General features: G+C 47.8%; 3 protein-coding genes across 8 annotated transcripts in view; 1 reads left to right on the top strand and 2 right to left on the bottom strand.

Annotated features, from left to right (window-relative positions):
• The window catches only part of EIF2S1 (eukaryotic translation initiation factor 2 subunit alpha), a 25,754-nt gene extending 23,894 nt beyond the window's left edge, over nt 1-1,860 (top strand). For both annotated transcript variants that reach the window (XM_032180491.2, XM_058429589.1), the window contains exon 8: nt 633-1,860. In XM_032180491.2, coding sequence (XP_032036382.1) covers nt 633-758 — 126 coding nt within the window. In that variant the 3' untranslated portion in view covers nt 759-1,860. The remainder of the gene's footprint in view (nt 1-632) is intronic.
• Nucleotides 1,861-4,295: 2,435 nt separating this feature from the next.
• On the bottom strand, nt 4,296-32,494 carry PLEK2 (pleckstrin 2). Its single transcript, XM_032180490.2, has 9 exons — nt 32,347-32,494; nt 18,254-18,418; nt 12,724-12,905; nt 10,461-10,552; nt 9,974-10,161; nt 9,638-9,739; nt 7,987-8,070; nt 5,538-5,616; nt 4,296-4,770 (listed from the first exon to the last, which is right to left on the bottom strand). The coding sequence occupies exons 1-9, from the start codon at nt 32,386-32,388 to the stop codon at nt 4,643-4,645; spliced, it is 1,062 nt and encodes a 353-aa protein (XP_032036381.1). The 5' UTR covers nt 32,389-32,494; the 3' UTR covers nt 4,296-4,642.
• Nucleotides 32,495-75,916: 43,422 nt separating this feature from the next.
• Nucleotides 75,917-137,845, bottom strand: TMEM229B (transmembrane protein 229B). 5 transcript variants are annotated; one of them, XM_058429350.1, is made up of 5 exons: nt 137,421-137,773; nt 108,820-108,992; nt 90,250-95,734; nt 88,904-89,040; nt 75,917-75,954 (listed from the first exon to the last, which is right to left on the bottom strand). In XM_058429350.1, exon 3 carries the CDS (start codon nt 95,714-95,716, stop codon nt 95,213-95,215), a length of 504 nt encoding a protein of 167 aa, XP_058285333.1. In that variant the 5' UTR covers nt 95,717-95,734; nt 108,820-108,992; nt 137,421-137,773; the 3' UTR covers nt 75,917-75,954; nt 88,904-89,040; nt 90,250-95,212. The 5 variants fall into 5 exon arrangements, with proteins under 5 accessions (XP_058285333.1, XP_031990943.1, XP_058285332.1 ...); XM_032135052.2 differs by lacking the exons at nt 75,917-75,954; nt 137,421-137,773 and adding an exon at nt 137,780-137,845 and having other exon boundaries at nt 85,891-89,040; XM_058429349.1 differs by lacking the exon at nt 75,917-75,954 and having other exon boundaries at nt 85,891-89,040.
• Nucleotides 137,846-142,844: the final 4,999 nt, after the last annotated feature.

Here is a 142,844-nt window from a genome sequence, read left to right as displayed (position 1 = left end):
TTGGAATGTCATATCGTAGGATGGTCTTTCAGGCCTTTGATCACTAATGGTGTTAGGGGTCACCCCCTGCCCCCAGCCAGGGGCAAGAGAATAAACAATATAAATGAGAAGTTTTTTTATGGTTTGAATTTGGATGTGGCGTGTCTAAAATTTGATCTCAGAATTGGAAAAAAAAAAAAAAAAAACAGTTGTCTCCTGTCTTTTCCTTGTCCAAGAAGAAAGAAACGTGTGTGTGTATGTGTGTGTTATGGTTCCTTCTATGGAAAGGATTAGTAAGCTAGTAAGTAGTAGTTTGAGCCTGGAAGACGGGTTTTTTTAACAGGACATCTATTTGTGATCTTGAAAGATACAGCCACTGGGGTTATTTCATGTTTTCAGTTTTAGCTTATAAAAATGACAGAAAATAATTTTCCATTTTAATACATAAATCCTTTTTCTATACTATGCTCATAAGTTTCACCTATTATTTATGTAATGGAATTTATTAGTGATAAGTCACTCAAAAGTGAACAGATATGACAGAGTTGTTAGAAAAGTGTTAAAGAGAGAAAACATTAGGCAGTAATAGTATTGAAATTAAATTTGTATAGTATTTACTACTTCAGTTTGAAATTATACCTCTGCTTCCACAGCCCAAAGTGGTCACAGATACAGATGAGACTGAACTTGCGAGGCAGATGGAGAGGCTTGAAAGAGAAAATGCCGAAGTGGATGGAGATGATGATGCAGAAGAAATGGAAGCCAAAGCTGAAGATTAACTTTGTGGGAAACAGAGTCCAATTTAAGGAACACAGAGCAGCCCTTCCTGGCTGTAAATCCTAGACTTGAAAGTTTTCCAGTATTGAAAACTTCAAAGCTGAATATTTTTTATTTCTAAGTATTTAAATGTTCTAACAGATCAGAACATGAAATGCCCTCCTAAATATCAGCTGTTGTCACACAGTAGCTCCAATACTTTGAGCATTTTTAAGGGAGTGGCCTCATTTCACTAGAGACAAATCTTTAAGAATAGTCCTAAAATTGGGCTTGTAATTTCCATTTCTGATGTCTCCAGATTGGCACCCCTTTCTAGTTCAATGCCTCACGAGATTTACCAGGGGCATCCAAGGCAAACAATCCCAATCTTTCTATATAAAATGTATTCAAGCAAACATCAAATAAATTTCTGGGATATTTAACTATAGGCTTCTTCCTTCTTGTCATCAGTTAAAAGCATTTTGAATACTAAGACCCTCATTCTTTTATCTTTATTTTAGTCTTGATGTGGAACTGTAGGAGCAGGTGAATAAAGGATCTCTATAACAGATCCTTTCAAAAGAAGAGTTTAGAGAAAATAAATTTAACTTTAACCACAGTGAAAGTTGACCCTTAGCGGGACAAAGCCTTAAAATGCAATGAAAGAATTAGATTGGTTCTGTGCCTTTTATCTATTTGAGATTGATGACAACTTGTGTGAGAGAATTTATCACACCACGTCCTTATTGGTATAGTAAGCTACTTGCCTTGAGTTTATAATTCAGGGTGGTAAAGTATGTTTTTAAAATTTAAGAAGCAGCTGCATTTTTTATTTAGTTGGAGTATCACCCAATTTTTGATTTTTATTCCTATTAAAATATCCACTAGGTGCCACCTAGAGCTCCAGTTCTTTATAACAAAACAGGGATCTGTTTGAACACTTACTGTTGTTGTTGTGTTTTTTTTTTTTAACATGTTTCCATCATTTCTGTCTTAAGAACTAATTTGTACATAATAAGTTTCATAGGTAACATATTATCTGAAGTTACAGCTACAGTAGTCAGGTGTAGAAAATCTTGAGTTGCTTTGGTCTGCTTGTCTTCATAAATTTATTCTCTTACAATACTTGAGGTACCAGTTGTATTTAATTTTATTCATTATCCCTAGATAGCTATTAAGATACTTAGATTAGACCTAACCCACTATAGTCAATCCAAGACTAGACTACTCAATATTAAAGGGTCTGGAAAATAGAAGAGTGTGTTGGGCAGATAGTTTGTACCATTTATGAAGGTTTGTTCCTTTGTTAAATTTAGCAGCCTGTACTAGCTTTTGAAATCCAGAAGTTTTAACTTCCACTGGCTGGTTTCTGAGAGAGTGCCATGATTGCTAGCCAGCATTCCACATTGGGAATATGTAGAGGAGAACCTGGATGTACTTAAGAGTGGCACATAATTTTCACTTCTGTCTGTTGAGGCATCAAAAAAACCAGTTTAGAAAGCTAGCAACATGAAGAATGCATTCAAAATATAACAGGTGCTCCTTTATTGTACACAGAGGAATTTTTTCTTTTGATTTTGTTTACTGAAATTTGTTATACTTCAAAAGCCATAACTTGAAAAACACTGGTGGCATCGATGGTGAGTGATTTTTATCCCATGTGGGCCTTTTGCTCAGTTTCATGGCAATTTTGTAAATTGTCCCTAGCCAGAAAATAGATCAGTATTTCACTGATACCATGAGGAAAAGAACAAACAAAAAAAGTACTCATACACCTTGCTAAGCTAAAAGACAGCAGGGACAAGATACACCCAACATTGGGTGTATGAGGACAAGTTATACACCCAGTTCTGAATAACTTGAAGAACAGGCTTGGCAAAGAAGTGAGTTTATCCAAATCTTGAATTTCTGCCAGGCATGTTAGCTCATGCCTTTGTAACCCTGGCACTTAAGGGGCCAAAGCAGGAGGATCACTTGAGGCCAGTGAGCTGTGATCACTCCAGTGCGCTCCAGCCTGGGTGACAGGGCAAGACCCTGTCTCAAAAAAAAAAAACCAAAAATCTTGGATCTCCCATCAAAGCCTTTTCATTAAATATACAATTTCATCTACTCCCTACTGTACCTTTCATTGATGTCAAGTGGCTATCAGTTCATATAGCTGAAAATTAGTGATAGTTTGGGTCTCATTTATGCATAAATAATAATTGAAAATCAGTAATGGCCAGGAAGAAATATGAATATTCAAACCACTTTTTTTCTTTTTCTTTTTTTTGGCAATTGGTGTTATATTGCTCGGGCAGGTCTCGAAATCCTGGGCTCAAGCTATCCTTCTGCCTCTGTAAGAATGTGAGCCACCATGCCCCACCCAAACCATTTTTCATATCAGTTATAGCAAAACAAGACAAACTAGTTCTTAATAATGTTCAAAGATGGACCCATAGAGACATGCTAAGCACTACATCATGCTAAGCAGAACAGTTATTAATCAGCTGCCGTACTCCAGCCATTCTACTTTTACACCAAGAACAAAATGGCTAGAGATTTTTTTAAAAATACAAATACCAGTACCTTGCTGAGACTTGTTCACTGATTTGCCCCAACCCCAAGGTAATGGTCATCTACTTTGCAACCTATGGAGATCCTGATAGCTCCCATACAAAGTGAGGCACACTTGCCAATTTGGAGGCAGGAAGCCATCAAACTAAAAGTAGTTTAATTCAGATAAACACCTATTGAGATTCAAAAGGCAAAACAAAAAAACTAATTCCAGGGACATTAGACCTTGGTGAAATGCCAAATGGAAAATGGTGCTTTAAAAGGTAGTCTCTTACCGTATAAGGAATAAGTAAAACATTAGCTTGTGATTTCTCATTATTCAGGTCAATGTTTTAGACGTGACTAACAAGGGACAGTTCAAACTATTTAAGAGAACAAGTTTTTACTTAAGCACTTTGAATATCCACTCCCCTTAAATGTAAGTTATGTATTTTATCTGTTGATTAAGGGGAGGTCCAAGCATTTGTACTTGGCAAGAATGCTGGCAATAGCTTGTGCCAGATTACTGTATAAACTTGAAAGTAATAAAAATGTTCTTTAAAAGTATTGTATGATACAGACTTTTCACTACAGATTAACCTCCCAGCTGGTGAAGTTTCTTGGTACCTATTTGTCTCAGCTTATGTTCATTTTAAAACCAAAATTTAATGCCTTGATATAAATCTTCCCCATTTACATCTTTTTCTGTCCTTTAGAGCGCTCTTACTCTGCATTGCTAAATGCCCATTTTTCATAGAAAAGCTATGTATGTATTTTTCGTATATGTGATTAAGTTCTCCGACAGAGTCCATGACTTCTGTAATGTATAATATTTATGCAGGCTTGTTTTCTAAAGCAAAACAATATTCTCTGAATGTACAAAGTTTGGCCACCATCCCCACTTTAAGATGAAGTATGTCTTAATGACAGAGATACTTGAAATGTTGCTCGAAAACTATAAAACTTTGTATGGGATTCTAATAGCCAGAAACAAATGTCAGCTTTTACTAATTCCAAAGAAGAGAGAACCGCATAAGAGAGTTTTATTCAACATTATGGCATGGCCAGTGTAATTGTTCCAACAAAGGGAACCTACTTTGGTGCCCAAGGAAATGGCTGTTTGTGATGCTGGGGAAAAGTGAAGATGCTGACACCTGATGGCTGTTCTAGCCTTTCCAGGTTTGTAACATGAAGATGGGGAAGGAAATGGCACCACTGCTGTTTGTAATCTGAGGAACTCTTCAGCATTCACTCTCCAAAGCAGTACAAAACTTACAAAGAAGTGAAAAGTCTTAACATACTCCCATTCTCCAGGAACTCCTGTCTGTGTCATCTGGTAGGAGGGAGGAATCCTGATTCCCTCAGGTCCTTGTCATGTTAGCTTTTTGATAGCTTCAATCCACTCAGCTCGCTCAGCCTTGCTGCTGGCCTGAATGTAATAGTGTGTGTCATCCTTAGTAATCACTTTGAAGAGGTTTCCCTGGACATTCCCTTTAACCCCTAGGCAGAAAAAAGGGGGGAAAAAATCAGTGATTGAATAGCCATGTGTACTTTCACCTTGAACCAGCAGAAAGTCAACTGAGACATGGACAAAAACATACAACGACATATTTATTAAATAAATGGTATACAGTTAGAGAATCCTATCAGATGAGGTCCCCTTTTCCTCCCATTCCCTGTCCCTCACCAGTGCCCTAAAGCCTGCCAATGGTTATGTCTGGATATTCCTAGAAGCCCTCTTGCCTGCTCCCTATGCTCAAGATGGTAGCATGCCATAGATCTACCATTTCATTCACATCAAAGAATCCAGTATGTTTATGTTAAAAGCAAGCACAGAATTTGGAGTTTGATCTCAAATTGTTTAACTTATTGGAACCCCAGTTTCCACAGCCATAAGATGGAAATAATATCTTCTTACCATGGCTGGCTATTGTGAAATTAGTATTATGATACATATTAAGGTATGTTGTTAACCCTAAAGCATTGTGTAAGCCTCAGCTATTATTTTTAGGTGGAAGCTTACAGGCCATCAGCACAGAAACTGAGGGGAAAGATTATTAACATAAGGATTACTTAGTTATATTCTTAAAATGCCAAGAACATACCCTTTGTTCAATTCTGAAATTCGCTTCAAAACTCACACCACTCTGTCTCATGGAGAAAGCCCTGCTCAGCTCCCAAAGCTGTCGTTTCATTAGTGGGACATTACTGAGGTGCAGGAGGGAGGCCCCTGAGATCTTCAGGCCAGGGCTGAAGTTGCACCTTACCAGTGGGAACGCCATTATCCTCCAGAGCAGACACGAGTGAACCACGAAGAGAAAACCCACCTACTGGCCTGTTCTCGTCCTGCAGAGGAAAAGAGACCCAATTAGGGATTTGTGAATGCACAAAAGGGAAGAGTTGCACTCCCCTTACAACTCAGGCCAGCTAAAGAAGTCAATGCAAATCATTTGTAATAGAAGATGAAGCTGAACTTGGACATCACATGGCCAAAGCTGCATGCATCAGTAAGGAAGCTTGGGCCTCTTCGTTTCACAGTCAGCAGCAGTAGTGCCCGTCAATGTTGGCAGCAGTAGTGCCCGTCAATGTTGCAGTTACCAAGCCTGGCAGACTTGCAAATCTGCTTTTCATTCCTGGAGATGTCTCAGACAGAGCCTCTGATCCAATATGCTACCCGGAAAAACATTCACTGGCTTCCTTAACCCTTGTGTGCATCTTACAAAGCAATCAGAAATATATATTTATAGTAATCATTTCTTTTTTTTTTTTTTTTTTGAGGCGGAGTCTCACTCTGTCTTCCAGGCTGGAGTGCAGTGGCACGATCTCAGCTCACTGCAACCTCTGCCTCCCAGGTTCAAGCGATTCTCCTGCCTCAGCCTCCCGAGGAACTGGGATTACAAGCACACGCCACCACACCTGGCTAATTTTGTATTTTTAGTAGAGGCGGGGGTTCATCACATTGGCCAGGCTGGTCTCAAACTCCTGACCTCAAGTGATCTGCCCTCTTCAGCCTCCCAAAGTGCTGGGATTACAGACATAAGCCACCGCACCCAGCTATAGTAATTAGTTCTGCAAAGTTGATAGATTCCTGCACACAGGACATTGTTACACAGTCTGGCATGTGCCTAGCATGAAACTTCGTGTGATACAAAACTGCGATTGGTGGTATCCCTGGACGATTCAGGGCAATTTTACACACCACGTGCCTCAGGCCCTAGAAGCCCTTCAATTAATCAATAATCAACTTCATACTGTATGTTGGGCCCAGCAAGAGGCAGGGCAAAAAATAAAATGGTTGAATAAAATACTGGAAATATTTGTACTACTAAATGCCTACGGGAGGAAAGTTCAGAGAAGGAAGGGATCTGCCCCAGCCTGGAGGGTTCAAGGGCAGTCTCAGGGAGGACAGGAGACTTGAATTGGGCCTGGATAGGAGAGTAGGTCCCCAGGACAGGAGAGGGGCATTCAGCCTAAACAGGAGGAGTAGGAGTAAAGTGCGGAACAAATTAATTACAGAATGCCTTTGAGATGGTTCCTTATCTTGTACTTACAGCCCAGAAATTTGGCAATTCTTTTATTTCCTTTGCACACTTGCTTTGAGTAATCTCTTCTGCACTGTTTCCATCTACGTACGTATGTGAGCATTTGTGCATGTGTACATATATATGTATGCATATTTACATGTATATGTATTTATAGATAGGTGTGTATAGGCACATATGTGTGTATATATATTTTCTCAGTTTCCTATTTTAAAAGCCGAGACAGCAGACTCATCAGGGGCACAAAGAAAGTAGGTTAGGCTAGACCACGGTGAGAGTTAAATACAAAACTAAAGTGTTTTTTCATTTGTTTATTTTTTCCTTGCTTCAAACAGGATTTGAGGTAGCCAGGAAGGAAGGAGTTTGAACTCCATCCTGTAGCCAGGCCACCATGACCCACAGAGAGGTCAACTGGAGCTTTTTGGAGGCTCCTCCTGCCACATCCCTCCCTGGCCCTGGGCCCTCCTGTGGCCTAGCTGGGTCCAGGCGGTTCCTGATTGAAGCTCAGTGAGGAAGGAACTGCCCACTCTTCACTGTTTCAACAAAAACTAATGAAAGTCATACATCGCCCAAGACAAGGCTGAACAGCTAACTAAAGGGCCCTTTTTCTTTGCTTTTGACTGGAATTAGATCCACTCAGCATGTGGTAATACCTAGTATCAGAAACAGAAAAATGATTTTTTTTAATTTGCCATCAAAGTTTTTTAAAAAGCAAATTAGTAAATTATGGCTTAAATATTATATGGTAACAGAAACTTTTCAAAACATAGGTGGGGAAAAGTGGAGGGAGGCAGAATTAATGGGATCTTTGAATGGAAAGTGTGGAGAGGCTGGGAAGTGCCAGGAGGAGTCTCTGTCAGCCTACCTCATCCTCCCTATTCACAAAGCAGGCTTTGGGGAAGACCAAAAGATGCTTTTCCTCTGAAAATGATAAAGATGCCCTCCCATGGGAAAGTGGGGGGTTAGGCATAGAAGAAACTGCTCCAGAAGCAGGCACCTATGTGATGACAGGGCAGAGCAGCTTGGACTGTGGAGGGAAAGGCATGGTGCAGCAGACCTTACGGCGGGTGCCAAGGGAAGGCAGGATGTCCAGCCAGCTGCCCGCTGTGCCAGGAGAGGAGTGTCTGGGGGCATCACAACATGGGACCAGCACGGAGCCAGCATGCGCACTCACTTTGGAAGGGTCGTAGTAATGCAGGAAAGCTGGATCCTTCCTTAGGACAAAGCGACGCACCTTCCAGTTTTTCCTCTTGTGCCCCTGAGGCAAAGAAATGGTTCAAAGCTCATTGGTGACAGCTGCATGTCCCTCTCTCCTGCATCTATGCATGTAATGCCAAACCCCCAACAAGCCAGCCCGCTCCAATGGGACTACATTCTAAAACCAATCCGCAGGAAACCTGAGGATAGCAATGACATGTCACAGACCTCCCTGCCCGCACCCCCACTCAATGACACTGTAGCAAAAACGCCATCACCTTAAGTCAAGTCTGCAGAGCCAAAGAGAGTCCATGCAGAAGGAAAGGGGACACACAATACTCAGGGCATAAAGGAGGACAGGGAGGCAGCAGGTGTCAGCTGGGCTGGGAGCACACAGGCAAACTTGAACCCAAGGGCACCAGCTAAGGGCCATGTCAGTCCAAAAACAAACCTTCAGCTACATGTATATTTGTCAGTCTACACGTGTGCCCACATGTGCAGTAAAACCACTTTCACATTGTGCATTAGGAAAAAAGCAAGAAACGATCAATTATATGATAAAATCTAAATGTGTAAGAAGCTGATGTGTGTGTGTGTGTATGTGTGTGAGACTTTCTTTGGCCTCACTGACCAGGAGGGCTAAAGTTAGATCACAAACCTTAGCCCTCCTACTCAGGAACACCCTCAGAGTCCCTCCCACACCCTTCTCAAGCTCCCCTAGGGGCCTCTCTTCCTCCCCTCGGGAAGGACTCCTATCAGGCCCAGCAGAAGCAGGGCCTTGGTGTAGACAGGCAGCAGTGGGGATGATAAGAATCTAAGAGCAGATGAGGATCCTGACATGCAGGAAGCAGGTGACAGCAACAGCACATGCTCTGAATAATGATGGGAGTGGTGCCGAGCCGTGTACGTGCCCTCTGTGCAGACACACACATTCACATGGTATACAATATGTGCACAAACACGAAGGCTGTGCAAAATGTCTGCTACACTTCCTGTGCCAAGGAAAGGTGATTTTGTTCACAGAATACCCTTTTTGTTAGGCACAGGTAGGAATGCTGCAGGACACGGCTTGCCTCTGGTTCAACACAGCTGCTCTCCCAAACACGGTTTAGGAGTAGTGGCCGTGGCCAGGCTTTGAACACTGAGCCTTACAGTGGAGAATCTGATCTTCAACCTACCAACATGGTGGAGAAAATTGTTTTTAGCTCAGAAAGTGTATCAAGGGGGTGTACAGAATCTCACAAGGGAAGGCAGAGACCCCAGGACACCCCAAGGAACAGAAGGCCAGCAAATGCAAAACCTCAAGCCAGTCAGCAAAAGCCTCCAAGACAAATACATGAAGCTGGGCGACTCTGTAGAAGTTGTTTTTTGATGTTGTGATAATTGTGTGTGTATAGTACATTTTTCCTGAACAGCCCTTGTGTCTGGTACACATGTGTGTGTGAGTGTGGGCATATGCCTGTTCTTTGACTTGCTCCTGGTGGCTGGCGCTGGGCTCTTGCTTTCGTAGATTTTGCTGTAATTGGTGCCCTCCAGCAGCCTCAGCCTTTCCCTTCTTCTGGGCTCACTGCTCCCTCCCCTAAGCTTGAGAACTGTCCATCTCTCTTCCCTGCTCATAGCAGCCATACCTGCTTGGCCAGGTAGCCTTGTTTCACCACCGTGCCACTTAACTCCACAGTGCTCAGGCTAATTTCTTCCTTGGGGCTTATCTTCTTTTTGTAGCTCTCAGCCTAGGGGGAAGGAGGGAGCAAGGACTCTGCTATAGAAAAGACCCAGGCCCAGGCTATGGCAGCTGTCAGAGGGGAAAGGAAATTCCTCAGGACAGGAACCTCATTCTGCATCAGGATGAAGGCGTCCCCGAAGCCCAAGGTCTCCTCCCATGACTGTGGCCCCCAGGCCCCCACTCTGTTGTGTGTTCCTTAACTTTTGCCCTGGTGGCAAGAAGAACCCACTCTCCAACTTACAAAAGTATACAGGGCTGTAGAGTCATCCAGGAACTGCTCGGCCAGATCTCCAGAGCGAATGGCTCCCATGCTTCGGACACCCACGGGCCTGAGGAAGTTCTCCTCCATGAGCATGGAGGCCAGGGTCACCGCCTCCAGACGGTTGGCCGTGAAGCTGTTGGAGATGAGCCAGTCCACCAGGGAGGAGCCTGGCCAAGGGTGCACCAGTCAGGTGATGGGTGATGGACCAGCGTCCTTGGGGTGTGTGGCCAATGACCTCACTGACTTTGGCCCTCTGGGCAGCCTCCGGGCTCTACCCAAGAACAGCCTGAAGGCCACACCTGCTGCATAGAGCCGTGGCTGCACACCCACACATGGCCATCTCAGGCCAGCTTGTTGCCCATCAGGCAGCTCTGACCTCAATACAGGGTGGTCAAGCACACAGCTGAGCCCTGCATCACCATGTCCCAGGTTGACTGCCCAACATGGCCCTGGGGGACAGGCTCACCGAGGAAGGTCTTTTTATAGGTGCTTCCCTGCTCCATGTTGGGGCTCGAACGGATTCCGGTGCTGCTATCGTGCATCTTGTCCACGATGCGACTACATGGAAGGGAAGGCAAAGGAGAGGGAACCCTCGTCACGCTGGCAGGTATAAGGGAGGGTACTGAATCACTGCTAAAGGTATAAAGCAAGTGGCAAATGGTGTGACACACATCACAAAGCAAGGGGGTGTAGGAAAGCAGCCTTTTGCATGGCAAGAGCGATGCCATCTTGAAGTGAAGCGCCATGATGATTGATTTTTTTGTTGTTGTTTTTTGTTTGTTTGGTTTTTGAGACAGAGTCTCGCTCTGTCACTCAGGCTGGAGTGCGGTAGCGCGATCTCGGCTCACTGTGACCTCCACCTCCCAGGTTCAAGTGTCTCCTGCCTCAACCTCCAGAGCAGCTGGGATTACAGGTGTGTGCCACCACACCCAGCTAATTTTTGTAGTTTTAGTAGAGACGGGGTTTCACCATGTTGACCAGCCTGGTCTTGAACTCCTGACCTCAAGTGATCCGCCTGCCTCGGCCTCCCAAAGTACTAGGATTACAGGTGTGAGCCACCGTGCCTGGCCTGATGATGGATGTTTGACTCCTGCATACCACGGTGTTCCCATAGCACAGCTCACCCCTCATAAAGATGTTTATCTAACCTCCCCAGCAGTCACAGGTTTCACAAGAAAGTCTGAGGCATGACTAGCTGCACATTTTCCCAAAAAAGCTTGCTATATAAAGGATATTTTCTGGAGGACAAGTGTGGTGATTCACTGTCTCTAGGCCAGCAGGGACATCACTTCTGTTTGTAAGTCCCTATTAAATGCCTCTTTGTGAGAAACTGGATTTGTCAGCCTCTTTCTCCTGCCTCTCAGCTCCCCTTGTAGGTAGGTTTGTTTATACCTCCTCACCACAGAACAGGGTGTTCAGTTATGCATCAAAATTTGAGAGGCAGGATTTTCAGACATTTCTTTTCTTCTTCTTGCTTATCTAAATGCTCTTATATTTCTATGCCAGACACACACTGCTTTTGTAGTAAAACCAAAGAGGTGTGACTTTTAACTTACAAACAAGAGTGTATGCTGGGCACAGTGGCTCACACCTGTCATCCCAGTGCTTTGGGATACTGACGGGGGAGGATCACGAGCCCAGGAGGTCAAGGCTGCAGTGAGCTATGATCGAGCCACTGCACTCCAGCCTGGGCAACTGAGTGAGACCCTGTCCCCAAAAAAGAAAAACAAGCCCCAAGAGTGCACAGTAGTCCACATGATTCTCTGTGATCCCCTGCATTAAGTCCAAACCCCCTCAGCTACTTTTTGAACTATCTTTAAACCCAGCTGCCTACCCACCCTTATCTGCAGCTGATCCTCCCTGCACCCACCAGTGTTCAGCAGCTCCCTAGACCCATAGGAGGTATACAGTCAAGATTTCAGTGCCTGGTGGGGAGTTTTTGTGAGCCCAGGAATGGATTCATACATCTTTGATGGGTGTTAACAGTTCTGTTGCCTGGGAGGTTGGTGGAGATTTACTGTGGTTTGAATGTTTATCCCAAAACTCATGTTGAAAATCCCCAATGTTGCAATATTGAGAGGTGATGCCTTTAAGAGGTGATTGGGTCATGGGGGCTCTGCCCTTGTGAATGGATTAATGGGTTAAATGAGTTAATGAATTATCATGGGAATGGGACTGGTGGCTTTATAAGAGGAAGAGAGATCGGAGCAAGCAGGTTAGCATGCTCAGCCCCCTCACTGTGTGATGCCCTGCACTGCCTCAGGACTCTGCAGAGAGCTCCCACCAGCAAGAAGGCCCTCACCAGATGCAGCCCCTCAACCTTGGACTTCCCAGCCTCTATAATGATAAGAAATCCCTCCTTATGAGTTACCCAATTTCAGGTATTCTGTTATAAGTAACAGAAAACAGACTAAGACGAGATTTGAGGGGAGCTGTGACACAGCCCTGAGCACCCTGGCTGAAATGGAATGGGGGTCTTGTGTCATGGAGGTGTGCAGAGGTGGCAAGAGCCACAAGAGATCCCATAGGAATGGGGCAGGTAGGTAGGGCCACTCCCAAGCAGAGAAAATAATATACACAGGACAGGAACAGCTGAAGGCCCTGAAGCACTGTGGTGGCACCAGCCAGGCTGTGCAGCAAGCACAGAGCCCCCACAAGGGGCAGGGTCCCCTGCCCACCAAACACAGGCAGGAGAGGCTGCCACAGAGCCCGGCAAGCGGGGCACTCACTGCAGGCTGATGTGCGGGGGCAGCTTGAAGGAGTTTCTCAGGCTGTGCAGCTGCTGGACCTTCCCTGGCTGCCCTGCATGAATAGCCCCGGTTATCTCAAAGGCCCAGGCATCCCGCTCCTCTCGAGAACAGGCCTCCAGGAAGTACTCTGTCGATGTTTGAGTCTTCAGCTTAATGAGGAGCTGTGGGAAGAAAGAGCCAGTCAGGCCAGCACTCAGGCACAGCAAGAGGACTCCGGGCAGCAAAAATGAGGGGGCCCCGGGAGAATCTAGGTGACAGTGACTGCCAAATGCCCAGAGCCCTCGGCCACACAGCAGGTGGTCTTTAAAGATTCACTTGGACACCTCCAGTGACAGGAAGCTGGTGGCCTCACACTGCAGCCTTTCCCTTGTGGACAAAGTAGTTACTGTAGGGCCTGCTTCCTGGACACACTAGTTCTGTTCTCTCTTCTAGAACCACACAGATGAAGACTCACCTCCTATGACAGCCCCTACACTGAAGAGGGAAATGCCCAGGCTTTAAAGTCAGACCCATCTGAACACAAACCCCAGCTCTGCCACTTGGCTGTGGACTCCCGGGCTCATTAGGAAATGACAGGATATTAATGCCTACCTCAAATGGACGGTTAGTCATGCTCCCTTCCGTCCTCTTTCCTGTGTCTAAGCATCACGTCTTTCACACATTTCTCATAGGATATAGTTTCAGCTCCTTCCCATCCAGGTCGCTTTGTTTTGTTTTTTTGTTTTTTGTTCTTTGTTTTTCTCTTGAGACGGAGTCTTGCTCTGTCGCCCAGGCTGGAGTGCAATGGCGCGATCTCAGCTCACTGCAACCTCCGGCTCCCGGGTTCAAGTGATTCTCCCACCTCAGCCTCCGGAGCAGCTGGGATTACAGGCGCCCACCACCACACCTGGCTAATTGTTGTATTTTTAGTAGAGACGAGGTTTCACCATGTTGGCCAGGCTGGTCTCGAACTACTGATCTCAGGTGATCAGCCTGCCTTAGCCTCCCAAAGTGCTGGGATTACAGGCGTGAGCCACCGTGCCCGACCCCATCCAGGTCACTTTGTGCTAAGTGTCCTACACTTGGTCAACATTCTCATAAATACGGTGCATGGAATGGAACACGCAGCTCCAGGAGAAGCCTGAGCCCACTGGCTGTGGGCAGCTGCAGGGCACTGTAGACTCACTCAGTGCTGTCAGAAGAGAATCTTTTTCATGTAGGCCACTTCTCTATCTTTTAAGTGCACATTTATGGTTTTTTTTTTTTTTTTATCAATTGTGGGATTGATAGGAGACTATCAATCGGGTGGTAGGCTGGATCCATCACTTCCGCTGGAAAACAAGCATTTTATTTCATTCTGAATCTATTTTCCAAAGGATTCTCTTGGCTTATTATTTTGCTTACAAACTTAGTCAATGTCCCTCATCTAAACTAAATGGTGAATAAGACATGGCTGGGCCGGGTGCAGTGGCTCACGCCTGTAATCCCAACACTTTGGGAGGCCGAGGTGGGCGGATCACGAGGTCAGGAGTTCAAGACCAGCCTGGTCAATATGGTGAAACCCCGCCTCTACTAAAAATACAAAAATTAGCCGGGCGTGATGGTGGGCACCTGTAGTCCCAGCTGCTCAGGAGGCTGAGGCAGAAGAATCGCTTGAACCCGGGAGGCAGAGTTTGCAGTGAGCCGAGATCGCGCCACTGCACTCTAACCTGGGTGACAGAGAGAGACTCTGTTTCAAAAAAAAAAAAGACATGACTGACTCATGGTCCTAAAGAACACCACAGGCCAGGCTCAGTGGCTCACGCCTATAATCCCAACACTTCGGGAGGCAGAAGCCACACCCACCTCTCTCCATGTATACTCTTCTTACTTTCACTCAAGACATTCTACCTGTCCAGAATGACTGCCTCTCTCCTTGTTCCATCTTTGCCCACATCTCTATTCCTGAAGTGTTGCCTGACCCAGCCTGAAATATCTTTTTCCTCTTCAGGGATAAAGGGTTTTCTGCAGCTCTTGATAGCTATGGCATCATTGGAATGCCAAATGTTTTTCAATTAACCACTCGCTTTCCCAATAAAATGAGCAACTCTATGAAGAAACAATCTTACCATTTTCTTCCTTGATTCCTCCATGCCTTGCAAATGTCTTGGCACATAATGGGCCCTTGATAAATAATTTATTGGGAGATTTTTTTTTTTTTTTTTCAGGAGTCTCATTCTGTCGCCCAGGCTGAAGTGCAGTGGCATGATTTCAGCTCACTGCAAACTCCGCCTCCCAGGATCAAGATCACTTGACGTCAGGAGTTCAAGACCAGCCTGGCCAACATGGTGAAACCCCATCTCTACTAAAAATACAACAATTAGCTGGGCATGGTGCAAAATTGTGCCACTGAACTCCAGCCTGGGTGACAGAGTGAGACTCTATCTAAATTAAAAAACACACACACACCACAGAGCTGCTCCTCCAGTAGTAGTAGCTTGGCAGTGATCTCATCACCACTGTGGAAGAACAGAGTTCAGCCAGCTTCCTGAACCCATGCTGTCAGCCTGTAGTTAACCATTTCAATGAACAGAATTTTAGGACACGCTATAAAATTCCACACAAAATTCTGGCACTCTTTTTACACGTTCTCTAATTTTAAAAAGTATGCGTGTATATATTTCATGATTTGTTCTTAGGGAATCTATTGGCTCCTCTTGATCTAGCCCAAGTACACATGAACCAGGCAGGTGACAATTTGAGAATTTTATGTAGTTTTTTTTTTTTTTTTTTTGAGTTAGGGTCTTGCTCTGTCTCCCAGGCTAGAGTGAAGTGGCATGGTCATAGCTCACTGCAGCCTTGAGCTCCTGGGCTCAAGCAATCCACTTGCCTCAGGCTCCCAAAGTGTTGAGATAACAGGCGTGAGCCACTGCACCTGGCCGTGTCTGGTCTTAAGACGCTAAAAGGAAGAGGATGCAGAGCCCATCTTTTCCCAGGCTCAGCATCCTCTAGTGGTCCTACAGCTACCCCAGCAGAAAGCTACCCCTGCCTGACTTCTCACTTTTAATCAGTGACACCTCCAAGCTTGCAGTGGAAATAATGGAATGACATTTCATTTGTGCAGCCTCCTGGCTGGAATGATACTCAATGCCTCCTTTTCCCTTGCCCTCAACAGCCAGTCAGCCACCAAGTCCTGTTGACATTTCTTTCATAATGCTTTCTCCTGTTCATCCCTTCTTCTTGCCTTATTTCATGGCTAGATTATTTTAATAGCTCCTTTTGTTTTTTATTTGAGAAAAATTTGAAATTACAGAAGAATACAGAGGTAAACATAACAAATGCCAGTAAACCCACCACCCAGAATGAACCATCATTAATATTTTCTTATACTTAGAAGATTCCTTAACTGACCTCATTTGTCTTCAGTCTTTTCCTCTCCTGAACACGGCAAGCATAGGAGAGTCAAAGAAGAAAAACATGATAAGAAAGAAAATGGTGAGATTCCTTTTTATGGACCTAGAAATCTTATTAGTAACTGAACTAAAACTAGTTCTTCCTTTTATTCTTTCTACACTTTTTTTTTTTTTTTTTTTCAGAGACAGAGTCTCACTCTGTCACCCAGGCTACAGTGCAATGGCATAATCATAGCTCACTGTAGTCTTGGACTCCTGGGTTCAAGTGATCCTCCTGCCTCAGCCTCCAAAGTTGCTGGGACTACCAACACCTGCCAACACGCCCATCCAATTTTTTTTTTTTTAGAGATGGGGTCTCACTATGTTGCCCAGGCAGGTCTTGAACTCCTGGGCTCAAGCTATCTTTCCATCTTGGCCTTCTGAAATGCTGCCATTACAGGCGTGAGCCACTGTGCCAGGCCTACATTTTTGTTTTTCTGAGATGTAGTCTTGCTATGTTGCCCAGGCTAGTCTCAAACTCCTGGGCTTGAGTGATCCTCCCACCTCAGCCTCCTGAGCAGCTAGAATCACAGGTGTGTACCACCACACCCAGCCTTCATTTTGGTCTTTCTAAGAGAGTTTTCTTTTCTTTTTTTTGTTTTTTTTGAGACAGGGTCTCGCTCTGTCACTCAGGCTGGAGTGTAATGGCATGATCTCGGCTCACTGCGACCTCCACCTCCTGGGTTTCGAGCAATTCTCCTGCCTCAGCCTCTTGAGTAGCTGGGACTACAGATGCCCGCCACCCCGCCTGGCTAATTTTTGTATTTTTAGTAGAGACGGGGTTTCACCATGTTGGCCAGGCTGGTCTTGAACTCCTGACCTCAGGTGATCCGCCAGCCTTGGCCTCCCAAAGTGCTGAGATTACAGGTGTGAGCCAATGCGCCTGGCCTCTAAGAGAATTCTCATCAGACCATGCTGTCACTCAAAATCTTCAATGGCTCTCCATTACCTCCATCTGGCCCAAACCAAACTCCTATCACTGATTTGGTGAACATTCCCCTTTGACCACACTGGAGGCCCTACTCCCCAGAAGCCACACCCACCTCTCTGCATGCATTCTCTTCTTACTTTTACTCAAGACATTCTACCTGTCCAGAATGACTGCCTCTCTCCTTGTTCCATCTTTGCCCACATCTCTATTCCTGAAGCGTTGCCTGACCCAGCCTGAAATATCTTTTTCCTCTTCAGGGATAAAGGGTTTTCTGCAGCTCCTGATAGCTGTGGCATTGGAACGCCAAATGTTTTTCAATTAACCACTTGCTTTCCCAATAAAATGAGCAACTCTATGAAGAAACAATCTTACCATTTTCTTCCTTGATTCCTCCATGCCTTGCAAATTTCTTGGCACATGATGGGCCCTTGATAAATAATTTATTAGGAGAAACTTTTTTTTTTTTTTTTGAGGAGTCTCATTCTGTCGCCCAGGCTGGAGTGCAGTGGTGTGATCTCGGCTCACTGCAAACTCTGCCTCCCAGGGTCAAGCGATTCTCCTGCCTCAGCCTCCCAAGTAGCTGGGATTACAGGCCGCTGCGACCACACTCAGCTAATTTTTGTATTTTTAGTACAAATACTAAAAATATTGGCCAGGCTGGTCTCAAACTCCTCACCTCAAGCAATCTGCCCATCTCGGCCTCCCAAAGTGTTGGGATTACAGGCGTGAGCCACCACGCCCAGCCTAGACTTTTTTAATGGTAGGGTTGAAGCCACCCCTTACTTCTGGAACACAGACCCCTCAGGGGATGAAAGCCATCATAGTGAACCCCAAGATAGCAGTAATTACTCACATTTGTGTGGTGCCTGCCTCCCAGCCCATACAGTACTCTAATACACTGTGACCTTCATGGTCCTCACCACAACCATGTGAGACACTCAGGGGTAATTATTTCATCCCATTTTACAGATGAGGAACGAAGGCTCAGAGAGGTTTAGCTACTTGTCCAAGCTCACATACCTGGTACGTGGCGGAGCCAGGATTTGAATCCAAGTTCTTCAATTCTAACTCTGAGCTCTTCCTCCTACCCACACCACTTTCCCAAAGAGGCCAGAGGTGGGAAGACTGTGGAACAGAGAGGAGCTGGACAGCAGGGGCCGTCACTTACCGGTCGGTTTTCATACTCCAGGCAGGGGCAGGTGATGGTGCAGCCATCGAGGAGGATCCGGCCCTTGGGAGGGGTCACTCTCCGACCCCCCTCAAGCTTGTAGTACACCAGCGTGTTCTGCCGAAGGATGAACCATCGCGCCTTCCAGTTGTGGACAATGTGGCCCTATGGACAGACAAGAAAGCCCTGAGGTGAGGTGGTCAAGGGGAGGGTGTGGTGTTCAGGGAGGGGTGTCCGGTGGCACAGGTAACCAGACTGTGCTGTGGAAATCACTCTCCAAGGAAGACAGCAGGATTTGTGTCTGGATCTCTTTTGAGTACGTAGCAAAGACCTTTGGCACTGACCTTCTAGTTCCTATTTGGCCATTTCTCAGGTTATAAACCTTGAAAGAAACTACAAAGTAAAAAGAAGAGAAAAATCACTCGCCTGTAATCCTACTGCTAGGAGACAGCCATTGCTAACATATTGTATTTCCTTCCAGTCTTTTTTCCTTTCAGTTTTTGCCTTCTGGTTTTTTTTAAAAATTAAGATTATTTTACATATAGTTTTATTTTCTAGTTTTTTTGTTTTTGTTCTTGTTTTATAGACAAGGTCTCAAAAGAGACAGGCTGGAGTACAGTGGCATGGCCTCAGCTCACTGCAGCCTCCCTTTCCTGGACTCAAGTGATCCTCCCACCTCAGCTTCCTGAGTGGCTGGGACTACAAGCCTGTGCCACCACACCTGGCTAATTTGTAAATTTTTTTTGTAAAGACGAGGTCGCACTGTACTCCCTAGGCTGGTCTTGAAGAACTCCTGGGCTTCTGTGATCCTCTCACCTTGGCCTTCCAGAATGCTAGGATTACATGCATGAGCCACCATGCCCGGTCCCTGTTTTGTTTGGCCTTGCTGAGCATCTTCTCACACCATTAAATTTCTGTAAAACATATTTTTAATGACAATTATGTGGATACATAGTTTACTTGCCAACTTCTATTGTTTGCAACTGAGGTTGTTCCATTTTTTCCACTGTTCTGTAATGAATATCCTTACATGTAAATTTTGACCTGCATCTATTTTTTTTCCTTTGGATATATTCCTAGAAAGAATATTACTAGTCAAAGGATGTGTGCAATATGAGGCCACTTACAGTCTCCCAGAGCTAAGGACTCTGACAGTCTTACCTAGCCAGGTGTGGCAGGCTTAAAAAGAAGGGTAGTTTAGGTGGCTGTCAGGTGGCAGGAATAAAGAGAAGGGTAGTTTAGGTGGTTCTCAGGTGGCAGGAAGAAAGAGAAGGGTAGTTTAGGTGGTTCTCAGGTGGCAGGAATAAAGAGAAGGGTAGTTTAGGTGGTTCTCAGGTGGCAGGAATAAAGAGAAGGGTGGTTTAGGTGGTTCTCAGGTGGCAGGAATAAAGAGAAGGGTGGTTTAGGTGGTTCTCAGGTGGCAGGAATAAAGAGAAGGGTGGTTTAGGTGGTTCTCAGGTGGCAAGAATAAAGAGAAGTTAGTTTAGGTGGTTCTCAGGTGGCAGGAATAAAGAGAAGGGTAGTTTAGGTGGCTCTCAGGTGTGTGGTAGAGCCAATGGGCAGAATAGTCAGGTGAACATGGAAAGCCTGTTTCTAGAAAGATCAGTGGATGGGGAAATGTCTGCTGAGGGATCAGAAAGGAATGAGTTTAGTACACAGTCACAAAAGCACCTTCCTGGGATATTTCCAAAGCCCAGCTTAGGGCTAGGTTCTAACCGACAGAGGTGCTTTACCTGAATCAAAGTCCGTTGCTCCAACTCACTCATTTCCTTGCCTACCACGGATTCATATCAAAGACCCTTTTAGTTCTCAATCTCTGGTGCTATGATTCTATTCCACACTCAGCATGTACTAAGAGCTGTTAGAGAGCCAAAAGTTGAAGGAATCGTCTGCACCAAAGTTATTTGTGCATATAACTGAGCTTTGTGAGCACTGACTTGAGCCCAAACAGAATTTACTGTGACAACTAAATAAGACTTACAACACAGCTAATCTGACAAGAGTTTATTAACATGTCCCAGTGTTATTATGCTACGTGATGATCACTCTGTTTCCATGAGAGGGTTCGTGCAGTCCAGCAGAATTGCACATTTTTGCTCTCTTTGTTCCTTACTTACATCCACACGTAGTATGGGCATTGACAGTTTTACCTGACACAAGCAGACATGTTTAAAGAAATAAAAAGATTTGTCTTTGACTTCGCAGCTATTGGGGTTCTCTACTGCTCTGCACATAGCCCAGCCTCAGGTCCCCATTTCCTATGACCACCCCCCGCCCCAACTGCAGGGGTCCTGGGGCAGCACTAGCAGGACTGGTCTGGGACATCTGGGTGCTTCCGAATCCAAGGCAGTAAACTGCTGGCACCCAAGGCTGTAGCTGGAAGGGAGTGGAGAAGGCAATTAAGTTAATGGTATGTGGACTGGTGGGAGGTGGAGTAGAGGAGAGGGCAAAAGAATCTTAGGGCTGAGCTCGGTGGTTCACGCCTGTAATCCCGGCACTTCGGGAGGGCAAGGTAGGAGGATCACTTGAGACCAGGAGTTTGAGACTAGCCTGGGCAACATAGTGAAATGCCATCTCTACAAGTAAAAATTAAAAATTAGCCAGGCATGGTGGCACACACCTGCAGCCCCAGCTACTTGGGAGGCTGAGGAGGGACAATCATTTAAACCCAGGAGTTTGAGGCTACAGTGAGCTATGATCACACCACAGCACTCCAACCTGGGTGACAGAGCAAGACTCTGCCTCTTAAAAAAAAAAATAATAGTATGGGATGAACCGTGTGACTGTGTGCCTCCAAAATTCGTATGTTGAATGCCTAGCCCCAGTGCCTGAGACTGGGAATGTATTTGGAGATACATCCCCTTTAAAGAGGGAATTAAATTAAAATGGGGTCATTAGGATGGGCCTTAATCCAATCTGACTAGAGTCTTTATAAGAAAAGGAGATTTAGGTTGGCTGCGGTGGCTCAGGCCTGTAATCCCAGGAATTTGGGAGGCTGAGGCAGAAGGATTGCTTGAGCCCAGGAGTTTGAGGCCAGCCTCAGCAACATAGGGAGACCCCATCTCGATCAATAAAAATAAATAAATAAACAAACAAATAAATAAAAATTAGACAGGCGCAGTGGCACGTGCCTGTAGTCCAAGCTACTTGGGAGACTGAGGTGGGAGGATTGCTGGGGCCCAGGAGGTTAATGCTACAGTGAACCAAGATCATGCCACTACACTGCAGCCTGGGCAACAGAGTGAGTCCCTGTCTCTAAAACAACAATAATAATTTTAAAAAGAAGAGGAGATTTGGACACACAGAGAGCTCACAGAGAGGAAAGACCACTGAGGACACAGTGAGGAGGTGCCATCTGCAAGCCAAGGAGAGAGAGGCCTTAGAAGAAACCAAACTGCTGGTACCTTGATATTGGACTTCTAACATACAGAACCATGAGAAATAAATCTCAGTTGTTTCAACCACCTATTCTGCGATATTTAGTTATAGCAGCCCTCATAAACTAATATGATAGGGAAAGGAAGGAGACTAGTGATATAAAAGGAGAAAAATGCAACCAACAGATATTGGGCAGAAAATACAAATACAGGCCGGCGCGGTGGCTCACGCTTGTAATCCCAACATTTTGGGAGGCCGAGGTGGGCGGATCACCCAACTCCTGAGGTCAGGAGTTCGAGAGCAGTCTGGCCAACATGGTGAGACCCTGTCTCTGCTAAAAATACAAAAATTAGCTGGGCATGGTGGCACATGCCTGTAATCCCAGCTACTCAGCAGGCTGAGGCAGAAGAATCACTTGAACTCAGGAGGTGGAGTTTGCAGTGAGCCAAGATGACGGTGCCACTGCGCTCCAGCCTGGGTGACAGAGGAAGAGTCCATCTCGAACAACAACAACAACAAAAATACAGAGATGTTATACTTTCCTGGACGAAATGTTACATTTCCCAGAGTACCTTCCACTTAAGGAAGTTTCTGTCAATTCCATGCATGGGGCATTGATGTATTTTTTTACTTTAAATTTTTTTATTTTTAATTTTTGTGGGTACATAGTAAGTATATATACATGGGATACATGAGATGTTTTGATACAGGCATACATTGCATAATAATCACATTATGGAGAATGGGGTATCCATCCCCTCAAGCATTTATCCTTTGTGTTACAAACTATCCGATTATACTCTTTTAGTTATTTTAAAATGTACAATTAAGTTGTTATTGACTATAGTCACCCTGTGGTGCTATTAAATAGTAGGTCTTTCTCATTCTTTCTAATTATTTTTTTTGTACCCATTAACCATTCCCACCTCCCCTGCAGCCCCTCACCCACCCTTCCCAGCCTCTGGTAACAACCATCCTTCTACTCTCTAAGTCCATGAGTTCAATTGTTTTGATTTTTAGAGCCGGCAAATAAGTGAGAACATGTGATATTTGTCTTTCTGTGCCTGGCTTATTTCATTTAACATAATGACCTCCAGTTCCATCCACATTGTTGCAAATGACAGGATCTCATTCTTTTTTATGGCTGAATAGTATTCCATTGTACATATGTACCACATTTTCTTTATTCATTCATGTGTTGGAGGACACAGGTTGCTTCCAATCTTGGCTATTGTAAACAGTGCTGCAACAAACATGGGTGTGCAGATATCCCTTCAATATACTGATTTCCTTTGTTTTGGGTATATACCCAGCAGTGGAATTGCTGGATCACATGGTAGCTCTGTTTATGTTTTGAGGAACCTCTAAATTGTTCTGCATAGTGGTTGTACTGATTTACATACTCACCAACAGTGTATAAGGGTTCCCTTTTCTCCATATCCTCACCAGCATTTGTGTTTGCCTGTCTTTTGGATAAAAGCTATTTTAACTGGGGTGAGATGATATCCCATTGTAGTTTTGATTTGCATTTCCCTGATAATCAATGGTGTTGAGCACTTTTTCACAGACCTTTTTGCCATTTGTATGTCTTCTTTCGAGAAATGTCTATTCAAATTTTTTGTCCATTTTGCATTGATGCATGTTTGATGGTAGTCCAACGTGGGAAAACAAGAAATTTTGGCAAGGACAGTAGCAAAAGAGCATATCGTTCTGATACCCAGACTCAGAGTTATCAGGGACAGGTGGCAGTGTCAGCAGTGATGCTTCCAATAGAAACATCTTCCAACAGAAATTACACCAACCTAGTACTGTGGGGGTTTTTGTCTGACTGTATGGTCCCTGGCTTTATGGCATCCCAGCCAAATATTCTCTGGCCTGTCAAATATTCCCGAGTTTGTATATGTCCTCCAAGAAATCCCTTCTGTTCAAAGTCACTAGAGTGGAATGTGTTACAAGCAACTGAGAATCCTAACTGATAGCAAAGGAGAGAAGTCTGAGGAGAAAAACTGATGACAAAAGATGTACTATGTAGGCAAGAAATTCAAAGAAGCTGGTGGCCCTCATGAAAATGTTCAAATCCTTTGACCCAATAATACCACTTTAGGGATCTCTGTTAAGTAAATAATTTAGAATATGAGGCTGGGTGCAGTGGCTCACGCCTATAATCTCAGCACTTTCGGAGGCCAAGGAGAGAGAATCACCTGAGCTCAGGAGTTCAAGACCAGTCTGGGCGCTATAGTGAGAAGTCATCTCTACAAAAAAATTAAAAATTAGCTGGACGTGGTGGCACACTCCTGTAGTCTCAGCTAACTCAAGAGGCTGAGGTGGGAGGATCACTTTAGCCTGGGAAGTCAAGGCTGCAACAAGCTGTGATTGTGCTACCACACTCTAGCCTGGGCAACACAGTGAGACTGCCAAAAAGATTTTTGAAAGAAAATAATATAGATTATAGAAAAGGTTTTACGTATTGACACTTATAGGAACACCGCTTATAATAATGAAAAAATGAAAAATAATCTAAATGTATATGGTAACAACGTAGTGCCTGGTGTAGCTGCAGTGCAAGAATTCCAATCCTAAGAGATGGTAGGCCACTGGCACAGCCTTCAAGGTCAGACTCAGCAGTCTAAAGCACCAAGAATAGGTGGCAATGTCTTTGACATGAACAAAGCACTTTTACTCATATTACTTCGTATGATACCTAAAAAAATCTGGTAGCCACATGCAGCTGTAGTCTCAGCTACTCAGGAGGCTGAGGCAGGAGGATTGCCCAAGCCTTAAAGTCCAAGTCTAGCCTGGGCAACATAGTGAGACCCTGTCTCAAAAACAAAACTAAACAACAAACCTCTAGTAGTAGTATTTTAGAAAATACTTCTAAATATTTAAAATTTCGAGTTGGGTGTGGTGATTCACACCTGTAATCCCAGCACTTTGGAATGCTAAGATGGGAGGATCACTTGAGCCTAGGACTTCAAGACCAGCTTGGACAACATAGCAAGACCTAGTCTCTACAAATAATAAAAAAAATTAGTCAGGTGTGGTGACATGCACCTGTGGTCCCAGCCACTCAGGAGGCTGAGGTGGGAGGGTCATTTGAGCCTGGGAGGTCGAGGCTGCAGTAAGCTATGATCACACCAATGAACTCCATCCTGGGCAACAGAGTGAGACCTCATCTCAGAAAAAATATATATAGTACATAAGTATTTCTAATACTTATTTCTTGTAGTTTAGAAAATTTCTGGAGGGATACCCCAGAAATGTAAACAATGGTCACTCCTAAGGAGTAAGAGTGGATACAGAGTAATAAGAATGGTGGCCAGGTGCGGTGGCTCACACCTGTAATCCCAGAACTTTGGGAGACCAAAGTAGGCCGGTCACCTGGGGTCAGAAGTTCAAGACCACCGTGGCCAACATGGCAAAACCCCGTCTCTACTAAAAATATAAAACTAGCCAGGTGTGGTGGCAGGCGCCTGTAATCCCAACTACTCAGGAGGCTGAGGCAGGAGAATTGCTTGAATCCTGAAAGTGGAGGTTGCAGTGAGCCAAGATTGAGCTCCAGCCTGGGCGACAGAGCAAGAGGCCATCTCAAAAAAAAAAGAAAAAAAAGAATAGAAACTTATTTTCATTTTCATTTCCTTGAGTACTGTTTGAGTTTGTTTACTAATACAAATGTATTATTTTTACCATGAAAAAATGCATTTAAATTTAAATACACAAAAATCCTGATGAGATGATTAGGGAAATCATTCATTCATTTAATAATCAATGATTAATAATATGGCACCAAGGCAAAGATGAACAAGACTCTGTCCTAATCCAGTGGGGAAGACAGACACCTACCCCACCCAGTATGAAAAGTTCCAGGACAGATGACTGGCATGGCCTCAGTGATCCCCTCCTTCTAGTGTTCACACTCTTGCATAGTCTCTTTCCACATTTTACTAGGGTTGGTCTGTATGGCAATATGGCAGAGTGATGGTATCCCAATTCTGACATTAGGTTATAAAGGTCTTCTGAGGCTTCTTATTGGCATTCTCTCTCTTTCTCCCTCTGCCTCTCTCTCTCCCTCTCTCTGATTATTTGCTGTGAGAAAAGCTAGCTGCCATATCCTAAGCAGCCCGATTGAGAGGTGAGGAGCCAAGGCCTCCAGCCAACAGCCATGTAGGTGAGCTCAGAATTGGACCCTACAGCCAGTCAAGCCTTCAGGTGACTGTCACTCTTGGCTGCAGCCTCAAGAGAGACCCTGAGCCAGTCTTGCAGCTACACTGTTACTGGATATCTGACCCTCAGAAACAGTGAGATGACAAATCTTGTTGTTTTAAGATGCTTGGCCAGCCGGGCGCGGTGGCTCACGCTTGTACGAGGCGGGCGGATCACGAGGTCAGGAGATCGAGACCACGGTGAACGGTGAAACCCCGTCTCTACTAAAAATACAAAAAAAAATTAGCCGGGCGTGGTGGCGGGCGCCTGTAGTCCCAGCTACTCGGAGAGGCTGAGGCAGGAGAATGGCGTGAACCCGGGAGGCGGAGCTTGCAGTGAGCCGAGATTGCGCCACTGCACTCCAGCCTGGGCGACAGAGCGAGACTCTGTCTCAAAGATGCTTGGCCAGGCGCGGTGGCTCACATCTGTAACCCCAGCACTTTGGTAGGCTGAGGGCGGGTAGATCACTTAAAGTCAGGAGTTTGAGACCAACCTGGCCAACATGGTGAAACACCGTCTCTACTAAAAATTCAAAACTTAGCTGGGGGTGGTGGTGGGTGCCTGTAGTCCCAGCTACTCAGGAGGCTGAGGCACAAGAATCACTTGAACCCAGGAGGAGGGGGTTGCATTGAGCCAAGATGGCGCCACTGCACTTCAGCCTTGGTGAAAGAGCAAGATTCCATCTCAAAAAAAAAAAAAAAAAAAGATGCTAACTTTTGGGATAATTTGTTATACAGCAATCAATAATTAACATAGGGCATGATACAAACCCCAAGGAGGAGCTCAGGAGAGGCTGAGGTGGGAGTAGGTACATTCCCAGGAGTGATACTGGGGCTCAGTCTTTCTGGTTGTGTGGAGTTAGGCAGGTCAGGAAGTCAAGAAGGGGTGAGCATAGGACTCCTGCCACTTTGGGGAAACTCCCCATGGTTCTATATGGCTTGGGCTCCATAGGGGAGGTGATGGGGACCAAGTTAGCAAGGGCTTCAGGTTCTCTGCCACAAAGTTTGATCTTCAAGGGGAGTCTTTGAAGGATTTTAAGCAGAAAGACAGCAAGCTTACGTTTTCATGTTAAACCTATCACTCCGAACACAGGAATAGCCAAAGGAAGCAGGTGAGACTGGAGTGAGGAGCTCAGCTAGAGGCTGCTGGAATACTCACGAACCTGGCAGGAAAGCACCACCGGTTCTGCTCTACAGATAAACCACACCACGCACAGAGGGCATAGTGACTGGTCTAAAACCACCAGGCAAAGTGAGTCACAGGCCGATAACACAATGGTATGCTAAGAAGAACCCAGGCCTCCCTCCACCTGGACACTTGTCCCTGGGCACAGAGTAGCCTCTCTCTTAGGTTTCTTGTTTGTAATCAGCTAGCTAGAGCCAGAGGCCAGCTGAAGCAGGGGGTGCTTGGAGTTCCCTGGATCCCTTTTGGAGGGAAGGATGAGGGGCCCATAAGCTGGAATGGCACCTCAGGGATGGGCTTACGAGACACAGAATGTCACAGCTGGAGAGACACTAGGAAAAAGCCTCCTCTATTCCTTAACCTTATTACTATTACTTTTTTTTGAGATGGAGTCTTGCACTGTCGCCCGGGCTGGAGTGCAGTGGCACAATCTCAGCTCACTGCAACCTCTGCCTCCTGGATTCAAGCAATTCTCCTGCCTCAGCCTCCTGACTAGCTGGGATTAGAGGCACCCGCCACCACACCTGGCTAATTTTTTGTATTTTTAGTAGAGATGGGGTTTCACTATGTCGGCTAGGCTGGTCTCGAACTCCTGACCTTGTGATCTGCCAGCCTCGGCCTCCTAAAATGCTGGGATTACAGGCATGAGCCACCACACCTGGCCCCTAACCTTATTTTTTTTAATTAAAAAAAAAATGTTTTGAGGCAGGGTCTCATTTGGTTGCCAAGGCTGGAGTGCAGTGGCATGATCATAGCTCACTGCAGCCTCAAACCCCTGGGCTCAAGCGATTCTCCCACCTCAGCCTCCCAAGCAGCTGGGACTACAAGTGAGTACCACCATGACTGGCTAATTATTTTATTTTTTGTAGAGATGAGTTCTCATTTTGTTGCCTAGGCTGCTCTCGAACTCCTGGCCTCAAGCAATCCTCCCACTTTTGCCTCCCACATTGTTGGGATTACAGGTGTGAGCCACCACACCCGGCAGACCCCTAACTTTAAAGATAAGGAAACAGAGGCACAGAAAGGTCTTGCCCATAACGCTGAGAAAAGCAGAGATGCCAGCTGGGCCCAGTGGTGTGGACTTGTAGTCCCAGCTACTTGGAGGCTGAGCCAGGAAGTTCGCTTGAGCACAAGAGCTCAACATTGCAATGCACTATGATCATGCCTGTGAATAGTCCCTGTGCTCCAGCCTGGGTAAATTGGTGAGACACTGTCTCTTGAAAATAAAATAAAATAGAGGGCCGGGCATGGTGGCTCATGCCTGTAATCCCAGTACTTTGGAAGGCCAGGTGGGTGGATCACCTGAGGTCAGGAGTTCAAGATCAGCCTGACCAACACGGAAAACCCCGTCTCTACTAAAAATACAAAATTAGCCAGGCGTGGTGGCACATGCTTGTAATCCCAGCTACTCAAGAGGCTGAGGCATGAGAATCACTTGAACCTGGGAGGCAGAGGTTGCAGTCAGCCGAGATTGCACCATTGCACTGCAGCCTGGGCAACAAGAGCAAAACTCGGTCTCAAAATAAATAAATAAAATAAAACACGAAAAACAAAGATGGGATGGTACTTGCTATGGGTTGAATTGTATTTCCCCAAAAAAGATATGTTGAAGTCCTAACCTCTGGACCTGTAAGTGTGATGTTATTTGGAAATAGGGTCTTTGCAGATGTAATCAAGTTAAAATGAAGTCACCCTAGACTAGAATGGGCACTAATCCAATATGACTGGTGTCCTTATAGGAAGAGGAAAATTTGGACACTAAGAGACACATAGGGAGAGGATGGTCACGTGACAACAGAGACAGTGGTTGCAGTGAAGTATTTAGAAGCCAGGGAATGCCAAGGGTTGCCTGCAAACACCAGAAGCTAGGACGGATCCTCCTCCACAAGTTTCAGAGGCAGCACGGCCCTGGCAACACCTTAATTTTGCACCTCTAGTCTCCAGAACTCCTTCTGGTCTTTTTCTTCTACGCATATTTTTTCTTTACTCATACATTTTACCACTTTACTCTTCGGATTTTAATACTATAAACATTTTCAACATCTGCGTAACCATAATTTAATTAGTAATTTGGTGGGGACAGACAGGTAGTTTTCAGTTTTTTCACCACATAAATGATTCTTTATTGGCGCCTATAATCCCAGCACTTAGAGAGGCCAAGGTGGGAGGATTGCTTGAGCCCAGGAGTTCAAAACCAGCCTGGGCAACATGGTGAGACCCTGTTGCTATAAAAAAAAAAAAAAAGAAATTAAAAAAAAGAAAGCAAAAAACAAAACATTAGCTGGGTGTGGTAACATGTACCTGTAGTCCCAGCTACTAGGGAGGCTGAGGTAGGAGGATTGTTTGAGCCTGGGAGGTTGAGGCTGCAGTGAGCCTTGCTGATGCCACTGTATTCCAGCCTGGGCAACAGAGTGAGACCCTCTCTAAACAAAATAAATAAATAACAGGGGGGTGTGATGACTCACACCTCTAATCTCAGCACTCTGGGAGGCGGAGGCCAGAGGATCACTTGAGCCAGGAGTTTGAGACCAGCCTGGGCAACAGAGTGAGACCTCATCTCTACAAAAATACAAAATAAAATAAAAATAACTCTTTGTTATAAAGCTTTTACAGAGCTTTACAACAAAGGATAGAGCCCTACACATAAAATTTCTAGGCCAGAGCATGTTCTCATTGCAATGTTATTCACAATATGAGCCAGGCAGGAACGCCTAGCAGTGCTGCTGCCTCTTCTCCCAGGAAAAGCACTCCTGCTCCCGGCTCATCCCCCACTTTCCTCCCCCCACTCCCCTGAGAGCCAGGCCCAATGAGCTCCCTGCATTTTGCCTGGAACTCTGCTTCTTTCTCATCTGGGCGGGATTAAGAGCCAACTCTGTCATGTCCCTGCCTGTCTCTGGCTTCGCCTTCACCGGTGATGACTGCTCTGCACTCTGGCTTCCAGCTCACGGCCTGCCCCACCTCTGAGCTCTTAACTCTCCTAAGACTACGGAATCCCCCTGCCACAGCCTGCAACTTCTCCAGTGGACATAGGGACTGCTATTGCCATCTAAGAGGAAAGGGGATATGGAGGGTTGAAAAAGTTGGGATTACTCAGCAGGCTGGGACCACGACAGGGGTTCTGGGGCTCTATCCTTCACCCTGCAGGGAGGGGTGTGACTTCCGCTTGCCTCAGGGTCAGGCTCCATCCCAGTCTTTGGGTTTGGCTGGAATGAGCTCTAGGTATTTCAGCCAAGCCCCGTCTTTTCCAAGGGCTTATGGGCACCAGATCTGTTGACTCTCCTCATTTTCTGCACCCTGGATTCCCTAATCAGGCCACCCAGAAGAGAAGTCCCATCCTTCTCCTGGCGATATCCTGGGGGCTCTGTGGCTCTGCCCTTAGCCCTCCTCTGACTCTTGAGGTGGTGGGGGTGACAGGGAATGATGGAAGGTAACCCCCAGGAACAGGAGGAGGCCCCCAAAACTCCCAAAGTTCTATCAGAAGGATCTGTCTCCATGTTAACTCCATCCTTCCACAGGCCCTACCAGGGCCCAGCTATCAACGGTGCCAAGCAAAAGCCCCGTGCCCAGCTCTCACTCTCCCTCCCACCTCCCAAGCTGCAGTTAAATGTGAGATTAGGACGACGGAAGCTCCCCATGTGTAGCCTCTCTGAGGTGCAGCCACCTCCACATGCTGCGAGAAACCGGCCTATCAGTTCAGCCACAGTGGCAAGTGGGCGTGGCGCTTCGTACTGCTCTATCCAGTCTGACCCTTGATCTGGCATCAGCTTCTACCCTCCTTGCTTACTGTTTACAGCAAACAGCCACCGCTCTCCCGTACAAATAACGTGCAACATCATGTGGACACATTTTGTGGGGAAAATGAAAGTGATCTGAGACTTTAGGGCTGATCCAGCCACCCTAGGAGGCAATGAAAGGAAGGGCCCCTCATCCCTCTTCATTCCCCTCTCAAAGCTGAAAACTCAGTAGAAGAACCAGAAAGCTCAGCCCTGGATTTATATGTCTCTTTGCTATGCCATCATGGCAGTATAAATGGTTAGTGTTAATGTCATTGTTCAAATTATGCTCTGTGTGGTGGCTCACGCCTGTTATCCCAGCACTTTGGGAGGCTAAGGTGGGTAGATCACTTAAACCCGGGAGTTCGAGACCTGCCTGGGACACATGGCGAAACCCTGTCTCCACAAAAAAATACAAAAATTAGCTGGGCATAGTAGTGGACACCTGTAGTCCCAGCTACTCGGGAAGCTGAGGTGAGAGGATCACCTGAGTCTGGGAAGTCGAGGCTGTGGTGAGCCAGGATTGTGTCACTGCACTCCAGCCTGGGTGACCCCGTCTCAAAAAAAAAAAAAAAAGGTCAAATCAGGAAAAAATTTTGAAATAACAAACTTCCTTTTGCAGCTGCTCTTTTGTTCATCTTCTACCATAATCCCAGGCACCGAGTTTTTGTTTGCACTCTTGTTTGCCCTGGGCCAGCTGGGGTGGTGGGGAAGGGCTGAGGAGGGAAGGTCAGAACATGCAGTTCCTGTCCCAGCTATTACTGGCTCTGGAGCTCTGGGCAAGCCACTTCATCTTTCTGGTCCTCAGTTTCCCCATCTGTAATAGAGTGATGTCAATACCCACCGTGTATGGCACTCGGGAGGCAGGAAAAGGTTTGGGTCAACCTGAGTGGGTCTGATCCCGATCCTGGCTCCACCACCCACTGCCTTCACCACCCCGAGCAAGTTCCCTAACTCCTCTGGGCTTCGTTTTCCCCCCTTGATGAAAGGGGGGCAATTAGGTACCACTGACCCGCAGGGCTGCAGGGAGGATGACATGAGACAATATCCAGGGCTGGCCAACAATAAGTGCTTAAGACACATAGTAGCATTCCTCCTTCTTCACAGGTTGTAAATTACAGAGCACGCCTATATTATCTTAGTAAATTTTATTTAAATATCATACCATTCACAATATTTTAACAAGTTTTAATTAAGACACAGGCTTCGCTTGCAGTGAGCCGAGATTGCGCCACTGCACTCCAGCCTGGGCGACAGAGTGAGACTCCGTCTCAAAAAAAAAAAAAGGCACAGGCTTCAGTACCCCTGCCCCGACTCCATACTGCGCTAACCAAGTGGGATTCTCCTCCTTGCCTGTGCGCAGAGCCACCGCTCACCCCGCGTCCCCTCGGACATGCAGCTCTGCCCATTAGGGCCACAGGCAGCCCGGTCCCACCATGGGGGTTGGGGATGGGGACCAGACGCACGCCCGTTCCGGGGCGCGCGTCTGGCCCCGCTCTGAGGAGCCGCGTCGGCGGGGCCCCACCCGGGCACTGTCCCGAGGCTCGGACGCGCACTCACCCTCTTGACCAGGAAGCCCTCCTTGAGCACGCCGTCCTCCATGTTGCCGCCCGCACGCCAGGGCCACCCCAGGTGCGCCGTCCCCGCGCCTCGCGCTCCTCCGCACCCGCGTAGCCCGCGCAGTCCGCGCCCACGGCGCCCAGGAAGCAGCTCCGACGCGGCAGGGCGACGCCTCCCTGGCGCGTGTCCAGAGCCTGAGGCCCCGGGGCAGGAAGTCAGACCAGGTCGGGATTTCTGACGTGACGTTTCCACCAAAAGGTGCTCCAGGGTCGGTAGTTGGTCCTCCAGGTACAGAGCGGCCAGCCCCGCCCCATCCAGGTGCGCCCCGCCCCTTACTGTTCCAATCTGCTCAGCGTCCTTCGCCAGGTGCTTCCCGGGCACTTAGCGCATTGCCCTCGAGGAACGCTTATCGAATTGAACATAACCGACAGGACTCCAGGATTTGGAGCCATTCCTGAGCTCATTGGAAGTAGGAGATGGGACAGTGGGTGAGCCGAAACTGGTTTGGGAATTTTATCCTGGCCTCTGATGGGGGCAGAGAAGACCTCTCAGTAACAGGAAGGTCACAGTTTTAAGGCGGCAGGCACATTTGCAGGGCCCCCTGTCCCCAAGATATACCCCGCTCCCTCAAAAAAGATGAAGCCAAAAATGCCATCATTAAGGACAAATTTTAACGCGGCACCAAGGAGTCCAGTAATCTAGATAAATTATATATAGAGAGAGATGATAGGTTTTTTGTTTTTTTGTTTGTTTTTTGAGACAGGGTCTTTCTCTGTCACCCAGGCTGGAGTGCAGTGGTGTGATCATAGCTCACTGCAGCCTTAAACTCTTGGCTTAAGATCCTCCTGCCTCAGCTCCCCAAGTAGCTAGGACTACAGGAGTGCACCACCAGGACTGGCTGGTTTATTTTTATTTTTTGTAGAGATAGGGTGTTGCTGTGTTGCCCAGGCTGGTCTTCACTCCTGGCCTCAAGCAATCCTCTGGCCTGGGCTTCCCAAAGTGCTGGGATTACAGGCAAGAGCCACCATGTAAGACCTAGAAAAATAATATTTTAGTGCATTTTTTAAATCAAAATTAATGTCAAAAAATCCAGGATGAACAAAATGCTAACATTTTAAATAGATAGGATCAACAACAATGTTCTATCAGGCCATACTGGAGCCTGGAACAGAAGGAAACTCAGTACAATAGTACTGATTCTGTCTAGCAATCCTTAGAACACAGTCACACATTTTTTAAAATTTATTTTTATTTATAGAGACAGGGTCTCACTATATTGTCCAGGCTGGTCTCGAACTCCTGGGCTCAAGCAGTCCTCCTGCCTCAGCCTCCCAAAGTGCTGGGATTGTGGGCGTGAGTCATAGGGCAGGCCCATATTATTTGTGCTCCAGTTTGAAGGGCCTGTCAGGACTCTTCACCAGGCATGGGAAAGGCCCTCAGATGCCTGTAAGAGAAGAGAAGTTTCTAGAGAGGAAGAAGGTGAACCAGCTTGTGGAAGGCAGGGGGTGTCTTTCAGAACCAGACCGAAGCCAGCTCCCAGGCCAGTCCCTGCCCTGGAGCTCTGGACACAGTGCTGCTTCTACATGTCTGTAGTAGACATGTTACTTCCCCCCAACCCCCCTCCCACCTGCCAGCCCCAAGGAAAACTTGCAGGGTCTGGGTCACTGCGTGCCAGCCCAATGGGCCACTCTAGCCTTCTGCACTAACTGGCCTTCAGACTTCCCAGGAAGCCCCAAAGCAGCGGGGCTTCCATTCTGATTCAGAATGAACATCGGCTGGTCACCTTCTGAAGCCAGGCCTATAGTAGTAGGTGCTAGGTTTTATCTAATGCACAGCAACCCCATGAGGTGTTTATTATGTCATTTTCCAGTCAAGGAAACTGAAGCTCCAAGCAGTTAAATAACTTGCCCAAGGTTACGCAGCTCCAGGGCATTGCAAATACTCTTGCCTCCTAAGGAATTGTCCCAGCTCTGAAACCTAGCTGGGCTGAAAGCCAGGACTTGAGAGGTTGAGCTGGGAAGTTCTCATCCTCTTCGGCTCTAACAGTGGTCTATCCATCTCCTTCCTCAAAGAGGCTGTCTCGGCCCCACCCAGACACAATCTTCTGAGGCTTAGAAGAGGTGGCATTTTCTTTGGCAGGAGAGGTTCTTGAATGAATTCACAGAAATGGGAATGGGAGAAAGATGGATACCCTCTCCTGGCAGGGCCCCTGCCAGGAAGAAGTTAAGGCACACCTAGAACCTGCTTCCTGTCCTAGGAAACCCCTGGTCCAGCCCACCCTGCCTGACTCACTGGATCTGGGGCATGAGTCATACTCCTTCCTTCCCCAGGCTGTGGTGGCTGAGCCACCAGCCCACCAGGGAACCATGATGACATAAGCCCAACTCACCCATAGGGAAGAGGATGGAGACAGAAGGAAGCAGACAGTAGTAAACAGCTGGGGGAGGGGGCAGGGACGAGAAAGAAGCTTTCAGAGAGACACCCCTCCTCTCCCTCTCAGGCCTGGAGGCTGATGTGGAAAGGTCCCTGGCCCTCTCAGCTCCTCCTCTTTTTGTCCTGAAGGGGCAGGGACAGATAATGCCTAGGATGCTGAGTTGCAGAAAACTATTAGGTCTGTGTTTATTTAAGTATAGGTGACTCACAGCCTGATATGAGAATCTATCATTAGAGATTCATTCTTTTACCTTCAGATAAGAATCCCCTGTTTAAGATACATGGAGTGGAAAAGGATAAATCATGGAAACTTATTCACAAAAAATGCCTGGACTTCTTGAGTTTATCGGAATCACAGAATCAGAATCTAACCCCTGAAGATCATCAAATCCAGATGCTTTGTTTTATAAATGAGGACCCTCAAAGCCCAGGGAAATAAAATGACTTGTCCAAGGTCTTGCAGCCAGTTAGTGGTAAAACCAGGGCCAGAATACAGGCTAACAGAGCTCAAGGCTGGCTCCTGGCAAATACAGGGCAATGCCCCCAGCAGCAACCTGCATCAGAGCATCCTGCAGTGAGAGGGGGGCTGCAGGCCTGGAAGGGCTCTGTCTGCAGAACTGGAAAAGACTTCAAAAAATCCTTCTACATTTTTTTCTGAACATAAAAATACATTTGTGCATGTTATAGAATATTTAGAAAATACCAAAAGGGATAAAACCACCCCGAATCTATCTCTCAGACAGATGATCAGTATGTTTATGTGCACATACTTTTTAATTAAATTTTATTTAAAATTTTTGAACCCTGCCTTTTTTTTAAACTTATAATAGCTAATAAGCATCTTACCAGGTCATTAAAAGTAATTTAAAAACATAATTTAAATAACTGCATAAAATTTCATGGTGACTGAATTTAATCATACCCATGTAGGTTGAATTTCCTTTTTCACTGTGTAAATAATGTTATGATAAATATCTCTGTACATACACATTTTGCCAGATCTCTGATTATTTCAGATAAACATCTAAGGTATAATTTTAGGTTAAATGGTGTAAATTTTTAAAATTCTTGAAGCATATCACAAAACTGCTTTCTAGAAATGTATCACATGCTATCCTCACCAGCAGCGTATGACAATGCCAGTCTCACTGCGTCTATGCCAGCATTCAGTATAGTATTTTAAGGAATATAAATCATTCTATTATAAAGATACATGCATGTGTATGTCCATCACGGCACCATTCACAATAGCAAAGACATGGAATCAACCCAAATGCCCATCAATGTTAGACTGGATAAAGAAAATGTGGTACATATACACCATGGAATACTATGCAGCCAAAAACAGGAATGAGATCATGTCCTTTGCAGAGACTTGGATGAAGTTGGAAGCCATTATCCTCAGCAAACTAACACAGGAACAGAAAACCAAACAGCGCATGGTCTCACTTGTACGTAGGAGCTGAACATTGAGATCACATGGACTCAGGGAGGGGAACAACACACACTGGGGCCTGTCAGGGGATGTGGCCGGAGGGAGAGCATCAGGAAAAATAGCTAGTGCATGCTGGGCTTAATACCTAGGTGATAGATAGGCCGGGCGCGGTGGCTCACGCTTGTAATCCCAGCACTTTGGGAGGCCGAGGCGGGAGGATCACGATGTCAGGAGATCGAGACCACGGTGAAACCCCGTCTGTACTAAAAAATACAAAAAATTAGCCGGGCATGGTGGCGGGAGCCTGTAGTCCCAGCTACTCGGAGAGGCTGAGGCAGGAGAATGGCGTGAACCCGGGAGGCGGAGCTTGCAGTGAGCCGAGATTGCGCCACTGCACTCCAGCCTGGGCCACAGAGCGAGACTCCATCTCAAAAAAAAAAAAAAAAAAAAATACCTAGGTGATAGGTTGATAGGTGCAGCAAACCACCATGGCACACATTTAGCTATGTAACAAACGTGCACATCCCGCACATGTACCCTGAAACTTAAAATAACTAAACAAGAAGCTTAGCTGGTTTTTAAAATGTATTTGCTTATTTATTTTTTATCAGCCCACATCATGCTTTGAGTAGAAAGCTTTGCTGGTTTCCTCAGAACCAGCAGGGACAACCCCCACTTGCGTTAAGTTGTGTGTTATCTCAGTCAAGGCTGAGCCCTGCTACCTGCGGGACAGCCAGCTAGAGGGACGTCCCCTGGAAGAGACTCAGAACTGAGAAGTTGCTGGAAAACTGCTAGAGAACTGGGCAGTGAAGTCCCAGAGTAGGGCATCACTTGTAGGAAAAGGAGGGCGTGTGGGGTCCCTGGCAGCCAGGAGAGCACCCTGAAGGCACTGAAAAGCTTGGGCAGAGGCAAAAAGCCAGAGGAGAAAGGAGCTAGAAGTACAGGCAGGAAAAGACTAAAGAGAAATTTTGCCTAATTCATGGCTATGCCCAAGGCCATCCAGCTAGGTGCTCTGCTACAGCAGAAATGTATATTCATTCATCTGTCAATTCATTCATTCATTCACTGAAGCAGGGAGACGGATACTGAGTATGTCCTGTGTACAAAACATAGACAGTGCCATGGGCGACACACAGACCTGTCCTGGGGCCTCATATGTCAGTGTAAACAAGGTATCTTTTCCATTAACAGCAGCATTGTTGATTAACGGCATCTTTTGTACTAATTCCGGGGACACTACAGTTCACAGGGCAGATGCTCCACCGTAAAGGTGAGGCTTCTCACACTATCTGTGGTGAAGACTGGACTTCTGAGCTGTGACCATTGAGTGGTCCTACTGTGCATGACCAGAAAACAGCCTCTGCCACAAGTGATTTACTGGAGACTTCTACGTCACCCAAACTGGTCTATATTCTGTTCAGTGAATCAAGGACACGAACTGTGTGCTTGAATGTTGTGGTAATGCCCAGCTGCTATAAAAGTTTCCAAGCATTTACTCTCAGTTCCTGTTCTTTCATCATAGAGCAGTACCAGATCACTCTTGAACAGCACTGCTCTTGAGCATGGGTTCTGGAATCTAGAGCATGGGTTCAAACCCTTCCTATGCCACCCATGTTACTGATGGCAAGTTACTTATCCTCTCTGATCCTCAAGTTCCTCATCTCTAATATGGGCTAATAGCATACAAGGAGTTGTTTGGGGAAAATAAATGAGATTATGACAACAAATTATGTAGTGCGGTGCCTGGGACACAGTAAACACACAATAGGTTTTTTCATTTCCATTCAATCCCATGTTGTGAGGTTGGTAGAAGGAGTGAGCATTGGTAATCAACACCTCTAGAGTTATGGATAAAATATTTTTATTTTTGAGACAGGTTCTTACTCTGTTGCCCAGGCTGGACAGCAATGGTGGCATCATAGCTCACTGCAGCCTCCACCTCCCAGGCATAAGCAACCCTCCCACCTCAGCGTCCTGAGTAGCTGAGACTATATGCATGCACCACCACACTTGGTTAATTAAAAAAAATTTTTTTTGTAGAGATGGCCTATGTTGCTCAGGCTGGTCTTGAACTCATGGGCTCAAGTGAGCCTCCTGCCTTGGCCTCCCAAAGTGTTGGGATTACAGGCATGAGCCACATTTTTGTTTTGTTTGGATTTTTTGTTGTTGCTCTGTTTTTTGAGATGGGGTTTCACTCTGTTGCCCAGGCTGGAATGCAGTGCCACAATCACGGCTCACTGCAGCCTCAACCTCCCAGGCTTAAGCAATCTTCCCACTTTAGATTCTCGAGTAGCTGGGACTACAGGCATGCATCACCATGCCTGGCTAATTATTTAATGTTTTTGTAGAGACAGAGGTCTCCCTATGTTGCCCAGGCTGGACTTGAACTCCTGGGCACAAGTGATCCTCCTGTCTTGGCTTCCCAAAGTGCTGGGTGTATAGGAGTGAGCCACCATGCCCGGCCTGGATAAAATGTTAAAGCTGGGGAGTGGGTGGAGTAGCGTGGTCATATTTATTGCGTTCCTACTGTGTGCCAAAGACTTAACATCTACTATGTAATTGATTCTCAAAATCGCCCTTTGAATTAGTTATTATTCCCATTCTGTAGATGGAAATGAAAATTTGGAGAAGTTAAATAACTTGGCCAACATTACACAGCTAGCATATGGTCGAGTCCAGGTTAAATTCCAGGCCTGTCCAGGTCCAAGCCTTGCTCTTTCCACTACTCCACACAGTCTTCTTTGGCTAAATTATGTTCTCTCTTCCTGTGACGAAATCCTTTCAGCCTAAGTCAGGGGTCCATGGCGGTAGATTGCATTACTATTCCCAATTATTCATTCCCCTATCCCCTGTGATAGAATTATACATCCCTGCCCCATTGACTCAGGTTTGGTCTTGTGACTCGATTTGGACAATGCAACCTCACATGCATATCTCAGCAGAAGCTTTGAGCACCATTGCTTGGTGCCACAAGCCCTGCATGGCCCAGATAGGGGCTGCTCCTACTCTGGGTCCAGGAATGAAGGTGACTGGGAGAGAGCGCTGCAGCCAATGTGAGTGGGAAGTCAGCCTCTGTTGTAAACACTGAGATCTGGGGTGGAGTGAGGGGGTAGAGGATACTGTCACCACCATAGAAGTTAGTCAAAGTTGATCGACACACTTGTCACACTGTGATGCTACAAAGCAATGCCAAAGGGACTACGTGACTTGGAGCCTTTCCCTGCCATGGAGGGGTGGGTGCCCTCTCCCTGTCATTAACACCCTGAAACCTACCTCCCTGTTCCACTGAAAAAGCTGGAACGCCTTGAGAGGTCAGTCACTCTCCCCAGGGTGCTCTGCAAGGCTTTGTTGGGGATGAGAGCCCAGACCCATGGCTCCCCCACCAGTGCCATCCACCTTGCCACCCCCCAGAACTCAGCCTGGAAGGAGAAATGCCCCTTGGCAGATGTCTCAGGGCCATCAGGGCTGGGGTGGAGCAGGACGTGAGGTGTGACTCAGCTGTGTGCACAGGCAGGGCTGGACCTGCTGGATATAGATAAGAGCTCCTCCCCTCCCCTCCTTCCATTCTCCTTTCCTCACTGCCTTCCCTAAATGTTATTCCTGGAGGCTAGGCTTTTGTTTTTGCTTATTTTGAGTGGGTAAACAAGAGAGGGGCAGAACCTTGTTCTAGGGATGTCTGAGGACCCCCCAGCACAGGAAGGGAGTATCCGTGGTGTTATGCTCACCCCTGCGTGGCCCCTGTAGTTACAGCTGCTCTCCAGGCCTCAAGGGCTCCCACCTAGCTGGTCATCAAAATCACCTGCACTGTTTTTCCCAGCCCTACCTAAGAGCACCATTTACAACAATGCAGGCTATTTACTGCACAAAAGGAACCTGGCTAAGAAGGCAAATGGGGGCCAGAGGTGCAGTCTGCATTCAACTACCAAAGGCATGCCTCCACACAGGGCTGCCTTCCCCAAAGAAAGCAGGGGGGTTCTCATCTCATAAAGGCTGCATCCAGGCCGGGGGCGGTGGCTCACGCCTATAATCCCAGCATTTTGGGAGGCCGAGGCGGGCGGATCACGAGGTCAGGAGATCGCAACCACGGTGAAACTCCGTCTCTACTAAAAATACAAAAAATTAGCCGGGCGTGGTGGCGGGTTCCTGTAGTCCCAGCTACTCGGGAGGCTGAGGCAGGAGAATGGCATGAACCTGGAAGGCGGAGCTTACAGTGAGCCGAGATCGCGCCACTGCACTCCAGCCTGGGCGACAGAGCAAGAGTCCGCCTCCAAAAAAAAAAAAAAAAAAGAGGCTACATCCATTCGCTAAGCCACATGGCAGTGGGTCTGCATCTCCCCAGAGCGGGTGCTTTTTTCTATTTCATGGAAAAGTAGCAGGAATCATGTCCATACCCAGGAGACTCTGATTCTTGGGTTGGGAAATCTTCATTTTAAGAAATCTCTCACTTCCAGGTGGTTCTGAAGGTGAGATGGCTCTGGGAACCAGGGCCCTAGAAAATCCCTGAACCTCTCGGCCCTCCTTAGGGAAGGGCCCTCTCAGTGCCAACAACCATGGCATGCCTGCTGAAAGCCCCCAGCTGAAGCCAGGTGCCAGGCAGACACTGCCCAGAAAGTCTCTGCCACTCTCAGGTGATGTGACTAGCCAGGCTCCATCCTGGCCTCCCACCTGTCCTCTGAGGCTGGCATTGAAGAGACCCTCTGTCTCCATACACCCAGCTCGGCCTCTGGGAGATGCTGCCCGCCGCTAGGTGGAGCAGTTTGCTAGGGAGATTAAAAGGGGGGTGACGCCAGCCCTAACAATATCCAAGGCAGAGCTGTGAACAAAGGGACGTGTGACAGGTAGCAGGTGACTGCTGACTTCCTGAGGTTAATGATAGGAAGCGATAGTGGGAGGATTGAATTCTGATTTTGACCAATCACGCTCCTTTCTGGAGTTCCCTGTAGAGAAACTGCCCTAATCAGAAATTCCCAAGACTGGAAGCCTGGCACTTCTAAAGGCCCTGAATCTCAGGACAGCGTGGACAGACACTCCATAGGCAGTCAGAAGAGCCAGCTAACTGAGGTATCCCACCCTCGCCAGCGCCGAGACTCTCAAGCGAGGAACTTAGGGTGCAACATTTCAGGAGGGTAGGATGTCTCAATTAGCTGGCACTTCTGACCGCCTGTGGGGCACCCACCCACACTGTCCTGCAGTTTGGGGCCCTTAGAAACTCACCTTCCACAGTAGGGTGAAGGCGAATCATCTCTAACTGAAGATCCGAAATTGAGGTCTTTTCCTGTGCAATTGAGAATATGTTTCCAATAAATGCAGAAATAGAAGAAAATAGCAAACAATGATTGAGAGAGCAGGCTCTGGATCTGATCTAGGTAAAGTACAGATCTGACTCTGTCAGGCCTGGGAATCTACATTTCTAACAAGCTCTGAGATGAGGATGCAGTTGGTCAGGGACTACATCTTGAGTGGCAGGGAGTTAGTTGACCTTGGGCAAGTTACTCAGTTCCTCTAAAAGGGAGACCTTGAACCCAGGACTGATCACATAATTTTTTAGTCCTGGCACAAAATGAAAATGCCAGGCCCCTGATTCAAAACTAGTATGAATTTTAAGACCTCGACAGTAGAGAATTAAAACAGGCACAGGGCCTTTCAAATTGCAGGGGACCCTACGCAACTGCCTAAGCCTCAGGGGGTTGGAAGACTCAACAAAGTTAACCACGTAAAGCACTTAGAAAGCACCTGGGCATGGTAAATCCACGAAAATGTCCCTGATCATTATTGCCCAGCCCGGAACAGCCTGTCCTTGAACATCGGGATTGTCAGACTGAGCTTGTGTGGACCGACCTCCACTTTACAAGGGAGGAATTTGAGCCCCGGAGCAGGAGTTTGAAGAATAAAGGTTGGGTGAATGGGGTGACTTGTGGAGGCCAAGCTCAGGCCACCAGACACCCAGGCCAGGGCTCCTGCTTCTGGGCTGTCTCCTCAATGGACAAAAAGAAAAGGTGATGAGGGTAGCAAGGTAACACTACCACCATCGCTCATAAATACTGAAGAGAGTGTGAGCTTGTCTGGATGGATGAATGAAGGTGGGCCTGTCGGAACGATCCTAGCCATCAACTCACCTGTTGAGCTTCTAGAGATGTGCATTCGGAGCCATTGGTAAGAGCATAGAATTACGTGGAAACTGCAGAGGGGCCCTGCAACACTTTGCTTCTGAAATGGACCTAGGCTATTGCACTTTGCGGGTTCTCGGTCTGCTTTCCCTAGTTTTGCTATCTTTGCCCTTATCTCCACTGCCACTTCTCATTGCTGTTAGGCTGTCTATCTCCCGCAGCTACTCCATAAATTGCTGGCAGTCTGATAGACAAATAACCCGAGTTATTAGGATGGTGCTTAAAATAAGGATAAATGGCATCTGACTGGTATCCGGTCAGTCATGAATGTTATAATGTTTTGACATCTTAGAATACCTTCTAGCTGGGGAGAGACTGCCTCTCCCAGGGCCTAGCCAATTCCTAGAAATAGCAAGGGCTCAGCTGAGAGCATGCTTTTGACGTACAAACTAACCAATTTTGCATTATCTGGCCTATACACCCAGGGAGACAATGTTCCTCATCTTAATCATCCCAGAGCAAGGTATCAGGCAACTAGGGACCACCTCTATAGCTTAGAGCACCCTCCATAACATTCAAACTAGCCAATCCAAAACTGTTCACCTTGTCCTGCCTTGCCTTCCCCTTGAAAGCCCCAATAAAGGCTCTGACCTAACGCTTTCCCCTGGCTCCTCTCTTCTGTCCCCTGACCACCCTGGTGTCCTCCCCCTGTGTGGTATGCCATGTCTTACACAGCTAGCATATGGCCGAGGACCTGTGAGTGTAATACACTCTGTGTGAATTTGCTCTTGATTTTAGCCACGCAACTCACCGTGATGCCTGGCACATGGGTGCTACGCCATAAACATGGGCTGAGTAAGTTAAATGAGTAAAGGTAGAGGAGGCCTATCCACCACAGGTCTTTCTATTCATTTCCACAAAGAAGTTGGGCCTGCCTAGACTGATCACCAGAACTGTAATTTGTGCATCCCAGTTCACCCCTAACTTCTCTCATACATGGAAGAAAATGCATATCGGTTAGAATGCTTTGGGCTGCAAGTAACTGAAAAGTCAACCAGCAGTGGCTTAAACCCAACACAGATGTTGTTAGTTACTTAATGAGTAGGTGATTCCAGAGTAGATTCAATGGCTCAGTGCTGCCATCAAACCTAGGCTTTCCCCATCCATCTCTTTTTTTTTTTTTTTTTTGAGAGGGAGTTTTGCTCTTGTTGCCCAGGCGTGATCTTGGCTCACTGCAACCTCTGCCTCCCAGGTTCAAGCAATTATCCTGCCTCAGCCTCCCGAGTAGCTGGGATTACAGGCATGCACCACCATGCCTGGCTAATTTTGTATTTTTTTTAGTATAGACGGGTTTCTCCATATTGTTCAGGCTGGTCTCAAACTCCTAACCTTAGGTGATCCGCCTGCCTCAGCCTCCCAAAGTGCTGGGATTACAGGCGGTTTTCCCCATCTTTCTGCCCTGTCATCATCAGCGTCTTCTGCTATAGCAACAAACATTCTCTCAAAACTGTTTCAAGTAGAAAGGGCCAAAAAAGGGGTTGGGGGAGGGCGTTTGTTTACAAGATTGAATTTTTAAAATTAAGTGGCTGTCTGTAGTGACCTCTAAGAGAGTACTCATGACATAATTTTGTAATTATTTTTTTACCTGTGACCACACCTCCCCTCCACCCTCCGCAGCCAGCTTCTTCATGACAGAAACTGTATTTTAGGACTCTGTTTCCCCAGCCCCTGGCACAGTCTAGGCACCCACAGTGTTGACAGAAAGAGGGGGCTCTGAACGGGGCCAAGAGTGAAAGGTGGGGAGGGACCACAGGTGAGGGATGGGAGGGGTCCTTTGCTAGAACCAGGGAACTCAAAGGGAAAGTGGGCATCAGGGTGCTCATAGCATAGGAAAGGGGAAGCGGTAAGTCTGAGAAAAGGTGGGAGAGGGTTGCGGCAAACCTTGGCACAGTCTGGAGAGAACTGCAGAGAGGAAAGGAAGGGTGTAGAGCCTGAGGTTTATGCCGACACAGCTTCTTCCTTTAGGCTTCGTAATATTTCTCTCATCTCACAGGGCATTGTTTCCTCCCAGCAAGGTGAGTGTGTGGCTGTCACAATATCCAGAAGTGTCCAAGTGCAAGTGAGCCCTGGGGTGGGTGTCACAGATGGCTCCTGGAATAGCTGGAGGAACGAAAGACTTTTAAATCCACTTCTTTTTCCCACCCATATGGTCTAACGGAATTGAATGCTTAACACCAGGCACTTTTTTAAAAAGTGGGGAGGAGTCCGGGTGCAGTGGCTCATGCCTGTAATCCCAGCACTTTGGGACGCCAAGGCAGGCAGATCACCTGAGGTCGGGAGTTCGAGACCAGCCTGACCAACAAGGATAAACCCCATTTCTACTAAAAACACAAAAAAATTAGCAAAACGTGGTAGTAGGTGCCTGTAATCCCAGCTACTCGGGAGGCTGAGGCAGGAGAATCACTTGAACCCAGGAGATGGAGTTTGTGGTGAGCTGAGATCATGCCATTGCACTCCAGCCTGGGCAATAAGAGCAAAAAACTCTGTCTCAAAAATAAATAAGTAAATAAATAAATAAAATAAAAAATAAAAAGGGGAGAGGAGAAGCTAAAATATTGGGGGTGATTAAGAAAGAATGAAGCGTGCCAGGCACAGTGACCGAAGCCTACAGTCCTAGCACTCTGGGAAGCTGAGGCAGGCAGATCACTTGAACTCAAGAGTTCCAGACCAACCTGGACAACATGATGAAACCACATCTCTACGAAAAATACAGGTGTGTGCTTGTAGTCCCAGCTACTTGGGAGGCTGAGGTCGGGGGAGTACTTGAGCCTGGGAGGTTGAAGCTGCAGTGAGCCAAGATTGTGCCACTGCACTCCAGGGTGGATGACAGAAAAAGACGCTATTTCAAAAAAAAAAAAAAAAAAAAAAGGAAGCAGATCCAAGCCCCTGCCCACCCCTAGTCTTCCTTCCTATGCTCCCAGTCTCAGCATCCGGCATTCTCCCTGGTCTTGGGTCATGACCTGTCTGAGCAGGGTCCTGCTGAGACTTCCACTGGGTGTGGGGTGGGGAGGAAGCCCAAAGGATTGGGCTGCCCCCAGAACCCCTTCAGATAAGCAGAGACATGCCCACGGCTGTGCTTCTACCCTGTGTCTGGAAGTGGGTTCTCTTGTGGTCCTATTCCAGCTCTTGTCAATCAGAGCAGACCCAGTTATCCTCAGTTCCTTCCTCCCCAAGGCTGGTCCCTGGGAGGCAGGTCTCCCTTCTCATTGTCTTAATTCTTCTCAGTCTCCTTTGGAAAGAAAGGATGTCATTCCAACTGGTTCACTTGCTTTGTCTTGCCAGGAGAAACAAAGTTTAGCTCATACTAGGAATGAAAATTTTTTGTTTGTTTGCTTTGTGTTGGTTTGGTTTTAGAGGCAGGGTCTCACTCTGTTGCCCAGGCTGGAATACAGTGGTGTGATCACAGCTCACTACAGCCTCAAACTCCTGGGCTCAAGTGATCCTCCTGCCTCAGCTTCCTGAGCAGCTAGGACTACAAGCACACACCACCATGCCTGCCTAATTTTTAAAAATTTTTGTAGGGCAGATACAGTGGCTCATGCCTATAATCCCAACACTTTGGGAGGCCAAGGTGGGAGAATCGCTTGAGGTCAGGAGTTCAAGACCAGTCTGGACAACATGATGAAACTCCATCTCTACAAAAAATTAGCCTGGTGTGGTGGCACACGCCTATAGTCCCAGCTACTCCAGAGGCTGAGGTGGGAGGATTGCTTGAGCCCAGAAGGTGGTGGTTGCAGTGAGCTGAGATAGCAGCACTGCATTCCAGCCTGGGCAACAGAGTCTCTAAAACCAAACCAAAAAACAAAACAAACAAACAAAAAGTTTTCTTTCCTAGTATGAGCTAAACTGTTTCTCCCGGCAAGACAAAGCAGGTGAACAAGTTGGGATGATGTCCTTCCTTTCCAAAGGGAACTGGGAAGAACTAAGGCAATGAGAGGGGAGCCCTGCCTCGGGGAGGAATAACAGAGGGGAACCGGACCTGCTCTGATGGACAGGAGCTAGAATAGGACCACAGGAGCACCCACTTCCAGACACAGGGTAGAAGCACGGCGGTGGACATGTCTCTGCTGATCTGATGGGGTCCTGAGAGCCAGTCTGATCCCGTGGGCTCCCTCCCTGCCCCATACCCCACATCTTGTCTCAAAAAAAATTTTTTTTTGGTGGAGACATGGTCTTGCTCTGTTGCCCATTGGTCTGGAACTCGTGGGCTCAAGTGATCCTCCTGTCTCAGCCTCCCAAAGTGCTGGGATTACAGGCATGAGCCACCATGCCTGGCCAATGAAAAAATTTAATAACTGGCTTGTCCTGCCTGAAAAAAAACATCTCTAAGTGGTTTACTAAACACATAAAAACCCAAAACACACCAGTATCTAACATTTAAAATATTCAGTATGACTCTCAGATTACCTTTTCCTGTGGAGAGACAAGCAGAACAACAGTCTCGAAAAGATTCCCCACACAAAGGAGACTTGTGTGGTCTGACAGGATCTCTGGGCTGAGTTGGGTAGTTGCTGAGGAGGGTAGAGGGTTTGAGCTTCACCCTTGGGGTTTTCAGTGGTGACCTCAGCAAGGGAGTTAAGAATCAAAGCCCTGGGACCATGGCTGTGAAACCTTTGAAAGTAGGAGAACTGCTGTCATGTGCCCTGTGGGAGTTTCACTATCTGCCGCCTCTTCGCTGTGGGCACAGTCAGTGTGCCTCTTAAAACACAAGTGGCCAGTGCGATTGCCTTCAGCAGCAGCAGACTGAAACAGTAGGCTGCCGGGTTCGGGGGACAGTGTGGATAATGTCCATTTTGTTTTGTTTTGTTTTGTTTGAGACAGAGTTTCGCTCTTGTTGCCCAGGCTGGAGTGCAATGGCGTGATCTTGGCTCACGGCAACCTCCGCCTCCTGGATTCAAGCGATTCTCCTGCCTCAGCCTTCCAAGTAGCTGGGATTACAGGCATGTGCCACCATGCCCGGCTAATTTTGTATTTTTAGTACAGACGGCGTTTCTCCATGTTGAGCAGGCTGGTTTCGAACTCCTGACCTCAGGTGATCCACCCAGCTCGGCCTTGCAAAGTACTGGGATTACAGGCGTGAGCCACCGTGCCTGGCCTAATGTCCAGTTTTAAGAGACAACGTCTGCAGATTCCTAGGGCTTATAGCTCGGGAGCAGAGGAGTCAGAAGTCACCCAGTCCTCCCCAGGCTTCTGCAGGCTCCAGGACCCTTTCCTCTGCCCACTGGGAAAAACTTGATGAGCCAAAGCAATGGGAAAGCTGGAGTGTTGGAGGTAGCCAGGGTGTATTGTGTCGCGCCGGGGAGGGAGGGATGTTTCAGGCGGCTGATGACTATAGGGATGTGGGTGGCGTACTCCAGTAGAAAAGCTACACTGTAATATTTGTGACAGTCCCGTTAACTGTAAAGCACTATCCAAATGCCATTATAAAATCATCCTGTTGTCGACAATTTTAAGAGAAAAACTTCTGCCCAGTTGCCACTAGAGGGCGGCCGAGTCCCGCATAGTTGAGAAGGTCCCGGGCAGGGAAGGGCCCTTGGTCTGCAAAGGGAGAGGATATGAGAGGGCAGCCCTGGCTGGCTGTGGCCGTGGAAATGCGGCCATCGGCGGGCCCTGGGTTCCAACGCGAAATTGAAGCAGGCCACCTTTGTCAGGGGCTTCCGTCATTGTTCTCTGGAATCCCCACACCCTGCCGCGAACACACTCAGGTGGAACCCCAGGTCGGCGGCCCAGGGCTGTACCCACCCGCTTCCCGCGAGAGCTCCGTCTTAAGACTTACCGTCGCCATTCATTTTCAGTTCTTATTCCCTGGGCTCCACTAAATACCACCTGCTCTGAGAAACTCATTTACGCTAAGGGGCTAATAATGGCAGACCACAATTTAGTTTTTAGCCCTTTGGGGGACACTCATACTTAGGAGATTTGGTTTCTTTTAAGGGTGTGTAAGCTTAGTTCTTCTCAGGCCCCCCTGCACTGGGGGTGATAGTAACTGTAAGGCACTGTGTTTTTCTAGCATGTTCTGGCACTGTCATGAGACCATCCCCAAAAGCCACTTGCACACATTTCCGAGACACCCAGGGATGTTTCACAGGAGCTCGACAATGCTTTTTTTTTTTTTTTTTTTTGAGACAGAGTCTCACTCTGCTGCCCAGGCTGGAGTACAGTGGCGCGACCCTGGCTCACTGCAACCTCTGCCTCCCGGGTTCAAGCGATTCTCCTACCTCAGCCTCCTGAGTAGCTGGGATTACAGGCGCACACCACCACACCCAGCTAATTTTTGTATTTTAGTAGAGACGGGGTTTTGCCATGTTGGCCAGGCTGGTGTCAAACACCTGACCTCAAGCGATCCACCCACCTCAGCCTCCCAAAGTGCTGGAATTACAGGCATGAGCCACCGTGCCCAGCTGACAATGCCTTTTTAGCCTCCACCTATGCCCCAGACCCCCATGGTCAGCTGGGCACACCTCTGACTGCTTCCAATGCAGCATCAGAGGACCCACCCACACCCACATACAAGGACGCCCTCGGTGCACCAGCCCAAAGCTCTATCCTGCTCTCCAAGATTGGAATAACATTCACAGCTAACACTTACAGCACTTCTGTGCCTAGCACTTTTCCAAGTGCTTGTACACATTTAATCTTCACTACACAGTAGGGGAGAACTATTACTATTGCATTACCTTGTTTCACAAAGGAGGAATTTGAGGCCCAGAAAAGTTAAGTACTTTTTCCAAGTCACACAGCTGGTACGTGGAAGAGCCAAGATTGAAACTCAGGCCATCTGACTCATCAGCCAGGTTTCTCACCAGCACACGCACTGCCTCTGCAGAGAGCGGGTGAAACTGCATTGTCAGTCTGTCCTCACCAGCTCTTCCCTCACCAGAACTCAAGGCCAGACCCTCACCCTACTCAACACTGCCCCTTCCTTCCAACCTCAGGCTTGAGGGCCTGGCCTCCTTCCTTTAGTATTAGTTATTGTCTGCCAGCTGCTCCTGAAGCTCTCCCCACTGCTGCCCTGGGCTTTAGGGGGCCTGCTGGAGACAGAGGCAGGCATTGGTTTGGAGGAGCCGGGTGGACTTTCTGCAGCCTCTCTTATCACACTCTGTAAGCAGCCAGCCACCTCATCTGATTAGCTGATGTTGGTCCCCATTGCAGATGGAATTTTCCCATTAGAGTCAAATGAGAGCAGGATCACAGAATTAGAAGGAATGTGAAGGCTCAAGACCCATATTCTCTTGTTTTATACAAAATAAGAGCCCACAGAGATTAAATAACTTGCTCAAGTTCACAAAGCTCAGTTGGGCTGAAGCCATGACTAAAATGGGATCATTGTGTTAATAACAACAATAACAATGATGAGGCCCGGTGTGGTGGCTCATGCCTGTAGTCCCAGCACTTTGGGAGGCCGAAGCAAGTGGACAATTTTTTTTTTTTTTTGAGACAGAGTCTCACACTGTCACCCAGGCTGGAGTGCAGTGGCGTGATCTTGGCTCACTGCAACCTCCGCCTCCCAGGTTCAAGCCATTCTCCTGTCTCAGCCTCCCGAGTAGCTAGGATTACAGGTGCCCACCACCACGCCTGGCCAATTTTTGTATTTTTAGTGGAGACGGGGTTTCACTATGTTGGCCAGGCTGGTCTCAAACTCCTGACCTCGTGATTCGCCCACCTCGGCCTCCCAAAGTGGCTCACAGCCACAGGTGGATCTTTTGAGGTCAGGAGTTTGAGACCAGCCTGGCCAACATGGTGAAACCCCATCTCTACTAAAAATATAAAAATTGGCCAGGTGTGATAGTGGGTGCCTGTAATCCCAGCTACTTGGGAGGCTGAGGCAGGAGAATTGCTTGAACCTGAGAGGCAAAGTTTGCAGTGAGTTGAGATTGTGCCATTGCACTCCAGCCTGGGTGACAGAGCAAGATTGCATTTCAAAACAAACAAACAACAACAAAAATGATGACAACTAAGATTCCTTAAGGTTTTACCACATGCCACATACAGTACCAGCACCAAGCTGGTACTTAGATGCATTATCTCAGTTAATTCTTTCAACAGCGCTATAAGTAACAGCTTTAAGAGCTCTGTTACTTTCCTCATTTTACAAATGAAGAAAGATTCCAAGAGATTAAGTAACTTCCTCAAGATCACGTGGCTCATAAACTGTGAGGCAGATGGTACCCAGGTTTGTCTTTGACTCCAAAGTCGCTGCTCTTAATGATTAAGGCACACAAGGGAATCACAAGCACTCTGATAAAACTCCTGCGAGAGGAGCCTGAACCTGGCTATGCCTTGGTTGGAGCTGAGGCACAGGTACAATGGGACATAGAGACAGGCCACAGTCATGCATTCCAGTCCCCTCCACAAAACCACAGAGCTGGGATGACATGGACCCAGATTTCCCTGGGACAGAGCTTGAACCCTGTATACTCAGGTTCATCTATGCAGAGTCGGGCTGGGAAGGGTAGATTATAGGGAATAACATACGGGCCCAGGGAGGAAAAACATCCACTGTAAGTGAGGAAGGATCCAGGCCTAGTGGACAAGGTGGCTGTGGTTCCCGTGCAAGCCTGTGCCGGACCCATGCCCGGTCCCCCGGAATGCCTGGGTGCTCTCAAGGGGAGGGCCGTATGGTAAAGCAGAAAGAGCCTTCCCACGTGGGCTCACGTGACTTTGCTATAAGCCCTCCATCCCAAGGAAAGAAGAAGCAGGAGGGCTTTCTCAACTGGCAGAGTGATGACCAAGTGGAGTGTCACATCAACTGGTGTCAATGGCATCACGGGGATAAGATCTGGAGGAGGCAGGTGGCAATGGGGCCTGTGGAGTGGAGTCTTGGTGGAGGGGCTGGGCAGTGAGTGACCGGTGCAATATCAGGCGCTGCCCCAGGACACTGACTCAATGAAAGGCCCAGAGACCTCAGGACTTTGGAGGGCCTGCTCATCACTAAGGGGCAGAGAGCTCCTCATTACGTGGACCACAAAGCTTAACGTCCGATTCTGATTCCCTGAGGATTCTGTGATCAAAGCAGTCTCTTCTTGCTGTGCCTTTGGTATAAGCATAAAGCCTCAAAGTGTGCAGGGCTGGGGGTGGGGGCACCAGCTTCCCAAATACACCTTCGTGTTTACCTACAAACCTATAGGTGCCCCAGCAACCTGGCAAGAGGGTCCCTATTCTCTCTAGATTTCAGAAAGATAAATCAAACCATGGGGAATCCATGGCAGGCATGAACAGCTAATTCTAGTTCACCAAATCTGGGCTAACAACAGCAGATAAAAAGGGTTCAGCATAGGCTGGGCATGGTGGCTCACGCCTGTAATCCCAGCACTTCAGAGGCTGAGGCAGGTGGATCACGAGGTCAGTAGTTCGAGACCAGCCTGACCAATATAGTGAAACCCCATCTTTACTAAAAATACAAAAATTAGCTGGGCGTGGTGGCACTTGCCTGTGATCCCAGCTACTCAGGAGGCTGAGGCAGGAGAATTGCTTGAACCTGGGAGGCGGAGGTTGCAGTGAGCCAAGATCACGCCACTGCACTCCAGCCTGGGCGACAGAGTGAGACTCCGTCTCAAAAAGCAAACAAACAAACAAACAAAAAACAGTTTAGTGTAATCCCAGCATTTTGGGAGGCCGAAGTAGGAGAATAGCTTGAGCCCAGGAGTTTGAGACCAGCCTGGGCAACATTATGAGACCCCATCCCTACCCAAAACATTTTAAAAATTAGCCCAGTGTTGTGGCACACATCTGTGGTCCCAGCTACTCTGGAGGCTGAGGTGGGAGGATTGCTTGAGCCCAGGAGGTCCAGGCTGCAGTGAGCTGAGATGCCACCACTGCACTCCAGCTAGGGTTACAGAGTGAGACCCCATCTCAACAGCAGCAGCAGCAGCAGCAGCAGCAGACCAAAACAGCGGCAAAAAAGGTTGGGGAAATGTGAGCTGGGTTGTGTCCCAGAAGCTCCCACATGGAAACTGGGGTGGGGGAAGGAAACAGAGGTTTCTGTAAGGGGCAATCAGTGCCCATACTCTAGATGTCATCTTTGAGTGAGCTTGGAACTGGAGCATAATTTTATCTACTTTTTCTTCTTCATTTTGTATATTAAAATGTTTTAATAGGAGAAAAAGCAAACACCTTTATTTAATGTGTTCATGCTGTGCTCACAGTGATTACCCTTAAATTTTGTAACATATTATTTTCAATACATACATGAAAATGTCACATAGAACAAAATGGAATATAGTGAGAAGTGTGTCTCTCCTGCCCAACAGGCAGCCACTATGAATTGGTAACATCTGCCCAGTGCTTTCCAGCTTAAAGAATGTGTGCTCATAAATTATCTCGTCGGATCCCAGCAACAACTCCCTAAGATATGTTGGCCCTAAATCATTATTGTCTCCGTTTACAGATAGGAAGTCCAGCTCCAAGAGGTTAAATGATCTGCCCAGAGTTAGGCATCTAAAGAATGGCAGAACCAAGATTTAGACCCTGGTGGTCAGAGCCCAACTTCTGAAGCCTTCAAATTACACCACACTGCCTTCCTTGGCGAAAGAGCCCTGGTTCTTAGAACCTGGAATGTGCCATAAATAGTTCGCCTTCTACAAAGAGAGACTTGCGGTTGATCAGAAAACAGAAAAATATCTCCTTTCTTGAGTATTTACATTCCAGAACGGACTGTTCATTCTCTGCTCTGAGACACGTTTACAAGGACACCTCTCTTCTGTGTTTTAGAGCATCGTACCTTTAAAAGTCAGCAGCGGGCAAGCTCTCAGGAGAGACTATGTGAAGAGCTAGTGTTCTAGGGCTGCCATGATAAATTGCCACAAACCGTGGGGCTGAAATAAACAGAAATGTATTCTCTCACGTTCAGGAGGACAGAAGTCCAAAACCAAGGTGCTGGCAGAGTTGGTTCCTTCCGGAAGCTCTGAGGGAGAATCTCGGGCTTCTCTGCTGCCTTATGGTGGTTGCTGGCAACCCTGGGTGGTCCTGGATTTGTAGGGGCATCACTCCAATCTCTGTCTTGGTGGTTGCATGTGGTGTTTTCCCTGTCTGTGTGTCTTTGTTTTCTCTTTTATAAAGTTCCCAGTCATTTGATTTAGGGCCCACCCTCATCTAGGTATGACTTCATTTTAAGTAATTATGTCTGCAGAGACCCTGTTGCCACATAAGGTCACATTCTGAGCTTCTTGGTGAGCTTGAATGTTAAGGAGACACCGTTCAACATAGTCTTGTCTGTTTTTCTGTTTTGTTCAATAAATAGGGAGGGCACTTTTAGAACATTCTGACTCTTCCTTAACCAGCCATGTCCCAACTCAGGAAGTCGATGCCCATCTTACAAGGAGGGCCAGAAAAAGGGAAGAAGGCACATGGAGGTCTCCTCAGAGCTGATGGATGGCTGCTGGCAGACGCCCAGAAACAGGTGCTGGGCCTGCAGGGTGGAAGTATATACCATGGTAGCTGCATGGTTTGGTGTCAAAATACTTGTATTTTAGTGAGCATGAGAATGAGAGTAAGAGTGGGACAGAGGGAAGAGAAAAGGGAGGGAGAAAGATGGCTTATTCACACACAAAAAGTTAGTGGTTCAGAATTAATTTAACTTGGAATAAATGATTTTTTTTTCAAAGAAAATTTTAAAGTTGGAGGTATAGAGGAAAACGTGAAAGAATTATGTTCAGCCGGGCGCGGTGGCTCACGCTTGTAATCCCAGCACTTTGGGAGGCCGAGGCGGGCGGATCACGAGGTCAGGAGATCAAGACCACGGTGAAACCCCGTCTCTACTAAAAATACAAAAAATTAGCCGGGCATAGTGGTGGGCGCCTGTAGTCCCAGCTACTCGGAGAGGCTGAGGCAGGAGAATGGTGTGAACCCGGGAGGTGGAGCTTGCAGTGAGCCGAGATCGCGCCACTGCACTCCAGCCTGGGTGACAGAGCGAGACTCCATCTCAAAAAAAAAAAAAAAAAAAAAAAAAAAGAATTACGTTCACAGGACTTGGAGGATCAGAGTATCCTCTAAGCCAGAGAAGCATGAACTTGGACCCCAAGTCAGTTAGCTTGATCTACAGCAGCAGCAGCCACAGCTGGGAAATCTCTTTTCAGTTGAATTTTTCTTTTAAAGAAGTTCATCTAAATGTTGCATTCTACTCCATATTATATTCATATTTATTTCTCCCCGAAAGATTTAAGGAAAAGTTGATGCTCCATTTTTATCCCATGGCTTGACTATTCCTGGAATATTGGCCCTCTGCTTGGAGAAAAGTGGATTTAGAGACAAGCCAAGCTTGTCTCTGATCCTAATTGTGAAGTCTAAGTAGTTAAAACTAAAATGGAATATAAATTAAAGACAAATGAGATACATCCCATAATTCAACAACAACAACAACAACAAAAAACGATTAAAATTCATCTGGAGTATGAATGGACAAAATATCAAAAAAAATTTTGTGGGGGAAAAAGAAGGAGGGGGGTAAACTTGAAAAAGCAATCATCACTATATTTCATTGGGGTAAAGACAAGAAACGTTGGCCAGGGTAATAGAAGAGACATACTCTACAGAAACAGATTCAAGCTATTTAAAGACTTGATATAAGATGAATAAGCATCAACACAATGCTATAAGAAAGAATCACTGTTTAACAAATATTGTCTAAGTGGGTCATAAAAAGCCAGAGCAAATGGGAAAGCAAATGTGTTTCCACTGTGATGAGAAGAAAACATTTTGACTATTGACGAAATTAGATATCAGAGACAGGATGGACGGATCTAAATGTGTTTTTAAAAGCCTTTTGTGCCACAGAATGTAATAAAGCAAACACAAAAATGAAAGCCACAGATGGGGGAGAAATATATGTGGCAAATTAAGCTTTCTATCCAAAATAGCTAAAGAACTGATCTAACTATAAAAGGCCAGTATCCTGCCCCTTTTTGATAAGTACTCGAAGGAAATGAGCAGAGTTTACACACAATACTTTACATAGAAAAATAGGCAGCCCCACCATGAATCTTGAATTTGCAATTTCAGTGAATTTTATGGTGTTATAAAAATTAATATAAATGATAAAACAACATTTGATTGTTCAAATTCCCTGGATACTAATTTGGCAAAACCTACAAAACAATTCCTATCCTTTGATTCCATAATCCTAATTCTAAGGAAGTAGCTAAAGAAAACAGAACAAAGTCATTTCTACAAAGTGTTCGTTGCAGTATCATTCAAATAGAAAAAAACAGAAACTAACCACTTGCACAGTGATTTCTAAATCAGTGTTTCTTAAAATGGGGCTGAAGGACTGTCTATATCAGAGAAGAATCGCTGATGGGAGCCTGGGAGTATTCATTTCATCAAGAAGGTCAGTTTATGAAACCACAGTAAAGTTCAAGAGCCACTAGACTCTAAGCAGACCACAGACCATGAGAACATTTGGAGGACTAAAGAATGTTTCAGGTAACAGACGTATTCATGCATAGAAGTGGGAAGAAGGAATAATGATGACAGCAGAGAGAACACCAAACCCTACAGGCAGTGTCTTGGTCCATGTTTTGTTGCTTATAACAGAATATCTGAAACTGGGTAATTTATAAAGAAAAGGGATTTATTTTGTACGTTATTGAGTTGAGAAGTCCAAGGTCCAGGGGGTGCATCTGGTGAGGGCCTTCTTGCTGGTGGGAACTCTCTGCAGAGTCCTGCGTTGGTGCAGGGCATCACATGCTGAGGGGCTGAGCATGCTAATGTGCTAGCTCAGGTCTCTCTTCCTCTTCTCTCTCTTTTTTTTTTTTTTTTTTTTTTTGAGATTGAGTCTCACTCTGTCACCCAGGCTGGAGTGCAATAGCGCCATTTCGGCTCACTGCAGCCTCCTTCTCCTGGGTTCAAGCAATTCTTCTGCCTCAGCCTCCTAAGTAGCTGGGATTACAGGCACCCGCCACCATGCCTGGCTAATTTTTGTATTTTTAGTGGAGTTGGGGTTTCACCAAGTTGGCCAGGCTGGTCTCAAACTCCTGACCTCAGGTGATCCACCTGCCTCAGCATCCCAAAGTGGTGGGATTACCAGCATCCCAAAGTGCTGGGATTACAGGCGTGAGCCATCACGCCCAGCCTTTTCCTCTTCTTATAAAGCTACCAACTCCACTCCCATGATAGCCCATTAGTCCATTAACCCATTAATCTATGAATGGATTAACCCATTCATGAGGGCAAAGCTCTCATGATCCAATCACCTTTTAAAAGTCCCTCCTCTCAATACTGCCACATTGGGGATTAAGTTTCAACATGAGTTTTGGAGGGAACATTTGAACCATAGCAGGCAGCAACAGCACCGGTCTGAGATGCCCACAGGTCAGTGGCCACAACAGGGTATGATGGCTAAAGTCATTGGAGTTTTGTAACACTGTGCTTTGTTTAAAAACTCATTATGGTCATACAAGTTTTCATTTATTTATCAAAGTCCCAGGGAGGTCACTGGAAGCAATAACAGAACACCTACAAAGAATCTCCAAGACCCTTGCCTCAAGACATCCTTTTCTGGATGTCACCCCTTCCCTTTCTCTGTCTTGCACTCCCAGTCCCTGGGTGACTAACAGGCCTTTTCTGCCTTCAACTCTGCCCAAGGCCTCCCATCCCATAAGCATCACCCCGCTGTGTCCTTGGCCACGTCCATTGGTGGTGCCAGTGGGTGGAGGTGTTGTCCTCTCATTAGGACAGTTCACTGACCACACATTTTTGCATCAAATAAGGGGGAAAAAGAGCTTAGCAGGCAGAGACTGCAGATGGTTAAGTATTTGCTTTTGAGGATGGGGAAGCAAGGCAGGTCTGATGGGATGTGTTGCTAAAGCAGTTGTGAGCTTCTCTGGCTCCCAGAGGGCTTACTTCCCTTAGGGCTGATTCCCGAGGCACAGAAATGCCACCGTAGCTCTACTTCCCACATAAGCCTCTTTACTGGAACCTACTGATCCATTCTTGCCCGGAGTCTTGGGGCTTCTTGCCAGTATCTGTGAATGTCACAAGATACTACTGTCCAGCCAAGGTTGGCCAACCTCCTCCAAGAAGGCTGGGCAAATGCCCAGGATGCCAGGCCAGTAGGTGCCTGTGTGGGAGGGGAGAGTTCACTCTCTACCATGTATCTACCCCAGCAGCTGGGGGATATTGGGGTAGCCAGGACTAGCCTAGCAACATATCAAGGTTTTATTCGTTGCTTTCTGCCGCCGTAAGGGAGAATACAAACTCCTCCTTTCAAATTAGCACATCTGTTCCCTGGCCCTGCAATACCAGCTCTCACCCCTTCCTGGCTCTCTCGCAGCTGCCCCCCTAGGTGGTACCCAGTCTTCTGCAGCCTTGCATGGTCCAGCAGAGGGAGCCCCTTTCCCTATGGAGACCAGGCTGGGTAGAGTTTCTTCAGGACACCACAGTGGGCATTAGGGAACTAATGCTCCCAGCCTCCATCTGGCACTCGATAATCTCACTGCTACCCCCAGTCCTTCCACAAGTTCCTCTCACAGGGTCAGAAACCAGCCCAGAGAACAGGTTCCCAGACCTCTGTGCAGTGAGCTGCCCTCTGGAGGGACAGAGGAGAGAAGAGAAATGGCAGAGAAGACACCAGGCAGTCCAGGCACTGTGGCTCACACTTGTCATCCCAGCACTTTGGGAGGCCGAGGTGGGAGGATCACATGAGTCTGGGAATTTGAGACCAGCCTAGGCGACAGAATGAGACCCCATCTCTACAAAAAATTAAAAATATTAGCCAGGCTTGGTGGCACACACCTGTAGTCCCAGCTACATGGGAGGTTGAGGTGGGAGAATCACTTGAACCCGGAGGTCAAGGCTGCAGTGAGCCATGATTGCACCACTGCACTCCAGCCTGGGTGCCGGAGCCAGACCCTGTCTCAAAACAAACAAACAAACAAACAAAAAAACCAAGCAAAAAAGACACCTGGCAGATGGCTGGCGTCCTGTTGTGACTTACATAATAGACCTTTCTTTTATCTTTAATCCCAAAGTACTTCTTGAGTGCCTACCTATGTGCGAAATGCTGTGCTGGGAAGCTACAATCATGAACAGACAGACATGATCCTTCCTTCACGGAACTTGCAGTCCATGGCGGGGAGGCAAAAAATAAACAAGTGAGCAAAGTCACAGAATGATGTGAAATTGTAGTGAGTACGCAGAAGGAAATACACAGGTACAGCGATGGGAAATAAGTGGGCTTCTGCTTCAGATAAGATGGTCAGGGAAGGCTGAGCTGAGCCTGGTTGGAGGGGTGGGCAGGGGCCAGATCAGGCAGACCAAGTTAGGAGATTTCCATTTTTGTCTGAGTCTAATGGGAAGTGATTGGAGGGCTCTAAGCAAGTGACACGGTCTGATTTCAATGTCCAAACCTCACGGCGGCTGTACATCTGAAAATAGGCTGTGCGGGCAGCGGTGGGAGGAAGGAGAGCAGACAGGAGCCTCTGTAGCATCCAGGGGGAAGAGGATGCTGGCTGGGACTTGCTGGAGGAGTGGGGAGAGAGAGGTGGGAGGAAATGAGATGTATTTGGGAGGTTGTACCTAGAGGACTTACTGATGGCCTGGAGTGAGGAAGAGGAAACAGGGCTGAATCCCAGATTTCTAGCTTGAGCAACCCAAAGACGGGTGGTTCCATTTACCATGATGGAGGAGACTGGTGGGAGGGAGGCAGACAAAGAAGGGGGGTTGGGAGGAGGTTTTGCTGGTCTTTAGGCTTGTCCTGATTCCAAAGTCAAGGAAGTCATTATTTATGTGCCTTTCCTATCAGCCTATTAGACCTCATTTTTATATGTGGTTAAACTGTGGTTGAGCCCAGTGAGTCAAGAGGGCTGAGAGATAGTACCAAGGAGCCAGTTTGCTATTTGGGGCCCTCTGCTCCTGGGACAAAGGGCTCCCAGTCTAGTGCCCATGCTCCCCAGCTGTCATCCCCCTCCCAAACATCTCCCAAGGTCCTTCAAGCCATGTTGGCAAAGCTCCCAGGACAGTATGCTCTGGCTCCAATATGTTTTGTCTCATCCCTAATCTCCCCTGAGCCTCCCTCCTCTTCTCAAAATGCCTTTTTCAGTGCCCTGGCTTGGGTCAGTGTCTAGAAGGTGGGGTGATCAGGGGCTGGACCAGGAACCTGGCAAGCAGGGAGATTTGAGCCTGATGCTGGTTTCAGCTTCCAGCTGGTGTGGGCTTATCAGTTCCCTTCTCTGAGAACTGTAGATTTCTGACTGCAAAATGGGACACAATCCTTCCTTTCTTTATGGGGTTAGAGGTAGGAGCTTTGGAGTCAGGCAGATCTCAGTTCAAATCCTAGCCAGCTATGTGACCTTGGGCAGGTCACCTCTCTAAACTACAGTTATATCACCTATGAAACAGGAATAATAACCCCCTTCCTAGAGGACTCTGGTGAGTATAAAGCAAGATTATGGCTGGGTGTGGTGGCTCACGCCTGTAATCCCAGCATTTTGGGAGGTCAAGGTGGGCAGATCACTTGAAGTCAGGAGTTCGAGACCAGCTTGGCCATTATGGCAAAACCCCATCTCTACTAAAAAAAAGTAGCCGGGCATGGTAGCATACACCTGTAATCTCAGCTACTTGGGAGGCTGAGGCAGGAGAATTGCTTGAACCCAGGGGGCGGAGGTTGCAGTGAGCTGAGATGGTGCCACTGCACTCTAGCCTAGGTAACAGAGTAAGACTCCGTCTCAAAAAAAAAAAAAAAATCTACATTATGAAGTTTTGGTTGCTCACAGCCAGAGGGTCAAGATACATGGCAGCTAGTGCTACTGTTCTTGCACATATAAGGAGACCATCCATCCGTAAGGGGACAGGCAACAGGCATCAGTTCCTAAAGCAAGTGGGAAATGATAGGATGTGGGACCATGAGCCTTGGTCTACATGTCACAAGCCAACACACACACAGACTTCAGGCTGGCCTCTGCAGAGCTAGGAAAGTCCAAAGCACACCGGATATTGTTTTCTGACTTCATTATTTTGTCTCTGTGCCTCAGTGTCCCCATCTGTGAAATGGGGATAATACTTGTGCCTAGCTCATAGGTTGTTGTGAAGTTTCAGTGAGCTAGCTTTTTAATTGCTAAATATGTAAGGTGTTTAGAATAGTATCAGGAATGGGCTCATGTTCCTCTTGCAGTGATTGTAGGTTTTCATCAGTATGTGTCCTCTAGAAGGAAACTTTTCTTTAGTGCAGTAGACACTTCTGTTCTCTCAGCTGCAGAAGGAGGGAAGAATGGGTAAGCACTGGGCTAATGACAATTTACAGACTGACAATTTGGGGAAAAGGTGCAAGGTTGAAAGATTCATCCTAGCATATTAGAGCTTGAAAATGGACCTAGGAGTTCCATGAAATTCAATAGTTTCTTTCTCTTTCTTTCTTTCTTTCTTTCTTTCTTTCTTTCTTTCTTTCTTTCTTTCTTTCCTTCCTTCCTTCTTTCTTTCTTTCTTTCCTTCCTTCCTTCTTTCTTTCTTTTTCTTTCTTGTTTTTCTTTCTTTCCTTCTTTCTTTCTTTTTTGCATCAGAATTACTCACAAAAGTTTCAATAGTTTCTAAACTCCAGACATCAGAGCAGTACACGTCTACAGTGATGTTTTCTCCAGTTTAGCGCAATATAGAAAAACAACATACACAATGTAGTAGATTTTTCTTAAATCCAAATTTGTTCCATTTTGAGATTTTGAGGTTTTGTTCTTTATGCTTTTAGTGTTAAAATATCCTTTCTTCTCTCCTCTTCTCTCTTTTCTTTTTTCTTTTCTTTTCTTTTCTTTTGAAACAGGGTCTCACTCTGTCCACCCAGGCTGGGGTGCAGTGGCGTGATCTCGGCTTGCTGCAGCCTCAACTTCCCAGGCTCAACCGATCCTCCTACCTCAGCCTCCCGAGTAGCTGGGACAACAGGTGTGTGCCAGCCCCAGCTAATTTTTGTATTTTTGGTAGAGACAGGATTTCACCATGTTGGCCAGGCTGGTCTTGAACTCCTGGCCTCAAGTGATCCACCTGCCTCAGCCTCCCAAAGTGCTGGGATTACAGGCATGAGCTACCACTCCCGGCCTTAGCTGGGTAATTATGAGAAGCATCTGCATTTTCTTTATTGTGTTGGTGATGATCTGCACATACCCAAAGAACTAAAAATAAATGGCAGGAAGTCTGACTTCTTTGAAGCTGGGTAAATATTTATTTTCCCAAAGATCGAACCTCCTTGATACGGATGTAAAGTTACACGAAATGTGCCTTAGGTCTGCAGACTGTGGTCTATGGCTCGAATATACAGGTGGTCAGGATTTACACTGAAACGGTTAGCTGTAAAATTACTGTCCCCCCCACCAAAAAAAAATTTCTGTCCCACTCACCTTGATCCACTGCTGGATCATGGCCAGGGCATAAAACACACTCCGGACCGGGCGCGTGGCTCACACCTGTAATCCCGGCACCCGAGGTGGCCAGATCACTTGAAGCCAGGAGTTTGAGACCAACCTGGCCAACAGGGTGAAAACCCATCTCTACTAAAAATACGAAAATCAGATGGGCATGGTGGTGCACATCTGTAGTCTCAGCTACTTGGGTGGCTGAGGTGCGAGAATCACTTGAACCTGGGAGCCAAAGTTGCAGTGAGCTGAGATCGTGCCACTGCACTCCAGCCTGGGTGACAAAGTGGTTTTTTCCTGTCTCAGGGTGAAAAAAAAAAGACACTCCCAGTTTGCCCTGATGCTGCCCTGATTCTATTTCACCTCCAGCCTTGACACACTGAGCAAATGGGCTCCCTTCCCTAAGGCCTACTTCCTCCATCTGGCAAATGGGCAGGAGCAAGAGAAGGCAGGGAAAGAAGGCTAAATATTGATCCTAACTGTTGTAGTGTCATTAATCCCTGACAAAGGGCCTCAGAGCTTGGCTTGTCTCTAAGTCCACTTTTCTCCAAGCAGAGGGCCAATATTCCAGGAATAGTCAAGCCATGGGATAAAAATGGAGCATCAACTTTTCCTTAAATCTTTCGGGGAGAAATAAATATGAATATAATATGGAGTAGAATGCAACATTTAGATGAAGTTTTTTAAAAGAAAAATTCAACTGAAAAGAGATTTCTCAGCTGTGGCTGCTGCTCTAGATCAAGCTAACTGACTTGGGGTCCAAGTTCATGCTTCTCTGTCTTAGAGGATGCTCTGATCCTCCAGGTCCTGTGAGGCAAATGTCATTTCCTAGGGGCTCAGCATAGGCCAGAGACATTTGGTCAGGGATGAAGATGATTTGTGACAGACAGCAGAGGAAAATCAGTCCTCCAAGGCCCTGGCACTCTTCCTTTCCCATTTTCCCCCTCCAGAGATAAAAATGCACCAGGCTCTGGTCTCCAAGCTCAAGACCTTTTGCAGTGAGCCCAGTGAACCACTGTGTGGAGAGTTACTTACAAAGCATAACTCCAAGAAAAGGACCCTATGTCAGCTACTCCCTCAAACTCAGGCCGACTTCTCCAGTGGGCTCAGTAGACACAGGGCCCTGTGGTGGTTAATTTTATGTGTCAACTTGACCTCCCAGGTGCTTGGCTAAACATTATTTGGGGTATCCTGTGAGGGTGTTTCTGGCTGAGATTACTATTTGAATCAATAGACTGAGTGAAGCAGACTGCCCTCTCCATGGTGGGTGGGCCTCATCCGATCTGTTGGAGGCCTGAATAGAACCAAGAAAGTGGAATAAGGGAAAAATCAGGCTCTCTCTACCTGACTGTCCTTGAGCGGGATGTCGGCCTTCTCCTGCCTTCGGACTCGGACTGGAACTCACAGCATTGGCTCTCCTGAGTCTCCAGCTTGCCAAGTGCGGATCATGGGACTTCTCAGCCTTCATATACATATGGGGCTGAGACAGTCCCATGATCTGCAGTTGGCTATAAATATCTATTTCCTTCCTATTGGTTCTGTCTCTCTGGAAATTCCAGACTAATATAGGCCCTCTACTTTTAGGGGACCACGAAAGTGTTTTAATTTTAATTTCTTTTAAAATTAGAAGAAGATGACTATAATAGTAATGAATACATACAAATGAATCAAGGTTGGATTCAATTTGTCTTTATGCCAATGTAGTCACAAAATATAATTTTTAATATATTTTTATGGAAGAATGGGCCCACAGAGGCATAAGTGCCTAAGTGCCAAGAAAGCCATGATGTGGCCCTGCTAACACTCTGCAGCACCCCATCCTTGAGGGTTAGGAGGTCAACCCACTGAACCAAGGGGCACACATTGCCTCCTTGTACCTGGGAGCCTACGTGCACCCATTGGTTCAGTGGGTTGGCCAGAATGGTGTTTCTACTGCCTTCCACTGACCTTGAAGAAGAGGTTATTTTTGGAGCTATTGTCTTGAGTTTTATCTATTAATAGAAAAATTGTGTGTGTGCGTGTGTGTGTGTGTGTGTACTTCTACCGAGCGGTGCAGAAGGCAGAGTGAACCAGAAGCAGGCCTAAGATAAGGAACAGCTTCTCCTTCCAAAGAAGGTGACTAGCAAGGAGCACTTGTCCCTGCCTCCACAACCAGTTTTCCTCTGTGTCCTGTCCTGGTTCTTGTCTAATTAGGTTGACCTCTCTCTCCTGTAGACCAGGACCAAGTATTCAGTGAGCATACATGACGTGTCAGATACTGTTCAGGGACAGCAAAGATAAACAACAGGACACCTGCAGCCTTCAGAGGCAAACAGCCTTGTAAACAAGCAGTCAGAGCTGAGTACAAGTGCTGTGGGAAGACACAGCTTAATTCTGCCTGGATACCCTGTGAAGGGTATGGGAGGACGAACATGTGACCTTAGGGAAAACAGGCAGGTGTATCCTTCCAACCTCCCAAAGGGAAGATTTTGTTCTGTGTGAGGAGTGTCAGAAATGTAATAAAGCCAACAATGTTATATTAAATGAGTTCTGGGCTGGGTGAGGTGGTTCAACCTGTAATCCCAGCACTTTGGGAGGCTGAGGCCGGAGGATTGCTTGAGCCCAGGGGCCCAAGACCAGTCTGAGCAACAATGGCAAAACGCTGTCTCTGCAAAAAATACAGAAATGATCCAGGCGTGGTGGCACCTGCCTGTAGTCCCAGCTACTTGGGAGGCTGAGGTGGGAGGATTGCTTGAGCCCCGGAGGCAGAGGATACAGTGAGCTATGATTGCGCCACTGCACTCCAGCCTGGGCAACAGAGCCAGACCCTGTCTCAAAAGAAAGAAAGAAAAAAAATTGAGTTCTGTACATTGTGACCCCCAAATTACAAATCCATTTTATGACTGCATAAGACCTCTTTTTCCAGCTAAGAAGTAGAAACAAGTGTTAAGAGTGCCATGTTACAGAACAGCTACCACTACCACAAAGTATGCTTGCCCCACAACCTTTTCAATCACCTGCAATTTTGACAGGAAAAGAAAGGAAAGAAGGCATTTCAAGCAAGGCACAAAGGGTAGGAGGACCAGTGTTCTGGGAATGACAGGTAGTCCTGTACAGTCAGAAGGAGGGATGCATTCCAAAGTACAGTGGAGGGACAGGCATAGGATAGACATTTAGAAAAAAAAAAAAGAAAGAAAGAAAGAAAGAAAGAAAGAAAGAAAGAAAGAAAGAAAGAAAGAAAGAAAGAAAGAAAAGAGAAATAGAAATGTAGGTGCCAGACACAGTGGTGCACACCTCCAGTCCCAGGTACTCAGGAGGCTGAGATGGGAGGATCTCTGGAGGCCAGGGATTCAAGTCTGCAGTGGGCTATGATCATGCCTGTGAATAGCCATTGCACTCCACCCTGGGCAACATAGTGAGATACCGTCTCTAAAAAATAAAAAGAAAAAAATAGATGCAGGAATAGCATGCCCCCAGTTAAGCCTCTCATCCTGGATGAGGAAACAGGTACAGAGAAATGTGAAAGGAAAATAAATCTTGGGGCCCCTAAATCACTAAGCTAAAGGGAAAAGTCAATCTGGGAACTGCTCAGGGCAAACCCCCCTCCCATTCTATTCAGAGTCACCCCTGTGCTCACTGAGATAAGTGCATATCTGATTGCCCCCTTTGGAGAGGCTAATCAGAAACTCAGAAGAACGCAACCATTTGTCTCTTATCCACCTATGATCTGGAAGCCCACTCCCCACTTCCCCTTCGTCTTGAGTTGTCCCAGCTTTCCGGACTGAACTAATGTACATCTTATACATATGGATTGATGTCTTATGTCTCCCTAAAATGTATAAAACCAAGCTGTGCCCCAACCACCTTGAGCATATATTGTCAGGACCTCCTGAGGCTGTGTCACAGGCACGCATCCTCAACTTTTTGCTAAGGTTTATTGGCAAAATAAACTTTCTAAATTAACTGAGACCTGCTCAGATTTTTGGAGTTCACAGAAAGGAGCATTCTTGCTTTTCAGAGGAGGAGAATGGCCCCTTTCTTGTAAGTGTGATGAAGTATGTATTCTGAGCATGTTTTTCAGCCTCTGAGCTATAATCATCCCAGCCGATTTAGGAACCATATAGTATGATAGAGGAAAAATATATGTTGGGACTTTGTTCTTGACTTCTGACTCAGAGCTCATAAGACCCTTGGAATTTCCTGAGTGATAGGAATGTCTTTTGTTATTCATAATAAGCCCCTTCCTTACACACCTGAGTTTATGCTAATGAGGTGACTCAGGATAGAACCCCTAGATAGCATCAAGATGGGGGCTGGCCACCAGAAAGACCAAATACGTGATTAGAAGGTGGGAACTTTCAGTCCTCTGTCCTGACCTCCAGGGAGGGAAGCCGGGCTAGAGACTGAATTACACAAACTCTTTTTTTTTTTTTTGAGACAGAGTATCGCTTTGTCACCCAGCCTGGAGTGCAGTGGCATGATCTTGGCTCACTGCAACCTCCGCCTCCTGGGTTCAAGCAATTCTCCTGCCTCAGCCTCCTGAGTAGCAGGGACTACAGGCAGGTGCCACCACACCTGGCTAATTTGTGTATTTTTAGTAGAGACGGGGATTCCACCATGTTGGCCAAGTTTCTCTCGAACTCCTGACCTGAAGTGATCTGCCCACCTTGGCCTCCCAAAGTGCTGGGATTACAGGCATGAGCTACCATGCCTGGCCAAGTTACACAAATTCTTGAACAATGAGTTTCCAAGAACCTCTGGGTTGCTGAACACGTCTTGCCCTTGGCATCCCTCCTTGGCTGTCCTGACTTGTATCCTCTATAATGAAGCAGTGATCATAAGTAGAGCAATTTCCTGAGTTGTCTTCTACAAATTATCAAACCTGAGAAGGAGGGTCGTGGGAACACCCAAATTTGTAGTCAGCCAGGCAAAAGTGTGGGTGTCCTGGGGATCCATTACAGCTGGCATCTGAAGTGGTGGTAGTCTTGTGGGACTGAGCCCTTAACTTGTGGAATCTGATACTAACTCCAGGTAGATAGTGTCAGAATGGAACTCAACTGGGGGACACCCAGTTCGTGTTGGAGAACTGGAGAATTGATGTGGAAAACTGACACATATTTGGTGTCAGTAAAAAAGCACATATTTGGTTCAGAAGCAGTGTTAGGAAAAAACGTGCAGAGAGAAATGGCAATTCACTAGAAACAGCCTCAACCTGGTTTAAGAGAGGCAATTCTTTTTTTTTTTTTTTTTTTGAGATAGGGTCTTGCTCTGTCATCCAGGCTGGAGTGCAGTGACAGGATCATGTTAGGAAAAAACGTGCAGAGGGAAATGATAATTCATTAGAAACAGCCTCAACCTGGTTTAAGAGAGGCAATTCTTCTTCTTTTTTTTTTTTTTTTTTTTTTTGAGATGGGGTCTTGCTCTGTCACCCAGGCTGGAGTGCAGTGACATAATCAGGGCTCACTGCAGCCTTGACTTCCAGGCTCAAATGATCCTCCCACCTCAATCTTCCTAAGTAGCTGGTACTACAGATGAGTGCCACTACACCTGGCTAATTTTTGCATTTTTTTTGTAGAGATGGGCTTTTGCCATGTTGCCCAGGCTGGTCTTGAACTCCTGAACTCAAGTGATCCATCGTCCTTGGCCTCCCAAAGTGCTGGCATTAGAGGCATGAGCCTCCCTGCTCAGCCTAAGGGGGGGCAATTCACACAGCAGCTCATGTACTTCACAGTTTGCTTGTGGCTAATGTCAAGTCCTTTGTCTTTGGAGTCAAGCCTGTAAGAAACAGTTCAAAAAATAGGGCTTCCCTGGAAAACTAGATCTTTTGTTCATTTTAATGGCAAGCTGGGAGGCCCAGATAGAGGGTCTGGAATATACAAGCTCTCCCAGCTCTCATGGGAGGCAGATCCTCTAGGAGGCTGTGAAAAAGAAGAGGCAGGACCAGTTTTAGCTTGGCTTTTTCCCTGATGCCCTCGGCGCCTTTGGGCAAATTGCTCCCCTCTTGGGCTTCAGTTTTCTCATCTGTAAAATAAACAGCACCAGACTTGATGATTGCTTAGGTCCACCCACCCCAAGAGCAGAATTCCGTGGCTCTAAACTCAGGGAGAGTGCCCCCAGAGATTGTTAGGAGACTCAGTAAATAGCCGGACACAAAGTTCATCTCATTGAATAACTATGAGTGTTGAATAAAGGAATACTTCAGGGAAGCCAACAGCCTCCAAATTACTCCTGCCCTGCCCCTGAGCCAGATGCATTCCATGAAACCAAAATCAGAGAAACAGAGTGATGAGGTGCTGACCTCTGGGTCAGCAGAGGCTGTGCTCCTGGTAGTTAGAAGGGTATCCTGCCAAGCATGCCAGCCACTGCAGTCCTGGCTTCTCCCCAGAATGTCCTTTCCTAGGAGGGGCAGCACAGTCACCACCTACCCTTCTTGATGAGCCATTAGGACATTGAAGCCCATTCAACGTGACATGGCGCAAAGCAGGCAGGGAGAGCCGCTATGCTGGGTGACAGAATCAGGATTCAAAAATATGCTGCTGACTTGAAAGATGGGCTGAAGCTAACAGGGTTATGTTTAATAGGGAGAAATGAGGATCCTAAGCTCAGATCCAAAAAGATCAACTAGACCAGGGGTTGGCAAACTACCAGCTCCAGCCTGCTGCCTGTCTTTGTAAAATAAAGTTTTTTTTTGGATCACAGCCACGTCCATTTGTTTGTAGGCTCTCTATGGCTGCTTTTACGCTGCAGTGGCAGGGTTGGATAGTCACACAGGGACTACAGAGCCTAAAATATTTACTACCTGGCTGACCCCTAAATTAGACAAGGAAATCCATATGGGGAGTGTCTTAGTCTGTTTATGCTGCTTTAATGAAATACTACAAACTAGGTGGTTTATAAACAACAGAAATTTATTTCTCACAGTTCTGGAGACTGGGAAGGACAAGATCGAGGTGTCGGCAGGTTCAGTGTCTGGCAAGGGCTCACTTCCTGGTTCAAAGATAGCACCTTCTGCCGTGTCCTTACATGGTGAGATGAGGGGATCTCTCTCAGGCCTAATTCACAAGGGCACTAATCTCATTCTCAAATGTTCCACCCTTACGACCTAATCACCCCCCCAAGCCCCACTTCCTAATACCATCAGCTTGGAGGTTAAAGTTTAAACATAAATTTGGGGGGAACACAAACATTCACACTATAGCAGGAAGATTTGAATTTAAAGCAATTCAAGTGAAAAAGATAAAGAAAAAAAGAAGATGAAAGATTATTATTTAGCTTGCATTAATAGCATTATGATATTAGGACAAAGATTGTGTTAGATAGGTAGGTCTCTTTTAGATGTAAGTGACAAAAAGCAATAGAAAACTAGCTCAGCACAGGAGGGATATATTGGGAGGGTGACCAGGAGAAGGCAGGTGAGCCTCAGGACCACTTTTCCTATAGCCACTTCTCACTTGGTACAGACCGGCTTCTGTGAGTGGCAAAAAACATGGCTATGGCAAGGTTCTCATCACTAGTTTGCTCGTTTTCACCAATCTTGGTCTTTTCTATTTTTTCTCAGCACATGGAAAGATGATATGTCCTAGCCTGCCCTACAGTTAAGTGAGGCTATGGATTGAAATCTGGCGAATGTGGATGGAAGTGAGCTGCATCACTTTCAGGCAGCGGCCATTAGAGCTGGGGAGCCTTCTTCATGCCCTCGCCCACCCCTTCATTCCTTCCACTCTCTTCCTTGCGACTGGAAGTGAAAGAGTAAGACGACAGAGCCTCAGAATAGCAGCATCTTAGATCCCTGAACCACCACTTGGGGGAGAGCTTCCCAGGAAACCTGCCCAACCCCATCAAACTTTGCATGAGAAAGAAATACATTTTTATTGGATTAAGCCACTAACATTTCAGGTTTGATTTGTTTCTTATCATAGCCCATAGCCCATTCTTTTTTTTTTTTTTTTTTTTTTTTGAGGCGGAGTCTTGCTCTGTCACCCAGGCTGGAGTGCAATGGTGCAATCTCGACTCACTGCAACCTCTGCCTCCTGGGTTCAAGCGATTCTCCTGCCTCGGCCTCCTGAGTAGCTGGGATTACAGGTGTGTGCCACCATGCCTGGCTAATTTTTTTTGTATTTTTAGTAGAGACAGGGTTTCACCGTGTTAGTCAGGATGGATATCATAGCCCATTCTATATTGATCAATGTAGCTACCAATTGCTGTTGAATTTTATATTTTACCATTTCAGTCAACAGAGAGGTATTCAAAAACAAACATCCGTATAAACGAATTGATTGGAGCAGCTTAAATTTGGTGCCAACCTCTTAGCCAACCAACTGGCCTTGGGAGCAGAATCATAGGTGAGTGTGGCAGCCCCTACAAGGACTGCATGGATGAAGTTTGGGGAAGGGGGATGGTTTGCAGTTTCCAGAAGGAAGTCTGGAGGGGTGGTGGGGGGCTGTGGAGGGGAAAGAGAGCAAAGGGAGACGACAGACAATAATGCTGCCCTACTGATCACAAACACTTCCGTGTCACGCTCTCAGCATAGTATTTTAAATGGAATCCTGAGTCAGGATTCCTGACAAATCCATTAGAACAGACTGGAAACAGAGGGAGTAGGGCAATGAGGAAGAGGCCTTAAGAAGCCTTAAAGAACCTTGACCTAAGAGGTAGAATTGGAGGAACTGGGGCTATTTAATCTTGAAAATAGAAGACTTGGCAGGAACACAGTGACTCTCTTCATGACTGTGAAAGACCATCCCATGAGAGGAATACTGTGACACTCCAAAGGGCCAAACTAGGCGTAGAAGGTGTCACGACAGAAAAGTCAGATTGTAGCCCAACTTTAGGAGGAGCTTCTGTCCATGATAGCCAACCAGGAAGGGCCCAGACTCTTTTAGGAGGGGAGAAGCTGGCATCATGAGGACACACCAGCCAATTCTGCTCAAACTGCTGAAGACGGGATTCCTGCATTTTTGGACTGCTTGTTCTATCTGCACAATCCTCTCCAATACTAAGAGTCTGAAAATTAACTTAAATTGGTCATTCAGTCTGGCCAAGAGGATCCAGGAGGCACTAACTGCAGCCCAGGCCGAATGAGCTCTACTGTGAAGAAGGATACAGGCTGCATTGGATATGATCCACTTGTCCAGAAGCCAGCCTCTGCCCTCTCAGAGCCCAGAAACTTTAGAAGAGGGTTGTGGTAGGCACTTGGGAGGGCCTGGGAAAGATGCTCTTTCATGGCACTCTTGTCACTGATCCTTGAACCCAAGGCTAGAAGGCAGGGCATGGGGAAGTGGGGTGGCGAGGAGGAGGGAGTCTCCTGACAATGGTCCCCTGTACCTTGTAGGCTGACAGGCAGGGACAACACACACTCAGAAACAATGCAGAGGCTCAGATAGTGCTACGTGGTATAGCATCAAGGCCTTCTCCCCTCATTTGCCAGTTGAGGCCTAATATGGTTTGGCTCTGTGTTCTCACCCAAATCTCATCTTGTAGCCCCCATAATTCCCATGTATTGTGGGAGGAACCCAGTGGGAGATGATTGAATCATGGGGGCGGGTCTTTCTGATGCTGTTCTTGTGATAGTGAATGGGTCTCACGAGATCTGATGGTTTTAAAAAACAGGAGTTTTGGCCCAGCGCAGTGGCTCATGCCTGTAATCCCAGCACTTTGGGAGGCAGGCGGATCACCTGAATTCAGGGGTTCAAGACCAGCCTGACCAATATGGAGAAACCTCTTGTGGAGGCACATACCTGTAATCCCAGCTACTTGGGAGGCTGAGGCAGGAGAATTGCTTGAACCCAGGAGGTGGAGGTTGCAGTAAGCTGAGATCATGCCATTGCACTCCAGCCTGAGCAACAAGAGCAAAAACTCTGTCTCAAACAAACAAACAAACAAATAAACAAACAAAATGGGAGTTGTTCTGCACAATCTCTTTTTTTTTTTGCTTGCTGCCATTCACGTAAGACATGACTTGCTTCTCCTTGCCTTCCGCCATGATTGTGAGGCGTTCCCAGCCATATGGAACTGTAAGTCATTAAACCTCTTTCTTTTGTAAATTGCCCAGTCTCAGATATGTCTTTATCAGCAGCATGAAAATGGACTAAATACAGTAAATTGGTACCAGTAGAGTGGGGCACTGCTGAAAAGATACCCAAAAATGTGGAAGCAACTTTGGAACTAGGTAACAGGCAGAGGTTGGAACAGTTTGGAGGGCTCAGAAGACAGAAAAAATGTGGGAAAGTTTGGAACTTCCTAGAGACTTGTTGAATGGCTTTGCCTAAAATGATGATAGCGATATGGACAATAAAGTCAGGCTGCCGGGCGCGGTGGCTCACGCTTGTAATCCCAGCACTTTGGGAGGCCGAGGCGGGCGGATCACAAGGTCAGGAGATCCAGACCACGGTGAAACCCCGTCTCTACTAAAAATACAAAAAAAAAAAAAATAGTCGGGCGTGGTGGCGGGCGCCTGTAGTCCCAGCTACTCGGAGAGGCTGAGGCAGGAGAATGGCGTGAACCCGGGAGGCGGAGCTTGCAGTGAGCCGAGATTGCACCACCGCACTCCAGCCTGGGCGACAGAGCGAGACTCCATCTCAAAAATAAAAAAAAAATAAAATAAATAAATAAATAAATAAATAAAGTCAGGCTGAGGTGGTCTCAGATGGAAATGAGGAACTTGTTGGGAATTGGAACAAACATGACTCTTCTTATGTCTTAGTAAAGAGAATGGTGGCATTTTGCCCCTGCCCTAGAGATTTGTGGAACTTTGAACTTGAGAGAGTTGATTTAGGGTATCTGGCGGAAGAAACTTCTAAGTAGCAAAGCATTCAAGAGGTGACTTGAGTGCTGTTAAAGGCATTCAGTTTTATAAGGGAAGCAGAGCATAAAAGTTCAGAAAATTTTCAGACTGACAATGCGATAAAAAAGAAAATCCCATTCTCTGAGGAGAAATTCAAGCTGGCTGCAGAAATCTGCATAAGTAACGAGGAGTTGAATGTTAACCCCCAAGACAATGGGGAAAATATCTCCAGGGCATGTCAGAGGTCTTCATGACAGCCCCTCCCATCACAGGCCCAGAGGCCTAGGAAGAAAAAGTGGTTTTGTGAGCCAGGCCTAGGGTTCCCGTGCTGTGTGCAGCCTAGGGACTTGGTGCCTTATGTCCCAGCCGCTTTAGCCATAGCTGAAAGGGGCCAACATAGAGCTCAGGCTGTGGCTTCATAGGGTGCAAGTCTCAAGCCTTGGCAGCTTCCACATGGTGTTGAGCCTGTAAGTACACAGAAGACAAGAACTGGGGTTTGGGAACCTCCTCCTAGATTTCAGAAGATGTAGGGAAATGGCTGGATGCACAGAAAGAAGTTTGCTGCAGGGGCAGGGTGCTTATGGAAAACCTCTGCTAGGGCAGGGTGGAAGGGAAATGTGGGGTCAGAGCCTCCACAGAGAGTCCCTACTGGGGTATCACCTAGTGGAGCTGTGAGAAGAGGGCCACCATCCTCCAGGCCCCAGAATGGTAGATCCAACAACAGCTTGCACCCATCATCTGGAAAAGCCACAAACACTCAATGCCAGTCTGTAAAAGCAGCCAGGAGAGGGGCTATACATGCAAAGCCACAAGGCCAGAGCTGCTCAAGACCATGGGAAACTTCCTCTTGCATCAGTGTGATCTGGTTGTGAGACATGGAATCAAAAGAGATCATTTTGGAGCTTTAAGCTTTGACTGCCCCACTGGATTTCAGACTTGCATGGGGCCTGTAGCCCTTTTGTTTTGGCCAATTTCTCCCATTTGGAATGGCTGTATTTACCCAATGCCTGTACGCCCATTGTATCTAGGAAGTAACTAACTTGCTTTTGATTTTACAGGCTCATAGGTAGAAGGGGCTTGCCTTGTCTTGGATGAGACTTTGGACTGTGGACTTTTGAGTTAATGCTGAAATGAGTTAGGACTTTGAGGGACTGTTGGGAAGGCATGATTGATTTTGAAATGCGAAGATAGGAGATTCGGGAGGGGCCAGGGGTGGAATGATATGGTTTGGCTCTCTGTCTCCACCCAATTCTCATCTTGTTGCTCCCATAATTCCCATGTGTTGTGGGAGGAACCTAGTGAGAGATGATTGAATCATCAGGGTGGGTCTTTCCCATGCTGTTCTCATGATAGAGAATGGGTCTCATGAGATCTGGTGGTTTTAAGAAACAGGAGTTTTGGCTGGGCATGGTGGCTCCCGCCTGTAATCCCAGCACTTTGGGAGGCTGAGGCGGGTGGATCACCTGAGGTCAGGAGTTTGAGACCAGCCTGGCCAACATGGTGAAACCCCATCTCTACTAAAAATATAAAAATTAGCCAGGTGTGATGGTGCACACCAGCTACTCGGGAGGCTGAGGCAAGAGAATCGCTTGAACCCAGGAGGCAGAGGTTGTAGTGAGCTGAGATCACACCACTGCACTCCAGCCTGCTGGGTGACAGAGTGAGACTCTGTCTCGAAAAAGAAATGAGAGTTTCTCTGTACAAGCTTTTTTTTTTGCCTGTCGCCATCCATGTAAGTTGTGACTTGCTTCTCCTTGCCTCCTGTCAGATTGTGAGGCTTTCCCAGCCATATGGAACTATAAGTCATTAAACCTCTTTCTTTTGTAAATTGCCCAGTCTCTGCTATGTCTTTATCAGCAGCATGAAAACGGACTAATACAAGGCCCAAGTGGCCCTGTGCCTTAACCTACTGGCAGGACTAGGATCAGAACTCTCTTCCAGGTTTTATAGGAAGCAGGGCAGTGTGGGGTAATGGTTAGGAGCAAAGAGGAGGGCCAGGCCATCTAGGTTTGAATCCTGACTCTTGTTACTTATCAGCTGTGTGACCTGGAGCAAGTTAATTTCTCTCTCTGTGCCCAGTTTCTCGATTATAAGATGTGGCTAGAGACAGCGTCTACCTCAGAGGCCTGTTTTAAGTATTGGAATGGTTATTATTTCCAGGGCTCAGATATGGTAAGTATTTGCCCAAGATCACATAGACAGGAAGAGGCAGATCCAGAAATGGAACCCAAATCTGCTGGATCCTGAAACCTGAGCTTTTCCTGCCCCCACCCTAGCCATGCTACCTCCCTCAGCCCACACAAGGAAATTTTTTCTGCTATTGTCTAGGGCATAGTGGTCTCCCTTGGTCAAACCTGCGTGTGCTAGACACTTGAGACTTTTCTGTCTTCGCACATGGGGAAATGGAGGCACAGTACGGTCACAGTAACACGTCGCCCCAGAAAGGGGTACTGAGTAGCTGAGCCTGTGCCAGATGTCTTTTGGGTCAAGCGCTTGAGATGAAAGTAACAAAATAGTGTGCTCAAAAGCTGCTCCAATTATCCCCCGGGGGGTCAGCATGGCCCTAGGGTTCTGTCAAGGAGGCTGGGTTGACCAGTCAAAGTGCCCCTTTTCCTGGCTTCAGAAGCTTCCTGAGCCTGCCAGCCATTGTGCAAATGAAGCCCCTGAGGGAAGGAGCAGGAAAGCCGGGGTGAAGGAGAGCCAGGAAAAGTATCCTGCCCTCCCAGCTGAGACAGAGGACCTGCCTGGGGCTCCCTGTCCTGCGCACACCTCCCATCAGCCTGCTCAGGTACCCGGGATGCTGACATGCTGAATCCTTGAACAACCTTTCCTTAGGTCTGGCTATCACCTTCCTGCCCATTGGGGATGTATAAATAGATTTTAGCTGCACCTATTTTTGCCCCCAAAAGATGCTGATGGCCTGAGCTGTTCCTAATCTCATGCCAGGTCAGGATGGTGTCCCTGTGTCAGAAACTATGGTAGGTTAGAGGTTCAGAGCTGGGATGAGAAGCAGTGGGTGGAGAGGGGGCGGCTGAGTCAGAAATGTGCATGGAGAGCCACCATCTGCTGGGCCTTGGCTGAGGTTCCAGAGCTGTGGAGAGAGGGGCAGAGGAGGTGACCCAGGCTTAGAGCTCAGCCATGAGCATCAGGAAGACACAGGACACAGTGAGCGTGGCTGTGATTGTAGATCCTGGCTCTGCCGCTTGTCAGCTAGCTGAACTTTGGCAACCTCTTTGAGCCTCAGCTTTCTTATCTGAAAATGGAGGAGAATCATACCTCCTTCTCAGGAGGGCCTTAAAAAAGGTATCAAATCCTTAGGTTAGCACCAGCAGCAGAGCAAGGGCTGGCTTGAAGGCAGCAAGCCAGACTTCTGGAACCAAACTCCTTGGGTTAAAAGCCTCACAGTGTCACTTACTGGTTGTGTCCCCTCGGGGGCAGGGTAGGGGTGTACTTAACCTCTCCGCTCCTCAGTTTCCTCATCTGTAAAATAGACATAGTAATGGGTAAATGTTTCATGCAATTGTTATAAGAATTTAAATGGCTTATTGCTTACAAAGCACTTAGAACAATGCTTGACACAAATCATGAGCACCTGCTAAATACATAGCTGACATGCTTGTTCATGCTTATAAACCTATGCAGTTTTACCTGTTGAAATTCCTTCCCAGCATCTGATGAATAAATCCTCCTTGAAACTGTCATCCTTCCGTCTTCTAAGGATGACACCTTAAATTTTGTTTTTCTTCATATGATACTAACTGCACGGCATCCCCTCACCTTTGTGTCTCCTTCTTCTCCAAATGTCAGCTGGGGCTTCCTGAGTATGTAGAACTCCAAACACTCATCCCATGTACTCTGATCTCCAGGCACTCATTCATTCATCTATTCACTCATTCATTCATCAAACACGAATGGGCATCTCTCATGCCCTTGCATTAGGGACTGGAGGCATAGGAAGAGAAGCCAAGGGTTCTCTGCCTTCAAGGAGCTCACAAATGGAGAGATGGAAACTAAAAAGTAAGAAAATATATCATTAAAGTTGACTTTAATAAGTTATATAATAAGGGGGAATACTCTGGGTCCCACGGGAACACAAAGGCAGGGCCCTAACCTAGGCTAGGGAGTTGGGAAGAGTCCTCTGGAAGAGGTGACATCCCCTGAGGGGTGCCCTGTCCCAGCCAGGACAGCATTCTTTCTTTTTTTTTTTTTTCTTTTTTGAGACGGAGTCTCGCTCTGTCACCCAGGCTGGAGTGCAACCTCTGCCTCCTGGGTTTGAGTGATTCGTGTGCCTCAGCCTCCCAAGTAACTGGGATTAGAGGCGTGAACCACCATGGCTGGCTAATTTTTGGATTTTTAGTAGAGACGGGGTTTCACCACGTTGGCCAGGCTGGTCTTGAATTCCTGACATCAAGTGATCCACCCGCCTTGGCCTACCAAACTGCTGGGATTATAGGCGTGAGCCAACGTGCAGGGCAGCTTTCTTACTGAGCACGGTCAGATGCTGCCAGCCTGTCTGCTGCTGCCCAGCCTCGCCAAGGTGCTGGCCAGGTCTGGCTGTAGCCCTGCGGCCCACCCTCGTTCTCACCCTCCTCACATTTGGCTGCCCCTCAGTTTCTCATCCCCACCTGTTCCCTCCCACCCCAAGGCCTTTCCTGTGCCATCCCCTCTGTCTGCAGTATTTTTCCTCCCCCACTGTGGCTTGCAGTTAATGACCTCTCCTTTTAGATCTTGATGCAATTGTGACTTCCTCCACGGAGCCTTCCCTGACCACCCTGACTAGGTTAAATCCCCCACTACAGAAGCTCCTAGAACTATGTGCTCCTATCTTGTAGTTCTGACATACACATCATATGATTATCTAATTCTCATCTCTCCTATGGATCAAAAACAGGATTTAAAAAATAACAGAATTAATAAATAATAAATGAAAAGCTAGGACCATGTGCACGTTAATCCTGAGACACTATGGAAATTTCTGCTTCCCTTTAAAGTCATTTAAAATCGTCATTTATTTGTAATTATTTATAACTATCATTTATCATATATAATAAATTGCTAAAGGGTTCATTTGTTTCTTTATTCAATCATTCCACACATATTAATTAAGCACCTGCTTTGGGTCAGGTGCAGTTTCCAGCATTAGGAGGAGAAAGCAGTGAAAGATATGATCCCTACCCTCTGGAGCTTACATTTGGGTAGAGAAGGCAGAATAAAGACACAAACACCATTTTGGACATAGGCCCTGGCAATGATTTCATGCAAAGCAATTGCGACAATCACAAATTGACAAATGGGACCTAATTAAACTAAAGAGCTCCTACACAGCAAAAGAAGCTATCACCAGAGTAAACAGACATCTACAGAATGGGAGAAAATATTTGCAAACTATGCATCTGACAAAGGTCTAATATCCAGAATCTATAAGGAACTTAAACAAATTAACAAACAACCAAACAACCCCATGAAAAAGTAGGCAAAAGACATGAAGAGACACTTCTCAAAAGACGACATCCATGTGGCCCACAAGCATATGAAAAAATGGTCAACATCACTAATCATAGGAGAAATACAAATCAAAACTACAATGAGATACCATCTCATACGAGTCAGAATGACTATCATTAAAAAGTCAAAAAATAAGGCCAGGCACAGTGGCTCACGCCTGAAGTCCCCAGCGCTTTGGGAGGCTGAGGTGGGTGGGTCACCTGAGGTCACAAGTTTGAGACCAGCCTGGCCAACATGGTGAAACCCCATCTCTACTAAAAATACAAAAAATTAGCTGGGCGTGGTGGTAGGCACCTGCAATCCCAGCCACCCGGGAGGCTGAGGCAGGAGAATCACTTGAACTTGGGAGGAGGAGTTTGCAGTGAGCTGAGATCGCACCATTGCACTCCAGCCTGGGCAAGAAGAGCGAAACTCCATCTCAAAAAAAAGTCAAAAAATAACACATGCTGCAAGGCTGCAGGAAAAGGAATGCTTACACATTGCTGATGGAAATGCAAATTAGTTCAGTCAGTGGAAAGTAGTTCAGTCAGTGGAAAGTAGTCTGAAGATTTCTCAAAGAACTTAAAACAGAACTACCATTTGACCTACCAATCCCATTACTGGGTTATATACACAAAGGCATATAAATTGTTCTACCCTAAAGAAGCATGCATATGTATGTTCATTACAGCACTATTCACAATAGAAAAGACATGGAATCAACCTAAATGCTCATTTATGGTGGAGTGGATAAAGAAAATGCGGTACATATATACCATAGAATACTATACAGCCATGAAAAAGAACGAGATCACGTCCTTCGAGCAACATGGATGAAGCTGGAAGCCATTATCCTGAGTGAATTAATGCAGGAACAGAAAACCAAATACAGCATCTTCTCGTGTATAAGTGGGAACTAAACACTGAGTACACATGGACATAAAGATGAGAACAATAGACACTGGGGCCTACTTGAGGGTGGAGGGTAGGAGGAGGGTCAGGATTGAAAAACTACCTACAGGGTACTATGCCTATTAGCTGGGTGACAAAATAATCTATACACCAAACCCTCAGACACTCAATTTACCTATATAAGAAACCTGCACATATACCCTTAAACAGTTTGAAAAGCTAGAAAGAAAAGAAAAAAGAAACAAACAGCAGGGCATGCTGGCTCACACCTGTAATCCCAACAGCTTGGGAGGCTAAAGTGGGAGGATGGCTTGAGGCCAGGAGTTGGGAGTTAGAGACCACCTTGGGCAACAAAGTGAGACCCTGTCTCTGCAAAAAATGTTTTAAAAATTTAGCCAGGTGTGGTGGCATGTGCCTGTGGTCCCAGCTACTTAGGAGGCTGAGGCAGGAGGATCATTTGAGCCCAGGAGTTTGGAGGCTGCAGTGAGCTAGGATGGCACCACTGCACTCCTGGCTGAGCAACAGAGAGAGACCTTGTCTCTAAAACCAAACCAAACAAACAAATGCCTTAAGAAGGAAGCCACAGACTTTGGAAAGCAGCCGATTGTCACGGCCCCCCAGCTATGGGACTTTATTACAAAAGTCCCACTAGGGGCTTACTAGGAGCTCTCAGTGAAGATGACATTGGCTCTAGAAAAACAGGAAATTTCTTTGGAAAAGTCCAGCCAGTGGACTGGGCTCTAGCCACTGTGAAGTGACTCCCCTGCTGTAGGCTGTCGTCTCTTATTGGTAACCAGATGCTCCAGGAGCAGCAGGCTGGCTGGCCTCTGAGGTGACAGAACACCTGAGGCCCCAGCTGGCGGGGGGATGAGGGCAGGGCTGCTCTCTGGTGCCAAGTGTCCTTCTTAGCTGGTCAGAGTGCTGCTGTTGGCTAAGGATCCCTCTGGCCTGACATTCCCCTGCTTCAGCAGCCAGGAGCGGGAATTGAAGGTGGAGCTGGCCAATCCGTTGTGACAGGGAGTGCTGCAGCCCTTGAAACCTGAGGAGAGCTGAGCCTTTGCCTCGCTCACCCGTCCCAGGGTGAACTTTCAGCTTCGGATCTTTGCTGTACTGAATGGGGGACCCATTAGAGTGTGTACAGGGTGACAGGGAAAGGCTGAGACTGCCCTGTGGAAGATGGATTTGTGGGGTGGAGCTGGAGTGGGGGGTGAGGAGCCTTCTCCTTAGATTTGATGAATTGATGTGCGTTACACTGTCCTTTATGGACTCATAATAACCCCTGCCAACTCTCTGGTTCGTTCAACAAATGTTTACTGAGCTCCTACTACCTGCCAGACCCGCAGCGTGCCGGGTGCTCGGGATACCACAGTGAAGGAGATGTGGTCCCCAGCATCCCCAGTGGGTAACAGTTATCCCCATTTGGGTAACATATTGTTCTTTCTAAGCATTTGTCAGGATCTCGCTTGATAACTAGTCAAAAGCCTGTGAATCCCATAGAGCATTATTGTTGTTCACATTTGAAGGATGGAGAGGGGAGACAGAGAGAGGCCTTGCTTAAGAGAAGCTAGGTAGAACCAGGTCCTGTTTAGTCTTTTCACTGACCCCCTACCAAGGGGAGTCAGGAAACTGATACTTTGTATGCTATTTTTTTCCTTACTTTTTTTTTGGTTTGGTTTGAAGCAGGGTCTCATTCTGTCACCCAGGCTAGGGTGCAGTGGCCCGATCTCAGCTCACTGCAGCCTCGATCTCCTGGGCTCAAGCCTCCCACCTCAGCCTCCTATTTAGCTGGGACTACCAAAGTGCACCACCATGCCTGGCTAATTTTTTTTTTTTTTTTTTTTTGAGATGGAGTCTTGCTCTTGTCGCCCAGGCTGGAGTGCAATGGCATGATCTTGGCCCACTGCAACCTCTGCCTGCTGGGTTCAAGTGATTCTCCTGCCTCAGTCTCCTGAGTAGCTGGGATTACAGGCGCCCGCCACCATGCCAGGCTAATTTTTTTGTATTTTTAGTAGAGATGGGGTTTCGCCATGTTGGCCAGGCTGGTCTCGAACTCCTGACCCCATGATTCACCCGCCTCGGCCTCCCCAAAGTGCTGGGATTACAGGCATGAGCCACCACAGCCAGCCACTTGGCTAATTTTTTTAAATTTTTTTGTAGAAATGAGGTCTCATTATGTTGCCCAGGCTGGTCTTGAACTCCTGGCTTCAAGCAAACCTCCCACCTTGGCTTCCCAAAGTGCTGGGATTACAGGTATGAGCCACTGCACCTGGCCTATACTATTGGTTTTTAATGATTCACCCTAACCGTTAGAGTCTGATAGCAAAACCTGATGAATCAGGGAAGGCTTCATGGAACTCCTGAGCTTGTTTTCTCTATTCACTATTTCATTTTTGGCACCTTCTTGTTGAATGAAACCGATGCCCTTCACAGGCAAGAGGATAGATTAGAGACCTATTTAAAGTTCTTGCTTTCACCATGCATGTCACACCCTGATACCCATCTTGAAAAGCCCTGCTTAGAAGGTCTTACTGGCTGGACACAAACACAGCTTGATTTGAAGCTGAAAGGCCTCCCTGGTTACACGTAAGCTTCTTGATGGTCAGAGACATCGCTTAGGGCTTCTGTGCCTCCCAGTACCAAAGAGCGCACACGCTGTTCCTCACGTAGGCGCTCAATTAAACCCTAATTGATTCGTTGATTGGGAACAACAATTATATCGTTGAAGTGCCTGGAAAGACAATCTCCCAGGACTGCCAGCCAGCTGGGGGCTCAAGGGACAGGTGATTTCAAATCAATGTGCTTGCTCATCCCCAAGGCAAAGTTTAAAACGGATGACTGAAGCATTCTTTTAGAACAGTGCAAAATTGCAAACATGCAAATAGCCAGCAGTAGGGGGATAGCTAAGCTAACTGGGTTATATTAAGATTCTGGAAGACTCTACAGTTATTTTAAAAAGCAAGTATGTTGTCTATTTTAATACAGAGAAATGTGTATCAGGTACCAAAATGGGAGAAGCAGAATCTGAAAATAATGTAGAAATAAACATACACTCAGAAAGACAAGAAGAAAAGGTGACCATGTAGTAGCTCCCCACACCCCCCTCCCTTTTTTTGTAAAGTTCATTCAGCAAAAGGGATGGTTATAACAGGGTCATGTCTCTCATACTGTGTGGTGCCATGGGAGGAGTCCCTGGGCCAGATCACCAGATGACCCAGGGATCCCGGTGCTGCTAATTATGGACCACGTGGCCTTGAACAACCTACTCTCCCTATCCTCAGTTTGTTATCTGTGAGGCGTGAATTGTAACACTTGCCTTGCCTGTCTTCCCAGGTAAGGCTGTAAGGAAAATAAGAGTCTTTATCGGCCAGGCGCAGTGGCTAACACCTGTGATCCCAGCACTTTGGGAGGCCAAGGCAGGCAAATCATGAGGTCAGGAGTTCGAGATCAGCCTGGCCAACACAGTGAAACCCCCGTCTGTACTAAAAGTACAAAAATTAGCCGGGCATGATGGCGCACACCTATAGTCCCAGGTACTCGGGAGGCTGAGGCAGGAGAATTGCTTGACCCCGGGAGGCAGAGGTTGTGGTGAGCCAAGATTGTGCCACTGCATTCCAGCCTAGGCAAAAGTGAGACTCTGTCTCAAAAAAAAAAAAAAAGGCTCTTTACCCCATGTACTAGGATATTCATAGATTTCTGTGTAGAAATAATGATGTGTTTGACTATGGGGTGCTGACTGACACGTGGCTTATACAGCATATAAATGTTTTACCTTTCCGGAATCCAAAAAGTCTTGCGAAATCCCACGGGTTTGTGGTAAGGGATCACGGTCCTGTATAAAGCATTTTAGACATTTTTTATTTAACTCAACCTTCACAATAATCCTATAGAGTAGGCTTTACCGTCTCCATTTTACAGATGAGGAAACTTGTGTGTGGACAGGTTAAGTAATTTGCCTTCCTATTCATTATAAATAGTACAGGCTAGATGAGGACCATTCTAAAGCCCATAATTTTGGTCATTATGACCTCGCCAGCAGGATTCCAGAAATGCTTGCTAGAGTGGCAGCTCCTTGCATTTTCCTTGTGAAACGAATGAAGGAGAGTGTCTCTCCTAATAGTTGACATCGATTGGGTGCTAAGCACTCGACAATCATTGCCTCTTTTAATCTCCACCACTCTGGGAGGTCTAGACTATTATTGGCCCCATTTTCAGATAAGGAAACTGAGTCTCAGACAGGTTATACAGCATGCCCATGTGAGTCAGGAACCTGGGATTCAAACTCCAGTCTAATGACTCCAAAGCCTGGGGTATTGAATCTTTGTTGGGCAATCAGGAAGTTCCCAGGGGTACATGGAGCATAAACAGCCACATTCCAGAAAGGCTGAGAAAGAGGGTGGTTGCAATCAGAGTTATGAACCTGAAGCAATCTAGCCCCTTCCATTTTCTGGTACTTTCCCTTCCCTCCCCCTCCCTTACCCTCACTCTCCCTCCTTCTGGACAACAAAGTCAGCTGTCATCTCAAGGATATGAAATGTAAGCCAGAATTGGGTGTCACGTGCCCTCAGCAGAGTCATAGGAAGAAAAAAAAAAACTAGAAACAATGCACAGTCAGAAGAAGAAAAATTGTTTCTTAGGCTGCTCAGGGCACATGCAAAGGCAGAAACAATGAGATAGTCCTGCAAAAGGTGCCATCTGGTCCTGCTGGTCAGCAAATCTGAGATCCTGGGAGAACAGATTGAGTGAAAGTCAGCAAAATAACACTAAATAACACCTGATGTCATTTTGTTTTTATTTCTGAAGGGATCCAAGGAACAGGCTTTCCCTTGGAGTTTGAAGAGGGCCAGGTGAAGTTCTGTCTCCTGTTCTGACCTTTGGCTTTGATTGGGCAGGTCAGGTTGTCCCTGGAGCTGTCCAGTGGGCAAGACAGGGAGGCTCTGGGCACCAGCTGTCCTTGACTGCCTGTCCCTAAAGAACTCCTGGGGACTCTACTGCAGAAACGGACAACAGCTAAATCAGGCATAGGCTGTAACAGGCGAGGTCTTCCGGAGGTGGGGTAGGGGTTAGATGAGAGATACTAGCTCAGAGCATGAGCACCATTTCATGAAGGTTAGGATGGGGGAGTGTGAAGGTTAAAGATATGATCACAGGTGATGGTCGCATGTTTACAAAGAAGTCAGGGGTGTGGCAGGGATCTGGATTGTCCACATGCAGAAAGTTCTCACTGCTGTATAGAGAATGCGGAAAGGGACTGCTTGCAACTAAGTGAAGTAATTTTCGTTGTTTTTTTTTTTCTTCAATTTTTAGAAACCCAGGTTCTTACTCTATCACCCAGGCTGGAGTGCAGTGATCATAGCTCACTGCAGCCTCGTACTACCGGGGTCAAGCAATCCTCCTGCCTCAGCCTCCCAAGTAGCTAGGCCTACAGCCATGAGCCACCGCACCTGGCTAATTTCTTTAAAAAACAGAGATAGGGTCTTGCTATGTTGCCCAAGCTAGCCTCAAACTCCTGAGCTCAAGCAATCCTCCCACCTCAGCCTCCCAAACCTCTGGGATTGCAGGCGTGAGCCACCACACCCGGCCAACAAAGAAATTTATTGGAAAGCTGTGAGGGGCACCTCATGGAGTCAAAGGAAAGGCTGAAGAACAAACTGAGAGGACAACAGAAAGCCAAACACCTCCAAGGATCCAGGTAGCAGGAGTTATTGGACAGTCTGTTTAGGTTTTGTGTTGAGATTCAAATCAAGGGAAAGAGGTTGAGTGTTCTGGTTTGGGTTAGAAGTCCATCCTTGGCCTGGGGAGAAGAGGACCCACCAATACCATAGCCAATGGGAAAGGGGTCATTTGGCAAAGCAGGAAATAACTGTATTGCAATTAGTAAGGAGCTTCCACTAGCTAGCATTACTAATTCATCTTGATTTGCCTGGTTTTGCCAGTGAAAGTTCCATGTCCTGGGAAACCCCTCAGTCCCAAGCAAACCAAGTCAGCTGGTCATCCTACAACCAACAGGGTGGTGATCCTGAGTTGGCTGTGAAAAATCCCTGTGGCAATGCCCAGAGGCAATGCCCGACTGGACATGGTGGCTCACACTTGTAATCCCAGCACTTTGGGAGGCTGAGGTGGGAGGATCACTTGAGCTCAGGAGTTCAAAACCAGCCTGGGCAATATAGTGAGACCTCATCTCTATTTTTAATTAAAAATTTTTTTCAAATATATTAAAAACCAAAGGCAATGCCCACAAGACTTAAACGCGGATGTCTAATATTCCATTTTATGATGTTTGCTGGAGCCGGGTGCAGTGGCTCACACCTGTAATCCCAGTACTTTGGGAGGCTGAGGTGGGTGGATCACGAGGTCAGGAGATTGAGACCATCCTGACTAACACGATGAAACCCTGTCTCTACTAAAAATACAAAAAATTAGCTGGGCGTGGTGGCACACACCTGTAGTCCCAGCTACTAGGGAGGCTAAGGCAGGAGAATCGCTTGAACCTGGGAGGCGGAGGTTGCAGTGAGGCAAGATTGCGCCACTGCACTCTAGCCTGGGAGACAGAGACTCTGTCTCAAAAAAAAAAAAAAAAAAAAGATTGCTGTGCCGAGCTAGCATCTAATGCTGGCTGCTCTAGACCATCAGCAGAGTTAACTTTTGCACTCAGCCTAGGGGGAGGCTAGAATGTGCTCCCAGTGAACTCAACTCAACTAACTACATCTGAGCTAAATACACCGAACTAAGTCTCAGAGAGGCTCAGTCTCTTGTCCAAAGTCATATAGACAGTAAGTGGTAGAGACAGGGTTAGAATGAAAGTCTGTCTGAGTCAATACCTCTGCTACCTCTTCCCTACCTTTGCCCTACTCTGGGAAGGTCCAATACTGCCAACAACCTTGAGACTCCAAGGATCTGTGGGACTTGAGCTCCCAGGTAGCTTCAGGAGGGCCTCAACAGGCCCAGCTCACAGAGGTTAGGGTGCATGATGTGGCACAGGGTGTGTGTGTGTGTGTGTGTGTGTGTGTGTGTGTGTGTGTGTGTGTGTGAGAGAGAGAGAGAGAGAGAGAGAGAGAGAGAGCAGCCCTGCATCTGCACCACCTGGCCTGGTGCAATCTACCCCAGGGTAGGAGTGCTTATGTAGCAGGTACAGAGAAAGTTTTGCCAAAACAAAACAGATCCGTATTTCCAGTCCCGCTGACCCCAATCCATGACCTCTGAGAGAACAGGATGGAGGCTAAGGGTACCTGGGACCCCAGGCTCTCCCTGCAGCCTACCCTGGCCTGTGCCCCCCTCCTCAGACTGGGGTTTCCTGGAAGGGGCTGGGTGAGGCCCCACAGGTCTTCCTTAAAAGCACTCCATCACCCTCTGTCCATCACATCCATCACCCTCTGTCCCCCTGTGCCCACCCTCCAGAGCCCTACAGGCTCTGACCCCTGCCTGCTTCTCTCACCCACATCCTGTACTCTTCCTCACCATGCTCCAGCTACACTAGCCTTTTATCTGTACCTCAGACTCCTCGAGCTCATTCCCGTCTTTGGCTCTTGTACCAGCTGTTTCCTCTGCACAAAACACTCTCCCCATACCTTCACAGGGGGACTCTCATCACGATCCAGACTTCAGACTAAATAGCATCTCTTCTGGCAGTCCTTTTGGGGCTACCCAGTCTAGAGAAGCTCCCTATTCATTTGCACACCACCCTGTTTTAATGTATCACGATCTGTTATTTTCGCAAGTTCTGTTCTCTGTGTGTTCTCAGCCTTCACACATGCTGTGCTTTCAACCTGGAGTGCCTGCTCTTCACCTCACCTCAAGCTTCACCCCCTGTCCTGGCTAAATCAGACACAGAAATATTTCCTGATCTCCCCTCCTAGATCTGGGTTAATCCCTCTTTCCCTAACAGTGAGCCATCGGAGTTGTCGGCACCCTGTAATTCCACTGAAGGCATCCTACAGCAAGGACACAGGAGTCTGCCTTGCTCCCTGCTGTGCCGCAGGCCTAGCACAGGGAGGCCCTGGTGCACAGCAGGTGAATGGATGACCAAAGTCAGCTGCGTTGACAACACTGGAAGAACATAGCCACTCTGCTGGTGACCGGCACACAGAGGGCTTCCAGGCGCCAGGGCTGGGTTTGTAAACTGAAGGCAGAGCGAGGGGAAGCTCCGCCGAGACAGAAACCAATGTTGCCAGCTTTAAGTGAGCTCATCAGTCTCCAGTTGGGCTAAGAGGAGAAAGAGTGTTCCAGGGAGAGGTAACATAGGGGCTGAAGGCCCAGAGGCAGTGAGCGGGAGCTGCAGGGAGAACTACAAGTCAGTCTCCCCGGATGGCACAGGGCTGGGGCAGAGGTGAGAAATGAGGCCAAACCACAAAGGGTTTGTAAGCCTCGCTAAGGCGTCGAGCTTGATCCTTAGGGTAATGGGAAATCATTAAAGAGTCTGAAGTAGGGAGTGAAATGGTCAGATCTGCATCTAAACAGAAACTTCACAACAGGTACAGGTATATCTTGGGATGCCTAAATCCTTGCGTTCCCGCCCAGATGACCACACACTGTGCTTCCAGCTCTCACTCCTCATGGAATTCCTAAGTGAGCACAAAATGCAAGGGCTTCAGCAGAAATCTGCTCCTCGACCCCCATACTGGGTTGAATGGTGGCCCACCCAAAAGATGTAGCCATGTCCAAGCCCCCAGAAGCTGTGAATGTTACCTTATTTTGAAAAGGGGTCTTTGCAGATGTAATTAAGGATCTTAAGATGAGATCATCCTGGATTACCTGGGTGGGCCCTACATGCAATGGCAAGTGTCTTTTTAAGAGACAGAAGAGGAGGAGGCCATGTGACCACAGTGGCAGAAATGGGAGTGATGCCGCCACAAGCCTAGGAAGCCAAGGATTGCCGGCAGCCACCAGGGACTGGAAGAGGCAAGGCCAGATCTTCCCCTAAAGCCTCAGAGGAGATGCCGCCTGCTGATGCCTTGATTTGACTTCTGCCTTCCAGAAGTGTGACAGAGCACAGTTCCATTATTTCGAGCTACTCATTTTGTGGTAATTTGTTACAGCAGTCCTAGGACACTAATACAATCCCATACTCTAACTAAGAAGCTTCAGCCCCAGGACCCTTCGCCATCTGGTAGACCCTTCTAAACCAGAAAACTTCCTCTCTGTTTAGAAGCTGTAATTGTGACAGAGGCAAAGAGCCAGACCATATCATCTGCGAATCTCCTTCTCTGTACTGTTGGGCACTAAAAGTCTACCTTTGCCCAAACCAAGAAAGTGTATTACCAGAATGAAACAATGGACGGATCAGTGGAGCTGGGTCTTTGGCCAAGGCCAGAAGACTCTAAGAGGGAAATGCTGGCAGGGCTCTGCAGGGATTAATGGTTTGGAAAGAGGGAGGAGGACAGTGAGTTGCTCTATGGTGGTGGGCACAGAAATGGCATGGATGGTTGTTGTCTAAATAGATTCCTAGCTTCAAGTTCCCAAAAGAGCCTGGGAACTGGTGTTCTGGAACACTCAGCCTGGCCCTTAGGGTGGGTTCGCTAAGACTCCACTTGTCAAGAGTTTCTTAAAGCACTCACTACGTGCTTGCTTTATTCGGCACTGTACCCAGCTAGGAACCTTGCAGGGCACAGTAAATGTCTGCATTTCTGGACAATAAGATTCCAGCCTGGGCCGGGCACAGTGGCTCACCCCTGTAATCTCAACACTTTGGGAGGCCAAGGTAGGCGGATCGCCTGAGGTCAGGAGTTCAAGACTAGCCTGGCCAACATGGCAAAACCCCATCTCTACTAAAAATACAAAATAATTAGCCAAGCATGGTGGCACAGGCCTGTAATCCCAGCTACTCAGGAGGCTGAGACAGGAGAATCACCTGAACTCAGGAGGTGGAGGTTGCAGTGAGCCGAGATCGCGCCACTGCACTCCAGCCTGGGCGACAGAGGGGGCCCAATCTCAAAAAAAAAAAAAAAAAAAAGATTCCAGCCTATCTCTGAAAGTATCAGAAATCAACCTATCAACCTTTGAGTGTGTGATAAGTGTCTCTTCCTGGAAGAATCCTTACCCAACCCTGTAGACAGCCAGGGTCCTCTGTTAGAGCTGCTTTTTTGGAGGATTGGTCAACGTTGTAATGTTATGGGCTTCCCTTCAACATCTTCAGCATCACAGGAACTAGCCTGGTCCTTGGCTCACTGCAGGCATCTAATAAGGAGTTGATGAGTTGAACAAGTCAGTTCTCAGTCCCATCTGGGTTTTCAGAAGGCACCAGCAGAAGGTTCTTATCTTGTTAGGAGAAAGGTTTCAGCTGGTAGTTTCAAACACTCTGAGGGCACTGACAGCCAGGGGCCCAGGTTTCATGCCAAGACAAGGAAATAGGATCAAAGAGAAAAGGCCCAGGGCAAAAAGAAGGCTGTGGGTGGGTAGGAGGGAGGGAGGGGAGAGCGTATCAAGGCTAAACTCAGCATTGGTAGAGGCCACAATTTCACAGCTCTCCTCCACTAGGCGGGACCTTGTGCCAATTGTCTTAAGTCTTGGCTAAGATGGCATTCTACACCTCCTTTCTTATAACTCCCTCTCTCTCCCTTCTCTCCCATTCCCAAACTTTTTAATTTAACTGCAAATAGCACCCACATGAGCTGGACTCAAAAGGCATCCAGAAACTCATCAAGTACAAAGGGGCATTGGACTCACCACAAATCCTGCCCCCTGTGGAAGGTCTCTGCTTATAGTGAACAAAAGAGTGTTTTGCAGAGACATGTGGTAAATCTGGGTGGCCAACTCTTTGCCAACAGACCTCTCCCATAAAACAGAGAAATAATGGTGACCATCTGAAATGGGCAGAAATGAGAGCATGCATGTGGGGCCTGAAGTTCAGTGCCTGGCCGCGGTCACAGTACTGGCAGTCTTGAGGCTAGCCTGGAAACCACAGCAGCTATTTCAATTTTTTTTTTTTTTTTTTTAGGTGGAGTCTTCCTCTGTCACCCAGGCTGGAGTGCAATGGTGCGATCTCGGCTCACTGCAGCCTCTGCCTCCTGGGTTCAAGCGATTCTCCTGCCTCAGCCTCCCAAGTAGCTGGGATTACAGGCATATGCTACCAAACCCAGCTAATTTTTGGATTTTTAGTAGAGATGGGGTTTCACCATGTTGGCCAGGCTGGTCTCTAACTCCTGACCTCAGGTGATCCACCCACCTCAGCCTCCCAAAGTGCTGGGATTATAGGCTTGAGCTACCACCACACCTGGCCAGTGTTTCAATTTTTAAGACCTGGCTCCTCTAACCTGCTGTATGAGGAATCAGTCACTCCCTTTTCCTCTGTTTCCCTCCCTTGGTTGTACCGGGGCAGTGTAAACATTGCAGCCTTCTGAGATAGGCACCCAGGAAGACCAGGCAAGACTATGGTCATGTACTCACTGTCAGTAAACATTAGGCTTTCACAAAGTCCAGGCAGACTTCAGAAGATGTGGCTGAAGTCCTTAGTGTTAGCTCTCCTGGGGCATTTCTTTCAACAGAGTGTTGTTCGTACCCTTTGGATTGGGTGAGGGAGGGGTGGAGGAGGTGAGGAAGGAAAGTGTCAAGAAAGGCAGGCGCCCACTGAGTACAGTAGGGAAGTAGCTGGCACTTTGGGAGGCCGAGGCGGGTGGATCACCTGAGGCCGGGGTTCGAGACCAGCCTGGTCAACATGGCAAAACCCTGTCTCTACTAAAAAATACAAAAATTAGCCGGGCCTGGTGGCATGCACCTGTAATCCCAGCTACTTGGGAGGCTGAGGTGGGAGAATCACCTAAACCTGGGAGGCGGAGGTTGCAGTGAGCCGGGATTGCACCACTGCACTCCAGTCTGGGTAATAGAGCGAGATTCTGTCTCAAAAATAATAATAATAATAATTTTTTTTTTTAAAAGGGTCTTGGGCCCCCTCAGTCTTCTCGCTCAGGGACCTGCCTCTTGCCTCTTCTCTGAAGCTCCATAAAGGAGACCCTGTTTCACTTTGCTTGCCTCTTTCTTTCTGTAAAATCTTGTTCTGAGAGAACTACCTTGTATATTTGTTTATGCTAACATGTAAATGACTGCTGGGGATTTATGCTAGCTCATTTTCATAAGGTAAAAAGCTTTCAGTCAAAGAAATGAAAACCTTCAAGTGAGGGAGGCAGAGGGCCCTCCCGACGATTTAGAAAGAACACTGTCTACTCCATCCAGAAAAGCAGTGGGTGTTCTATAATCCAGCTGTGACAGGGGGCCCATGCCATTTGCGTTTAGCTGAAATTACTGAGCAACTTCAAGACAGGGTCTCACTGTCACCCAGAGTACAGTGGTGCAATCATAGCTCACTGCAATCTCCAACTCCTGGGCTCATGTGATCCTCCTGATTCAGGCTCCTGAGTATTTGGAAATATAGGGGTGTGCCACCATGCCTGGCTTTTTTTTTTTTTTTTGTAGAGATGGTGGTCTCTGTATGTTGCCCAGGCTGGTCTCAAACTTCTGGGCTCAAGTAATCCTCCTGCTTCAGCCTCTCAAAGTGCTGGGATTACAGGTGTGAGCCACCATGCCCAGCCTGACTGAGCAACTTCTGAACCCTCCATCCTCTTCCTGGAAGGAGGAAAGTGGGCAGCGGCCTGGTGGTGATGGTGGGCAGACAGGGAAGCTCAATGGAGCAGAGGTACATAAAGGGGGAGAGATTACTCCCTCCAAATGCACTTCTCCGAAAAAACAGGGCTGCCAGAGAGGAGTGCAGAGCTGTTTTTTCGAAGCATGACTTTCAATGTAACATCACTTTCAAAGTAAAGGGCTCTGGCCTTCTATGTCTTTGGGGGTACCCTCAGCCACCCTGCTTGGTCCCTCCTGCCTCATGAGATGTCCCAGGTCATGGCTGGTGTTTCCAGGAGGAGCTCGTCTCCTGGGCAGCTGCAGCCAACCTGCAGTCAACCTGGATACTGCCTGGGATCCCCCTCTGCCTGGGAGCATGGCACCAAAGTAAGGCCTAGATCACATTATGCCACCTGAGAATTGGGGTCAGGGTGTGAATTCAGGTTACCAGAGAGTGTCAGAGCGGAGACAGCAAGAAGGATTGGCAGGGAGTGTCACTTGCCCCCTCCACGGGGCAGCCCCACCCAGCAGCCCTCTTGGTTCAGGAGGGCATGATGCCAGGGTGAAAAGGGCCTGGCCTCCAGGAGCCCCTGAGAAAGTGGCTCCAAAAGAGGAAAAACAGATGGGCCAGAGCCAGTCCTGGAACACAAACACCAGTATATTTTATGTGCACAAATGTGAAAAGGAAGAGACAGAGGGACCAACGGAGACACAGAGCAGGCAATGGGCACACAAACCAGTCGTGTTCCTTCTCAAGAGCTGCCCAACTGGGAGACAGTCCCACCCACCTCAAAGGCCCTTTAGCAGAGCTGGGGCCTGCAGCTCCTCCAGGTTTGGGTGGCCTCAGGGTGGAAGGCACTCTCCCTGCCATGGCTCCCCTAAGGGCTGGGCCTCTCACCTGTCTGCATCCCAGGGTGATGCCTGCACAGCCCAGGGCTTCATAAATGCAGGTTCTCATGAACTGACCCACTCAGCAGCTGCCTCCCCAGGAGACCCATGCAGAGTGAGGGACCAGGACAAAAGGGCTTCATGGGGACTCCCTAGGTATTATTGCTGTGAATAAGCATAGGCCATTGTGACTCAATGGCATTGAAGAGGGGACAGGGCACATGGGATGCCTAGCAGGCGTCAGAAGCAGTTCAACCATGCAGGGCAACACATTGCAATCTGTAACCAGAGATGCTGCCATGTCCAGTGGAGAGAGGCCCAGGACACCAGAGGTTCATGAACAGCCAGCAAACACTCCCCACCAGCACCCTTAATGCTTGGCAGGGCTGGGATTATTCCAAACTCTGAGTCCCTGGCCACTAAGGGATTGGGGCCGTGATACCCAAAAAAAGCAAGAGTTGAAGTGTGGGCTATCCCTGGTGAGATCTGAACCTGTAGATCCCGTGGTCAGGCCATGGGTTGTTGCCTTCCTTTGCTGGAGGTTTGATGCCTTATGAGGGGCAATTGGAGAAATGGGACACCTAGATGGAGCAGAAACACTATGCTGGATGTTGCCAGGCACACAGGCATACCCCCAGGACCTCCTGCACTTGGGAACTTATAGGACCCAGAGAGGAAATGGTGCCAGGGAATGCCCACAAGGCAACTTCTGGAGCAGCAAGACCTGGTGGGCCAACCAAGGACTTGCTCTGGCTGAGAATTATGGAGGCATCAACAAGCTGGCCACTGGACTCAGTTGTGGAATGCGAGTGTGAAGGTGGGTAGTGTGGTCTAGGGGCCCACATGGAAGGCCTCGAGGGGTGCTGGCAGACTAAGACAACATGGAGTTGGAGAGAGAACCAAGGAAACAATTGCCCAGAGAGAACAGGGAAGCCAGACAATATTCTCCTCCTGGAATTTTCTCCACCTATAGATGGAAAACAATCTACTCCCACCGGAAGCCTGATTCTCTGTAACCCCCAAAGCCCTGGAATTGGGGCCACAATAAAATCAAAAGGAGGGCTGGCCGCTGCAGAAAGTAGTTCATCCCTGGATTTGAGGAGCCTGCCCAGGAAATAGGCTAGGAAATACCCTTCGTTCTGCTCTGGACAGGGCTAACTGCAGAAAATCCTGCCAAAGGCAGAGTCTGCAAGCTTTTCTCCAGACCTAGGACACAACTGTGGCCCACCCCACCACGTCGTGCACCCCACCACACCCTGCACAGTATGGGCAGGGCAGCCAGCAGGGAAGACGACATTCTCTTCACAGGTGATACCGTCACTTTGTAATGATCCATAAAAAGGGGAAGGCTATTTCTACCTAAGAGTCCTAGTGTGGTCAAGAAGAGACCATGTACCATGGGATGGGCCACTTTCTAACAGACCCTTCCCCTTGAGGAGTGAGAGTCAGAGCCGGAAGTAGGCTGGAGTGAGTATTTCACCTGTCCACTGCCAGCAATGGACCTGTCACAGGACAAAGTGGGGCAGGGGAACCAAGGTGTCAATGCCCATGAGTGTGGCAGGATTAATACTTTTAATGAGTTTAAGGAGTAAGCTCAAAGGGTCAGCCTTGCTGGGAGGAGTTTAGGGAGAGGCGCAGCCCTGAGGTTCTGCTACCAGGGCTGAGGCTATGGCAGAACCAGAACTGATATCCTCCCACAAAGGAGGCTCCAAGGAGCCTTCTACAGCTGCAAGGTCCTCTCTTTCTTCCTCGCATTCTCCATCAGTCTCCAATGCTGGATACTTGGCTTCTCCATCCCATAGAAAGCTAGACTGCTCCGTTTTGGCTTGAAAATAAACCAGGCAGGGAATAGATGACCTAGAACTCTGCTTTTTCCCCACCGAACTGACTTGCCTCTAGGTCCCCACTGTGGATCCACAGGGCCTAACTCAGCCTGCCTGCGCATTGGAGGGGATCATTTGTTCTCAGCTGAGCCACTGAGAAGGGAGCACTGCCACAGCCCACTAGACCGGGGGTAGGGAGGTGTAACTCAGGAACTCCCCAGGCATCAGGCCAGCCGGAACAGTGGAGGGAAGGGCTGCAAGGGGGTGGCGGTTGGGGGTGTCTCAGGGCTCCATCTCCGGCAGCTCCTGCGCTGGCTAGGGAGCTGGCGGGGGCAGGTGTGGTGACCGACGTGAATAAAGAGCCGCTAGTGGTAAAGGCTTTGAAAACAAGACAGAAAAGGGGGAAACGCCACCGAACACACGGGGATTGAAACCTCCAAAAGCCCAAGGTTGGTGGGAATCCAGCACCACGGGGGCCCCAGAAGGCCAAGGGAGCAGCGCAGGGCCCTGGGGGAGGGGAGAGGAGCCAAGGGAGGGTCTCCCAGCCCTTGCAGACCAGCGTTGCTGCCACGCAGCCTCCTGGCTGTCCAGTCTCTCCTCGGCTGCAGCTCAGCAGGCCCCTGGGGAGGTATTGGTTGCAAGCAAGCACCTGAATATTGCCTAATGGAACCAGCCAAAGCTCAACTAAATCCAGATCAGAGGGAGGGAGGTCAGGCCTTGCCTCCCACCTGCGGCCCCATTCTCATTGTCCCTTAGCCAGGACAGGGCCTGCTGCTTCCAAAGTCAACTACATAGTCCATCGCTGCTCAGCCACAGGCCTCCTGGCACCAACCCCTGAGCTGGGCCACGATCCATGGACCCTTCCCAATGTCCCTCTGCTGCCTCCACACCCCATTCCCCAACACCTGACCAAGGCCCCCCAACACCGGCCCCTGCGGAGGTTAGGGGGCTCTGTGTGCCCTACAAGGCTGAGGCTTGGCCGGAGCAGGGCTTTTGCTGCATGGATGGGGCAACCTCACCAGCTTGGTCTCTTTGTCCATGAGTTCCATGAGAGATCCCCAGGCCCCCCACCCGCTTCCTACTCAGTCAGTCTTGACGTGGCCGTTGGCCAGGGCTAGGGCGCCGCTGGGCTCCCCGGGCTCAGCGTCCTTGTCGAAGCGGAGGCGGAGGGTGTTGCGGATGATGAACTGCTCCATGATGAGGGCCCCGCAGAACCAGGGCACGGCGTACTCCAGGGTGATGAGGCCCATGAAGTCAAAGTCGAACTGGGAGTAGTCCCAGGGGCAGGCGTTGAACTGGCGCAGGATGAAGCCGGTGGTGAACTCCCACAGGTAGGTCCAGAGCGTGTAGATGAGGCAGCGCAGGAGCAGCGGGCAGCGGCCGCGCAGCCGCAGGTACATGCGCTCCACGATGAGGATGGAGGTGCCGTAGATGAAGAGGGCCCACACGCTTGTGACCCCAGGGAACTTCCAGTTCAAGTTCACCACAAACTCCCAGGCCGCCGTGAACATCACCTCGCAGAAGTAGCCGTGGATGGCGTACAGGTACCAGCGGGACAGCGCCGTCAGGGGCTCGGCAGAGGCCATGGCGCCGACTGGGGCTGGCTGCGGGGGGCACAAGAGAGACAGGTGAGGGCCGGGCGCGGTGGGTCACGCCTGTAATCCCAGCGCTTTGGGAGGCCAAGGCAGGCGGATCACTTGAGGTCAGGAGTTCCAAACCAGCCTGCCCATCATGGTGAAACCCCGTCTCTACTAAAAATACAAAAATTAGCCGGGCGTGGTGGCCCGCTCCTGTAATCCCAGCTACTTGGGAAGCTGAGACAGGAGAATCACTTGAACCCGCAAGGCAGAGGTTGCAGTGAGCCAAGATTGCGCCACTGCACTCCAGCCTGGGCGACAGAGTGAGACTCTGCCTCCAAAAAAACAAAACAACAACAACAACAAAACAGAGCAAAGAACAGAATAACCCACCCACCCCACAGACTTCTCTGCAACTCTGCCCAAATGCTACTTAGAGGGAGGTGTCTGTACTCCCTACAGCTTTTTTGGATTATTTGTGGTCAGTTGAAGAGTCGGCTGGCCTGGTCCACCAATCAGCCCCATTTCTAGACTACTTGCTGATTTCTCAGCAGGCCTATCCACTGGGGACCCCATTTCTTCCTCCACTTCTTCTCAAACAGTTCTATGTCACTCATATTTCTGAGATGTAAGTGACTCATCACATTTGTCCTTGTGTGTGTGCATGCCACTTTTTAACCATGTTTAAGTGTACAATTCAGTGGTCTTAAGTACATTCACATTGTTGTGCAACTATCACCACCAACCATCTCCAGAACTTTTTCATTGTCCCAAACAGAAACTTTCTACCCATTAAATACAAACTCCCATTCCCCATACCCTCAGCCCCTGGCAACCACTATTCTATTTTCTGTCTCTATGAATTTGACTACTCTGGGTGCCTCATATAAGTGGAATCATACAAACATTGTCCTTTTGTGACTGGCTTAGCATAACTGGCTTAGCTTTTACTTAGCCTAACGTCTTTAAGGTTCATCCATGTTGCAGCACATGTCAGAATTTCCTTCTTTTTTTTTTTTTTTTTTTTTTGAGACAGAGTCTCGCTCTCTCATCCAGGCTGGAGTGCAGTGGCGCTATCTTGGCTCACTGCAACCTCTGCACCCTGGGTTCAAGCGATTCTCCTGCCTCAGACTCCTGAGTAGCTGGGACTACAGGCGCATGCTGCCATGACCGGCTAATTTTTGTATTTTAGTAGAGACAGGGTTTCACCATGTTGTCGAGGCTGGTCACAAACCCCTGAGCTCAGGCGATCCTCCCGCCTTGGCCTCCCAGACCGTTAGGATTACAGGCGTGAGCCACTGCGCCGGGCCAGAATTTCCTTCCTTTTAAAGGCAGAATCATATTCCATTGTATATATCACCATATTTTGTTTATCCATTCATCCATTGATGGACACCTGGGTTGCTTCTACCTTTTGGCTACTGAGAATAAGGTTGCTATGAACACGGGTGTACAAAGGTCTGTCTGAGTCCCTGCCTTCAACTCTTTCAAGTACATATGCAGACGTGGAAATACTGGATCATATGGTAATTCTATAGTTAACTTCCTGAGGAACCACTGTGCTGTTTTCCACAGTGGCCACACCATTCTACATTCCCCATCAGCAATGTACAAGGCTTCCAATTTCTCCACATCCGCCCCAAACACTTGTTATTTTCTGTTTTGTTTTTATAATGGCCATCCTAATGGGTGTGAGGTGGTTCTCTCATTGTGGTCACATTTGTCTTTGCTCCATTAAATGGGGTTTTGGTGTTTGGTTTCAGTGTTGAGGGGAAACCAATGGATTGACACAGGAAAGAGTCCTCCCCAGTCCTTCTGGCTCCTTTCCCCTCCCCTCTTTTAAACCCCACCAGTCTTCAAGGCCCGGCTCCCATGCTGCTTCTCTCTACTTCCTCCTCGCCCTCCACCAGCAACTGTCCCATTATCAGGTGCCACCCCAATGGCTTTTTGAGGTATGTGCTCTTATGATCCAACTAGCCTGTGAACTCCTTGAGGACAGTGACTGTTTCACAGGCTGGTGCTTTGTGGTCTTGACGCAGGCCTTTCCTGGGCAGGCCCTCTCTAAATGATATGTCCTGTTCATGTGGAGGGAGGTGTGGGACTGCATCAAAAATGGGAAGGTAGGGCTTGAGAATATAAATCCCAGCTCTGCCAGCTGCTAATGGCTTCACATCTCTGTCAATCCCCTCTCCAAGGTGGGAGAAGAGACAGAGGTTAAGGAAATGACATCTGTAGTAGGCACACCTGTCTGGGAATTCCAGCCTCACATTTCAGCTGAAATAGGCCTGGTCACATTAATACCTGCCCATCCTTGTGCATTGCTCTGTGGTCTTCCAAGCACTTCATTCACATTTTGTCATGGTTCTTACATAATTAAGATTCAGGCTGGGCACGGTGGCTCACACCTGTAATCCCAGAACTGTGGGAGGCCGAGGCGGGTGGATCACCTGAGGTCAGGAGTTCGAGACCAGCCTGGCCAACATGGTGAAACCCTGTCTCTACTAAAAATACAAAAATTAGCCGGCTGTGGTGGCACACGCCTGTAGTCTCAGCTACTTGGGAGGCTGAGGCAGGAGAATTGCTTGAACCCAAGAGGCGGAGGTTGCAGTGAGCCAAGATCGTGCCACTGCACTCCAGCCTGGGCAACAGAGCAAGACTTCGTCTCCAAAAATAAATAAATAAGTAAATAAATAAATAAATAAAATAAAAAAGATTCATGTGAAGGCCAGAAAATTTTACTCCCATTTTTTTTGGAGTGAGACAGTTAGAGCTCAGAGAGGGGACATCATTTGCCCCATATCCCAGAGCCAGTAAATGGCAGAGCTGAGACTAGAACCAATATCTCTTGCTTTCTACTTCAAAACTCATCCCCTGCACATGACTGCCCATCTCTTAGACATACGTAGCAAATGTCACTCCCCTGCTCAAAAATGCTCGATAGCGGCTGGGCCCAGTGGCTCATGCCTGTAATCCCAGCACTTTGGGAGGCGGAGATGGGCGGATCACCTGAGGTCAGGAGTTCGAGACCAGCCTGACCAATATGATGAAACCCTGTCTCTACTAAAAATACAAAAAAACAATGGATGGGTAGGTATTAATATGACCAGGCCTGCTTCAGCTGAAATGTGGTGGCATGCGCCTGTTATCCCAGCTACTTGGGAGGCTGAGACAGGAGAACCACTTGAACCTGGGAGGTGGAGGTTGCAGTGAGTTGGGATCGCACCATTGCACTCCAGCCTGGACAACAAGAGCGAAACTTCATCTCAAAAAAAAAAAAATGTTCGACAGCTCCCTATTTCCTAATGAAACACAACAGCATCCTTGGCCTGCCATTCAAGATTCTTCATGACCTTGCTCCGATTGACATCTTCAGCCTTTTCCTCACAATCCAACTCTTCCTTTCTTTCATCTCCATGCCTTTGCGGGTCCTATTCATTCTGTTAGGCGTGCCTTTCTTCTCTCACTTCCGTGAGTATAAACCAGCTTACAGGTTACCTTCAGAACAAAATCTCTTTCATTCCCCCAGGTCCCAAGTCCTCTCTTCCTCTTCTGAATTTCTACAGCACTTACTCTGTCTCACTCCCTTTGCTACAGGTTATTTTCTGTTATATTATACTGAGAATTTCGGTCCCCAGCCAGACCTCTTTCCTGTGTGCTGCACCTATAGTTCCTGCTCTTCCCTAGACAGCTCCCCCTAATGTCCCACAGGCATCCCCAACTCCTTTCCTAAATCAAACCCATGGGCAGGTGTGGTGGCTCATGCCTGTAATCCTAGCACTTTGGGAGGCAGAGGCAGAAGGATCGCTCAAGCCCAGAACTCTTGAGTTCAAGACCAGCCTAGACAATGCAGTGAGACCCTGTCTCTAAAAAATAAATAAAATCAAACCCATTGTCTTTTCCCCAAAACCTGTTTCTCTCCTAAGACCCCCACCCCAATTAATGGCACCACCATGCACCCAGTTAGAACCAGAGGTCTTGAAGTCTGTCTGGCTTCCTCTGCCACATCCTCACTCTAACATGAGTTCCTGAGAGTGAGGGCCTTGCCTGCCTGGTTCAGCACAGTATTCCCAGTGCCTGGCACAAAGCCCAGCACACAGTAAGCATTCAAGACAAGAATAAAGACATTTCTTAGTTAGCAATTGCCATATAACAAATCATCCCAAAACCCTGGCCTAAAACAACTACCGTCTACTATTACAGCTCATGTATCTGTGGTTGGCAGATGGCTGGGGCAGTGTAGCTCCACTCCACCTGTCTCTCATCCTCCTCCGGGGCCCAGTGGACTTGCCTGGGCATATTCTTCTCATGGCAAGGACAGAGGCACAAAGCTGAGCAAGCCCAGCTGCACAAGTGTGGTTCAAGACCCTAGTTAAGCCATGCCCACCAACATCCCACTGGCCAAGGGAAAGCCACCAAGTCAGCTACTAACTCCCACCCTTACCACCTCTTAAATATCTTTGGGATCCATCCCCTCCTCTTCATTACTCTTATTGCTGCCACTGCTCTGGTTCACGCCCTCATCATGTCTCACCTGGATGACTCCAAAGGTCTCCCAGCTTTGCCTTCTTCCTTCTAATTCACTCATCACAGGATGAAAGAGTGTGTAGAAAAAATGCAACCTTTCTAAAATGCAAATCCGATGTTTCTCGCCACTTGAAGCCCATGAGTGCATCTTCAACATCTACAGAGTAAATAAAGCTGAAACCCCTGGGGACAGCTGGCAAAGCCCTTCACAACTTGTCCCTGCCTCCAATCCTGTCCTCCAGATCTCTACCTTGCTGTTTTTGCTACCTGGGCCCCACCCAGGGCCGGTGAACCCTCCTTTAAGACCCAGCTCCACCTCTGTGAGGACTTTCCTAAGCACCCTGACTCCAGAGCTGTCTGCCCACTTCTGCACCCTCCCTTCTCTGTGGTAATAGTGAGTACTCTGCTTCACTGGATTCATCTGAACGCCAGCACCAGCAGCCTCCTGAGGAATACTTGTTTAAGATAGTGGTAAGAGAAAAAAGCAGGATTCAAAACTGAATATTCAACCTAACTCCGATTCTGCAAAGGCATGCGTATGTGCACATATACAAAAAAATTAAACAACAATCATCTCTGGATGGTGATATCATATGTGATTTTTTTCTTTGTATTTTTCTGCATACTTTTTTTTCCTAACAAGTATGTATAACTCTTATAAAACTAAAATTTCATCTTAAAAAATGCTTATGGAGGCTGGACACGGTGGCTCACGCCTGTAACCCAACACTTTGGGAGGCCGAGGTGGGTGGATCGTGAGGTCAGGAGTTCAAGACCAGCCTGGCCAACATGGTGAAATCCTGTCTCTACTAAAAGTACAAAAATTAGCTGGGCGTGATGGTGTATGCCTGTAATCCCAGCTACTCGGGAGGCTGAGGCAGAAGAATTGCTTGAACCGGGATCCGGGAGGTGGAGGTAGCAGTGAGTGAGATCATGCCACTGCACTCCAGCCTGGGCTACAGAGCAAGATTCTGTCTCAAAAAAAAAAAAAAAAAAAAAAAAATGCTTGTGGAAGCTGGGTGCAGTGGCTCATGCCTGTAATCCCAGCACTTTGGGAGGCCGAGGCGGGTAGATTACCTGAGGTCAGGAGTTCGAGACCAGCCTGGCCAACATGGTGAACCCACATCCCTACTAAAAATACAAAAATTAGCCGGGCATGGTGGCATGCGCCTGTAATCCCAGGTACTCGGGAGGCTGAGGCAGGAGAATCGCTTAAACCTGGGAGGCGGAGGTTGCCGTGAGCCAAGATAACGCCACTGCACTCTAGCCTAGGTGACAGAGTGAGACTCTGTCTCAAAAATAAAAAAAAAATGCTTGTGGAATGAATATGTATTCACCATATTCATACCTTGTGTATAGAAGGTGTTCAATGAATTTACTAAGCAAATGAACCCAAAGAATCCTGAAGTCACGTAAAATTATTGCAGGCTCTTCCCTCCTGGGTCATCCAACAACAAACCATGCCTCACAGGTCTCAATATGGCCAGCTGGTTAAGTTCAGGGACCCCAGATGATCCTAACTGCCTGGGTTGGAATCCTGGCTGATGCTTTCCACCTGCGAGACCTGATGGATGCTGCCCAACCACCCTGTGCCTCAGGGTCCTTGTAGGTAAAGTGAGGATAACAGAAGTAATGACCACAGAAGGCTGTTGTGAGGATGAATGAACTAGTACATATACACTACTTAAAATACAGCTAAGGCTCCAGAAAGGGCAGCCGTCATTTCTGGCACAGAGCCAGGCCTCTGGACAGCCCCTCCTGCTTTTACGCCACCTCCTACCCTATGCAGGGTCACTGTGCCCTGCTCTCGGCAGCCTCCAGGCAGCCCTTCCTGTCAAGCAGGTTAGGTCTTCATCGCAACCCTGAGCACCAAGCTAGCGAGCCAAGAAATCGGGTGGCAATAATAACCCCACATACGGCCCTCAGGAGAACAAAACTCCCACAGACATCCGGGGAGAGTGAAGGTGAGCCTCCAGCTTCCCTGTGGCTACCAAGGGATGAATGGAAGAAGAAGGGTGTCAGAGCCAGCCCGAGGGGCAGACTTGAAACGATAGTAGAATGAAAGGGGCACAGCCTCTCACCCCCTCACTTTATCTTATACCTCCTACCCCCAGGCAGGAGAGAACAGATCTAGGCTCCAGGGCAACACACTGAGGCGGACTGAGGGGCTGAGACAGATGGCACAGCACAGGGATGTGGAGACCTCTGGACCTCCTACGCTGACTCAGGCCCCATGACCTGCACATATCCCCCTGGCTCTTCCAACCCCCAGGGCCTGGGCTGAAGGAAGGGGAACCTCACGGGGCTCTCCTGCAGCAGCCTGACATGACTGTGTGGATCTCATCACTCGGGCCAGACCCCAGCCTTGAGGTGACTTTAAACCTTGCTCTTCTTGCCCCTGATCTCTCTGGGATGCCCCAGAACGGTTTCCCAGCTGGTAACAGATGGGAGGGTCCAGTCTCTTCCCCAACCCCAGCAGGTAACTTGGGAGAGTCAGACCCCCAAACCCTCGGAGCAGAAGCAAGAAGAAAGGGGTAGCTGTCAAAGGGAGAGAGAAACCTAGGGTCAGAGACAGCAAGTTGCTGAACAGAAGAGAGGACGGAGTTCATGCCTGTAGTCCCAGCAATTTTGGAGGATGAGGTGGGGGAATAGCTTAAGGCCAGGAGTTCGAGACCAGCCTAGGCAACATAGCGAGACCACCATCTCTATAAAACGAAAAAAAAGTAGCCTGGTTTGATGTGGTGTGCCTGTAGTCCCAGACACTAAGGCAGGGGGATCCCTTGAGTTCAAGAGTTTGAGGCTACAGTGAGCTATGATTGTGACACTGCACTCCAGCATGGACAATGAGCAAGACCCTGTCTCTTAAAAAAGAAAGAAAGAAAAAGAAGCAAGATGGGAGAGAGAGAAACAGGGTGTGCCCCAAGCCCAGATTCTGTTTCTGGGCAGCAGGAAGCCATGGGTAGTAGATGGAGGGGAAGCACACCATGGCAATGTCAGACAGTGTCCGAGGGCGGAACTAGGAGAACATAGCTGGTCCATGCAAGACCAGCAGGGGAAATGAAAGACCTGCGTCAGGGCAGAAGATGGGGTTGAAGAGAAAGGAATAGGAGACAGTGTCATTGGCTGAGGTGGCAGCTCCCAGTGTGGTGGGGAAGATGATAATATTAGAGGCTGGGCATTGACTTGGATGCGTTTTCAGAACCCCACTCTCCAAACCCATTTCTAATCAGCACAGGAGCTGTGCTTAACTTTGAGATAGGACAGGCTCACCCACCCGATACAGGGCCTGACAGGCCCATATTCCCTGCCCCGGCCTCTACCCACCTGACTCCCTTTACCCCTAGGCCCCTTCCACTAGCTCCTTGCTCAGCCCTGGGATCAGAGCCCCGGGAAAGCCTGCTGCAGGAAAAACCGGCAGCTCAGGGGACCTTGGCTTCTTTCTCCTGGTGACAAACAAAACTGTCCTGAGACCTGTGACATGAAGATAGGACAGCCCAGGAACAGAAAATCAGGGTGGATTGAAGAGGAGGAGAGTGTGAGCAAGGTTGAATGCAGGAGGACAGAATTTGGAGAGCAAAGGACAGCTTCACAAGCAGGGTTTGACTGAACAACACTCACATCCAAGAGTCCTCATACCTGATGAAAGGGCCTGGGCAAACAGGGTCCCAGCGAAGGGCCAGGACTCAAGGTGACTTGTGAGGGCTGGGAACTACCCCTCCAAAGGAACAGGTGATGGGGAAGGGGAAGGGGAGCTGGCTTTCAGAGCCCTGCTCACTAAGAGCATCTCACCGGCTGCTCTCCGAGCCTGCTGTTCCACAGGGTGGCGGGGGAGAAGGCCAGCAGTTGAGAGGGGTAAAGAGGCTGCCATAAAAGTCTAAGACAGGCTAAAGGCAAATCCAGATGGAATAACTGCCATTGGTTTTGTCAAAAACTCCCATCTTGATTCAGGGGGCTAAGGTGCCACAACACAGTGACTCTGGGAATTTTTGTCCAGAGAAGCATCTGGCCAGAAAATCAGGATTCCCCTCCCATGCAACCGGGCTGGGAAGGCCTTCCGCTTTCACTCCACTCACTTCCCAAGCTTCACTCCCCATCCCCAGGCACCCCCATCACTACAGTTCCATGTTCTGGGGAGACCCACAGCCCTTCTAGGAGACCCCTCAGGGCAAGGCAGTGGGGGACAGCTTCAGGAGCCCCTGGGTGGCTCTGTGCTGAAGGTGAGTGGCTTCGATGAGGAAAGGGCAGAAACCTCCCTGAACCTCCCCTGTTGTCATCAGGTTAGCAGGAAGGAAAACAGGGCTTGCTCAGGGCCAGAAGGGAAGCAAGTGGAGGGAAACTCCTGTAGCCACTGGCTGGTGTACATGCCGCAGACTTCCACCCTCTTGCTGTGGGCACCCCCCAAGGAAAACCCCTGGGATTAGTGATACTGCAGGCCTTGATGAAGTCCTCCCTCCACTCCCAAGTCACAATAATAATAATAACCAGGTGCTCTTCTCAGTATTTCTATGTATTAACTCAAAAAATTCTCAAGCCCATTTTACAGATGGGGAAAGTGAGGCAGAAAGAGGCTACATTCTTTTTTTGTTTGTTTGTTTTTTGGTTTTTTAGATGGAGTCTCACTCTGTCACCCAGGCTGGAGTGCAGTGGCGTGAACTTGGCTCACTGCAAGTGAGCCCAGGTTCAAGCAATTCTCATGCCTCAGCCTCCCAAGAGGCTGGGATTACAGGTTCCTGCAACCACACCCAGCTAATTTTTGTATTTTTAGTAGAGACGAGGATTCACCATGTTGGCCAGGCTGGTCTTGAACTCCTGACCTCAAGTGATCTGCCTGCCTCGGCCTCCCAAAGTGCTGGGATTGTAGGCATGAGCCACCACACCTGGCCGAGCCTACATACTAATAACTATAAAAGGCAAGGCTGGGATTCAAACTCCACAAATCTGGCTCCAGAGTCTTTGCTCCTAATCAGCACACTGCACTGCCCCCGAGGCTGACTACAGGCTCCTCTGAGGGCACTACTATTTTCTGAGTTCCTGCTTCTGGAAGGCTGGGACGGTATGTGGAGAGACAACAGGAAGCAAGGAGAAGGTTGTGAACTTCTAGGTGGATCATTAACAAACCTCCCAACTGGCTGTCAGAGTTCCTAAAGGCTCCCAGCCTGTTCCTCAGGATCCACACAGAGGCCCTCCAGGGTCAAAGGTGACGGTCACAGGACCATGACAGCAACCAACCCGCAGGCCTCAAGGCATGCGTCATTCAAAGGCCCCTCACCAGGACACACACAACCCAGAGGCCTCCTGACTGCCAGCCCACCCCAGTGCTCCTGGGAGTCTCAGATGGCCCAGCCTGCCATGGAGACACCAGCCAAGAGCAGGGACCAGCTGCCCAGAGGAGCAACAGCCAGCATGTCAGGAGCAGCAGTCCGAACACAGAGGATTTCAGGGGGCCTCAGATCCCAAGCAAACCCCAGCAGGAGGCAGGGCAGGGTGAGTGGGCTTGGGGGATGGAATCAGTTCTGGCACAGAGGTCCCTGGGGATCAAGAAGTGAAGGGCGCCCTGCACAGGGGGGCTGGCAGGCTGGCATCCCAGACCTGTATGTGGCTGCCTTGCTGTTACCATTCAGATCTCAGCTCAGCTGTCGTATCTCAGGGACTTTTGATTCCCCAGTCCAAAATAGCTCTCTGTCACTCACACCATTCCATTTTATTTTCTACATAGCACTTTTACTTTCTGATATGTTACTACTTATTTATGGTCTGTCTCTCCTCAACTAGAATGAAAGCTTCATGAGGGCAGGGGCGCTGTCTTGTTCATTGCTGTGTAATCAGTGCCTAGAGTGGTGCCTGGCAATAATACCTAGTAATACTTGTGGAATGAATGGACAGATGAATGGGCCCAAACAGGCCCAGGCCCTTAAACACTGATGAGGGCAGGTATAAACAGCTAGCTGCCTCAGTCTCTCTTCCCTCCTTTCTTGAGAAATACAGCCTTCTAAAATGTTTAATTCTAGCATTTAATTTTTTCTAATTGTAAAAGCAACATGTGCTCACAGCTGAAATTTAAACATTACAGAATGACACAGAAAGCAAAAGTTCCCTGTAATCACACATCTTAGAGAAAGTCACTATTAATGGTACGTTGTGTAGTCATCCAGATTCAATTTTATCTTTTAAAAAGCCAATCCATGCATCATAGAAAAAGCATTCATAGGCCAGGCGTGGGGGCTCACACCTGTAATCCCAGCATTTTGGGAGGCTGAGGCGGGAGGACTGCTTGAGCCCAGGAGTTTGAGACCAGCCTGGGCAACATAGTGAGACCTCACTTCTAATAAAGAAAAAAAAAGAAAAAGCATTCATAATTCTGAACTAACAGCGATTACCATTTCTCCTTTGCAATATTTTCCTATGTGTGTATTTTACAAGTCACCATAATATACTTATTCTGCAACCTGCCATTTTTACTTGTCATGACTACTTTTCCAAGTTGTCATATAGCCTCTGTGCTCATTATTATCATGGCTGTGTAATATTCCAGCAAGTGGAAAACTGTAATTTACTTAACCTGGATGTCCAAAGGGAAGAGTTGTTTCCCATTTCTACTACTACAGATGAGATAACGAGAATTACCTTTAGTGCCTGTAATGGAATAATGCAGCCCTTTTCTTCTCTGGTACTATTTCCTAATAAGATATCTTAATGGATAATTCCAGAAGGGGAATCACTGAACCAAACGGTACAACAGCCTTAAGGCTGATGGCATAAATTGCTCTGGGGAGATGTGTCTCCCATCTGAGTCACCACATTCCCACAGAGGCATCCATGGCCATCTCTTTACCCCCAACCCCCCTCCTACAGTCTAGGCTTGCTCACACCACACTGGCTACAAATCAACTCAAGAACACACTTCCTGAAAAACACTCCAGTCAAACTGACTTTGCAAGCCCAGGCTGAGTGGAAAACAGATTCTGGCCCTGAATTATAAACTCTCAACTAGGAGAGTCAAGATCTACCTAAAGTGGAAACAGACCTGATTACCCCTTTTCTACTCCCTGCGAATTCCTGCATGGAATCTGAAGCTCTGGGCTCCCATCGACCAGCCTGGGAACTCCGAAAAAAGCTTGTCTGTTCAAGATTGCAAAAGCCCAGCTCTGCCTGCCATGCCTTCTGGGGAGCTTCCTTCCTGCAGGTCTCTGATCCCACCAGGCTAGGGCCCTGCACAGACATAACAGCCTTCAGGCCAGACAGGCCTCTGGGGGTTGGGAAAGCAGCCAATTGTCATTTTTTAAGGCATCATCAAGGAAAAGCCAGGGGCTGAGGCTGGAAAGAAAGGTCTGTGAGGACAGGCAGAGCTGTGCAGTTAGGAGCCTCTCACCCTACCTCGAGCTTGTCTTGCTGAGGAAGAGATGCTGCTGCTGACATGTGGCAAAAGCAAGAGGACCTGCTCCTCCAGATCCCGTGGTGGTCACTCTTATGGCAGCTAAGGCTCACAAATCCCCCCACCTCCCAGGGCCCTGGATGCCCTACTCCGGGCCTCCTAGACCAGCACCACATGCATTGCTCATGGCTTCCGGGCAAAGTCCAGTCCCAGGTGATGCACGGTCCTCACTGCACAGATCTGAAGCCTGACGGCCAAACTAGATGCTGTTTCCCAGGTGTGGGTGCTTGCTTCACTCACGCCAGCCAATCTGAATGATATGATTTGGCTGTGTCTCCACCCAAATCTCTTCTTGAATTTCCACATGTTGTGGGAGGAACTGGGTGGGAGGTAATTGAATCATGGGGCCAGGTCTTTCTCGTGCTATTCTCTTGATAGTGAATAAGTCTCATGAGATCTGATGGGTTTTTGTTTTGTTTTGTTTTGTTTTGTTTTGAGACAGAGTCTTGCTCTGTTGCCAGGCTGGGGTGCAATGGCACTATCTTGGCTCACTGCAACCCCTGCCTCCCAGGATCAAGCGATTCTCCTGCCTCAGCCTCCTGAGTAGCTGGGACCACAGGCACATGCCACAACACCCAGCTGATTTTTGTATTTTTAGTACAGATGGGGTTTCACCATGTTGGCCAGGATGGTCTCAATCTGTTGACCTTGTGATCTGCCCACCTCAGCCTCCCAAAGTGCTCGGATTACAGGCATGAGCCACTGTGCCCGGATGATCTGATGGTTTTATAAGGGGGAGTTTCCCTGCACAAGCTCTCTCTCTTTGCCTGCCACCATCCTTGTAAGATGTGACTTGCTTCTCCTTGCCTTCCACCATGATTGTGAGGCTTCCCCAGACATGTGGAATTAACCCTCTTTTTCTGTATACATTTTCCAGTCTTAGGTATGTCTTTATCAGCAGCATGAAAACGAACTAATACACTGGGTCTGGCCTGGTTTTTAGAGGCCACGTGGCCATAAGACGGCTCCAGCATGTGATGGCCCAATATTTTGCTTGACATTCCCTTCCCACTGCAGAACTGCAGCCCTGTGACAGGACCTTGGATGGGGAACAGACTCAGAACTAGAACCTCCAGACTCGTGCCCATGCTGATGAGGTGCCGAGCAGGCAAGATCACTGGGCTGGTGATCCCCTGGGTGCTTGTAACATACTCACTTATCACACCCTTGAGTGTGCAGCTCACAACAGACATCAGGATCACTGTCCAGGAGTGTCCTGGGTTAACCTTGGTTGGCTGGGCCTCAGTGCCATTCTCAGCAATGTAGGCAAGCATCAGCCCTAGGACTCAGCTGATCCTTGGCTGAGGGGCTGGCAACTTCCATGTGTCCCTGGGAATAAAAGAGGAGGCTTTTATTAGCTTAAACTGCCCCCAGCAGATCCAAAGTAAACAGTGCAAGGGCCTGGGCTCTGGGCTCAGCACCAGACACTCATCCCACCCTGGCCACCAGGGCCCCCTCCTGGAACCTGCCCCCTCCTCTTTGCATCCAGTTTGCTCAGGTCTAATTAATCCAGCCACAAGAGTCTGGGATGGTCCTGGACAATCCACATGTCGGGGGTTAGGACTTAGGGCTTCTTGCCTGAATGTGTGAACACTTGTGAATCTGAGAGGGGATATAATTTTAGAATCCAGCTCCATTCTCATTCAGCTTCAAATTACACTCTTACCTTCACCCTGTAGTGGGTACATCTGTTCTCAAGGGCGGTCAGAACCTCATGGAAGGCAGACAATGTAGGACATTTGTTTCAGCACTTTGAAAGCAGAGAACAACCACTCGTGCAGAAAAACAAAATGTGTGCTAAACCTTTCTATGTACAATTCTACCTCTCTAATATTAATTCTACCTCTCTAATATTTATTCAACTCATTTTCTTATTTTACCATTATTATGGTTGAGGCCCTTCCTATGAACATCAGTAACCAGCTACAAGCTAATACAAATCTTACTTTATAATGCCCTTTGCCATGTACTTTAAAAAAAAAAAAATCAAGTAGAGACAGGTCTTGCTATGTTGACCAGGCTGGTCTCAAGCTCTTGGCCAACCCTCACACCTCAGCCTCGCAAAGTGCTAGGATTATAGGCGTGAGCCACTGTGCCTGGCCAGCCATGTACACATTTTTAATACTATCCCTAAGACTTGACTATTTAATGGAGATTCCAACATTTTTTGTTTTAATATGAAAGTGCTAAAGCTTCCCTGAAAACCCCCTGGATACAGCACCATCTGCATATGCCCAAGGACAGCACTCAGGACCAGCATGGCCCTCTGGGACAGCCCAGCCACTCAGAAGCTGAGAACAGTATGTGGCTGGGGGTGGGAGCTGGCACCCCCCTGTGGATGACCAGGCAGGATGGACCAGAGGCGCTGGTCTGTGCTGATGCCCACGTCCACCTTCCCCCCTCCCCTCTGACGCCCAGGCTCTCTGAGTAGAGGCCACTTGGGCCCTTGCTCAAGCAGACAACCTGTGAGGCAGCCAGGCAGCCAAGGAGAAGTGAAAGGGCAGGAGTGGGGGACCTGAAACTCACTGTATGGTGTGGTTTTGGGGGGTGCTCCCCTGGGTCTCCCCTCGGGGCCTCTGCACTGAGAGCATCACAGTGGGCTGCTGTGCTCAGCCTTGCCTTGCTGTGCTCAGCTCCTTCACAAACAGGACCCTCCAACCCTCCCTGATCTGTCCATCTTTCCTGCTTCTCCCAGCCTGCCGGATGGCGGACAGGGGTCACCTTGACACGTACCTATCACCTTGAGGAAAAGGCTTTAACGGGGCATGTCCGAACCCTCTGGGACTCCCTCTCCACCAGCACCACAAGGACCATGTGCCTGGGGAGTTCAATCCCACCTGTGGAGACTTCTCCCCAGCCTAGGCCCTCAGCCACATCCACGACACAAGTCAGAACTAAAACAGAAACAGAAACCAAAGACCACATCCTGCCGGCACAGCCTGCGGGTTACTGCAGCCAGCTCTGGGAGCCTACTGCCTGCTGGGGTGCAGCCCTGGCAGATGAAGCCCCAGCACTCAGAAAGGCTCCTTTTGAGGGCAGCGTCCCACCAGACACCTCCCGCTTCCTGGTCTGCAGGCTTTTTCCCCAGGAAAAACTTAGCTGCAGGGAGGACGAGATGATGTTGCACCTCTTCCTCCAAGTGCATAAGCTGTCCCTAGGCCTCACTGACACTCCCTATCCCCCCAGAGTAGGTCCCAGGGGACAGAGGACATGAGGCTCCTTTGAGGACTGCAGGACCTGAACCAGAGGTTCTTGGAGCATATGAATGAAGGATGAGCCCTTATAGCAACTAACATATGGATAGAACTTAGATCATCTCTCATGATTTTCTCAGGCTCCTGAGGGGCAGGAAGGGCAGAAATGGTCACCTCTATTTTAGAAATGAAAACACAGAGGGTTCAGGACATTAAGAGATTTGGACAAATCCAAACATTTGATTCAAATCCCAGTCCTCAGCCTCCAGAATCAGCCTGTCCCCATACGATGTGCCTTCGAACTGCTTCCCACCCAAATCTCATCCTTAAGGCACACATCTGCATGCAAGGGTCTTCAAGTCAGTGTAATCTACTTAGTCTGTTCCGAGTAAGCTGCTTATTTTGCAAACTTATAGCTGAGTTTGTCCATGCAGCTTCTGGTCAATATGCCAGAGACATTGCTGGGAGCGTGAAGAAGCAGAGACCACTGGCCTGTTTCAAGCCCTGTCATCTCTCCTGCCCTCCTCTGCAGCCACCATTCTGACTCCTTCTTCCAGACCCTGCTCCCTCCTCACTCCTTTGCAATGCCATCCCACAGCCTCCAGGTCATTCCATCACTGATGTTCCCAGGGGGATCTGACCATCCTTCAACTGAAACATGTCATCCCATCTTAAAATTATTTCTATGTGTCTGTTTCCCCAACCACGTTATGAATTTCTTGAGATCATAAAATTTCTGCTGGATGGATGGACAGGCAAGGTGGAGAAGGGCCCAGCTACATTTAAATTCTTGGGCGACTGAAACATCCAATGTTACTAATCAAACATAGCAATGTCTTGTGTTTTTCTCTAATTTATAGGCCACCATCACAGATGGGCCGTACATGTTGGTTTACTACAGGCAAGGCTGTCTCTGCAGGTGAAGGAAGCAAGGAGTGTGCTCACTCTCCTTTCTCCCATCTCCAGGAGCCATTGCACCAGCAGAGAATGAAGAGAGGCAGAGTGGGCGGCCTGGGTTTGCACAATACAGAAGACATGTCCAACATCACACAAGGAAGACTGGGGCAGGAACAGACCGTTCCAGGCATCAGGGGAGATACTGCAGGCTCTTACGTGGGCAAGGGGCCAAGCGCAGGTTCAGGTCAGAGAATAACAACTCCTGTTCTGTTATTTCTACAATGTGCTGGCACTCTCAAGAGCCACATCAGTTTTCATGCACGTAGGATCCACTTCCCAAAGAGGCTACCGGCAGGAAATTCCCTTTGTACCGTTTTCTCTCCTTTCCTATAACTATTTAAGGTAAGCTGGGCTTGCAGGATTGAGTCTCTGTTTCTCTGACCAGAACCGAAAAACCAGATCTGTCTCCCTGGCCCCTCATCATCTCCTTAGCCTGGAACCTAACACTGGAGCCAGAAAGCATGCAGGCAAACACTACCTCTGCTTTTTTACCCCCACTCTCCTTTTCCTTAACACTCCCCAAATTTCCCTGTAAAGGAAAAAGAGTTTGTTCCTTCTGCTCTCACACTCAAAGCAGAACACTTCTGTGACCAGATATGGGGTGGGCATGGAGGAGGTCCCCCACACCAAACATTTCTCCAGCAGACACCAGCTGGGTCTTCTACAGTTCATTTAAACTCTGATGCTATCTATCCTGAGATAGCAGCAGATCCCACATTTTGAGGGCTCAGTCCCACAAGACTGCCCCCACTTCAGATGCCAGTCACAAGTAGATCATCACCTATACTTCTGAACAATTGGTTACAAACCAGGGTTCCCATGACCCCCTCCTTGGGTTCTATTAATTTGCTAGGATGGCTCACAGAACCCCGGGAAACACTTACCTTTACTGACTTATTACAAAGGGTGCAGATGAACAGCCAGGTGGAGAGATGAATAGGGTGAGGTATTGGGGGTCACCCACCAGCACCGCCACATGTTCAGCCACCCAGAAACCTATCAAATCTTGTTCAAGAGTTTTCATGTAGCTTGATCTCCACCCTCCCACACCTTTCTTGGAGGTTGGAGGGTGGGGCCAAATGTTCTAATCCTCTAAGCATTTGGTCTTTCTGGTGACTGGCTCCATCCTGAGGCTGTCTAGCCCCTCCACCACCCCACCACTTCCCCAGTAACTTCATTAGCATAAACTCAGGTGTTATCGAAGATGCTTATTATGAATAACAAAAGACATTCATTTCACTCAGGAAATTTCAAGGGTTTTAGGAGCTCTATGACAGGGACCTGGGACAAAGACCGAATACATTTCTTATTACACCACACTCTGACCTAGGTGCCCACAAAGTATAGAAGATGCCTAAAGGCCCACTGGGGAGCCCTCTGGTTACTCAAAGCCCCCTGTTCTTCCCACGTGACTCAGAACAACCACTTTTACTTATCCTAGAGTAAGAAAAGCCCTGAGCACAAATGGATCTGGTAACTTCCTACACCAAGGAGGGGCCAAGCTCAACTATAAAAGCAATCAGTATTCCAGATCCCCTGAGGGGAAAGCCTGTGTCTGTCCAGCTCCCCCAGGAAGCAAGGAGAGGCCCAGGCCGTGGGAGCCTGCCTGGCATGGGGAAGGTGCATGGAGATGGGAGCCAGGCCCCAACCCCACGGGGCCCTGTCCTTCCCCTCTGTGCCCCTTGCTCTGAGCTTGGAAGCTGCATTGCCCCGCCTGCCCAACGTCTCACCCCACTGTCTTCTGTCTCACTTGGAGGCCACCTGTCCTTTTCCTCTCCTCTCCCCCTTCCTCCTCCCCATCTAGCCCACTCTATCTCACACGCCCCTCTCAAAGTCCCCCACTGAGCAAACCCTGACCACCCAACTCCATCACCTTGGAGGGTGGTCTCTGGTCCCATGTCTGTTTCCTCCCATTCCCACCCCCGGCAATCAGTAGCTGCTGCTTGCTGCCTGAAAGGCTGGACAGCTGCTGGGCTCTCTAATTAGCTGCCTGGCTGCCGTCCCAGAGCGAGGCATGTGTTACTGTAAAGAGCTGCCTCACCTTGCCTTCATCAATAATCCCCTATGCAGATCCCATCAGGCAGTGGCTGAGAGGCCCTAGAATACTCTGCACATGAGACCAGCAAGCCTTCTCTTGTCAGCCAGCAAAAAGAGGGAGTGGCCTCACAGCCTCACTGGCAAAGTGACCAGGATTTTATCTGGGTTCTCCCCATTACTGCCCATGTCCTTAGGGTGTCCTGGAAGTTACCCCACCACACTGCACCTTCAGAAGCGATGGGGACCCTGCCCCTTTGTTGCCTCACCAGGGAGGCAGAAAGAAGCCCAGCAAGGCTTTCAGAAGATAAGCCTGGACCACTCCTATGGTGTGACAACAGGACTCTGCTTTTCACAGCCTGTACAGCCAAGCCACCTAGAGATTTCTAAACAACGAGGGAACTTAGTCCAAGAAGTCTTGTGGTAGCTGGTTTTTTTATTCAAAGTGTTGTATTCCAGCAGTCAACAAATATTTATTGAGATCCAGTGAAGGCCAGGTACTGTACCATGTGTGAACAAGACAATGTCCTGCCCCCTTGGAGCTCACAGGCAGGTGGGAGATCAGCAATAACTAAGCAGCTCCAACCATACTATAATTTTTAATATTATGCCATGAAGACGGGGAAGGCCAGGTGGGGGAAAGAAAGAAACCGGATGCTGGAAGGTGAGTCTTAAATGTTAAGTAGGTAGCATTTGGGCATAGGTTAGAAAGACGAGAAGAAGCCATGCAAAGAACTTTGGGAAAAGCATTCCAGGCAGAGAGAACAGTTAGTGAAGAGATCCTGAAGTAGGAGAAAGTTAGACAAGTTTGAGAAACAGCAAGGCCAGAGTAGCTGGTGTTAGGCACAGTTTCTCTTCAAAGGTTTCAGTTCCTGGTTCTTTGTTCTATTCTGAAAGTAATCTTACCCATCCATCTATCAGCCCTCCCTATCTCTGTTCACCCAAACATGCCTAAGCATGTCCCATCACCTATGTACTTGTCTTTCCCGTCAAGTGCCCCCCTTGCCTCCTTTGATGATGTCAACAGAGCCAATCGGAATTGGTTTAGATTGTGCAGTCCAACCCCAGCCAACACAGGGAGGATACAGAAACAGGGTCTGCGTTAGGGATAAAAACCCCTGCTCTCCTTTGTTCGGTGTGCTCTTGCGATCGTAACTGACACAGGCAGCACCTTTCTGCAGAAGTAAATTGCCTTGCTGAGAAAACTTTTTTTTGCCTGAGTGCTGGTTTCACTTTGCGACACCGAGCTTTATTTCCAACGCTGAGGGTCAGTGTGCTTTGGATGCTGTCAATACCCTGCTTGCTGGGGTGAGCATCAGGCCCCAGCCTGGCCAATCACAGCACCACATTCTCCTGGTTCTGTGATTGGTTCAGGGATGGATACATGCTCCAGTCAGAGCCAATCCTGAGATTCTTGTTGGAATGGCGACAAAGACCACAAAAGAGGCATCCTTTTTTTTTTTTTGGAGTTGGAGCTATAAGGATGTCAGTCTGAAATTGACAGGGTAAGGCCAGGGGCAGTGGCTCACACATGTAATAAACTTATTTATTTATTAAAAATAAATGTTTTTTTTTTTAATTGAAGGATGAGAGTTGTTCTGGGCAATCTGTGACAGTTGCTGTCTGCTCTCCATCTGAACCAATCGGTACTGTTCCTTTCCTTAAGTAACAGCCCACAGGAAAGGCCAACATGCACTCAGCTGGACACTGACCCCAACCACAGCAGGCACCTCCACCATAAGCCTTAAGCCCAACAACCCCTGCCCTTCACTCAGCCAGTTGCTGGACAGCTCCATCTACTGAGAAAGCACCCAGTCTTGCTAATGCTTAAAATTCGGTTCCAAACAGCACTTAGGCAAGAGTAATTAAAGGGAATGTTATCTCAGTCAGTCTCTCATTAGCCACGTAATTAGACTGCTGAAAATAATTAACATTCCTTTTGACAAAGGATAAGAGGACCCATTACATTCATTAGGACAGCCTCAAACCAGCCTGATAAAGGCCAAGAAGAGAATTTAGAAATGAGACCCAAAGAGGTTATGCAGCTTTCTCAAGGCCACAGTGCTAGTAAGGGCAGGGCTAGGATTTGAAGCCAGGCAGTGTGCCTGTGGGTTCTGTGCTCTATCAGAGAAGCAGCTGTGGGGGCTACAAGGTTTCAGCCAGCAAATCCAGGCACAGGACGGGCCCTGAATTGGTGGTTATTGAATCTGGAGCAGCCAGGCCGATCGGCCCCACCCCCACCCACCATGCTTATACTCTGGACACAGGTTGAGAGGTAGGGGATGCCTAGACCAGCTCTTGCCAGTGCCCAGCAGGTACATCCCACCCTCCTGTCCACAGCCAGTGACAGCTGGCAATGGTGCACAGAATCAGCGTTCAAAGAGAGGTGACCTGAAGACCCCAAGATCCAACAGAGGAACACAGAATGAAGGCTTGCCCAACATTTGACAAGAACCAAGGCTACAGAAGAAGCACCAAATTTTAAAAACAGAAGTGGCCAGACGCAGTGATTCAGGCCTGTAATCCCAGTGCTTTGAGAGGCTGAGGCGGGAAGACTGCTTGAAGTTAGGAGTTTGAGACCAGTCTGGGCAACATAGTGAGACTTTGTCTCTACATAAAAATTTTAAAATTAAATAAAGCAAATGGGGCAAAATATTAATCACAGGTGAATCTGGGCAAAGAGTATATGAGTGTTTTGTAGTGTTCTGGTAACTTTTCTGTACATTTGAAATTATTTCTAAATAAAAAGTTTGGAGGCAAAAACATCAAGGACCCTCTTATTAGGACAGGGCGTGGGGCCCAGGAACAGACATGGAGGCAAATCCAGGGAGAACCACACTGGTCATCAGAGGTCTCCACTGGGCACAAAAATTCCAGCTCTGGGGTTTCCGCCTGCCAAATCCCTCCTGGAAACATTTGCTCTTCCAATTTGGCCCTCCTTTTTCTCACTTCTCCATTGGTTTACTCCCACCTCCTCCTCCCAGGATCAACAATCTTGCAGAAGGCATCCATCCTAATGCCAGAAGACAGGGTTAAACTTTGGAGTCTATCCGTATACGTAGTTAATATTTCCTGGAGATATTTTGACACCTGTTTTGTCCACAGCCCATAATAATGAGTCAGATTACATTTGTTAAACCACAGCCTTCTGGATTTTTTTTTTTTTTTTAGATGGAGTTTCACTCTTGTTGCCCAGGCTGGAGTGCAATGGCACAATCTCAGTTCAGTGCAACCTCCGCCTCCCAGATTCTCCTGCCTCAGCCTCCTGAGTAGCTGGGATTACAGGTGCCCGCCACAATGCCCAGCTAATTTTTGTATTTTTAGTAGAGACGGGGTTTCACTGTGTTGGCCAGGCTGGTCTTGAACTCCTGACCTCAGGTGATCCACTCACCCCTGCCTCCCAAAATGCTGGAATTACAGGCGTGAGCCACCATGCCTGGCCAGCCTTCTGGATTTTATATTTTTTTCCCCGTAAAGTTACATGCTATTCCAAGTCACACTGCCTGACTTAGGCCTTCAGGCCATGTTCCTTCCTTCTGAGCTCTCAGACAGGCTTTCTAGGGTAGGTGCCCCATTTCAACACCTCAGCACCATCACAACCACCTAATTCCAAAGCAAAGCCCTCAGACACAGGCACAGCCTCCTCCTCAGGTTCACTGTCACAGCTGTGTGTGGCCGTGTTAGATAATGCACAGCCAAACAGCTGAAAGAGTCTTTACCCACTGTAGTCCCAGCTATTCAGGACACTGAGGTGGGAGGATTGCTTGAGCCCAGGAGGGCAAAGCTGCAGTGAGCTGAGATGGTGCCACTGTACTCCAGCCGGGGTGACAGAGTATGACCCTATCTCTTATTATTATTTTTAAAAATTTTGTATCTATATATTTATTTTGAGAGCAGGTTATGAGACTGGCTAATTTTTGTATTTTTGGTAGAAACAGGGTTTTGTCATGTTGCCCAGGCTGGTCTCAAATTCCTGGGCTCAAGCGATCCACCCACCTTGGCCTCCCAAAGTGCTGGGATTACAGGTGTGAGCCACTGCTCCGGGCCTTTTTTTTTTTTTTTTTTTTTTTTTTTGAGACAGGGTCTGGCTCTGTCACCCAGGCTGGAGTGTAGAGGCACGATCTCTGCTCACTGCAGCCTCTGCTACCCAGGTTCAAGTGATCCTGTCACCTCAGCCTCCCAAGTAGCTGGGACCACAGGTGCACTCCACCACACCCGGCTAATGTTTTGTATTTTTGGTAGAGACGAAATTTTGCCATGTTGCCCAGGCTGGTGTCAAACTCCTGAGCTCAAGCAATTTGCTCACCTCAGCCTCCCAAAGTGTTGGTATTACAGGTGTGAGCCATGTGGCCGGCAGAGACCCTGTCTCAAAAAAAAGAGAGACCCACTTAGGACTAAAGGGACTCAAACAAACCATGCTATTGTACACATTCACTAGCTTATTAATTCGGGAATCTTTACATGCATATTTTATGTCCAGACCACTGAATGCAATGTAGGTTGGGGTATGAATGCTGAATCACAATGGCAAGGCTGGTTGTTTTTTAAAACACGGGCAATATAAGAGCTTGGAAATTCTACTGTAACATCCAACATCAGAAAACTAATAATAACTTACATTCTTACAGTGCTTTTTACCTAAGCGAGACCTTTCAAGTTCATCTCAGCATTCATGCATTCATTCACACATTCATTAAACATTTACTCAGTATCTATTTTGTGCCACCAGGTACATTCAAAGACCACAAAGTCAAAGACCCCAGCCCAGGGCCAAAAGAAGCTGACATTCTATATGGTCCTAGATTACCCATCTGCACACTACACGCATGCTTAGGGCACCGGCCACCATGGGGCACCAAGAAAATTATTTTAAAGAAGAAAAAATGAGAGAGAATAAAAAAGAAGCCATTTTGGCATCAGCACACATATAAATTCTCTGTGTTTTATATTATAATTTAGAATTATATTAATTTATTTTTAATTGCTTATGGGACCCTAATATCATCAATGTCGAGGGCCTCTAACTCAGTCCAAACAGTAAATCAGGGGTTACAATCCTAAATGCTAACAAGGGTCAAGCAGCCACCACAAATTAGTGAAGGCTATTAAGAAACACAACACACCAGTCTGGCCAACATGGCGAAATCCCGTCTCTACTGGACACTGGGGTTGAGAGCCAGGCATGGTAGCGTGCACCTGCAACCCCAGCTACTCGGGAGGCTGAGGCAGGAGAATCGCTTGAACCAGGGAGGCGGAGGTTGCAGCGAGCTGAGATCATGCCACTGCACTCCAGCCTGGGCTACAGAGCAAGACCCTGTCTAAAAAAAAAACAAAAAACAAAAGGAAAGAAACATGACACAAATTAGTGAAGCCTATTAAGAAGCCAAGACTGACAGGACTCGGTGAGTGATTTATTGGGAGGGAGATTGAGAGAGAGGAGTCGAGGATGACACCCAGACTTTTTTCTTTTTTTTGAAACAGGGTCTCACACACTGTCACCCAGACTGGAGTGCAGTGGCAGAATCTCGGCTCACTGCAAACTCTACCTACAGGGTTCAAGCAATTCTCCTGCCTCAGCTTCCCAAGTAGCTAAGATTATGGTCATGCACCACCACACCTGTAATCTTAACCCCCACCATGGGGCTAATTCTTTGTATTTTTAGTAGAAATGGGGTTTCACCATGTTGCCCAGGCTGGTCCTGAACTCATGACCTCGAGTGATCCACCCACCTCGGCTTCCCAAAGTGCTGGGATTACAGGTGTAAGCAACTGTGCCCGGCCTAACACTCAGACTTCTGACTTGCACAATGGCACCCAAGAGAAGAGCTACAGGAAGAGGCATGAATCTGGGGACCCGTGATGGGCTGCCTTTTAGGTGCTCTAACTTTGAGGTGCTCCAGGACATGCGGAACAGCCAGTTTGGGACCCCAGCTGGATAGAGCACTGCAGAGGAGGAGCACACTGTGGAGAAGGTGCATGGGGTGACATCTGGGGCTGGTGGAGGACGAGGTGCTTTGAAGGGGCCGGAGAGGCAGGCGGACACCCAGGGAAGTAGAGACAGGAGAGTGCTGGAGGCCATGGTCAACTGCAGATGCAAGCTGGCCAGGGAGAGAGAAGGCTAAGTAGCACAGAGCTCACCATGTGAGACCGTGTGAGACGGAGGAGTGTGGGTCCAGCGTGGTGGCTCACACCTGTAATCTCAGCCCTTTGGCAGGCTGAGGTGAGAGGATGGCTTGAGCTCAGGAGTTTGAGACCAGCCTGGGTAACATAGCAAGACCCTGTTTCTACAAAAAGTTTAAAAGGTAGCCAGGCATGGTGGTGCAGGCCTGTGGTCCCAGCAATTTGGGAGGCTGAGATGAGAGGATCTTTGAGCACAGGAGGCTGTGGCTGCAGTGAGCTGTGATCGTGCCACTGCACTCTGTCCTGGGAAACAGAGTGAGACCCTGTCTAGAATTTTTTTTTTTAAAAGAAGAAAGGAAACTGCTTCCTTTAGGCCAGGCGTGGTGGCACACACCTGTAATCCCAGCACTTTGGGAGGCTGAGGTGGATCACTTGAGCTCAGGTGTTCAAGACCAGCCTGGGTAATATAGTGAGACCCCATCGCTACAGAAAGAAAAGATGGAGGAGAAGTGTGAGGGGAGCTAACTAAGATAGGGTGTGCAATGACTCTTGAGAAATTAGTTTGTGAAGAAAAGGAGAGAGAAAAGCTGCTGGAAGAGAAGCAGACGTGAGAGAGGTGTCCTCCCTCTCCCTCCCTGCTTTCTTCCTGTTTTCTTCCCGTTTTCTTCCCTTCCCTTTTTCTTTCTTTCTCTCTCTCTTTCTTGCTTTCCTTCCTTCCTCCCTCCCTCCCTTCCTCCCTCCCTCCTTTCTCTCTCTCTTTCTTTCTTTCTTTCTTGCTTGCTTGCTTGCTTGCTTGCCAGAGTTTCATTCTTGTTGCCCAGGCTGGAGTACAGTGGCTCAATCTCAGCTCACTGCCACCTCTGCCTCCCGGGTTCAAGTGATTCTCCTGCCTCAGCCTCCTGAGTAGCTAGGATTACAGGTGCCCGCCACCACACCTGGCTAATTTTTGTATTTTTAGTAGAAATGGGGTTTCACCATGTTGGCCAGGCTGGTCTCCTGACCTCAGGTGATCCGCCTGCCTCAGCCTCCCAAAGTGCTGGGATTACAGGTGTGAGCCACCATGCCTTTCTTTCTTTCTCTCTCTCTCTCTCTTTCAAGATAAGAGAGACCTAAGGATGTTTAAATGGTAAGGAGAAATCACAGCGAGGGAAAGCTCGTGGGTGGGGTATACACTGCGGGCACACACGAATGCCCTGGGTTGTCTGGGGTCGCGGGAGGGCAGCACAGTGAGCATCCGTCCCGAGGTTAGGCCAGATGCATGTGTCACGGTCATCCCCTTTACAGAGAGGAGACCCAGGCACATGGAGTTAAGTGTAACCTGCCTAAAGTCATACAAATACTGAGACACTGTAGCCCAGGCCACGAACGCAGGTATCCCAGTCCTGGGCCCTCCTTCCAGTGCTGGGATGAGGAAGAACTGACGGGCAGCTCTGTCAGCACCATGGTAGGTGGGGAATGCCACAGATACTTACAAGTGGACACCTGGAATGCAATTCCCACATGGCCAACAAAAGAACTCTCCCACATGACTTTGGAACGTTCTACTGGACATCACAGAGGTAAAACGTCCATTTATAATTATCTATATCAAGATCCTAACTCCCTTTCTAAAATAAACACAGGGGGTTTTTGCACGATTTTAACACATGCTGAGTTGTCTAGGAACACCATTAGCATGCAAAATGGAGGGGATACTGTACTTTGTGTTCTTTGGAGCTTCACCAGGAATGGTTCAGCATTTTAGAAAGTCACATCAACTCCAGCAGCACCTCTCCTGGTATTTAAGTCACCCACACGATACACCTGTATCTTGTGGGTGCTTGTGGATGTTACATTCTTGGTGAGTCTATGTAAAGGTTCAAGCATCTGACTGCATCCTTCTGCCTTCTGTATGGTTGTGCTCAAGCAACCACATATGGGAATACATAATGATGTATTTCTGGGGCTCAGAAACTAATACCTCAACGTCTCTCTGACCTTCTCCCCACTACCCGTCAACTCTCCCAAAGGAGGATGAAGTTCTCTGAAGTTCTTTTATCTGCCTAAGATCCAGATCCACCAAAGAGAATAGTTTTTTCTTCTCCTCTGTAAGACCAAGAATGTAACCACACCTGAAAACCACACCTGAACAGACCCTTTACAAGTTAATCTGTGTTCCCAATCCATTCATTCCTCCCTCGTAATCTTTTATTACCCATCAACAGAATTCCTCTTTGCCCCTCTCCCATACCTGGTTTGCCAAGACGTTCTATAAGCTTCTGAGCCACGATGGGGAGTGGGCAATCACTCTGTGATTCTCCCCATGCACACATTAGTAGAGTTTATATGCTTTTTCTCCAATTAATCTGAGTTTTGTGAGTTGATTTTTTAGCAAACCTTCAGAAGGCAAAGGGGAGACTTTGCTTTGACCCCTACAGTATTATAACTAACTTTCCCTTTATTTCTTTCTCCTTTAGAGTATGGTTGAGGCATTATACTGACTCTTAAAAACTTCTATTTACAAATATTTACTAAATAAAAGACAGGGCTACCATTTCAGATAATGTGCCCTAAAAGCAAGGGAAACTGCAATGCCAAGAAAGATGAAGGAGTGAACAGAATTAGGGTGGCTTCGAGTGATCGATCTCCCAGAATAAAGGCAATGTGTTTTGTTGTTGTCGGTTTTTCCTTTTTAAAACGGAGTTTCCCTCTGTCGCCCAGGCTGGAGTGCAGTGGCGTGATCTTGGCTCACTGCAACCTCCATCTCAAGTGATTTTCCTGTCTCAGTCTCTCGAGTAGCTGAGATTATAAGTGCACGCCACCATGCCTGATTAATTTTTTTTGTATTTTTAGTAGAGACAGGGTTTCACCATGTTGGTCAGGCTGGTCTTGAACTCCTGACCTCAGCTGATCCACCCACCTTGGCCTCCCAAAATGCTAGGATTACAGCCAGGAGCCACTGAGCCCAGCCAAGGCAATGGCTTTATTTATTTATTTATTTATTTATTTATTAGTTATTTAATTTTAGAAACAAGGTCTTACTCTGTTGCCCAGGCTGGAGTTCAGTGGTGTGATCATAGGTCACCATAAACTCAAACTCCTGGGTTCAAGCAATCTTCCTGCCTTAGCCTCCCAAGTAGCTAGGACTACAGGCACATGGCACAATACCCAGGTAATTTCTTAATTTTTTTTGTAGATATGGGGTCCTGCTATGTTACTCAGGCTGGTCTCAAACTCCTGGCCTCAAGTGATCCTCCTGCCTTGGCCTCCCAAGGCACTGGGATTATAGGTATGGGCCACTGTGCCCCACGAATGGTCTTTTATTGATATCATCTGGGTACACAGACAATGTAGTCAACCTCTGGAGCTTAAGAACACTATTCAGTTTGGCACCTTTGGGAAATTTCATTTCCCTGATTAATTCAAATTACACTATATCTCAGCATTTTCCAGCATAATGACAATAGGTAGAAGACCACAAGTTATCTGTAGAGGCCAGGGAAATGATAAATGTTTCAATGTCTGGAGGCAAAGATGTGTTTAGATGAAGTCAAATAAATAGGTGCCAGGCTTGGTCTGTGGAATATCTTCCTTAATGGACAAGAAGATGAGTAAACAGTATGTAAGAGGATGCTTTAGTATATTTATGGAAAATGCTATATCGTGAGGAAGCGTGGACAGGAATAGGGGTAGAGAAGTGATGATCCCAGAAGACCTCCAATAGGTTAAAAAGACAGTGCCAGAAATACTTATGGCTCAGACTCTGAGAAGGGCTGGTTATTTAATGGTGGGGGAAAGGCAGCCTCAATTCCCACAGGCATGACCATCACTGCTAAACAGGGACAAAGGGTAAAAAAAAGATATGCACTTCAATTGAGGGGATAGCTTATTCATCCTCCACCTTCTGAGATATGCCCTTCAATTGAGGGGATAGCTTATTCATCCTCCACCATCTGAGGACACCTGGGGGCTGGGGATTAAGGAGCGGAGTGGTCTCCTGGCCAGTGGAAGGTCCAGAAACAGGACTTTTTAGGGCTGGCTTTACTACTGACACTTGTAACTCCCAGTCATAGCTCCTCTACAGTTTTTGCATCAAAAAAGTGAATAAGAGTACAGTGTCTCTCCCTGTAGTCTCAGCTACTCATGTGGGAGGATACCTTGAGCTATGATCACACCACTGCACTCCAGCCTGGGCAACAGAGTGAGATCCTGCCTCTTAAAATAAATAAATAAATAAAAAACAATAGGCCATGTGTGGTGGCTCACACCTGTAATCCTAGCACTTTGGGAGGCCGAGGTGGGTGGATCACGAGGTCAGGAGTTCAAGACCAGCCTGGCCAACATGGTGAAACCCTGTCTCTACTAAAAATACAAAAATTAGCTGGGCGTGGTGGCGGGCGCCTGTAATCCCAGCTACTCGGGAGGCTGAGGCAGGAGAATCTCTTGAACCCCAGAGGCAGAGTTTGCAGAGGCAGAGGTTGCACTCCAATCAGGGCAACAAGAGCGACACTCCGTCTCAAACAAAAACAAAACAAAAACAAAAACACAATAGAACACTTTAGATTCCTTTATTTTGCGTTTTTGTGTTGCTTTTATGATTTTCCATGTGCATCTGGATATTTTTTAAAGTTTTAAAACATCCAGTCAAAGCAGCTATAAGAATTAATCAGCAAATTGACTCAAATGAGTAGCTGCATCACCGTCCAGATGAAAGTAGGGGAACAAGGTTCATTTGGGATCCAAAGAAACATCCAGGTATAGGAAATGCCTCCAGGTATACTTGGGGGTTAACAATAATAATAATAAAGAAAACGCCTCTAGGAACCAGCTGCTCTGCATGAGCTAACTTGGCCTAGGGGCAACAAGTCCCAACTAGCTTGAACGCAATTCAAACCTCCGGCAGGCAGTCCCTGCCCTCAGGACACACTAGTTCATCCCAGAGTCATGGCAGTGGGGTTAGGAGAAATGGAGGGATTGACCCACAGGCTAGAACTAGGGTGAGACAAGACAGGCACTCAGCTCAGGCACAAAATTTAAGGAAGTGCCAAAATATTTAGTAATCAAGATAAATGATATTTTATTATCTTTATTTATTTATTTTTGAGACAGGATCTTGCTCTGTTGGCCAGGCTGGAGTGCAGTGGCATGATCATAGGTCACTGCAGCCTTGACCTCCTGGGCTCAAGTGATCCTCCCACATCAGCCTCCCAAGGTGCTGGCATTACAGGCATGAACTGCTGCACCCAGCCAAGATAAATGATATTTTAAAAAATCAAGTTGGTAAGCCATGGCCACAGGCTATAGTTATATTGGAGCCAGGGCTGAGATTAGGGACAGGCCAATGAGGCAGGGCCCCAGGTGAGGTTCTGTTACGTTTGCAGAGCCCAAAGACCTGTCCTGCTCCAGTGCCAAAGGCATCTCTGTTGAGGAAGGTCGTATAGCACCAAAGTCCCCTGTCTAAAAACCCTTGGAATTCATAATTTTAAAGTTTTTTTTTTTTTTTTTTTTTTTTTTGAGATGGAGTCTCGCTCTTTCCCCCAGGCTGGAGTGCAGTGACGCGATCTCGGCTCACTGCAAGCTCCGCCTCCCGGGTTCACGCCATTCTCCCGCCTCAGCCTCCCGAGTAGCTGGGACTACAGGCGCCTGCCGCCGCGCCCGGCTAATTTTTTGTATTTTTAGTAGAGACGGGGTTTCACCGTGTTAGCCAGGATGGTCTCGATCTCCTGACCTCGTGATCCGCCCGTCTCGGCCTCCCAAAGTGCTGGGATTACAGGCGTGAGCCACAGCGCCCGGCCCAATTTTAAAGTTTTTTTAAAGGTAATGTAGAGCACATATCATAAATTACATAATCCTCACAGCAGGGTCTGGGGCAGCATCCGCTAATCAAGCACATTCACGTTTCTATGGTGACATCTATGAATATTCATACCGTGCGGTGTGAGCCTCTGTTAGACCAAGTCAGATTTTGCTGTCACTTGAGTGAAAGAAAAGCTTTTGGTTTTATAGTGCTTCAGATTTCAAAATTGCAGATAAAGGACTGTGGGCCTTAACAGCACGACGTTAGGTTTCCCAAAGAAAAAAGGCAACAGACTGGGCGCTGTGGCTCACACCTGTAATACCAACACTTTGGGAGGCCAAGATGGGTGGATCACCTGAGGTCGGGAGTTCGAGACCAACCTGACCAACATGGAGAAACCCTGTCTCTACTAAAAATACAAAAATTAGCTGGGTGTGGTGGCATGTGCCTGTAGTCCCAGCTACTTGGGAGGCTGAGGCAGGAGAATCACTTGAACCTGGGGGGGTGAAGGTTGCAGTGAGCCAAGATTGTGCCATTGCACTCCAGCCTGGGCAACAGAGTGAGACTCCGTCTCAAAAAAAAGAAAGAAAAAAATGCAACAGATAGGACCCAAACTTTTGTTATAAACTTGTGCTGAGAAAAGAACTGCAAAGTCCTTGCTGGTGATCACCCAGAAAGTGATTTCTTTTTTTTTCTTTTTTTTTTTTTGAGACTGAGTTTTGCTTTGTTGTCCGGGCTAGAGTGCAATGGCATAATCTCAGCTCACTGCAACCTCCGCCTCCCAGGTTCAAGCAATTCTCCTGCCTTAGCCTCCCGAGTAGCTGGGATAACAGCCATGCGCCACCACGTCTGGCTAATTTTGTACTTTTAGTAGAGACGGCGTTCCTCCATGTTGGTCAGGCTGGTCTCAAACTCCCGACTTCAGGTGATCTGCCCACCATGGCCTCCCGAAGTGCTGGGATTACAGGTGTGAGCCACCGTGCCCAGCCCCAGAAGGTGATTTCTAAAGGTCAGTCAAGGCCAAAGCAGAGTGACCACAGGGCTTATTTCCCAGCAGCCAACCAACCAACCTTATTAAATACCTTCTGTGTGTAAAACCTTGTACAGGGTCCTGAAATGTATTAAGATATACAAAACAAAGTTCCAGCCTTTGGGAGCTTAAAAATTAGTGGAGACAATATGGTAAGCAAAACAACCATGGAATATTAAAAATTGAAGGGATATCATCCGGACCCACACTGTAAAGATGAAACCGATGCTCAGGGAAGTTGAGAGCCTTGCGTAAGTTAGCAGACAAGCAGATAACCGCACACTAACAAGCAGATAGTGGCGCTGCACGGAGAGATCAGGATCTGTGTTTGCCAACTGTCGTTCACTGTCCTTTGCATAAAAGCACATAATAATTGTGACCTGGCGATAAAATGACAAGAGGAGTTAAAAGATCCTAACAGAAGTGGTTTTGGTTAAATAAACTTTTGCAGCAGAGATGGTCGCTGGCTTCTAAAAGGACTACAATTTGGGTAGGCAGCAAGGCAGGTGAGTGCCCTTCAGGCAGTGGAACAACTGAAGCAGGGGTGGGCGTGTGTATGCCAGATTAGTTGTGCAAGTGGATTAGGCTCTGGGAAAGGGCATAGAAGGAGTTCCTGGGGGCGCTGGGGAGATACGTTTGGAAAAGCGTGTAAAGGCTATGGAGAGCTTGAATGCCAGGGCGAAGGACGTCAATTACCTCCTAAGGCAGCATTTCCCATCCCTGCATGCCACCTTCATGACTCGGCATGGCTGCCCACTGCCCTGCGGGAAATGACAGAGGGTAGTAGTTTAAAAGTCCATGCTCTGGAGTCAGATTCTTTCCGTTCAAATCTCGGCTTTGACATCAACTGTGTGACTTGGACATGCTGCTTCACCTCTCTGCCTCAGCTTACTTTTTTTTTATTATTTTTATATTTTGAGACAGAGTCTAGCTCTGTCACCCAGGCTGGAGTGCAGTACTGCAATCTCGGCTCACTGCAACCTCCGCCTCCCTGGTTCAAGCAATTCTCCTGCCTCAGCCTCCCGAGTAGCTGGGATTACAGGCGCTCACCACCACGCCTGGCTAATTTTTGTATTTTTAGTAGAGACAGGGTTTCACCATGTTGGCCAGGCTGATCTCGAACTCATGACCCCATGATCTGTCCGCCTCAGCTTCCCAAAGTGCTGGGATTACAGGCGTGAGCCACTGTGCCCAGCCTATTTTTTAATTTTTATTTTTATTATTTTTGAGACAGGATCTCACTCTGTCACCCAGGCTAGAGTGCAGTGGTGCGATCTCGGCTCACTGCAGCCTATGCCTCCTGGGTTCAAATGATTCTCCTGCCTCAACCTCCTGAGTAGCTGGGATTACAGGCACCCCCCACCATGCCCAGATAATTTTTGTATTTTTAGTAGAGATGGGGTTTCACTATGTTGGCCAGGTTGGTCTCAGACTTCTGACCTCAAGTGATCCACTTGCTTCAGCCTCCCAAAGTGCTGGGGTTGCAGGCGTGAGCCACCGTGCCCGGGCTCAGTTTATTTATTTGTAAAATAGAGAAAATATAAGTACCTTCCTCATGAGGATTAAGTAAGAAAGCATGTTTATTGTACTACAAACAGCAACCTGGCATTATAAGTTATCAATAAATGTCAGTTGTTGTCACTAATCTCATTTAACTCAGTTTTTTTTTCAGTTAAATGTGTACTGTAGCCTTATTCTAAGCAATAATATCCACAAAATCATGGGCTTATTGTGACAATGATGGTTTTGATGATACACATATAACAAGATGTTAAATCAAAAGGTCTTGACTAAGGCACTAAGATGCAACAGGTATAATGCTGGTAAGTGTGACACCAGAGAAGGATGCACATTTTCAAAAGAGGTGCACAAGGGCCCCTCTCTCAAGCTGAGGGTATAGAGGGTCAGAATGGGCAGAGACTGGGGAAAAATCTTTGTGGAGGAATTTTGGGGTTGCTGTTAGTGTGCTGTGATATCTCACCCTATCCCCATAGAAAACCGGCCCTCCTGTCAAGCTGGTGAGAGGGGAATTCACCAGGACCACTCAGGAAACTTGATGTCTGTCCCCTGCAACTGGGAGGACATGGTGGACTGGCGTCTGATCACCTCTTGAGACATCCAAAGGGTGGGACACAAGTTGGCTATCTGCTGTTGGAGGAGCCAAGGGAGACTGCTGAGCTGGGGTCAGCCTGCCTTCTCAGGTTCACTGCGCCCAGGGATGTGATTGTTTCCTTGGACTAATGTGGGCCACGTGCACTAATGTGGGCTGGCATGAGGTCAGAGCAGGTCTTCTCTGAGATGGTCTCTTGGGCAGACTGAAGGACCTTAGCTGAAAGAGGCTAGAGGTGAACCACCGGATTTCAGGGGCTGAGGAAGGAGCAATGATCTAGAATAGAGGATAATTTGCTCTTTTTTTTGAAACAGATTCTTGCTCTGTTGCCCAGGCTGGTATGCAGTGGTGCGATCTCAGCTCACTGCAACCTCTGCCTCCAGGGTTCAAGCAATTCTCCTGCCTCAGCCTTCCTGGGATTACAGGCGCCCGCCACCATGCCTATCTAATTTTTGTATTTTTAGTAGCGACAGAGTTTCCGCCATGTTGGCCAGGCTGGTCTCGAACTCCTGACCTTGGGTGATCCACCCATCTCAGCATCCCAAAGTGCTGGGATTACAGGTGTGAGCCACCTCACCTGGCTGATAATTTGCTCTTTTCAAGACAATAGAAGTGAGACATCCCAGCAATTGGGAGGGTAAGGAGGGTTCTCTGAGAATCCGATAAAAATATGGACCAGAAAGCTGGAAGCCAGCAGACAGTGTACCTAGTAAGCACTTTCCTGCCCCTCCCAGTCCAGTGACAAAGGAATGGATGTATTTTTATTTTATTTTATTTTTTAGTTTTTTCCATGGGACTCTGCTTCATAGAGTGGGTATATTTTGTACTTAGTTGAGACTATGCTTGTAAGACTTAAAGTGATCACAGAACCTTCTCCTATGAATAATCAGAAAAGTTACAGGGCCAAAGTTGTCACCCTAGACCAGGGAAAGAACTAATCCCACTGGATAAACATAAAGAGACAGTGGGAGGCAAAATTAAGTTGCTTGATGAGTACATTCCAATGAGTCATGTTTCTTTACACTCATTAGAAACATAGCTATTAAAATGAAATGTTTGTCCCTGTACCAAATGAAATCATCTCTCATCCCCCCAGTAGCATGGTACCCCCCATAAAAATAATGGGGATAGGAGAATAAGAGGTGAGGAGAATGTAAGACAGGCGGAGATGGAAAATATTGGTTTGGTGGGTTCAATGGGAACTCATTTGCTCCTCAACCTCGAATATGATGAAATGAAAATAGAAGATGCACCAAGGAATGAAAGAATCCAAGAGTCCTTAGAAAATGGCTTTGTTTGGGCCAGGCACGGTGGCTCATGCCTGTAATCCCAGCACTTTGGGAGGCCAAGGCAGGCAGATCATGAGGTCAAGAGATCGAGACCATCCTGGCCAACATGGTGAAACCCCATCTCTACTAAAAATACAAAACTTAGCTGGAGGTGGTGGCATGTGCCTGTAGTCCCAGCTACTCAGGAGGCTGAGGCAGGAGAATCGCTTGAACCCGGGAATTGGAGTTTGCTGTGAGCCAAAGTCACATTGCACTCCAGCCTGGGCAGCAAGAGCCAAACTTCATCTCAAAAAAAAAAAAAAAAAAGAGCAATGACCGGACCTAGTCCCCCTTCTTGAGAAGGGACTTCCTCCAGCTCTGACTTTGTCCCTTAGCTTCCAATCTGGCTTCTTTCTCCTTCAACACCATCTCTTCCCTCCCAGCTCTGACTTCTGACAGTTCCAGACCAGCTGAGTTATTTCCTGAGAAAGGCTAGAACCTCAGCCTTTCTCAGGAAAGGCTGGATCATCCAGTATTATTACCTGAAGAGATATTAGAGAATATCTTGTCCAGATGATAAGAAAACTAAAAGCCAAAAAACTTACATCACATGCCCAGAGTCACTGAGCTGCGAGGAGAACCCAAGTCTCCTGACCCCTTGCACACTGTTCCATCATACAGCCTCATGCTAGCTCTCCAAGAGGGGTCGGCTCACCTTCCTTGGACCACCACCTTAACCCTCATTCCTCTTCCATGAATACTTCAAAATGGTGGAAGAGGCCAGGTGTGGTGGTGCACCTGTAGTCCCAGCTTGGAAGGCTGGGGCTAGAGGATCCCTTGAGCCCAGGAGATAGAGGCTTCATTGAGCTAGGATTGTGCCACTGCACTCCAGCCTGGGTGACAGAGCAAAACCTTGTCTCAAAAAAAAAAAAACCAACAACAACAACAACAACAAAAAACAAAACAGAAGACAATTAACTTGCTTGGAACAAACAAGAATGGATCCCAATCTACTAGCTGGTCACCTTTGAATGGAGAAATCAGTGGCTATAAATACTTTCTCAGAAGAACAGGATAATCTAATGTTTGCTGTACTTTGCTCAGTGTAGCTGGGACCCCAGAGTCATAATCAGGTCTCCACTGCTGAATTATAATGATGGGCAGGGAAAGGCCCAGGAACTAGGTTGGAGGATGAGGATTGGGGTCAAGAATCTGCAAAGATAAGCTTCTATGACTAGTGGCAGTAGGACAACAGAAAGAAAAATGTTGCCCAAACAGACCGTTAAGCAAGAGGAAAATTTTGGTATCAAAATAAAATGGGGTTTATGAGATATATTCCTATGCCAAGCAGAAAGCGTGTTCCCTTTACAGTAACTCCCAGGCCATCTGGTCTACTTCCCTACTGCAGGGTACAGACCTCTCCTTACTGAACATTCATTGAGATGATGTTTTTCAAATAAAAATCTGTACTTCTGTCTCCTTTTAGCTAGTTGTGTTTAATCCACATCAACTCTCTCTCTCTTTTTTTTTTTTTTTTTTTTGAGACGGAGTTTCACTCTTGTTGTCCAAGCTGGAGTGCAATGGCATGATCTCGGCTCACTGCAACCTCCACCTCCCAGGTTCAAGCGATTCTCCTGCCTCAGCCTCCCAAGTAGCTGGGACTACAGGCACAAGCCGCCATGCACAGCTGATTTTTGTATTTTTAGTAGAGATGGGGTTTCACCATGTTGCTCAGGCTGGTCTTGAACTCCTGACCTCAGGTGATCCACCCACCTCGGCCTCCTAAAGTGCTGGGATTACAGGCATGAGCCACCGCACTCGGTCAGTTCTCCTTTTTATGTGTTAACCTATACTGCCTCCACTTTTACCCTCTCCCCAATATTTGTTCTATCATCTGATCCAAGCTTATAAAACACAATAGATTCAGACTGGCTGGGAGATGTGGCTCATCCCTGTAATCCCAGCACTTTGGGAGGCTGAGGCAAGAGGATTGCTTGAGGCCAGGAGTTTGAGACCAGCCTGTGCAACATAGCGAGTTATAGAGACTCTGTCTCCATATAAACAATTTTAAAAGTAGCCAGGTATGGTGGCACATGCCTGTAGTCCTAGGGAGGCTGAGGCAGGAGGATCGCTTGAACCCAGGAATTCAAGGCTGCAGTGAGCTATGATTGTGCCACTGCACTAAAGCCTGGGTGACAGAGAGAGAACCCGTCTCTAAAAAAAATTTTTTTATTAAGAAAAAAAGGATCAGATCTCAATTCAAATCCCAGTTTAGACACTTACTAGCTGTACGATATGGGTGATCACTTTATCTTGCAGAGCCTCAGTGTTTCCAGCTGTGAGATGGGGATAATCAATAGTAGCTATCTCATTGATGTGAGAAAAGAACATATGTAAATGCTTAGCCTAATAAATGGTGGCTGTCGTTGTTATTGCCATGATCACTGAAGCCAGCTGAAGCTCTATTTGTGGAATTAAGTCTCAGAGGGCTGAAATGGGCTGTCCAAGGTCACACAAGTGAGTGAGTCAGGGAGGGATCCCAGATTTCCTGATTCCTGAAGCCTTTGCCAACCATCAGCTCACACACAAACGAATCATTGCCCAATGACCTAGAAATCTGGATATCTGATCACATCCAAGTACCACAGCTGGTGATTTAATAAGCACTCACTACGTGTTAGAAACTGTGCAGGCTATATGAAAGCTTTACAGCATCTATAGGTCAGTATAAGAAGGTCATCTCATTGCTTATACCAAACCAAAAAAAAAAAAGAAAACAAGACAAAAATCTGGAACCGCTGCTTGTGTTGCCCAGTGGTAATGATATTTCTTGTCCATATGTGTTTTAAGAAAGTAGATGAAAGTAAGACCAATGCTCTGGCTGCCTTATTCCTGGCTTTGAAAAGGCCTTTTTGATTGGGAACAAGGGGAGAGAGATACTAAGGACTTAGGGACTAAAATGGGGTTTGGCCAAGGACAGCAATGAAAAAGGAGATGGGGGCTGTCAGTGGGCTAAAAACAAGTCCCTGTCAGTGCTCTGAAGAATGGCAGTTATTGTCAGCAAGGTGGGCTTCTCACTGCACCAGGGCCTGTCCCTCCACTGACTGTGCAAGCAATGAAACCATGGAGCCCCAGGAAGCACATTTTATCTTGAAGCATGAATCACCCCTCAGAAGTCTAGAAAAGAATCCTCTCTTTGTGGCCCTTCAATCTCCTTGGCTGGCATCCCTAGCTCCTCAGGGCTGATGTCAAGGCCTTACTAAAACTCAGGGTGAGTGACCTTTCCGATGGAAACGGATCATTCCAGAAGCTCATGTGACAGGGGTGCCTCTTAATAACTGAAAGGAAACAATGAATGAATGGGCCAGCTAGATGGCATTCATCATTCAAGTCTAACTGCAAAAGCAGTCAGAAGTGGATAATCCAGTATGTTCTGAATGAGGGGCTTTTGGAAAGCAAAGGAGTGGCAGAAAGTGATCTCTCCCCTCATCTTTTCATATTTATTAGCTCTCCCTACACTAATTGACAGCTGAAGTCTTATTTAAAAAAACAAAAAACAAACAAAAAAACCTGTCATGCTTCTAGAAGATGGAGCAGCCAGAAGGAGCAATCTGAGGACCCGAGACCTGTCCGTGTAGACGGTTTGCCCTCATTTCAAAGATGCTGTCTCTTCTACAATACCAGCCACACTTGGAGCCAAGAATCCTGAAAAAAATATTAAACTCCCTACTGGGGAGCCAGCAGAGTAAACGATGGTGAAAAGCTGGATGTTCAAAAACACGAATTGTCAATGACTTTGGTTGCTCCTCAAATTGCCAGACTGGATTGTGATCCAAAGGTAAGTGGAAGCACCAAAATCAGAGGAGGGTGGAAAGTCGCCTTTCAGAACCATCCTTTGAAGGAGCAGAGGGCCAGCATCACTCTGTGACCTCAGCTCCACTACATTTATACATAGGGGAACTGATGTTAAAATGAACATGAAGTACAGCCTCACAGAGGAGGAGAGCCGAAGTCCACACTATGTATAAATGCAGCCTGATGAATGTGAAAACAGGGAAAGGAGCAAACCCTCTTTTCCATCTTGGAAATGTGATAGTTGACTTAGCCTCAGTTCTATCTATGGATGTGATGTGTTGGGGTAAAAACCACTGCCTTTTCCTTGAATCACAGCAGCATGGGGCATCCCACAGCTCAAAGTCTGAGGCAAATATACATCTTGAACCAAACACCCTGGTATACTGGTGTAAATTCTGGTATGTAAATTATATGAGTGCATCTTTATCTTACAGCAGGAAAGTATAACCTATGGATCTACTTGGGTACTTGATTTTAAACGCTCTTAAATCCCAGGAAAGGAAAACGTCCCCAACACATGCATTGTCACACACCACGGCCAGTGTGACAACTCTCAGTGGGCCTCAGTTTCCCTAAGGGGAACCAAACCAAAAGTGCGCCCCTCCTACCCCTTCCCTAGAAATCAGCTTACACTTTACTTTCCAAATACAAAGCCTGATTTCTGAGAAGTGATGCAGAGTAAGAAGAAGATCTGGCCAACAGAGGCTGAAATTCCTCGGCTCAGAACATGAGAATCCCGTCTGATATTCCCTCCTCAGCCAGGTGTTGCCACAAAGGGACCTAAGACTTTGCCAGGTCAGAAATCATCCTCGCCTTAAAAGGAATGTTCCTGCAATTAAACAAATACACCCAAACCACCTTGTCTGTATATGGGAGGTGGGGAGAGGAGGGAGGAAAAGAGTAAAAGGATACAAACTTGAAAACAGCCAGGCTGTGGGAGGGTTAGCTATCCCTTCCCTCCCCTCAAGGACAGCCAGGTCTGATATAGTTGCCGATAAGACCAAGCTGCCTCACTCTACTGCCCTTACCCAGGTCCCTCCTTATGACATCAGAGTCCCCAACATTGGAGACCCTCCTCAGAAACTGGAGGGTGATAGTCACTAACATTCTAGCTGGAAACTGTATACCAGGAAAAAGCCCACCAGGAAGGAGCTCCAAGCCATCCTGGGAGGTAAGCAGAAAAAAACACTTGCTGCCTAAGTGCTGCAGCGAGAGCTTTTCTGATAAAAACTACACTTTAAAAACCAACACTGAGCTTTGCCTATCACAAAAGCTGTAATTTGGTCCCTTCCTGTAAAATGACACCTTTCCCTTTAGAAACAATATATAAATCTGATACAACCGAAATAAACACAGTATAAGGCTCACTAACTCATTTAATATCTTTCATTCAAGGACTCGAGGGTCTTAAATCCCTTTGTAAATGTAAAAATTCATGCCTCATCACTTCAAAACAGGAAGTTAGGAGAGTATCAATTTCCCATCTTAAGGTCAGTACATTTGAGGAACATGCCACGGAAAAGCCCATCCTCTAACCACTGGAGGCTCGGAGGTCAGGCCTCCATATCATTAACCTCAGCTCCGAATAAATAGCTTGGGAGAAACCAATAAAGCCCCTCCAATGGGGACTTGAGTGATAATCAATCCTGCCTGCCCGTTAGAGTGGGAAGGTCCATAGGAGTGGGCCTAGCTGTGCTTCTCTGGTCCAGCACCTGCATCTGACTTTAGCCACAAATTGCAGGGCCACAAATCTGTAGCTCAGGGGGCTCAGTTTTCTCCTGCTACTCCTTATTGGTCCTGGAACTTCCCTTGCTTCTGTACCTGTAAGTGGCCAAAATCAACACTAAAGAAAGCCTGTTGTCCCCACCCAACGCCTGCCACTCTATGTCCCCAGTTGCCTATATCTGTCTCCAAACACAAAGCCCCCGATGGGGGCTAAGTGTCATGTCAGCACACCCCTGAGCAAGGTGTCTCTAGAGCGAAGTGTCCTGACAGGCCCACCCTGGCCCAACCTACTTGTATCATTAGCTCATTCACATGGGCAGGCGGGAGAGTCCTCCACTAGTCTAGGGCCCTCCAGTGCCCTCTGTCTCACAGGGAAGCAGATGTATCTGTCTTCCAACCAGGGAAAAAAAATCTGAGCTCCCAAAGGGCTGTCCTGCCACAGGATAGGAGCTGGTGGTCACATGTAAGCCAGCTCAGAACTGAAGGCACCTTGTTCCTGGAGACACAAGGCCAAGGACTGGGGACCTGGAACCTGGCCCATTTGTTTTCTAGAGAGAAAGACACTGTACCACCCCCAAGGCAGGTTGCTTGGCCCTCCCTTGATCCCTCTTCCTGGTACAGCAGAGAGAAACCCAGGCCTCTCAATTATGCAAGGCTGATAGCCACAGCAACAATTCATTTATTACTATGGTGCTGAGAACACAGGAGAACTGGTGAGCAAAGCCCCCAAGGTTACACCAGCAGACAGCTCCCTGGGGTCCTGCTCTTTCCCTCCAGGGAGAGCCTTGAGCAGTGCCGGAACACCCTGCCCTCCTGTCTCCAAGCTCTGTACCTAAGGCAGCCAAACACCTTAGAAAGGAGACAGTCCCTGGCAAGGAAGGGAAGGGGGTCCGTTTCTGACTGAGCATAGAAAGAGGGAAAGGAAGACACCTGGGAAAGAGGCCAATGTCTCCCTGCCCTTGCCAGGAACCGGGCTGTAACACTCCCCATCCCAGCCAGGCATCTCTCACGGAGGACCAGAGATCAAGGAGGGCAGGTGAAGAGCTGGCAGCCAGGGGACTGGGCTGGGCCCTGGGACACGGACCTGGGGAGTGGAGGGCGCCTAGGTGTGGGGTCCACCATCACCCAGTTTTTCCATGCACCCTGGGGAGAAGGCGGCGGGGTCATTTTGGCAGCGTTCCCTTCCCTTCAGGAAAGTCCTCAGCCTCTAATTCAGGAGGGTCCGTGGTTTCCACTCCCAAGCCCTGGCTCCCCAGCTTCCACCCAGACTGTCACCCCCCTCCACCCTCCCGAGGTGGCCTGCTGGGTGCTCTCCGCCCGGAAGAAGAGGAGGTGTCAACCTACCGCTGCCCCTCGCTTCCCCCTGACACCCCTTTGTTTCAGGCAGGGAAAGTTGCCAACGCGCACCCCCTTCCCCAACACGCCCCCCTGTGCGCCCATCCCCCGCAGGGAATCCAAGCCCGGGCGCACCATCTATCTAATCTGCAGCTCGATCTCGAACCGGGGCAACAGCCTCGAAACCGAAAGCAAAGAGCAAACGGGATCTGCCAGAGCCCCAAGTCCGGTCGCCCAGTCTTCCCAATCACCGTCCCCATCGCCCGCGCCCCCCGCGCTCGGGGCTGCCAGCCCCTCGCGGCCACCTCTCTGGGCGGCGGAAAGGCCTCTTTCCGGGCATCGGGGGCACCTACCGGTGCGGAGCCGGGGCCGTGGGCAGGGTCTGGGCAGAGCCAGCCGCCTGCCGGGCGCAGGTGCGGCCAGGAGCGCCGTCTCCAGGGCTGGCTCCCGCTCCTCCTCCCGCGCCGGGACTCGGGGCGCTCTCCTGAACCGCCTGCTCCCCGCCCCCAAGCCCGGCGCTCTGGCTCCCCCCGCGCCGAGTTGCGGGCCGTGCCTCCCCCACGCCGCCTGGCACTCCCGCGCCGCGCCTAGTCCCGCATTGTGTGTCGGCGTCCGCCGCGGCGGCGCGGGGTCCGGGGGACTGCAGCCGCCGCTGCCCGGGAGGAAAGGAGCCCCCGGCGGCGGCGGCGGCGGCGGCGGCGGCGGCACTCACCCATAGTACGGATGCGCTGCAAACTGCACATGCTCGCGTCTGACAGGCGCTCGCCCTGCCGCCCGGCTTAACTCCTTGCTCGCCCGCTCGCCGGCCCGGCCCGCTGTCCCCTCCGACCCCGCTGCCTCCCGCAGCCCGGGGTCCGCGACGCCACGGGCGCCTAGGAGCACGCCCCCTGCCCGGGTCGCGGCGCAGGTGGCTGCGGTGCAGGGCTCTTCGGCCCTCCCTGTCCTAGCCAACCCGCCTGCATTTTAGTGTCTGTCAGGCCCGGAGCTTGTAGTTGTGGGGACCAGGCGTGCAACATCCACTTTGGGTATCATTGCAGGCCCGGGCTACGTGAGGGCCACAGACCAGGTGGTGTGGCAGACCCACAATGTGCCAGCACTGTGGACCCTGTGGTCAGTTCATGGAAACAGCCATGTAAGGTCATTTGTTTATCCCCATTTCCAAGATGGAGAAACTGAGGACTATGGAAGTTAAGGAATTTGCCTAAGGCAGGGCTTGAACTTCTAAGGCTCACGATTTGCTTTATACCATAAAGATTCCAGAGAATATGTTATTTCAGAAGTCAATCTAGATTCTTTTATTGGGAGGTGGAAAATAACGAATATCATCTGGAAATTCTGGAAATTCCACAATACCGAACGTAGGAAATCGGCAGCTGAGGGCCCTGACTTGAGACAGTCCCCTCGGACTGGTCCTGGGTCCTGCAGAAAGGCTGGGCAGGGAGTGGGAAGGACATCCAGCCCCCATTCCCACGCCAAGCCTAGGTCCTGGCACTGGGTGCCTCAGCCAAGAGGAAAGGGCATTTTGAAAATTTATAACATCCTCTGGGGGTGTCCTTTTGTCACTAGCCCATCCGGAGAGGGTACCCTTTCTAATTCTCTCGCAAACCCTATGCATGCCTATGCCTGATCTGAGGGGTCTAATGGCTGCTTTTCAACCTAGCGGGACGGGGGGAAATGAGGAGAGGGACAACAAGAGAGGCTGAAGCCCGTACCCCTTTTTGCAACATACCCCAGTGACAAACAGCTCTCAGAAGTCCAAGGCAGCACAGAATCTTCTAAGAAAAGGAACCTATGGTTCATCCAGCTGCTCTTGCCCCATTCTGGGCGAGAAGCTGGGCTGCTTTCCTCCTGTCTGAACCTAATACCTAACCCTAATCTGATCCTGTGTCTTTCCCAATTGCCTGATGCGGCCATAGGTCTTCCATCAACCTCCTATCCCTAGCCAGAATATTCGAAGATCAACAAAGGTGCCTCTCAAAGCTGGGAGTAGGAAATGTGGACAAGGAATTTCTAAGCCCATCCCCATACATACCCTGTTCTTGGGCTGGTCAAGCCATTCTTCTCAGAAGGAAAGCAGTGAGCAGAGGGAGTCATGTTGGGTTCCTCAAACCAGTACAAGAAGTAGACAGCCATGTGCTACCAGTGGCAGGAACTCTAGACTTCCCCCTGAGTTTGTTTCCTTCTCTGTAAAATGGAGATATTGCCTCATCATAAGTATAGTATAATGACCCAAGGACATCATGCATATAATATTCTCAGCACACAGTAGGCTTTGGATAACAGGAAAACTTGTTTTTTTGCTGGAGATAAGGCAAGGAGAAGGGAGAGAGTCAGGGCTACAGGCAGGCATGTGGGCTGTCCCTAGTACACTGTCAGAGACGCAGGAGACAGTGTCTCAGGGACACGTTGGCAAGAAGCAGCTAGTCTAGCAGCAAGGTCTACCTGATGACAAGGGCCATCCCCTGTGCCCCCTTGCCACGGAGCCATAGTACTCCTAATCTCCTTGTCTAGCTGTGGCCGGCGGCTGGCAGCTGGCTCTCCCCCAGGCTCTGGGAGGCAGCATTGCGCAGAGGAAAGCGCAATGGGCTGGAAAGGCTTTGGAAGATCTGAGTTCCTGGCACCGTATGCATGAGGGGTGGTAGGTGCGGGGCTTAGTGCTCACAATATTTTTAGGGACCCGCAAAAATATGTGAATTTCTTTTAAACTCAGAGGCAAAAAATAAACATTGAGGTCAAAGACAAATGTTTTAATATATAATATTAATATTTTCATCCTTTAGCAGAGAATCTCTATTGTAGAAGCCAAGATATCAGTTAGAGAATCAGAAAGAAGGGTTAGGAACTAAGGTGCAATGCACGGCATCATCCAGCCTCTACTTTCTCCAGCTCTCTGGTGAACTTAACTCCATGACCTGGATTTTCCTCATTCCTTACATTAGGGATCATTTCTTCCCAAAAAATTTAGATAGTAGTGCTTTACAATTGACATATTTTCTCTCTCTGGGTAGCACAGCTATTTTTATCCCCATTTTATAAATGAGGAAATTAAGGCTCAGAAAGGTTGTACAGTTTGGTCACAGTTAGACTGCTAGTAAAGGCAAAATGCAGTTCAAACTCAGGTCTTCTGGTACCCCTTCCAAGCTCCTTTCTATTTGCACCAAGAACATTTGACGTAAGATCAGGTGTGCACAGGGTAGAGCAGTTTGCTGTAGAAATGGACTTTAAAATAGCATCTGTAACAGTAAGGGGCCCCCCGGCTTTTCACCCAAAGAATGCTGAAACTTACATACAGAATTGTGGGAAGGGGTGGGGAGGGTGACCCTGGGTGCAGGAGGCACAGTGATCATGGTTCTAGTGATTCAAGTACCGGTTGAAGGTGAAGGGGCCTGGGACAAACCACCCCTGCTGCACTAACACACACCAAAGGATACCAGCCCCTGCTTTGCCTTCGTGTCTTGTCAAAGCAAGAGGAGCGGTGTGGTGGCATGGGGCAGGAACAGACAGGCTTTGCTCAAGCAAACTTGGGTTTGAGTTCAGGCTCTCCATCCTAGTTGGATGTCTTAAGGAAGTTCATTTAACTTTTCCCAGCCTATTTTTCTCATCTGCAAAATGGAAATGGCAATAATACCCAAGACCAGGGCAGTTGTAAGAGTAAGTAGGAGAATGCATATAAGGTGCTTAGTATAGCGCCAGACACATAGTATAATACATAGGTAATAAGTGGCAGTAGCTCCACACTGTAATGTAAAGGCCCCGCCACGGTAGGCAGTAAATGGTAGTTCCCTTCACATCTCTCTTCCACCACCTGGCAAGGAAAAGGAGTATCTTTGTATCTCTAAAGTTCCTTGAACATGTTAGGTCATTAGACATATATTCTGAAAGGCAAGAACTGTTCTGCCCTTCCCCCAAAGCAAACCAGCCATAAAGGGTTCGCTCTTGTCCCCCATAAGTAATTTTCTTGATGACTTTCAAAGGGAATCAGAAAGATTTCTTTATGCTTGTTAAAGGGTTGGTTCCTGGGGGCTGCCCTCTGACCACAAGTCAGGAGATATGTGGCTAAAGAGGGTGATTCCAGTGGAGGAACTGACCTGCAGCCCAATCAGAAAGGGTCTGGGAGGGAGACGGAGCATGGAAATGGGAGATCAAGAGAAGATCACATGAAGTCTGCTGCAGATGCTATGATAAGAAAGCAAGAAGTGAGGTAGAAGCAGAGGAAGCGTTGAAGTCGAAGCCAATCTTGAATTTGGAATTATTTGGATCAGCTTTACAGGAAAACAAGCTGAGTAGGAAAGAACTGGGGGATGGGACGTATGGATATGGTCTTGGTGAGAAGAGGTCAAGGTAATAAGCCAGCATTTGAAAACAGGGGGAGTCTCTTTGCAACTGCCCCTTCTTGAAATAGGAAGGAAAGGGGCATAAAGAGGCTAAGGAGTGTGAACCCAGATCACATAGGATTCTTTGACTGCAAGCAATAGAAACCAACTTTAGCTATCTTAAGTCTAAAAAAAAAATTTCATTGGAAAAGAATATGATCAGATGGCTCACATATTTAAAGGGAATGCTGGCAAAACAAGCTCGAAAGGACTAGCACAGCACAAGGCCAGCTTTGGGAATCCAGGTAATGGGAAGTAATCGAGGGTCTCCTCGGGGCTGTGCTGCCAGAGCAACTAGACGTCAATCTTTTCATCACTTCTGCTCAAGCATAAACAGTCAAATTTGCCTAAGTTGAGTCCTGCATTCACCTTCCCTCTTGGACAGGGAAGAGTCCACCCGGATACTCTGGTGTAAGCCCTTCTAGGCACTGCACATCGTGATTAGAGACAGTGAAAGAAATAAGGGGCTGTTACTACAAGAAGGGAAAAGCTGCCAAGTACACCCCCAACAGCGAATGTCCAGGACAAGGGGAAGCAAGCAGCATAGGGAATTTGTACCTGACTCAGTGGCCCTGTAAGTTTTGTTTTGTTTTTTTGTTTTGTTTGGTTTTACTTTTTTTTGAGACAGGTTCTCGTTCTGTTGCCCAGCCTGGAGTGCAGTGGCATGATCATGGCTCGCTGCAGCCTTGAACTCCTAGGCTCAAGTGATTCTCCTGCTTCAGCCTCCCAAGTAGCTGGGACTACAGGCATATGCCACCATGCCTGGCTAATTCTTTTATTTTTTGTAGAGATTGGATCTCCCTATGTTGCTCAGGCTCATTTTGAACTCCTAGACTCAAGTGGTCCTCCCACCTCGGCCCCTCAAAGTGCTGGGATCGTAGGCGTGAGCCACCATGCCTGACCTAGACTTTATTTTTTAGAGTGGTTTTAGGTTCACAGTAAAATTGAGAAGGAAGTACGAGATTTCCTATAGCCCCCTGCCTCCACACATGCATAGACTTCCCATTATCAGAATCCCCCACCAGAGTCGTATATTTGTTACAGTTGATGAAGCTGCTTTGACATATCATTATTGCCCAAAGTCCATAGTTTACATTAGGGTTCACTGTTGGTGTTGTTCTTTTTATGAGTTTGGATGAATATATATTGACATGTATCCACCATTATAGTATCATATGGAATATTTTCACTGCCATAAATGTCGTCTGTGCTTTGCCAATTCATCTTTCCCTCCCCCTTAACCCCTGGCAACCACTGTTCTTTTCACCTGCTCTACAGTTTTGCCTTTTCCAGAATGTCATATAGGTGAAATCACACCATTTAAAGCCTTTTCAAACTAACTTCTTTCATTTAGTAATATGCATTTAAGTTGCCTCCATGAGGTTTTATGGCTTGATAGCTTAT

This window comes from Hylobates moloch, unplaced genomic scaffold, assembly GCF_009828535.3.
Source record: "Hylobates moloch isolate HMO894 unplaced genomic scaffold, HMol_V3 SCAFFOLD_16, whole genome shotgun sequence".
NCBI classification, from domain to species: Eukaryota; Metazoa; Chordata; class Mammalia; order Primates; family Hylobatidae; genus Hylobates; species Hylobates moloch.
This window is presented reverse-complemented; position numbering and strand designations above follow the sequence as displayed.

Bases quoted from the DNA above. Each gene is read 5' to 3' on its own strand.
- PLEK2 (XM_032180490.2), bottom strand. From the start codon at position 32,388: ATGGAGGACGGCGTGCTCAAGGAGGGCTTCCTGGTCAAGAGG. The intron at 18,419-32,346 runs GTGAGTGCGCGT...GTCTGTCCATAG, and splicing joins AGGGCTTCCTGGTCAAGAGG to GGCCACATTGTCCACAACTG. The intron at 8,071-9,637 runs GTATGGCTGCTA...TCTTTGCCTCAG, and splicing joins AAGGCTACCTGGCCAAGCAG to GGGCACAAGAGGAAAAACTG.
- TMEM229B (XM_032135054.2), bottom strand. From the start codon at position 108,937: ATGCTTGCCTACATTGCTGAGAATGGCACTGAGGCCCAGCCAACCAAG. The intron at 95,731-108,819 runs GTGAGTATGTTA...CCCCGCAGCCAG, and splicing joins CACACTCAAGGGTGTGATAA to CCCCAGTCGGCGCCATGGCC.